The 144179-nt window shown below is 42.4% G+C and overlaps 2 protein-coding genes and 1 long non-coding RNA gene across 6 annotated transcripts; 1 reads left to right on the top strand and 2 right to left on the bottom strand.

Moving 5' to 3' along the window:
• Nucleotides 1–23183: 23183 nt before the first annotated feature.
• LOC120223177 lies at nucleotides 23184–24572 on the bottom strand. The gene is made up of 2 exons (XR_005526219.1): nucleotides 24407–24572; nucleotides 23184–23372 (listed from the first exon to the last, which is right to left on the bottom strand). It is a non-coding gene; the product is annotated as an uncharacterized LOC120223177 (long non-coding RNA).
• Nucleotides 24573–33339: 8767 nt separating this feature from the next.
• LOXL4 (lysyl oxidase like 4) lies at nucleotides 33340–48995 on the top strand. Its single transcript, XM_039221206.1, has 14 exons — nucleotides 33340–33619; nucleotides 34152–34330; nucleotides 35214–35419; nucleotides 36732–36770; nucleotides 36915–37134; nucleotides 37984–38167; nucleotides 38335–38489; nucleotides 39226–39393; nucleotides 40445–40607; nucleotides 43103–43346; nucleotides 44405–44520; nucleotides 45189–45325; nucleotides 45695–45806; nucleotides 47769–48995. Exons 1-14 carry the CDS (start codon nucleotides 33340–33342, stop codon nucleotides 47837–47839), a joined length of 2274 nt encoding a protein of 757 aa, XP_039077137.1. The 3' UTR covers nucleotides 47840–48995.
• Nucleotides 48996–51932: 2937 nt separating this feature from the next.
• On the bottom strand, nucleotides 51933–143744 carry R3HCC1L (R3H domain and coiled-coil containing 1 like). Of its 4 annotated transcripts, none has more exons than XM_039221216.1 (8): nucleotides 143689–143744; nucleotides 122810–122918; nucleotides 85020–86839; nucleotides 68882–69057; nucleotides 64019–64089; nucleotides 62995–63090; nucleotides 62173–62313; nucleotides 51933–52676 (listed from the first exon to the last, which is right to left on the bottom strand). In XM_039221216.1, the coding sequence occupies exons 3-8, from the start codon at nucleotides 86823–86825 to the stop codon at nucleotides 52609–52611; spliced, it is 2358 nt and encodes a 785-aa protein (XP_039077147.1). In that variant the 5' UTR covers nucleotides 86826–86839; nucleotides 122810–122918; nucleotides 143689–143744; the 3' UTR covers nucleotides 51933–52608. The 4 variants fall into 4 exon arrangements, with proteins under 4 accessions (XP_039077147.1, XP_039077148.1, XP_039077149.1 ...); XM_039221217.1 differs by lacking the exon at nucleotides 143689–143744 and adding an exon at nucleotides 142491–142928; XM_039221218.1 differs by lacking the exon at nucleotides 122810–122918 and having other exon boundaries at nucleotides 143689–143737.
• Nucleotides 143745–144179: the final 435 nt, after the last annotated feature.

Raw genomic sequence — 144179 nt, 5'->3', positions numbered from 1 at the left:
GGACTGACTCTTGCTAGTTCACCTGCTTTGCCTTCTTGCTGGGCACCCAAGCATAGACCACCTGCCCAGGGTTCCCCCAACATCCCAGACTCTTGGTAGCCAAGGCTCGTCTGCCAAGCCCATACCCCAAGTTATTTCTTGTAGGCCATCCTCCTGAGTACTGGACATCTGTCTGAACCACCAACACCTGTCTATCACTGTGTCCCCGGCTCCCCAGAGCTGGCTGGTCAACTTTTCATCCCTTGCTGTGTAGGATCCACAAGCCCCATAGGCAGATCTACCTCCCACACTGGCTCATGGCTAAACATGTGGGCTTTATGGTTGGACAGGCCTGAGTTTGAATCCTGGCATTGCTATGGACCAGCTGGGTGGCTTTAGGCAAGTTACTCTCTTTCAGTTTCAGTCTCTCGTCTGGGAAACGAAGCTAATAGTGACTATCTTATTTCTTTGCTATGAAAAGTAAATGAAATAATACATTTAGCAAGTTCCAGGATATAGCCAGCACTCAATAAATGTTAGCTACTGTTGCTATTATTACCATGCTTACTATTATTATTCCTGGCCAGGTATGACTTGCTTAATAACCAAGTTACCATTCTTTTAAATGACGATAGAAGTCTTCCCCCTGACATAAGCTTCTTCTTCCTGACAAGCTTCTTCTTCCTGCTGTCCCTGCCTGAGTGAAGACACTGGTCCAGGTGCTGTCATATGGTGTTTCAGGAGATAGGAAATGGCAGGAAGTGATTCCCTCCCAGGAACCACTTGTCCCCTCACCCAGGGTGGAGTCCATGGCCTGTACTGAATTTTTGGGATGAAGACGGTCTGAGCCCTTGTCCCCTCTTCCCATTTCTGCTGCCCTGACTAAAATCTATTTTTATCAGCTTTGTAACTACCCTGAGCTGAGATATTTGGCTGCAGGGAACAGCTTCTCCAGGGGAGTTAAAAAACAAACAAACAACAAAAAAAAACTCACATAACCTCTAATTCTCTCTCTAAAATCATTTGCAAGAGTGGTTCTGCTGCTCTGGCACCTTTGTGTGCTCCAGCTGGGAGACCAGCTGTCTGGATGCTGGGCTGAGGCATGCTGCCCCCGGATGGGAGAGGAATGCGTTTTCTTCCAACACAACTGCCTGCGGGTGGCCCGAGAGCTCCAGGCTCCAGGGACCGGGCCAAGGTGGACACAAACTCACATGTGAGCCATCCCTTTACCTGGCACCTATGGGCCATGTCAGGAAGTGAGCTGTCCAGAACCTCACCTATTAGAGTTGGCAGGGGCTGCAGAAATCCTCTTTCGTGGCCTCTCCACTGAACAGCTGGGGAGCTAAGGCCAGAGAAGGAAGGCGCTCTCTGAGCCCTCAGTGAAGCAAAGCCACAGCTCCTGGCCTCACGGTGACCTCCCTGGGGGACTCACTGACGAGGCTGTTCAGCCAGGTCATCTGTTGCCTAGAGTAACAGCCACATCTGGCTGCACCAGCGCCCCTTTCCAGACATCTGCTTGGCCCCTGGTCCACTCTGTTTACCGCCAGCATCGCCTTCCTGTTTGTTTTCATACGGGAAGAGCCAGAGGGGCCAGGCAGGGCCACAGCTATTAAACAGCCCTTCTGAAGAGCAGACTGTTATTCCAGCAGCTCTGGAATGTCTAGAAGGATGAAATGGAACTAACTGCTGTTTGCAAGGAGGGAGAGTGAACTGGACCTTGCTTCAGCCCTGTGTATGTTATGAGGTCAGAGTTTTTAAACAATACCACATCCCAGATTTCAAAGCATGTGTGCATCATTTCACACCTGTGCCCCCCAAGGCCCCTGAAAGGTTAAGGCCAATGGGCTTTACAGCCACCACAGCCTATAGATTAACAGTTTGAGAATCCACCAGTCAACAAAGCAGCCTGGCTCTCACTCTTCCCATCTTGAATGGAAGGTTTGGAAAGCATTTTAGTTCCATATTCCCAGGCCAGGCACAACTGATAGAATGAGATTTACTATATGTGAGATGCAGAAAGTGCCTCAAACTTTGTGGGGTTTCCAAAGAGAGGGCCACTTCAGTCTACACAGCATCTTTGTGCAAAGCAGACAAAGGTTCTCTTCCACAACTCACTTAAAAAACTGTTGTGATATATTGATTTTGTTATCACATGATGCCTGATTGCCAGGAAACCGTCATAATTCATTTACAAATCTGCAACGTACACGTCATGAAGGGACCTGCTGCAATTGCATGATGCATCACCTGCATGGCGGTGTGCAGTGGCCTGGGGCAATGGTGTGGCTCTGCCTCTTACTTTGGGCCCTTCCAAAATGTCCCCAGTGAAGCCTTTGACTCTCTTTTTCCATTCTCTGAACAGCTGGATCAGCCTGGGATGGATAGCTTGTGGTGACCCGTAAACTCAGGGGACAGATTGAGGGCATCCTATGCACAGCCCTAAGTGCCTCCTCCACCATCCCCAGAACAAGGAAATGGCCAGAGGCCCCAAGGTAGAGATAGGAGCTCAAGCCAATATCTGCTTGGAACAGGAAGAGTGGGGCTAGAGGCCAAGAGCTGTGCCAGAGTTGAAGGGGCGGGAGGGTATAGAGTCCTAAGACAGCACAGGGAAATGTAAGGAGAGCAATAAATGGGGCCCAAAGCTAAACATATCCAACAGCATTGAGAAATCTACCCCCAGGGTCGTTCTCTAAGTAGGGAAAGGAATATCCTAAGTAACTCCTCCAGATAGAGAACATGAGGGGGAGAGTAGATTCCTGGGTATGATTCTCTTGCACACACTGAGGGAAGAACTATCATATTCCTAGATACCCCCCCCCCCAAATCTCTCCAATCAAGAGGAGAAGAGGTAAGTCAGACCTTGGTGGGGGGAAGGGGAGCGGGGAGGAGTAAATTTATTTCCACCTTCCTTTCAAAACCAGAAAGAAAGCTTTGCTCCCACTTCCCCTCAGTCACCCTACCCTACCCTCCATCTGAGCCTTCACCCTTGTCACTGCCTCTCGGCTCATTATCTGCCCGCTGATATTCAGAATGATTTCATTAACGTCATCGCAAATGCAGTCATGAAGAACGTATTAAGGAAGTTTGAACCGGCCAATGCTTCCCACAAAAAGCCAACTTAAATACCAAGCAAAAGATCCATTTACAGTGTCAAAGAAAACCCCAAATGCATATGGTTGAAGAAATATTGTTGCTCTTGGTCGATGTAAAGGGTGCTGCCAGAGAAGCTGCAGGAAAATTATTAATGTCTATTTTTGGGAAACGTGGATTAAAAATAAACAGCCTTAGTTGAGGGCAGACATGTGACAGTACAGCGAATGTGAAAGGCAAGTGGAAGGATCCTCAGTCACAAATTTCGAGCCTGAATGATCAAGCTTTATTTGTTCTCTGTATGGCTCATAATTTTAAACTTTTATTATGCAAAGCAGCCAGTTTGGTCTTACATTGCCAAAGGAAGCTTGGCATGATTAACAGATCACGTTTGTCAATCACTTCGTCTATGAAAAGGTGGGCTAGCTTGAAAGAGATGTTTTAAGTTATTTTTAACTCTTTGGACATGGAGACTTGGGCACACTAAGTCAGCATTCTTTTCCATAAGCTGATGCAGAGAAAAATTTATGGTGGGGAAGAAAGCTACAGAGGATGATCAAAGATAACCCCTGGGGTCCCAGGAGGGAAACTCTCCCTGTGTGCCAGTGAACAGACTTCAGCATCCAAAGGTTCAGGGTAGGGAGGGTTTAGTTTTCCTTGTTCCTTAGGAGCTCTCCAGGGTCCTGGACAGCCTCTGCCTGAAACTGTCTGACCTACTGGACCCTCGGGCCATGAGTTGGGCAGTAACCTCCACCTTCCTGGCTTTTGCCCTCCAGATACAAGCTACACCTAATATAAACAGCCTGCCAGTGTCTGCATCCTCCTCAGTCTTACATGACATGAAAAATCAGGATGTTTAGTTGAAAGAAGCTAGATTTTCCAGTCAGACATTGGTTAGAATCTCAGTTCTACAATACATTATGTGAGTTCAAAAAGGTAACTATTCTCTTTGAGCTTCAACTCTCTTTTCTGTAAAATTAGATGATAACATTTGCCTTTTAGGGTTGTAAAAAATTTAAAAGTTGATGGGTATAAAATATTTATCATGTATCTGACACAAAGCAGGTCTCAACAACAAATGCATGCCATTGCTATGCATATTATCTTCAATGCTGTATATACTCTGCTTTAGCGACTTATCAATCCCTGGACTGGTGACCCCATTACCTGATTATGAATTAGGACCCAGAGGTGCAAGCAACAGAAAATGGGCATATGCTTATGTGAAAAAAGAAAGGGGAAGGGGTTGTATTACAAGAACATGGTAGTATCTAATGAAAACCAAGAGCCTGAGTGTACCACACCTCCACAGGGTTGTAAACTGAGAGTGGTGAGGTCATCAGGACCCTCACCATCACCCATCTCTGCTCCCCTCTGGCAACTCCTTGTTTCCTCTATAGGCAGTTGTTTATTCTTCCATCCACTTGGCAGAAAATGCACTTGAGTGTTCATGAGTATTCACTTTATAGACTGGCTCCATTTTCCCAGTTCTGATTCCTATTTGTTAGAATAGAAAGTAAGATGGGGCCTGTTTGGAATGACGCTTGTTTAAAACAAGCCAGACTAGAGGGAGGTCACCCAGCAGGAATATGGCTACTGGTCTGGGAGGGTCCTTCCCAGGAAAGACAGGGTAAACAGACATCCAATATTGTCACTTGGGTTTCCAGTGCAAACCACCATCAGTTACTGGTTGATTTATAAAAGCTGTTAAATTGTTTTATGATAGATATAGATATAGATGTAGATACAGATACAGATACAGATACAGATACAGATATAGATATAGATATAGATATAGATATAGATATAGATATAGATATAGATAGATATAGATATAGATATAGATAGATATAGATTGATAGGATCTCGGAATGATAGAGGCAAAGGTATGTCAGTCACATATTTTTAAAATGTGTTTTTCTTTTCATCAGATTCACAGAGAATAAAAAGCTAGTGGTTTTGTCAGAGTGAGACTTACCCATGCTATTCAAGAACTTTCTCTGTGTGGGGCCATTGTGGGAAATATTGAAGATATAAGCTTTTCCCAGAAGCCCCCAAAGGCATGCCATCCTTGTCCCTGACAGGGGAGGATGTCAGAGTGACCAGGCCTCTTGATTTATCAGCCTGTGTACTGGGGGCTACATGACCCCAAAGGAGATACTCCTGACCAAGAAGAACTGCCATACATAGAGTTGAACCTGGAATCAGCGTCCATATAGCCTGTTCTAGGATAAATGTTCAGCCTCAAAAGGCTTAACTGCATAACCTCATTCTCCATGCTCATCAGACCCTTCTCTGCATCCTTTTTTCCTACCAGTATGTTCTAACAGCCTTCCGGCAGCCTCTGTTATCTATCTAGGCAGTGCTTCTCAATTTAGCTGACCATCAGAATCATGTAGAGAGTGTTTAAAGGTAGAGATCATTAGACCACCCCTTCCCTTCCCAGGGAGTGTTTTGAAAGCTGGGGTTAGGGTTGTTTGGGAGAGGGATGAGGAGGAACTTATTTTTAAACAGCTTCCCCAGTGATTTGGATTTACATCAGACTTGACAGCCCTGAACTAGGGTAAACAGTCTCCTAGCACAAACGTAAGTTGAGGCTCTGTTATGCTATGCCTGGGGGGTAGAGGCTTTAGATGTGATTTCTAAGAACTTCCTTTGCTTCAATCCTCAAAGGGAAATGATGGCTTTCCTTCCTGCTACACTGGCAAGCTCACCAAAGTGCAATGCCTTGGGGAGCACCCCAGGTTGATCAACAGAACGATTGCTTCTGTAGCACAAAAGGTGATGCCCCATTGTCCCAAGAGCCCTGCAATTGGAGAACAGTGCTTTAGTGAAAAACAGCTACATGAATGCCTGTGGGACACTGGGGCAAGGACTGGCCTGTGATTACAGGGTCACACTCCACACTGAGCCACTGTTTACATAATCCAATAGCCAGGATTAATGACTAAGGGTGAATTGGTAATGGGAAAATGAGAGCCCCTAGCCCAGCTAAGAGGGACAGAAAGGCTTTGTGGTTAGGTGGGAGAGGGCAGTTAGTATCAGCAGAGAATCAGGGCAGCTGAACCACAAGTAGAGAATATGGAAGAGCTTGATGGGACAGGGAAGCTCAGAGGAAATTCGGGGCTAAATCAGAGGAAACAGAGAACTAGACAGAAAACACTGACTTCTCAGGAAGTCTAGGAGAGAGGGGTGTTGGGCAGAAACAAGCTGATCACAGCTGGCCTACAGAGACTTGTAGACTGAGTAATTCGGGGGAAATTTCAGAAGAGCTGGGAGCTCTCCAGAGACAGAAATTTTGGCCTTAGCCAAAACTTGCCTCTAATAAGCTGTGAGACCTTAGACAAGCTACTGAACTTCTTCAGGCCTTGGTTTTTCCATCAGTAAAAGGGCAGAGTAGTAGTGGATCACCAGGTTCTCTTCTAGTTCTGAGACTAGGTGACGTTGCCACCAAGTGGGGAAAGACTCAATCCAAGCTTTTCTGTGTGTTGGCACCTCCCCATACCCCAGACTGGGCCCTGTGGGTGCCCCATCCCACTAAGGGGACCTCTCCTAATGACCAACAGTCGGTGCCAAGGGAGGGTGGCAGCCTGGGAGGGAGCCATGGACACCAGGATCCCCGAGAGGAGTCACAGCCATTTGGGGACCAGAGGGCTCTCGAGCATAAGGAGACCTGAGACCAGACCAATGTTTCTATTGTGGGCTTCTCCCTATAACCCTCACACCAAGGATCTCAAGGAACCCTGCAAAGAGGGCTCACTACTTCTAATGACAGACGGGAAATCCTAGGAATGCCTGGGTGGCTCAGTTGGTTAAGTGTCTGACTTCAGCTCAGGTCCTGATCTCACAGTTTGTGGGTTCAAGCCCTATGTCAAACTCTGTGCTGACAGCTCAGAGGCTGGATCCTGCCTCAGATTCTGTGTCTCCCTCTCCCTCGGTCCCTCTCCCCCCCACCCTACCTTAGAAATAAATAAATATAAAAGAAGAAGAAGGAGGAGGAGGAGAAGAAGAAGAAGGGAAACCCTAACTCTGCTCACAATCAGGTTACGTAGGCCAAGCCACACATCAGGGATTTTGCTTTGGGCTGCAATGGGCCCCTCATGGTGTGGTAACTGGCTAAGCTGGCAACCACCCATGCCTTTGATGGATAAAAAACAGATATAGAATTACAAGTTCCTCGTGCAGTCTGTTTGGCAGCTGTAGGGTCTGCATCAGTCAGTGTCTGGTGGGGAAAACAGAAAGCACAGAAGCTATTTTAGCAGGGAGAACTGAATCTAGAGAATTGGCTAAAGCCATATTGAATGATGAAACAGAGTGACTAACTGCAGATGCAGCCACCGTCCCCAGGGCAGGAGCGAAGGGACAGCCAGGGTTACCAGAATGTAGGAGCCTAGAAAGGAGGCTGCATCAGGAGGAGCTGGGGGCCAGGCCTCTGCTGGCCTGCTCATGTGTCTGAGTAGGCAGAGGGAGGTTCGTTCTAGAGGAATGGAACAAGAAAGGCTAGAAACTGGAACTAACTTCTGCTACCAGGATGCAGAACCTTCATTAGGGAGAGGTTCACAGGAATAAGAAGCCAATCTGGAAGGAGCAAGTCCTTCTTGTCTTCTTGTCTCTACCAGCAGAACCTACTGGTGACCAGCTGGCAAAGGGAACATGTGATTTGCAGAGGCACAGCCAGGGCACCACAAAGCTGAATGTCCAGGAATGGCGCTGGGCTGAGCGACCATATGAGGCCATCTGTGGGGCAGCCATGGGTCCACGGCATGGGGGACAGAATTTGGGAGGGCCAGGGGGACAGCGTGAAAACTCAGCTAAGGCTTACTTTGATGTGATGCTTAGGGGCCCAGGGAACTGCTGTGGCCCTGGTGGCTGGGTGTGGGGTGAGACCCAAGCCTGGGATGGCAATGGTGCCTCAGTAACTTGGGACGGGATAACCCCATTCTAGAGACTGGAACCGGAAAAGGCTGGCTTGTGGCCTCATCCCCTTCAGTCTCCACACTTCTTCCTCTGGGAGGAGTGGGAACAGACCTGGAGGAACTAAGTCCTCCCTGCAGATGTGGGTGAGAGAGGCGCATCCCCCCATCCCCAGGGAAAATCCTGTCCTGGGGACACCCCAGTGGGTCACGGCTTCTGCCTCCACCAGATACTGCCCTTGCCAGGTCAAACCCACTCACCTCTGGAAGATGATGTCCTAGAGAGGTCAGCAGTGTGTGGGAGGCACGTGTAAAACATCGCGTTGGCCATTTTGGACGGTAGGAGTGCCAAGTCTGGGAAGACCTGCTTGTGTAGAGCAGGTGCAGAAATGTAGCCCAGAGTGGCCGCCTCACTGCATCCCTCAGCCTTTACCAGTCACTCCAGTGTGGTGGCCAGAGCTCCCACAGCCAGTGCCACAGCCAGCTCCCCCCAAGTACCAGCAGGGATGGAATGGGCGGTCCTGGCAAAGTCTGAGGGGGTGTGAGCTCCCAGTTCCCTTGCTCCCAGGTGCGCTGACGCTGAGGTGCCTGTCCATACTGTGTCCCGCAGAATTAGAGCCCCTCCTGCCTCCCCGTGCCTCCCTTTCCCACCCCCGCAACAGTGTTGCCTAGGGTCACCACCTGGGCCTCATCATCCACATCTGGGGGACTAAGACACCCAAGAAAAGGTGAAAAGGAGAGGGCCTCACGCTCAGACAAGAGCTGGCCCCATGAGAGGGCCAGCCAGGGGCGATGCGTGGGCTCTGGCCTCACCCTCCACAGGTGGCCCCAGAGGCCCCCACAGGAAGTGCCCACAGCCAGGCTGCCCTTTGGAGTCTGGCCTGCTGCTCAGGCTTGAGGTTTCTCGGAGCGAGGCTGTGGCTGGGCTTTGGTTGGTCTGTTTTCCCTGAGATGCTGTCACGCCCATATCTACATGACACCGGGGCCTTTGAGCTCCGGGCATACTTTTGAAAAGAGAACATCTGGGTCAGACAGTCACCATCCGAGCAAGGTTTCAAAGGACTTTCCATTCCCCAAGCCCTTCCCTTTGAGCTTGGCCAAAACTTTCCTCCTGGGCTGATATTTCTTCCTCAGAATGAGAGCCCAAAGGTGAAAAATGCAGGGCAGCATTCACCGCGAGTGGGTGGAGTTGTTTTTGAGTCTGATGAGTAAGCGAGGAAAAGTACTGGCAGCTGAGGCCGGCAGCCCAGTCCTGCCTGAGATCGCCCGGCTCGGTGCCCAGGCCTTGCCAGTCGCTCATGCCACGAGCTGCTGCTGCTCAGAGAACTCAGTCCCCTCTGGGAACCACAACCAGTTAAAGTCACCACCCTGGCCTTTTGTCCCCACGCTTACCGATATGGCCCTCTGGTGCTTGGACCATCCACAGAGCTCCAGCTCAAAAATGTGTCCCTGAGGGCAGTGCCAGCATTTGCACCAGCGCCCTGGGTCTCTTCCCTGCATCCATGCCCATGTGTCCCCGTCTCCTGGTTCAGCTGGCCAATTCAGGCTAATTCCATTTGGGGGACTTTTCCCAGTGGCAGGCGGAGTGACTGTATATTGTTCTCTCTGCGTACATGTGTGATTTGGGGCATGGGAGTGGAGGCTGGGCTTTCTTGCTCTGGGACTCTAGGGAGTGGAGTGTAACTCGAAGGAATGGCCACATGGAGGTCACATCTAGGTCCCCCACAGCCATCAGCTGCTCCCCAGAATCCAGAGGGAAAGAGGCTTTGGAGCCTCGTGGTCAGTCCCAAAGGAGTCCAGAGAAAGTCTGCTGGTGCCACCAGCCTAACTCCATGGGGGAAGGAGGCGGACACTTGGTAGTGTGGACACACCTTTGAAAGTTGAGGGAACTGTCACCAGTAGACTGGCCCGCTGGCCCACTGGGGTCTGGAGCAAGGCTGTCCTGCTGGTTTGGAGAGCTGAAGGTGAGGTCCACAGAATGGGCCCCAGAACCCACCTCTTCCCCGTGAAGTCCCTCTTCCTGGTACTATCAGAGCTAGACATGTTCCAGCACAGGGGGGTCCTTTGTTTTTCCATTTTGATTTTATTTTGGGTGCACAGTAACACGCATACAGATCCACGTTCACCACAGTCAGGATACAGGACAGTCCGTCACCACCAAAACTTGTGCTACCCCTTTGTAGACATAGTCTCTCCCCACCATAACCCCTGGCACCCGCTGAGCTCCTGCCAAGGTAGAGAGGGAAACCCAATGAGCTGAAACAAAGACGAAATTCTAGAATGAATTACATCGTGGGTCATCCCCCAAAACACCAGGTGTGCATAAGGTCGAGAGCACCTCCAGCTGGGGCTTTGGGTGGATGCCGGGGAACGTGAGCCTCAGCAAGAAGGGTCTGGTCTTCACCACAGAACTGGGCCTTTGCCTGGACTTAGCTGCATGCCTGTCAGCAGGCTTCTTAACTTCTCTGAACCTCAGTTTACTGGGATTGATGTTTGCAGGTTGGACCAGGGTGTTTCAATTGTGAGGTGGTCAGGTCTCAATAAAGGCTTAGGCCCTGAGTGTGCCTATCTTCCAGCCATGCTGGAGGAAGGAACCTTTCCTGAAATACAGTGGAAAAGTTACTTCGTAGACATGCAAACTCTGTGCTTCCCAGCTGAGCAAGGTCTGGTGGCGTAAGAACAGTTCTTAGACATAAGGGCCAGGGAACAGATCTGATCCACAGGACAGAACTCCACTCTGGAGAAAGTGGTGAGTAAATCTGAGCTTTCTCTCTGGACCACCCTTAGGCCTCTGTTCTTCCTCGCCTCCCTAGGTTTTGACCTCCAGAATTGAATCTCCCACCCCACACCCCAACTCAATAGCAGGGAGATCCCCATAGCAGATGGTGGGGAGATTAGGCTCTGAACCAGGGAGACCTAGTTCAAAGCTGAGCCACTTTCTGGCTGGCTGACCACGGACAAGCCCCTCGACTTTGCTGGCCTCCCCTTCCTCATCTGTAAGTGGGGGTGGTAACAGCACCTCTGCTGTGGGGCTGTCCTGAGTGTCGAACGAGGCAAGGCCAACGCAGCCCTTAGTGTGGCTCCAACACACGGCGTGTTTTCAGGAAAGGTCTGTTTGTTTGTTGCTCGGTTGTTGTTATAGTTTTTTAAACTTCAAGGATGCTGGAAACAAGGGCTACCCTGGAAGAAGGGCCAGTTCTGGCCTGGTTTTCACCACTGAACCCAAACTGACTTCAGCATCAGAATTGTTGATAGTGGACCAGAAATTCTCAAGCTCCTTATTGCTAGTGGAAGGAGTCAGGTCAGGGCTCTTCAAGGCTGAACAAACGAGTCAGAGGAAGCATGGGGTCCTGATCTCACCTGCAGACATCTGTCACTCACGCCCCCTTGGGCCCACAGTCTCTAAACTCGTGTTTTAAGTCATGGAGGTTTTTTTCTGAACTTGGCCACACTCAGCAAGGGGATATTCAGTCCCTCCCTTCAACTTGTAAATGTACAAACAGACTCCATTTTGCCTCAACAGGTACCTGAAAACTGCATAATAAAATGTATCATGGTAAAGCAGCCCACATTTATCCAGAGGCCCAGGGTTATAATTGGTGGTTACTGGTCTGATCAGTGGTGACTTAACAGCAAATTTATACCACCAACAATGTCATAAAAGCAAATACTGTATGTCTCCATAATCACTTACAATATTCCAGCTATGCTCCAAGTCCTATAAAATGGGCATAAATATACTGAACCCTTTATTACATGAAGGGAACCAATGGCTTACATGCAATATACGTGCAGCCATAAAAAATACAACCATGTCATAAATTTGAACTAAAACCAATATTCTAGACTTAATGGATGTCAATTAAATATTTAATTAATGCCTGTTTTCCCTGCTTGCTTTGAATTCCAAATGAATTTGAGAAGGATGATTTGGGCAGCTCAGATCACATTTGAAAACTACCCAAGGAAGTCTCAGTCCCTCAACGTGTGAAGGTCCTAGAGGACACATTAGATGTGAGTGACTGAGTGCATGAGACAGAAAGGTGGTCGTTAAGAACGATCTAGGGGCGTCTGGGGGGCTCAGTTGGTTAAGCATCCCACTCTCAATTTCGGCTCAGGTCATGATCTCATGGTTCATGAGATCAAGCCTTGCCTAGGGCTCTGTGCTGATAGCTCGGAGCCTGCTTGGGATTCTCTCTCTCCCTCTCTCTCTGTGCCTCCCTGACCCCCCACCCCACAAAATAGATAGATAGATAGATACTTAGATAGATAGGTAGATAGATAAGAACGGTATTAATCCCATGGAAGAGCCAAAGGGCTACCTCACACAACATGCCCACAGCCTCTCCCCCATGAAAGAGAGGTCGCCCTGCCTGGTCACCCTGCAAGGCTGGTGGCCAAGCTGTCTGGCTGGGGAGCTGAGGGAGGGAAGGTGGTTTTATGGAATCGCCACAGGAGTGGTGCAAGGGACCACTGGTGTCAGCATGATGGGAAGCTGCTCAAAGTGCAGCAGTCTGGCCCCACCCTGGCATCCCACTACACTGTGTCTGGGAAGGGGCCTAGGAACCTGCATTTCAGCCAGCCCCTTGGTAACTCTAGTGTTCACCGGGGTTTGAGAATCTCTACTACAGGGGTCACTCTCATCTCACCCCACTCCAGGCCATGCATTACAGTCTCCCCCCACCCCCCCCACCGCCCCCTGTTGCCCACTTGACAGCAATATAGTGTGAGGGCCTTCCTCACAGCCATTCTGTAACTACCCTTCCTTCCCTACAGGTCACCCCTGTCATTCACTGGTGACATAAATCCTGTCTCGCTTCCAGCTTCTGTGTTCTCTAATTCAGCAAATGACAGCCTAACCTTTCCTCTGATCCAGCTACAGGCCCCAAAGCCTTCCACCTTTCAACCATGGCTGAGCCTTTCTGGGTTCTGACGGCTTTCAACCTGCTGGGTCAGCCTCACCCTGGCGCTGGGCTAACCCAGAACACATCCATCACCAGATGAGGAGGGACTCACTCCCTGATGGCAGTGTTCACGCCTTCGGGTGCAAGGGAGTCATCCTGGCAGTCCGTTTGCTGAGACTGAATGGCAGGCCCGCCAAAGTTCCTGATTCAGAAGGTCTGAGGTGGAGCCTGATCATTCACATTTCTAGTAACTTCCCAGGTGATGTTGAAGCTACTGGTTTGGGGAACACACTGTGAGAACCACTGCCTTACAGAGTTTGGAACTGGTTCCCGCTGCCCTAATTTTGGGTGAGATGAGCCTGAGGGAAGTCCCCGGTTCCTGTATGTCCACTGCCAAGTCCTATTCCTCTCTTTCTGCAGCTGGTTTTATGCAGCTGACAGAGAAGGTTCCCAGCAGGCCAGTGGCCAGTCTCCTGGCTGCTAAGCTAAGGGTGGGAGGGAAGCTTTGCAGAGTTGTGATCAGATTTGCTTCAAGGGACCACCAGCATCAGAATCACCATAGCTAGAGTCCCCCCTCTTCCCTGGCACAGGTTATCTATCCCCTTTATTTCAGTGCTTCAGACCCTCTGGAGGGTCACCAGCCACTTTGCAAATCTGATGAAAGCAATGGACTCCTGTCTCTAGAAAAACATACATATAGACTATTTTGCATACAATTTGGGGAGACATCACAGATGCCCCCAAAGCCCAAGGATCCCAGGTTGAGGGCCCTGCTCTAACTCAGTGATCCTCAACTTTCACTGTGCAATAAGATGTAACCTGGGAACCTAAAAATATAGATGCACAACCACCACCATCTCAGAGATTCTGATGCAATAGATCTGGGGTAGGATGGAGGCCTGAGTCTTTTTTAATGTGTGACCAAGTTGAAAGCACCACAACCTGCCTCTTTCCCCTTGACCAGCTCCTCCTCCCTTTTCCACACTGCCTAGACCTTCTCAAGTCCCTTCTGGTTAGTGAGGTCCAAGGCCAGTCCTGAGCCCCTATTGCTTTCCTTGATGAATATGGTGCATGGGATGGTTTGGTATCTGTCCAGGGTCATCTCTCTTCAATTATCATCTTCACAAGGGTTCACGGTCAATCTCTAAGCTGTAGCTGTGTCTTCTCTGAGAGGGCATCTGGAGCAGTCAACCCCATCCTTCCCACCTGGGAATAGCTGTATGCCCCATTAACCGGGCATCTCCTTCCCACTTAGATTCAGATCAGCGATAGAAGGAGCTGCTATTCTGCTCTGTCTTCAGAAACAATTAAGATGAAAAAGTATCTCAAGCAACCACATGGAAAGGTCGACTTCAGCACAGGGTGTTCACACGCCTATGAGAAACACAATGTCAGGGGTAGCATCCCAGGAGGGTACTTTAAGACTTCCAAGACACAGGACTCCATAATCAATACCTGGAGACAGCATAGGCGATTGTAAATTGATTAAGTGAAGCTCTTAAAGAGAACAATCACAGTCTAATTATCACTCATGGCTGACTCGAGGCATACTCTAAATTTATAAAGCACCATCTGTGGTTTCTCCCTACTCCTTCTGAGGAACTGAGCAAGAAGAAGTAGAGGTTGAGGGTGGGGAATCAGGGGGAGGGGAGGAACAGTGAGCCAGCTCTTGCCCCTTGCCTAGGCAGCTGGGGTTTCTGCCTACCCAGTGTCCTTTCCCCTTTGTGGTACCAGAGCCTCATGTTCCCTTTGAGGAACTAGCCCCCTCCCCCCCATTCCTTGATGTCTTGATTCACTGGCAAACTTCCCCCTTTCCACCCCCACCCTTTGCCCCTTAGCACCATCTGCCCCAGTCAGACCTTCTCTGTTTGAATTTCAACTTGAGTGAAAGAGCTGGGACCATTTCACTGGCAGCAAGTGTAATCAACTGCTCTTTAGTTCTGGCTAATAACCAGGTCCCCTGCACTATTAGCCACCAGCCTGGATTGTTCAATTTTCCTGTATCCTTGCAATGATTTCCGTTTTTTGTTTAAATTAGCCAAAGTTTGTGTCTATTGTTTCTAAGCAACACAAGCTAACCATGTCACCCAAAAGGGTCCTACTAGGAAAGGTCCAAGAGGTGAGAGATAAGAGGCTGTATCCTGTGTCTTCTACCAGGGCAGGGTAGAGGCAAGCAAGCCTCCCCAGAGCCAGCTTGAGTGTGGGCACCGTGGAGGTCAAAGCCATATTGAGTGGGTACAAATCCTGCAGGTATGACCAAGTCCAGCCATTTCAGTGGTGAGATCCACACACTGTGGAGTGGCCACCTTCCAGCAACCAGAGGTGACTTGGCAACGGAGCAGTCGCTCCATCTTTGCAGTGTTTGATCGTCTCACAGCAAAAGTTTCCACCTGTGGCTGCTGTTTTGGTTTCCTGGAGTTGCCATAACAAATTACTACAAACTACATGACTTAAAACAACAGAAATACATTCTCTCAAAAGAGGTCTGACATCAATGTGTTGGTAAGGCCATGCTCCCTCTGAAGGCTCCAGGGAAGAGTCTTCCCTTGCTCTTCCAGATTCTGTTAGTTCCAGAAGTTTCCTGACTGGTAGCAGTATAATTTCAGTCTCCAATTTTGTTTTTACCTGGACTTCTATCCTGTGTTCATGTGTCTCAAATCTCCCTCTCCTTTCTCTTATAAAGATATCAGTCATTGGATTTGGGGCTACCCTAAATCCAAGATGCTCTATTACTATGTCCTTAATTGCATCTGCAAAGGCCTTTTTTCCAAATAAGTTCACTTTCATAGATTCTGGGAATGAGGACCTGGACATATTGCCTTTGGGGCCACTACTCAGTCCACTACAGCTGGTATCTGGGAATGGTATCCAGCCCATGCCTACCCCCACCTTACATCAAAAAGCAGACTATATCTCATGGAAGAGTCAACACTAGAAGAAGTCTGGTTGACCAAGAGGCCAGCAAAGTTAGAATCAGGTTAGGAGCAATATAGGCACAATAATCAAGGTTACATCACAGAGTAAAATGTACTACAGATCAAAGATTCCATACTCACTGCATGAGACTATAGCAGACACTTCTTATGCACCAATCCACATCCCCACAGGCAACCTCCACAATATAGAAATCGGAGAAAGAGCTGGTAAATAAATGCCCTACACATAAGAAGACTATGAAAGGTATAGAGAGGAAGGTAAACTAGCTAAGGAACGACATGATGGTGAGTTCCCTGAGCTTTGTTTTTGTCTCCTACATCCCAGACTTGTTACTGTAGAAGCCAGCAACCTGGCAGCACCAACAGACACAGACCACCAAGGCCCCAGCAAAAGCCTACTCTCTCTAGCCAAAGGATCAGGAAGCCTATCTAGACAGAAAACTTTTAGACCATGACTGCTCTACCACAGCAAGTACCATAGAAAAGAACTGTGGCATCATTCCCCCACAATCTGAGAAACACACACATACACACAGACACTAGCAAAACCAAGTAGAGAGTCTAGATTTCCACCCTTACCTGGCTGTAACAAGACATCTATTCCCCACCCCCATGCACGGTGGAATAATAGAAGGTTAAATAGGTAACTGGGACTTGCATCTGTACTGAGTGGGTGCATGTTAAAAAAGTTTCAGAAAAAAAAAAGAGGAAGAAAGAAAGAAAATATAAAGAAAAGCCAAAAGAAAATTTTAGAACAGAAAATACAATAACCAAAATTTGAAATCTCAATGGGTGAACTCAAGAACAAAATGGAGAGGACAGAGGAAAGAATCAGTGGATTCAAGGATAGAAGAATAGAAGTGGATTCAAGGATAGAAGAATAGAAATGGCCTAATCTGAACAACAATAAAGGAAATAGAATTAAGGAAAGAAGAAGAGAGAACAAAGCCTCAGGGAACTGCAAGACTATAACAAAAGATCTAATATACATCATTCATGTCATTGGAGTCTTAGGAGAGGAGGACAGTGAGGGCAGGACTGAAAACGTACTAGAAGAAGTAATGTTCCAAATTTAGCAGAATATGTAAACCTATAAATTCAAGAAAATGAACAAACTCCAAATGGGATAAACCCAAACAATCTCATACTGAGGCACATCATAGTCAAACTTCTGAAAACCAAAACAGAAAAATCTTGGAAGCAGTGAAAGAAAAATTACTTTACCTATAAGGGAAAAACAGTTTGAATGACAGTAGATTTATCATCAGAAACTAAGGAGGCCAGAAATAAATGGCATATTTTCAAGGAAAAAAAAAAAAGAAATGAAAGAAAAGAACTGTCAAGACAGAATTTTATATCCAGCAAGAAAAATTCTTCATGAATGAAAGGGTTGGTCAAGGCCTTTTCAGATGAAGAAAAATTAAGAATCTGTTGTCAGGAGGTCTATCCTAAAAGGATGGCTAGCAGTTTTCTAAACAGGGAAATGATAAAAAAGAAAGCATTTTGAAATGTCAGCAGAGAAGAAAGAAAAGCAAAAGTAAAAAGATAGGTAAATACCTATTTTTTTCTGTTCTTGAGTTTTCTAAATTATGTTTGACAGTTGAAGCAAAAGTTATAACACCCTCTGCTATGGTTATAAATTTATGTAAAGGAAATACTTAAGACAACTGTACTGTAAGTGGAGAAGGGGAGAGAGACATAAAGGGAGATAAGGTTTCTACAGTTCACTCTAACTGGGAAATTTGGCAATACCAGTGGACTTAAAAATGAGATATATTTAATGTAATACCTCAAGCAACCACTAAAAAATGCTACACAAAGAGATACTTTAAAAAACACTGTAGATTAATCAAAATGGAGTTCTAAAAAATGTTCAAGTAGCAACAGGAAACCAAGGAAAAGAAAGGGGAGAACCAAACAAACAAACAAAACCCAGACCAGACATAAGACAAAAACAAAAACAAACAAAAAACAAACAAAACAGAACAACAGAGTTAAGCACTGATATATCAATAATTTCATTAAATGCAAATGGTCTAAATATATCAATTAAAGGCAGAGATTGACAGAGTGGCTTTAAAGGGTGAAAGATTTATGCGATCTGTAGAGAAACCAGGGTATGACAGAGTGGCTTTAAAAATATGACTCAATTATATTTGCCTACAAGAAACTCATTTCAAATAAAACGATACAGGTAGTTGGAAAGAAAGGGAAAGAAAAAAGATAGCACTCAAGAATTAATCAAAAGAAAGCAGGGGTGGCTATATTAATAACAGATAAGGTATAGTTTAGAGCAAAGATAATGACCAGAAACAGAGAGGGAATTATATTATAATAAAAGGGCCAATCCAGCAAAAAAAAAGCAATCCTAAATATGTATGTACAAACAACAGAGCTGCAGGTTAAGGAAGACCTAAAAGAAAAAAATTAGATAAATCTACAATTATAGTTGGTGACTTCAACACTCTTTTTTGACAATTGATAGGACAATCAGACAGAAAATCAGTAGGATATAGAATTCAACACCACCATCGGCCAACAGAATCTAATTTATGGAACACTCTACCCAATAACAGCAGGATACACATTCTTTTCAAGTGTCCTTGGAACACATACCAAGATATACCATCTCCTGGGCCGCACAACAGACCTCAACAAATTTTTTAAAAATTAAATCATACAGAGTGTTATCTTACCATAATAGAAGCAAATAGAAATCACCGAATACTTGGAAATTAAACAACACACTTCTAAAAAATTCATGAGTCACAGAGGAAGTCTCAAGGGAAATTTTTAAAAAATGAACTAAATAGAAATGAAATGAAATAGAGTAAAACTCATGAGACAGAAATAAAGCAGTGCGAAGAGGAAAATTTATAGCACTAATGTCTTACATCAGAAAAGAGGAAAAGCCTCAGATCAGTAACATACCTCAAGAACCTAGGAAAAGAACAAAATAAACACAAATCAGAGGAAGGAAATAATACGGATAAGAGCAGAAATTGAAAACAGAAAAACTGTAAAGAAAATCAATGAATCAAAAAGATGATTCTTTCAAAAGATCAATAAAATGGACGATCTTCTAGCAAGAAAAAGACAAAGAAAAAGAGAGCGAATACACAAATTACCAATAGCAGGAATAAGGCAGGATTTATAACTATACACCCTGCAGACATCAAAAGGATACTGTGAACAATTCTACACACATAACTCTGACCACACAGATGAATCGGACCTACAGGTAACATCATATTTAATGGTGAAAGGGTGAAAAACTGAATACATTTCCCTTAAGAAATAAGGGAAAATAAGACAAAATAAGGAAATAAGACAAAAATATTCATGCTTACCCCCTTCTCTTCATCTTTATACTGGAGTCCAACCAAATGCAGTAGGACAAGAGAAGGAAATAAAAGGCATACAGATTGTAAAGGATAAAATAAAACTCTCTCTATTCACAGACGACATATTTTTCTATGTAGAAAATGCCAAGGAATATATAAGGCACTAGAAGTGAGTTTAGCAATTTCACAGGATACAAGGTCAATGTGCTAAAAGTGATTGTTTTTATATATTAGTGATGATCAGTTGAAAATTTTAAATGTTTATGTGCCATTTGTAACATCGGCAAAACGTGGAATACTTAGGCATAAATCCAACAAGCGTATGTTATCTGTGAGATCTGTAGGCCCAAAACTACAAATCATTAATTAAAGAAATCAAAGAAAAATAGAGAACTATACTGTGTTCGGGTATCAGAAGGGAATTTTCTCAAAATATCACTTCTCAAACTAGTATATAAATTCAGTGCAATTCCAATTAAAATCTGGTGAGCTTTTTTGTGGAAATTGGAAAGCTCATTCTAAAATGTATATAGAAGGGCAAAGGAACTAGAGTAAACCAAAGCAATTTTGAAAAAGAACAAAGTTGGAGGCCTCATACTATCTGATAGAAGACTTACTATGAAGCTATAATAATCATCAAGTGTGTTACTGGTGAAAAGGTAGGCCATAGGCCAGTGAAACAGACCAGAGTTCAGGTGACACAGCACAGAACCACGGGGGTGGGGTGGTTGTGGAGTGGGGGTTGGTGTGTGGGAGGCATTCTCCTCACTCATGAGGAAAGGTAGCACCATTCTGGGCCTTGAGAGGTGGCAGCTTTAGAAACATCAAGGGCTGGGGCACCTGGGTGGCTTAGTCGGTTAAGCGTCCGACTTTCGCTTAGGTCATGATCTCGCGGTTCGTGGGTTCAAGCCCCGCGTCGGGCTCTGTGCTGACTGCCAGCTCAGAGCCTGGAGCCTGTTTCAGTCTGTAACTCCCTCTCTCTCTGACCCTCCCCTGCTCACGCTGTCTCTCTCTCTCTCTCTCTCCTAGAAATAAATAAAACATTAAAAAAAACAAAAACAAAAAACAAACAAACAAAAAAGAAACATCAAGGGCCATCCCCCTCTGGCTTGGATATCAGCATTTTTCCCAGTTAGAACTAGCCACAAATACTTGAAAAGAGATGTTCTCAGTTCATGGACATCAGTGGTGAGGTGGGGAGGGTTCAAAGCTGGAATGGAAAATTAAGGAAGACGCTGCAGTCTAACCCTAGTTTATAGCCTGGTTTATGAGCACGTGTTACCACCTGCTGGAAATTTTTAGTTGCAGACTGTGAGAATTTGGTTGGAGGCAGGGACAAAAAGCAGGTGCTGGGAGTGCTACCTAAATAATAGACAAGAATCTAGAAAATGTGACTTTTACCATTGGTATGACCCCAGTAGCACACAGAGCCTGGGAAATTTGGGTTATGTTTACTTTTCTAGATTTTCCAAAGTGGCTGCATAAATAATAGGTGCTCAATAAACACTTGTGGAACGAACAAATAAATGAATGATCTTACTTATACAAACAGATTCCACTGGCTGATGTAATTCATATAATGATATAAATATAACTCATAACTTATGTGACTTAATGGAGGGTAGGAACTGGGTTTTTATCTCTCTGTGTCCTCACCAAACCTAGCAAAATGTTCTCTGTACAAATATGATGGACCCATGCCCAATATTTAGTACAAGATAACACCCCAACTTGAATGAGGCACATTCGCTTATTAGCTCTGGTTTACTAATCCCTGCCAAAGGCACAAGGCGTTACACCAAATTTCCATCACACCACCTCACCACAGCGACAGTAATGCAGAGTGCTGGTGGGCAGAAGCTTATGCTCATTAATTGGTAATTAGGAAAGGAAATTATTTCCCCTAAGAAGTTAAGTTTCTGCTGACATCTTGGGTGGAATTCCTTCTCTTCCACTTTGTTTACTAGCACTCAATGCTAAAAGGAGACATAGTTTATCTACATTTTTTTTTTCTGGATAGTTCAGTCACATTTTAGAGGTCAAGCTGTCCTAAGAAAAGTGATTTTCAGTTAATGGTTAGGAAATGAGGCTTTTCTTGTCCTTTCTGGGCAGTTTCCCTTGTGAACAAATGAACAACCTTGCAGCTACTTAACTCTTCTTTAACCACTGGTGTGTCCAGATTGGTCCAGGATGAAGACTTGTTTCTGCAACACAAAATACACTATGAATTACGAAACCCAGGACCAGCTCCAGACGGATGGAGAGGGCCTCTAGCACAAGCTCTGGATCTCTTCTGCCTGCCCAGAGCTGGGAGGCATCAATGACACCTGTCAGCGAACTGGTCTCCTGGAAGATCTCAGATTTCAGGCTGATGGTCACAATGGCATAGATGTTTGTGGTATTGAATAGATAATGAAATTTCTGTCATGCAGGAAGTTCCTACCAGAATCTAGATGTTGGCCTGACCACTTATTCTTGGCCCACATGAGTAGGGCCCTTGAGGACAATAATGAGGAATCCCTCCACCACCACCCCAGTGGTGGTCTCCTTAGGGACGCAGAGGTCCTTGTAGAACTCTGTGTAGGACAGAGGTTATGGCCTTCCCACTCTACCATGAAGGGATGTGGAAGACTGTGACCCCCCCCCCCAAAGCTAGGCCCACCCTATGTGGAGGAATGTCCTCATAATACGAGAGGACCCCAAGAAGGCTGAGCCCACCAAGCATGTCAGGGACTGTAAGGAAAAAGACACCCACAGGGCTCAAGACTCTGTCAATGCAAACATTTTCCAAAAGTATAGTCTAGAGAGGTGATTCTTTTTTTTTTTTAATGTTTATTTATTTATTTATTTTTAAATGTTTTATTTATTTATTTTATTTTATTTTATTTTACAAATAGTTTATTGTCAAATTAGTTTCCACATAACACTCAGTGCTCATCCCCATAAGTGTCCTCCTCTATGCCCATCCCCCCCTCCCCCCCACATCCATCAGTCCTCAGTTTTTGTCAGCATTCAAGAGTCTCTCATGGTTTGCCAGAGAGGTGATTCTTAATATTAACAGGCATTAGAATTATCTGGAAGACATGCTGAAACACGGATGCTGGGGCCTCATCACCAGAGTTTCTGGTCTGAGTTGGGGCCTGATAATTGCCATTTCTAACAGGTTCCCAGAAGATGTTGATGCTGTGGGTCTAGGACCACAGTCAAAGAACCGCTGGGCTAAAGTGTGAGATTGCCAGGCCAGCCTCTTGCTCTATTATCTGAATAGGCCCATTAGTCAGCCCTGTCTTCCGGTGGGGCTTATCTTCCTCACCTGGAGCCCCCATCCTCACTCCTGGTGTGGTCTTTGATGCCAATGTCTCCCCTTCTCACCTCCAGGCCTCTGGCCCTGGTCCTAGGTCAACTCCTGCTTCATCCAGGGATTTCCCTCGATCTCTATCCTGGCAGTTTCCCATTCTCACTCCCCCTGGCAGCCAAGTTCAAGGGACTTCTCCACCCAGGCAGTTCCTTGCTGCCTCCCCCTCATTGGTTATATGAAAACTAACCCTTTGGAGTTGATCAGTCCCAGCCCTGAAGGATCTTACGTTCTAGCCAGAGGGAGAGGACTACTTCCTCACAAAGAATCTTGAAAATATTTGCAAAGTTCTAGATCAACAAACCCGATGCAAGAGAATACAAAACTGTTCAGGTCACATGTACCACTCTTTAATCAATAGCTCTGTTCCTGATCTCCTGTTTCCCACTGACCGCTTCAGTTAATGCCAAAGTAATTCACAAATAGTTGATCTGGGGCTAAGAGTAGCTCCCAGCCTTCAGTTTGGCTCTGCTCACAAATGGTCAACGATCTTCCTAAAGAAGCTAAGGGGAGGCAAGACCCTGGGCTAACGGAGCTGTTGTGCAGGCTCGAGGTTTCCAGGCCACCCCACGGAGGCCCTATTGCCACCATCTGCCACAAGACACTGGGAGAAGTAATGCAGTTACTGTATTCATTGTTTCTAAAGATCCAGGAAAACAGCGTGGAATAAGAAATGTTTTTTAATTTAACTTGTCTGGTGTTGCCTGAGGAAAAAGGGGTTCAATTACAGGCGGGTGAGAAGGGCAGCCCAGGCTTCTGTGAGATTCTGAAGGGGCCTCGGAGGCTTTGGGGCTGCGGCTCTGAGTCTTCATTCCGTCTCATTTCCCCCAGAACTGATGACTTTAATTTACCTGAACAGAAACACATTCAGGCGCTGCACCCGTATTAGCTGCTCGTAGAGGCCAAGTGGGGGTTTGCAGGTAGGACTGGAGGGAAGAGGGGCAATGAGAGGGGACCAGAGAAGGGCTGGAGCTGGGGCGGGGGGCGGGGGGGGGGCGGGGGAAGGGGGATAGTTTGGACAGGCGCATGTGGCTGAGAGCAGGAGGTGGGGAGAGAAAGGGAGAGGGGTGAACAGGAGGGCCTGGAGGGAGCAGGGACCTGATGACAGGGAGAACACTGGTGGTGACCCTTCTCAGGTGAGGGCTTCGCTATGAGAGGAGGGGTAACGAAGTGAGAGACTGAGGCAGGAACCGAAACAGGCTAGGGGGCAGAGGGAGCGGTAAGCTCTTGGTAGCAAATTTGAGCTGGGGATCCCAGGGGCAGAGGTGGAAAGTGGAGAGTCTAAGTCAGGTTCTCTGCCTTTCCACAGCTTACAGGCTATTAAGATCCTCCCTGTCCGCCCCCAGAACACCCCTTCCCAGACCCTCCACTGCCCCCCCCTCCCAAGGTATGAATCTGTGAAGAGTTAAATACAGCACCAGCAAAGATCAAGATTCCTACAGCCTGGCCCTAATCAATCCCACCCTCACCCCTCCTAGGAAAGCCTCAGTGCCCCGCAGTTGCCGAGGTGAGGGGAGGTGAGGTTTGGGCTCCATGGCCCACAGCTCTCTACATATCACATGAGTGACTAGACATCCCACGCCCACCCCGGGGCCCACCTCTAAGCCACATTCCCATTTCCACGTGACACCTCCTGGCCCCGCACCCATACACACAGGTGTCCTCAGACCGGGGCGAGCACTCCCTGCTCTGGGCCTCCACGCATCAGAGGGCATCCGTGTGGCTCTTGTCAAGTCACACACCTCCAGACAAAGCATGGAGTTTCCAGGGCCAAGGGGATGTGCCCACTGGAGCCCCCACCCCAGTTCCAGACCCCCGCTCCATAAATTTCTTATCCAAGAGGCCAGGGTGGCTGCCAGCCCTTCCTCCAGAGTGCAGGCCATACCTCTAGGCTGTGCGCCGTGGCTCCGGGCAGACAAAGGGCAGCAGCTGTGGGGTCTGGACAGAGCCTGGTGTGTGCGTGTTCCCATCACTGGAGAAGGTCCCTTGCTGTGTGGGATGGAGCAGAGGTGGGAGAAGGGGGTGGGCCACATCGGGGCTCAGGGACAGGGGCAGATGTTTCCCATAATAACATGTTCCACACAGAACTCTAGGGAGTAGAAAGTTCTGGATTCAAATCTGACCTTCCAGATCTTCCCACAAGTGTTAATTTGTCAAGGCAGAAAGATAGGCCATGTTTTATTTAACCATGAGTTAGTTTGATTTTTAACTCTGAGACACGATAGGAGGCTCCCTTTGACTCGGGCCCAGGCCCTGAAAATGTTGAGGGGGGCCTGCCCAACTCCCAATGTTACGAGTAGTAACAATTTTTCTGAAGCTTTCAGATGAACAGTAGGGGGAAAGTGTCGCTCTATATCACAAAGCCAAACTTCGTAACATTTCTCTTTAATCAGCTCTGTCTTCCTCCAAATTTCCTCCCTCTACTGCAGCCTGCTCTTTCTTTCCCGAGGAACCATCTCCCTTGCCAGCCTCCCACCCCCTGCTTCTGGATCCACCTCCTCGTTTCCCCACCCCCAAGACTTCTCAAAATCTCAGCTCCCACCCCCTCCCTTGGACCGAAAGCCCTGCAAAAGCCCTGCGCTTCGTTAACAGCCCTCAGCAAAGGGAAAGCCTGTCCTGTGTCGAGATGGTCAGTTCCCCTCCACGTGTCCTGCCTTCTGTCATCCCAGTCTACTGCCCGTCACCGCCATGTCTGTGAGTCAGCTCCCACCAGCGTGGTGTACAACCAAGGGCACAGACTGTCTGCTTCAGCTCTGAGACTCCCCAGCACCTGATACGTTGAGAGCGTTCATGTAAACTTTTGTAGGCAAATTAGTAGAGGAGCTGGGATCAGAGCCAGGCCTAAAGACAGGTAGAATATAAAAATGAAGTCAAAAGAGGAAAGGAGGAGAGGGATAAGGAGGAACAAAAGTGTATTCTCCATACCCTGTGGGCAACAGTGAGCCATTGAGGATCCTTGAGCTAAGGCACAATGAGTTCAGTCTGCTCAGGATTCACTGAAGTCAGGGACAGCCAAAATTCAGGAAGAGAGGAGAGCAGTTTGGCCCTTGGATGTCAGAAGGCAGGGGTACAAAGGCAGGACAAATGGATGCAGAGGTCTGTACCAAGGAAGGAAGGGACTTGCCTAAGGCCACACCATTCAGACAGTCCGAACAAGAATTCGGGTCCTGCAATTCCCGAGCTGTACAGTTTCCTCCATACTGAGCGTCAAAGAAGGTGGGGCAAGACTGAGTCTCGAGGGCCACTGAGGAGGAAAGCTTGCCCGGCAGCCATGGCACTGGGTACTCTGATCAGTTTCCCTGGGGGCTGTGGTGACATCCCAGGTCACAGCTTTCCACGGGAGAGTTTGGCCTTCGCATTTGGGAGGAAAGCCCAGGCCCTGATTTGGGGGGGTTTGAGGAGCACCCCAGGGGGAAGAGACTCCTCTTAGCTACTGTTCAACTTCTCAGCTCTTCACCCTGGGAGGTGCAAGCAGATGGCTATGCTTCTGCCCTGGGCCCTGGGGGCCTGGGGGGAAGGCAGATGGGGTAACTTCTGACATCCAGTGCTCCGCAGCTTCCAAAGCTTTATTCATGACTATCCCACTTTCCCACCTCTCTACTTAGTGAATTTGCAGAGTGACAGAGACAGAGCCGCTACCGGCCAACAGATGCGGCATTGTCATCATCATCATAACAGCTAGCAGGTCTATCCCTCCTTCGAGGCACTTCTTCCATGAAGCCTTCAATCCTCAAACTTCCCTACTTGGTACCCAGAGCACAGAGCTAACTGTATTTCTGCTACAGTTTACCACTCGCTATCCTCTGCAGATAATGACTGTGTGGTTCTGGCCAAATCACTTAACCTCTCTGTGCCCAGTTTCATCATCTGTAAAGGAGGGTGATGAAAGTGTTGTCCATAGGGATTTTAAGAGGATTGAATGAGATGATACACAGAGTAACTGCTCTGCATCTGTTAGTTGTTCTGATGATCACGATGACAGTGCCTCGTCTGTTGGCTGATTCTGAGTCTGTCTTCCCCACCAAGCTGCAAATTCCCTGAGGACAGGGATCATATCTGGCTTGTTTGTGCCTCCCCCCACCCCACACTTCCGGGCTCTAGCTCAAGGACCAGTATAAACAGACCCACTTACTCCACCCGCCAGCATATAGTGAGCACTTGCTATGCACTGAGCCATGTGACAGAATCCGGGTTTAGAGATAAATAAGAAGTTCCAGGGCCCCCAGAGTTGAGGCAGACACAGACCTCTATATCAAGAGGTCCTTGGCTCTGGCTGAGGCTGTGAGCACAGTCAGGCACGAAGGAGGACGAGGCAGTCTCCATCAAGTCAAAGTTTATTGAGATGAACTAAATTGTCCCATCTGACCCCCACAGCAATCGAATTTAAGGGTGAGGAGATAGCCGCTCAGCTGAGAAAATCCCACCACTAGTAAGCCATAGGGCTGGGCCTGGGACCCAACCCTGTCACTTGTCAGTAAGAGAGCCTCACAGTGACCCCCTGGGGAGATTTCTGCTTTTACTGCTCCCTGGCCTCAGCTTCTGCCCAGAGTCTTGTAGGTCAATGCATTTCCGGGCAACACATCCATTCATTCCCGGGCTCTAGCCAGGGCCGCCGGCCTCCAAGGTATTTTTAGTTCTGGGCAGCCAGGCCTGGGCGGGTGATTGGCAGCAGGTGGAGCCCACGTTTTCCGATCCCTCTGTGTTGTTCCTGGCTCGGCATGAGAGGTGGCCGGGCACGAGGAGGGGGCTGCGGCATACCTGGCACCCTAGCCCACAGCTGCCTCATTGTCCCCAGGGGTGGGGCTGGGCTGCTGCTGCCACTGACCCAAAGCTGGGAGCATTCTTTCCTGTTGATTCATGCAGGGAATGCTTTGGGCCCTGCTGGGGTGGGGCAGGGGCATTGGGGGGACATCTGGGACACGGGCGGCCAGGGGTGGACAGGAGTCCTCCAGCAGCCAGGTCAGTGTGACCTGGCTGTCACCCAGGGATCAGAAAGGTCCACCTTGCCACCTAGCCCTTATCACTTTCTGCCTTGTCGTGTTTGTTTACACGTCTGTCTCCCCTACCAGACAGGGAAGTCCCCTCCCACCCCCGCAGCAACTAGCACTCCAGCCCCCTGTCTAGCAAGGAGGAGAAAATCAATAAAGATTTGTTGAATGAATGAGCCTTTGGAAGGACACTCAGGCAAGGTTGGGGGAAGAGGGGGAACCAGGCTGTACTGAGCTGGACCTAGGAAGGAAGCTAGGAGGCTGGAACTCTCTGCCCATAGATGGGGGCACTGAGGCACTGGGAGGGACCGGGACTAAGGGAAAGAATTTGGAGGAAAGGGACTGGGATACAGGTGCCTGGGAGCTCAATTAAGCTGATGGGTCCCCTCTTTCAGCCTTTTTTACTTTTGTCTTATTCTATAGTTTCCTGCCTCGTATAGTTGTGTGCGCGCGAGCGCACACACACGCCACCTACCCTCCAGCTATGGGTCTGTCAAGGGCCAGGACTTGCCTCATCAACTCTGTAAGGAGTTGTAAGGGAGGATTCAAATTCTCCCATTTACTGTTTATAAGTTGGGGGAGCAGGTCGTGTCTCTTGGGGCTCAGTGTTTCCAACTGTACAATGGGCAGAACAAGAAACCTGGTGCTCATGAAATAATAAATGTAAAGGGACCAGGGCAATGGAGCGGACCTGTTACTCCAAAGACACCACACCATCCGGAGCTCGCTGGAATTGAGCTCCCCTCTCCCTCGCTGGCCGCCCCCCTCCAAGGGAGGCTGGTGGTCCCTCTGGCAGTAAGGCGCTCCCTTGTTAAGGATACCGTGCTCTGGGCACTGACACCTCCCGCGACTCACTGAATGGGGGGGATTCTGAGGCGTGGGCGTGTCACGCGGCTTTGTGGAGCAAACCGCGCCTGGGACAGGGGCTCCTGGGGCCACAGGCACCCCCAGGCAAACGCAGCCCGCTGGCGCCGCCCGTCTCTCACGCGGACTCTGATCCTCCCACAGTCTCTCCTGCTGCAGCGCGTCAGTTTCCTCCAGGGGAAACAGTTGAGTCCACCCGGCGCCCCGCTGCTCCCTGCAACTTCGTGACCCGAGGGCTTCCCGGGCCAGAGGCGTACGGTCGCCCGAGGCGCGCTGGCCCGCGTCCCGGCGGGGGGCGGGGGGCGCAGAGCCAAGGGGCCAACAGGGCCGGGCTCCCGAGTCGACCGGGTCCGCCCGGGGGCGGGGCCTGCGGGCGTCCTCCGCGGGCGGCCGGGTGGGGGGCGCCCGCGGGCGGCTGCCGGATAAAAAGGCCCCAGGGCGCCCAGGGAGGCCCGTAAGCGCTGCTCGGCCGCTGCGTCCGGCGTCCGGCCCCAGCCCCTGCGCGACCGTCCGTGCTCCAGCTGGTGAGCCCCCGCCTGGCCCCTGGGCCCGGGTCCGTCTCTTGCCGCGCTGTCTGTCCCACTTCTGCCTCTCTGCGGGGCTTCAAGCTTCTGAGGGTTCCTGAAGCCGGGGGGCTGGGAGGGATACGGTCCCATGGACAGCTGGCCTAGCCCCCCAGGAGTTCACCAACCTGCTTCCAGTGGAAGTGACCAAATTAGGGAGTTTGGCTCAAGGCCCGCCCGGGTGGTGCGCCCTGGCCTGGGGTGCCTGCGTGTCTTGTTTGTGAACACGCTGAGTGTAACCATTTCTCTGCCCTCTCACCCGGGGAGGGGGCAAGGGGAGGGGCAAGGTGGGCTCACATTTCACCCCTGTGACCTGGGGGACAAAGAGGCAGGGTGAAGTGAGTCTCTTGAACTAAATAAACCAGAGCTGACTATGCTGGTGGTGGGGAGGCAGAGGATGGAGGGTGGGCAGCGGGCTTTGATGGCCACATGTCCTGTGCCTGGATGGTAGAGCTCAGAGCCATTTGCTGGCACTGCTTCAGGTCACCGTCATCAGTGATCCCAGGGAGGGACCCTATGCCCAAAAGCCAGAGAGAAGGGCTTCAGGTGCCCCAGAGGCTGGTGCCTGTGAGGGCAGCATCCAGCCCCCATGCTGTCTCAGGATTACCTTGGGCATTTCCAGCCTAGAGGGGCCAGGTCAGGCCAGGTGCCAGAAGCCCCTGGTAGCACCTGGCGCACCTGGAGCAGGTGTGTCTCCACTGCAAGCTGGCAAGGTCCTGGATCTGTCACTTGGTTGCACTCAGTGCTGGCACCAACCCCAGTGCCCTCACACCACGGCTGGGCCATCAATCAGCCAGCAACAGGGTGGAATTTCATTCATCTCCCTGCCTCCCTTCCTTCTTCCCCTCCTCCTCTCCCGTCCATCTCTCTTGTGACTGAGAGCCCAGCCCCTGGAGCCAGGCTTCCCGGGTTTGAATCCCAGCTGGGCAAGTTATTTAGCCTCTCTGGGTCTCAGCTTCACATCTATAACATAGAGATAAATATGCCATGGATAGTTTTAAATGTATTCTAATAATTAATTATTATTATTAACCACCCCACCACCACTACCATCACCTTCCTACGCTTTCCCCTTTTTCTTTGCTTGCAAAAAGATCTGCCACTTTTGAGGCTGTTTCCTTCTCTAAGGGAGGCTTCCCAGCCTGGTCGTCTCCCCAGTGCTGGGCACTGGAGGACAGTTCTGGGAGACACCGTGGAGGCTGCTGGTGGAGATAGGGAGCGAACACCACGTGCTAGGAAAGTGAGGGCCTGAGAGGGCTTGATGGAAGGGCAGCCTTTGAGCTGGGTGTCGGAATTGAACAATCGGAGACAGAGGGAAGGGTACTCCAAGCAGAAGGAACAGTGAGAGCAGAGAGGTTTGGGATGTGGAAGCAGAGAATGGAGGGGTGTTTGGAGAATGGTGAGAAGGCAAGTTTGGGGTGAGCAGAAACTACAGGGGGCCCTGCAGTGGGGGGAAGGCTGGGAAGAGGGGTCCTCCCCACATCTGACTCTCAGTTCCCACTGCTACCCCATCTACCCCCCTGGAAGCTCTCCTGGAAGGGAGCCTACACACCCCCTCATCCTGGGGTCCTGCAGCAGAAGCCTGCCCCCGCCTCCAGGCAGGCCCCTTGGTAAGGAAGGGAGCCTGTCGGCCCAGGACTATGCACAGCCCCCAATAAGCTCCCCGCGATGCTGTGGGACTTCAGCCACAAACCACACAGCAGACCCACCTGGCCCACCCCGTGGCCCATCACTAGCAGGACCCCTAGTGCTACCCCTTGATATTACAGATGTCGCATCTGAGTCTCAGAGAGAGGAGAGCCCCTGAGTCAAGTCACATAGCCATTTGGTGGCAGAGTGAGGGCTCCCAGGGGATGGGGGCAAGGGCAGGGGGCGGTGTTATCTCTCAGGTCAGCCCCAGTGGGTGCTAACAGCTGGAGGGCCCTGAACCCGGTCCTTCCCATCCTCCCGTCATCTGGGGAAGGTCCCTACCCACAGTGACTTTGGTTTGCCTCAGTCCATAACTGTCTACCTCCTCCTTAGGGGCGCCCAGAGGAGGGACTGGCACATTCCAAGCAGCAGAGAGCACGCCGCTCATGGTGACAGAGGGTCAGGAGCCCCACAGGCTCCAGAGTGGAAAGAAAACAGTGTTTAAATCTGGAAAGGAAGTGCAGGAGGGATCCAGGTGGGAAGAGACTTAGCTATGAGGATGGAGAGGAAACAATACTCCGCCCTGGGGAGGGGAGCAAGGAGAACCTGGGCCCTGAGGGAAAAGAGGCAAATCTGGAGAATGTCACAAAGAAGGGTACCAGGGACTTGCTGATGAGTTAGGGTGTAGCCTCCATTCCTTCTTTATCCAAGAGGGGCTGCAACCAACCCAGACCAATGGTTCTAGCGTGGTGGTTACAGCTGCTGTTAATAATAGTTATCCGCCAATGGAGAGCCTCTCTTCTAAGGGTTTAACTTGCAGTCATCATTCATTTAATCCGTACAAGAATCCTATGAGGTAGGTGCTATTTACGATCCTCATTACAGAGGCAAAACTGTGGCCCTGAGAAATTAAATCACTTGCCTGAGACTATCCAGAAACTGTTGGTTGGAAAGGGAATGTGAACCCAGGCAGTCTGACTCCCGGTGTGTATGCTGTGCAGTGCCGTCCATGCAGCCGTGATATTTTCTGCTGTCACCTACACACGTAGCTGGCACTGTCCTGGGCACTGGGGGCACAGAGTCCCATCCCCGTGGAGCACCCTTCCTGAGCCCATGTGGTACACTCCTAGGAGCCCGCTCCACCCAGCCCTGGGCTCACCAAAGCAGGAGGGTTAGTGGCTGAAGCGGGGAGGGGTTGTGTGCAGGAAGGAGGAAGGACTGATTCCCAGCCAGACTACCAGTCTGTGGGGACAGGAGCAGCAGGGGCCCTGTGAGCCCCTCCCTGCTGAGACTGACCAGCTATGCAGTCTCCTGGTGGCAGCGGGGGCCGTGGAAGAGGGGGTCTCCCCAGAACGAGCTCTCTTAAGACTCAAGCGCTGAACAGGGAGTCAAGGACCCAGCGTTCTCCCCCTGTTCGAGGCCGGCCTCAACCCCTCCCCAGCTGCAGAGCCTGGCGGTGGAGGAGCTTCAGCGCTGGTGGCTGTGGACACTCTGGCAGCCCTGACCAGCTCTCCGCTCTCCCCTCCCTGTTCCCAGGACCAAGGCTGCTAATGTGTGAGGAGGAGAAAACCAGCCCTTAACCTCAGCCCCTCTCTAAGGACGCAAAGAGCACCTGTTGTGACGTGGGAACGCTGTCTCTGGCATGTGCTCATTGCCTAAAACCCTCCCACAGCCCTTCACTTCCTACAGAATGAAGAGCAACACTCTGCACGGTGCCCAAGGCCCTTGGTTATCTGGCCCCAGCCTGTGCCTCCGCCTCCGCCCCCTCCAGGCCTCCAATACTACAGCACAGGGGAAGGAGAGGACACTTCTGCTCTTGCACAGACTCTTCTCTTTCCTCCTTTACCCACCCTGTTCTGTCTGCCTGCAAGCCCCCTTTCCCCACCGGGGGAGAACCTTATTACCCAGCAAGGCCCTGATTAAGTATCCCGTCTCTGAGAGCCTTCCCTGCTCGCCCTTCTCTGAGCTCCATGAGCGGGAGATAGTGTTTGATGTCTCCTCTTCTGTGTCCTGGCACCTGGCCTAATAATTGGCCTGAGGCAAGCATTCCAAAAATGTTGGTTGAATCAATGAATCACGTGTCTAGGTGGACCCAGAGCTCGAGGATAGCCTAGACTATCTGAGCTGGAGGAAGTATTAGACAATTTTTGGTTCCGTTTCCTCACTTTAGAAATAAGGAAATAGGACCTGGAGAATTTAAGAGACTTGCCCAAGCCAGCCACACAGCAAATGAGTGGTAGAGGCCTGGACCCCCCTCAAATGATTGTTTCCACTCTCGCATTCCCTGTGCCTTCCATGGTGAGGGTGGCCAGGGTGCAAGAGCAGTGCCCCTAGGGGTAGCTACTCTGGACCCGAGGGCACCCTGGGGCCTCCCCGTGACTCAAAGGGTAGGCCACCGCTTCCACCTACATATAGGACTGTATCGAGAACAGCTAGTTACCGTGTGGTACGCTTGTGCTAAGCACTTTATCTCCAGTGTTTTACTTAACACTCACAACACTGAGACTTAACAGATGAGGAAATTGAGACTCAGTAAGATTAAACTTCCTCAAGGTCACATGGACAGTGAACGGTGGGTTTAGACCAAGTTGCCTAATCTCAGAGCCCAGACTCCACGGATGCCACTAAACACACGTGTGCATATGCACACACACGCGCGGCGGGGCCCTGCCAGCCAGCAGAAGAGGCCTAGGTCAAGGGTAGGGGTGGTGATCACTGTCACGTTTACTCATTCCCCAGGTGCCTTGGCCCCAGCTGCCCCTGAAGCCACCAGGATGTGGCCCCTGCCAGCTGTCCTCTCCCTGCTCCTGCTGCTCCTGCTCCTGCTCCAGGCCCCCCCTTGCAGTCTACAGTCGCTGGGCACCACAAAGCTACGGCTGGTGGGCCCAGGGAGCAGGCCAGAGGAGGGCCGCCTGGAGGTCCTGTACCAGGGCCAGTGGGGCACTGTGTGTGATGATGACTTCGCTCTTCAGGAGGCCACGGTGGCCTGCCGCCAACTGGGCTTTGAAACAGCCTTGACCTGGGCCCACAGTGCCAAGTATGGCCAAGGGGAGGGTGAGTGCCTGGTGCTGCCCAGCAGCAAGACAAGGAGATGATAGTGGGTCTCTCTCAAAGGCTGAGCTCCCTGGGGCTTCAACAGACTCCTGCCCTTTAATACCCAGCTCAAATGACCTTCTCCCTGAGGTATTTCCCGAGTGCCCCAGCTGCACATGACCTTCCACTCTCACCTACAGCGAGGTCCCCACCACCACCCTACTCCATTCTTACGGACTGATTGGCACACAGTAGGTGCTCAGCAAATGTTGTTGAGTGAACAAATGGATGGATGAATGGGTGGACAGGTAGATCTAATTACTAAAACTCCCTGGCATTTTCCAAAACCAGATTGGCAGGACCTGCTGCCAAAAGGAGGCAGCAAGTAGGGTTGTGGATACCAAGATCCCAGGAGAACCAGCTCCTCTCCCCCATCCCTACTTTCCAGTCGGGCTCTGGAAGAAGACAGTTGATAACTGTTGATAACTATGAAAGAGGGACAGCTCGTGACTTGCTTTTCTGTCCCTAAGTATCACCTGTCCCCTGCCCACAGGACCCATCTGGCTGGACAATGTGCGCTGTATGGGTACAGAGAGCTCCCTGGACCAGTGCATGTCCAATGGCTGGGGTGTCAGTGACTGCAGTCACTCGGAGGACATTGGGGTGGTGTGTCACCCCCAGCGCCACCGTGGCTATCTTTCTGAGCGGGTCTCCAATGCCCTTGGGCCCCAGGTGAGGAGGCTGTTCAGGCCCTGGCCAGAGCCAAGGGTTGGGTCACGGGACAGAGAGCCTCTGGGTGATGAACCTGGAGGAAAAGGGAAGGGAAAGGCAGCAGAGTGGGCTGAGAAGCGTCCCTGGGGCCCCCTGTCATGTTGGCTGCCCAGAGCAGGTGCATGGACAGAGGGCCCAGCTTGCAGCAGGACAGGCTGGGGGTTCAGGCTGGGCCTGCTGAGGATCGCTGAAGCTGCTCCCTATAAGGGAGGCAGCAGGGGTGAGGGGCTGCCTTACCCACAAGGCCCGGCCACAATTGCTGCCTCTTCCCGGCACAAACAACCTCGAGCTAAAAACAGCCCAAGCCAAACACCAGGAGCAGGCAGGGCAGGTCCTGGCTCCTACCCTCCACTGCCAGGCAGTCCCAGCTTTAGGATAGCTGGCCTTGGCCCACGAATGCAGCAGGCCAGGGTGGGGTGGTCCTCACAGTCTAAGGCACCCCAGGGCCAGGGCAGGGGGCCCGTGGGCCACGGATCCTGCTGGGAGTCTCAAACAGCTTGTGTGCCCATCCTTGGCTCTCCCCAGGGTGACACGGAGAAGGCCCCTCTGTGCCCAGTGGAAGCATCCCAAACTCCAAGGGTCCCAACCCCAGGGAAAGCACAGACCTGCCTGGTTCTCTCTGGAGCTGAGGAGAGGACCGCAGATAAACCAAGATTCTCTTGTGCTCACCATGTGGCTTTGACAGATGACCCCGTCTCTGGGCCTCTGTTTCCTGGTCTGTCCATTGCGGGCCTGGATGGGGTGATCCCTAAGTGCTCTGAGCCCTGGCTCTCCCACGTGAAGACCTGCAGCGGGCTTGGTAAGGGCGGAAGTCCCGGGGCCCACAGTGACTTGCACCCTGCAGGGCCGGCAGCTGGAGGAGGTGCGGCTCAAGCCCATTCTCGCCAGCGCCAAGCGGCACAGCCTGGTGACCGAGGGAGCAGTGGAGGTAAAGTACGCGGGCCACTGGCGGCAGGTGTGCGACCAGGGCTGGACCAGGAACAACAGCAAGGTGGTATGTGGGATGCTGGGCTTCCCCAGAGAGGCGCCTGTCAACAGCCACTACTACAGGTAGGAGGACAGCTGGGCAGAGAGCTGGTGGGGGGGGGGGCAGGGGGCTGTGGGGCGGTGGCTGAGTGCGTACACCCGGGTGTGAGCATACGTGTGTGCACCTGTGTGTGTGACAGATGCGTATGAGTGTGTGTGACAGGTGGGACCTTGCAGAGTCCAAGGTGGGCAGGGTTGTGTCTGTGGCAGGGAGGGAGACAGGCCCTGCTGGATCTCTGGGTTTCTCAGAATGAGGAGGAATGTGAGGACAAACTTTGGAAACCCTGGGAAGAACCTAGAAACAGTTAGAAAAACGCTGTACTCGGTAATCATCTGAAAAGAATTGCCTGTAGTACAGGATGCTCTCCAGATGAAAACAACTGAACGCAAATCTGTGTCCCTGCTTAAAAGCTGACCTTGACTGAAGCTATGTATGGCGGCGCCCACAGGTAGACACAGGCCTGAGCTCTGGTCTCGCTCCACCAATGCCACACTGGGGGCCCTCAGTAGGGTCCCCAGAGCCTCGATGAGCCAGTCCACAGGGAATTTCCTCCACTCTGCTCTGAGCCAGGCTTTGACTGCATTGCGTGTGAGCAGGACATGGGGTGGGGCAGCGTTTGGGAGAGGAAACATAAAAATACTGTCAAAAACGTGACACAACTGTCACAGGATTGCATCAGCCTCTAAATGGTCACCAGCTCTGTGCTAGTGAAAACTAGATGTGTTTCTCATCAAGGGAGAAATCCCCCCCTACATCTGAGTGCCACCCCCCCTTGCGCACCCCCAGTCGGTTTAGTGGCTCTGTCCTGCATCCCTGTCTTACCGGGCCTGCTCCCAAACACCAGCCGTGTGGCTCCGTCCCTGAGGATGACTGGGATGCGGGTCCCTGACTCCCCTCTGCCTGGTAATTGCACCTTGGGCCTGGCCAACGTGCCTGGCAACCGTGAGGAGGGCAGCCCTGATTATAGGCTCTGAGTGGGCGCTTCTACCAGCCAGCAAGGCCTCCAGCCTGAGCCCTCTCCCCTTCATCTGCATATGGGGAGAGGGCGAGCTGGGGGGCTGCCCACTCAGGGGCCGTACAGTGCAGAAGCAGCCCCAGCTGGGGACTAGTTGGAGAACCTTGCTGGGCCCTGCATCTCTCCCTGGGAAGTGGAGATCATCGGTGTCTGAGCGGAGACATCGTGCCAGGGCTGCCGGAAACATGGCATTGACCTAACAAGGCCAAGTTTACAGACTGAATTCTGCTGCAAACTCAAGGACAGCCCTGAGGAGCTGAGGCCTGGGGGGGGGGGGTCTCCTGCACCCACTCCATCCCCATCTGTTTTCTCCCACCTAGGAAAGTCTGGAATTTGAAGATGAAGGACCCCAAGTCTAGGTGAGGAGCAGCATCTTTAGGGGAGGGTGCAGAGGGGTGTGGCATGAAGGGGAGGGCATGTCCCTTTCCTCCCCAGCACCTTGGCCCCCCTGACTCCTGAGCTCCCTGAACCCCTCCCCACCCTCAGTCTCCCTTGTCTTCCAGGCTGAAGAGCCTGACACAGAAGAATTCCTTCTGGATCCACCGGGTCAACTGCCTGGGGACCGAGCCCCACATGGCCAACTGCCAGGTGCAGGTGGTTCCAGCACAGGGCAAGCTGCGGCCGGCCTGCCCGGGCGGCATACACGCTGTGGTCAGCTGTGTGGCGGGGCCCCGCTTCCACCCTGCAAAGGCAAAGCCTGGGCGCAAGGAGTCTTGGGCAGAGGTGGGTCGGGCCAGGTCTGAGCAGGAATGGGTGGGAGGGACCGGAGGGGAGGGGCTCTCCAGGACAGACTGGAGGGGAGTGGAGAGAGGAACCACCCCCAGGAAGGAAGCATTGGTGCAGACTGGGAGGGGGACACAGAATGGTAGAACCTTGGAATTTATTTAAAAGGAACCATTTATAACCCGACCATAAATGGAAAGCTGACATCACTTGCCATGAATAGAAGGCAACCATAAAAACAGTAATTACATTGTAGCTAACACCCAGTTGAGGCCCGAAGGTATTGAACCTGAGCCTGGCCTTTGTTATAAAAAGCAACAAGCAAGTGGCAGTGAGGTGTTACAGACATGGCGGCCCCACAGAGGGATGGCCTCCTCCACGAGACAGGAGGGACTGGGGCAGAACTAGTGCGGAAGTAACTTCCCCACTGTGTGAGTCAGCTTAATTACTGCCGTGGGCACAGCTCTCACATCATCTCACACATCCCTTGGGAAGCATCGATCTAGTTCAGCCCCACAGGACAAGGAAGAAGCCAGGGCTGGACAAAAGAAGGGGGCCCACCCCCCTAGAGGTCAGGGAGAGGCTTGAGAAGCCCAAGAACCCCAACTCCTAAGGCTCCCTTGTTCCTACTACCACCAGTGTGGTGGTTCTTTGTCATGAAGACCTGAGAAAAAGTGGCTTGTTGGAGGTAATAGCCCTGAGCTGTCAGAGGTGGGGCTGGAACTCCCTGTCATTGACTCGCCCAGCTTGAAGGGGCCCGGCCCAGGCTCCCCGCCATGGCTCAGCTCCTGCCTGCTGCCCCCTGCTCAGCCCTCCCTGAAGCCGGTTTTCTGGTTTTTTCAAAAGCAGGAGCCGAAGGTGCGCCTCCGCTCTGGGGCCCAGGTGGGTGAGGGCCGGGTGGAGGTGCTCAGGAACCACCAGTGGGGCACAGTCTGCGACCACGGATGGAACCTCATCTCCGCCAGCGTTGTGTGTCGTCAGCTTGGCTTTGGCTCTGCTCGGGAGGCCCTCTTTGGGGCACAGCTGGGCCAAGGTAAGTGAGGAGGCTTGGGGTGGGGCGGGAGGACTTGGATGTGCCCTGGGTCTGTCTCTTGGTGTCCAGGGCCCAGGACAGGGGGTCTCCCTGTCTGTGGAGGGAAAACCACAGGTGTGGGGTTACAGAGACGGACCTTGCACAGCACCTCTCCCTCTCCCCCGTAGGGCTGGGGCCCATCCACCTGAGTGAGGTGCGCTGCAGGGGATATGAGCGGACCCTTGGTGACTGCCCCTCCCTGGAAGGGTCCCAGAATGGTTGTCAACATGAGAATGATGCCGCTGTCAGGTGCAACGTCCCTAACATGGGCTTCCAGAATCAGGTGAGCTCAGACTTGGGCATGGCCTCAGGCTGGGGGGCTGGGAAGCCCTGAGAGGGCCCTGGGGCACATCAAGTGAACAGGGCATTCTCAGAGCCAGTCTGGAAAGCCCTCTCCTTGAAGTCCCCTGGCCTGGCCTATGTCCCCTCAGGGCAAGGTTCTGGCCTTCAGAGATGTCCAGTGGTGGCTGGCACTCGAGATGGATGCACTATGACCACAGCCTCTCAGGTCCCCAGTGAGGCTGAGAATGAAGGTGGCTAGAACAGAGGGCCGCAGGGCTGTCAGTGCTGGGGAGAGGCACCGGCCAGGCAGCATGGGACGGTCAGAGTTCAAGTGCCCCGCAAACATGGATGATGGACAAGTCGCTCCTGTCTCTGATTGTGGCTCTCTTCTGTAAATTGGGGTTAACTGTCTCATAGGGTTATTGTGAATGGGACGATAGATATGAAAGCCCTTTGCCATTGGCAAGCCATCATTAATGGTAGAATTTCAGGAAAGAGGAGCACGAAGACCAGAGCAGGAGCCCCGGGTGAGGCACCTGGACTCAGGTTTCCCTAGTGGGCAGGGACATCAGACACGATCTAGCAAAATGCCCCCAAGGAACAGAGAAGGAGACAAACCCAGAGGAGTGTAGTGCCCAGGGCTGCACAGTGAGCTAGGCCGGGCAGGTCCAGGCTGGCGTCCCGAGCCCGGTCCTCCTGAGGCCGCTGCCCCGCTCACACACCTGTGACCCTTGCAGGTGCGCCTGGCCGGTGGGCGCAGCCCCGAGGAGGGTGTGGTGGAAGTGCAGGTAGAGGTGAATGGAGTCCGACGCTGGGGTGCCGTGTGCAGCGACCACTGGGGACTCACTGAAGCCATGGTGGCCTGCCGACAGCTCGGCCTGGGTTTCGCCAGCCACGCAATCAAGGTAGGTCCCTGTTGTGCTTCCAAACGTGCTGTGCTACCATCGCTAACCTTTCCTGCATTCCTTCAGTGATGAATTATTGAGTGACACTGTGGGCCGATAGAATGTTGGGCCCCAGGGATATTGTGGAAAACAAGACATAGCTCCTGCTTCATGGGATGGTCGGTAAAGTGAGGAAGGCGGTCACCAGAAAACATTCACACGACAGGCACATACTTCTGTCTGTGGGAGAGATGACTAGAAGCTCACCAGAGAAGGTGGGATGGGGAAAGCCCATGCAGAGACCCTGCGACCCAAGGAGGCTTGACCCAGTTGGGGGAATCAGGGACCCGGGCTGGAGTGGGGCTACCGAGGGCCAGTGGTGTGATGTGTGAGGGAGGAGGAGGAGGCAGGCAAATGGTACAAAGTCTGCAATGCACATTTTTCAAAACTCTCTTCTGTGCTGTATGGCACACTGCTGGGGTGGAGATGAACATGGATACGGGAAACATAACATGGCAGTAGCCCAGCTGAGAAGCGACGCTGGCGTGGCCCAAGCTCGTGGCAGTCCCGGGGGAAATAGGGCTAGATTCGAGAGCCGTCAAGGAAAGAAAATCACAAGGCTGGGGTGTGGCTGCGATGGTACACGGTCCTCCGCTGGGCCGCCTGGCCGGTGGGGCTGCCAGGGACACCTCACGTAGAGAACTGGGGCCAGCCCTGTGCACAGCCGGGCCCCAGGACGACACGAAGCACAGCTGGAGAAATGGGGTGGGCCACCTGAGTGGGCAGCAAGGGGACAGGGCCCTCCTCTTCAATAGCTAAGGGCAGCCGTGGGAAGAGGATGGGGGCGAAGCCAGCGGTGGAAGGATCTCCCTGCCTCAGTGCAGTGGAAGACACTTCTGCTCTGGGTGGGCCGCGCAGTAGCAGGGAGTGTCCCATCACTGAAGACTTTGGAGCCAAGGCTGGGCCCAGGTGGGCAGGGATGTTCCGACAGGGTTCTAGAGCATGGGAGTCAGAGGAGAGGATTCCAAAGCACCCCTCAGCCTGAGCCGGGTGCTGCTGGCTGTTTTCTCAGGACACCTGGTACTGGCAGGGGACACCGGGGGCCGGAGATGTGGTGATGAGCGGCGTGCGCTGCTCAGGCACAGAGCTCGCCCTGCAGCAGTGTTCGCGCCACGGGCCGGTGCACTGCTCCCACGGCGCGGGGCGCTTCTCGGCCGGAGTTTCCTGCACAGACAGTGAGTAACGCCCACGGTGCCAGTGGGACAAGCGGACCTGGGTCCCGTCCCCCCCACCCCCCAGTTTGGAGAGCCTGCACCTCCCATTCTCTGGGAGGGCCCAAGAGCTGCTCCCAGCCCCAGCCCCGGACAGGTAGGGGGTAGGAGCGCTGGAATTGGAGCACTGGTTCTGTCTGCCATTACCAGTTGTGTGGCCAAGTCCCCCATCCCGTGGGGATCCAGCCCTGCCCTGCCTGGCTCATGGAGTTATTGTGAGGATTAAAACAGAGGATATGAGAAAACACAAGGATACCCAACAGTGGTTTTCAATGTTCATGTTGTGACCGTTAAAAAAAAAAGAAACAGGATAGAAAATGAGAGCATGTGTCACACGTAGTAAGGGCAGCCATCCCGGCATTGTGTATGTGTGTACGGGGCCACGGCGTAAAATGTATTTCATAGTGGAGTTTGTAGGAGGAAGAGTCTGAAAGCTGTTGTACAGGAAATGTAGCCGTGAGGAGCGCGCGCGGCCCACTGTGTGCCCTCCTCCGGAGCTGCGGGGTTTGCCCAACAGACACCAGCCCGTTCTGAGGCCCCAGTCGGCCCCCCACACCCAGATTCTCGGGGCGGCAGCATCTGTGTGACATCTGCCAACCGGTCGATGCCAAGATAACTGTAGCCTGTCCAAAGGCTGCAGGCTGCACCAACGCGTGTGGCCACTTGACCTCATTCCTGGCCCAGCTTGTATGCCAAGACAGCCTTCATCTTTGTCTGTGAGCCCTGGGGCTTCCTCTCTGTCCAGCACACCCTCGCCTGCAGGGTCATGTGGCGCCGGAGTGGGCCTTCCCGGCACCGAGGCTCACGGCACGTCGGGGGCCTGCTCCCCAGTCTCTCCCTATCCTGGGAACCCTGCACCCCCTCCCTGGTCTACTGCCTGGCGAATGCTTTGGACACTTCACAATGGCTGAGCCCAGACAGGCGACCTGCCGCCTGTGGGACTGTCCCTATCTCTTCTCTGTGATTTTTCTCATTCCTTTTTTCCCTTTACTCTCTCTCCTCCTCGGTCTCTCTGAACATTCTCTACTTTCCCTCAGGAATGCAGGGGTCTGTCAGGGGGGATAGCCTGGCTTTCTCCCAAACACACCACTGGAATCTCAGGAGCATTAGTGACGGTGCAGGCATCACCTGCCAACCCAGCCAATTCCCACTGTCAGCCCCCGCTCCCTGAAAATAAACCAGCAGCCCCATCGCACCAGCCTCAGCACCCAGGCCCAGCCAGGTGATGCCTCTACCAAAAATCTAAACTGAAACCCTGTGTTTGCATGAGCGGGCGTTGAGAACGGGCAACGTGTCACTCTTGGTGTTACATGGTAAAAGCTGCATCTCCACGTTTCCGTAGAGGGGAGACACGTGGCTCCCAAGGGGGATAAGGTCCCCCGTGACAGGAAGGGAACAGGGTTGGCACCAAGCAGCCTTTCCAGCATCGTGGACGTTTATGCACAGAGAAGCACCAAGAGTGTCCATGAAGCCTCAGAGGAGAGCACACAGGACAGCCTGGGTGAGCACCCAGACCGCAGTCAGGCTAGGACAGGAGCCCTGGAGGAGGCCCAGGCCTAGGACTGCAGCAGAACGGACCAGAATGGCAGAGCTCCGGAGCAGGCTCACAGATGAACTCTCCGGACTCTCCCTGCCAGTCCTCTCCCCTCTGGCCCCTACCTTGAAGGAACTGAGACCCCGAGGGCGGGAGGGAGCAAGCTGAGGAAGCCAAGCTGGAGGCAGCTGGGCTGAGGAGGGGCTGTGAGCCTACACATAGGCACCTGTGAGCTGAGAAGCATCTGACAGAGAAATACTAGCTTACAGGGGCACCTGGGTGGCTCAGTTGGTTGTGTCCGACTTCAGCTCAGGTCATGATCTTACAGCTGGTGAGTTCGAGCCCCGCATCAGGCTCTGTGCTGACAGCTCAGAGCCTGGAGCCTGCTTCAGATTCTGTGTCTCCCTCTCTCTCTGTCCCTCCTCTGCTCACACTGTCTCTCCATCAAAAAAAAAAAAAAAAAAAACTTTAAAAAATTATTTAAGAAAATACGAGCTTACATCCACTGTGTGCTTACCATACAATGACCTAAGCACGTCCCAGGTATTGGCACTATCGGCATTATTATTATCCCTCTCTTATGGATGAGGAAAATGAGAGACAACAGGTTAAGTGAGTCACAGAGCTAGTTAATGGTGTAGTCAGAAGTTAAGCAGGAATTGAACCCAGGCAGCCTGGCTCCAAAGCCATCATGCTTAACGGTGACACTGTACCTACTTCCCAGGTTACGGCAATAGATCGTTCCTTTGTTACTAGAACTCACCAGTCCGAACTCTTAAACCTCCCTACTCTTCCGAGTAGAGCCCTACTTTTCTGGTAGCTCCTCCAAGAGCTTGGCTTGGGGGCACACCTCTCTCCCTGTGCCTGAGAGCAAAGCGGCTGCCCTCTGACCCTTTGCACGGCCCTGTGTCTCCTGTGGCCCCAGGTGCCCCGGACCTCGTGATGAACGCCCAGCTGGTGCAGGAGACGGCGTACCTGGAGGACCGCCCGCTCAGCCAGCTGTACTGTGCTCACGAAGAGAACTGCCTGTCGCAGTCTGCTGACCGCATGGACTGGCCCTATGGGCACCGGCGCCTTTTGCGCTTCTCCTCACAGATCTACAACCTGGGCCGGGCCGACTTCCGTCCCAAGACGGGCCGCCACAGCTGGATTTGGCACCAGTGCCACAGGTTAGTGCCTTGGTTCTGGACAAAAGGCAGAGTCCAGGAACCAAACCAGTCTGGCCTTTCCCTGACCCCACACACGTTCCTGGGAGGGGTGTGCACTCTGGGTAAGAGCCTTCCTTCTCAGACACCTTACTGGCCTTGCCTCCAGGAGCCAATAGGGAACCCCAGAAGCATCGGCTGCCCCCCTCCCCCCGCCTGTCACTCCCTTCCTGTCCTGGGTGTACCCCAGTTGATGGTGCTCACAGGGTGCGTTTCCCCAGCAACGGCCAGAGGAGCAGTCATTGCCGGCCGAGCTGATGTCTGCTGGAATATTGGACAACTTGTCCACATTGGACTTTGGGCCTTGTCTTTAGAAACCACATAAAGTGAGGACTCCTAGAAAGCCGGAGACCCAAAATAGACATCCCATCCAGGGTGCTGGCTCTGCAGGGAAGGTTTGCTGGTTTCTGCCGCAGCAGAGCAAGGCCCCCAGAGAAAAGCGTGAGCACTGCTACTAAAAGGAGACAATAGGCATTCTTTCCTATCAGGAGTCTCCAGCCCAGACAGAGAGACAAGGCCTGGAACAAAGGCAGGATGGAAAAACGGTGTTTTCTTCTTCAGGACACGGCATGGGTGGGGAAAGTGGCGCGGAACGGGCAGCGACTCTGGGACCTGGCCTTGCTGAGATAATGAGCGCTTTTCCCTGCAGCATGAATAAGTTGTCATTAGGACCGGATTGGAGACAATGGTAGCAATTTGGTCCCAGGCTCGCAGGGAGCAGAGTAAGCCCTCTCGTCAGCGGCTGGGCTCCTAGGCCGGCTGGTCCCTAGAAGGGTCCCTTCCCGCCGCCTCCGGTCAGGCCTCGTAGCCAGGTGCCAGCCTCCTGGAGGCTAGCAGGGCAGCGCTTTCCCCTCCTCACCTCACCACCCCTAGGTGGTGGGCGCAGCTGTGCCCTGCTGCCTGGAGGGGGTGACAGGTAAGTGGAGGGTGGGTTCCGCTAACCTTGGGCTGGAGAGGGAGAAGGGCACTGCGCTGCCAGCTCCTCCAGAGAGGACCCTGCCTCACCCTCTTCCCCTTCGCAGGCACTACCACAGCATCGAGGTCTTCACCCACTATGACCTCCTCACTCTCAATGGCTCCAAGGTAGCTGAAGGGCACAAGGCCAGCTTCTGCCTGGAGGACACAAATTGCCCCACAGGTATATGGTTTCCTATCAACATATCCTCCGTTTGGTTCCTCAGCCCCTTCAGGGTGAGGGTCCCTTCTGCCCTCAGAAAACCACCTCAGGCACCTGGAGACTCTGGCCTAGCAACAGCACGCCAGGCAATTCAGAAGCTTCAGTTTCTCACCTTCCGACATCTTAGGGGGAAGGTCCACTGCCTCCGTTCCCAACGCACTTCTTACGGCTTCTAAATACTTAATACCTTCTATTTTGGATAGTAGTTGCCGAGCTGTTTCCCTTGAGGGCACAGATTGTCTGATTCCTATTTGCATACCCACAGTTCCTAGCCCTTAAGAACGGCATGGCAAACACTGGCTCTTCAAAGGGCTAGGCAAATGTATTCTTAGCATGTAGGGCTGGAACCTTCCAACTGTACTTCCTAGGCCAACAGGAGTTTCCACTAGTGCATCCAAAGAACTAATCTGCCATAGATGGGGGTTTGCTTCAGTGCTGGGTTCATGGTTAGGAGGAATTCTGCCTCTGATACTCAGGCAAATTATGTAACAGAACTGCAGGTCCCGAATCTGATTGCATGTAAGTGGTATGAGTGGCGTGATTTTAAACAATAACGTGAAAGGCCTGGCAGAGTGCTTGGTCCCGAGCACCTATCATTGCTCACTAACCGTCAGCGCCCTCCCTCACAGGACTGCAGAAGCGCTATGCGTGTGCCAACTTTGGGGAACAGGGAGTGACTGTCGGCTGCTGGGACACCTACCGGCATGACATTGATTGCCAGTGGGTGGACATCACAGATGTGGGCCCCGGGAATTATATCTTCCAGGTAAGGGGGCTTGGGGATTCCCTACAGAAACTCCATTTCCTGCACATATTCCAGAGGTTTCCCTGAGGTCAAATGAAGGAAGAGAGTCTCATAAATAGGGTCTCCAACAGGTCAGGCCCGTGCAGGAGCTCTCCTGTGGGGAAAGAACATTGAATGCAGATCCAGGGGACCCTAGGTTTGGGTCTTGATTCAGTGGACAATGTAAAATAGGATCATGAGTGCTTGCCTTGTGGGTGGCTGTGAGGATGAATGAAGCGAAGAATAGAAATATCCCTTGTGAGACGACAGGAAGTGTAAAGGATTATTCCAGTCACTGCCAATTTAGAAGCCACATCCCCTGCTTTCAGCTGTCCCCCTCTCTCACTCCAGGTTGTCGTGAATCCCAAATACGAGGTGGCAGAGTCTGACTTCTCTAACAACATGATGCGGTGCCGCTGCAAGTATGACGGGCACCGGGTCTGGCTGCACAACTGCCACACAGGTAAGTGCGAGCCCTCGTGGGGCCAGCTCAGGGTGCCGGGGGACATGCATGCCCATGTGTGACTGGACTGTGTGCGGAAGGGCAGGGATGGAACAGAGAGGAGTTTCCTTTGACATCTTCACAGGTAAATTTCTAGATCCAACTGGTCCCACTGGCAGTCTCACCCAGTAACTACTTCTGTGTCCCTCTTTGTCCTTAGGGCAGTTTAGATTAGAAACTCGGACCCCCATCTATCCGGGAGTCTTTCCTGTTACTGTTCACCTCCCCATTCACATGGCCTTTCTTAGCTGTCCCTGTCCTAAATTGACTGCCTTGCAGGCAAAAGTGGAAGTCCGCCAGCTGTGTTGCCATCCCCAGCTGTGAGCACAGCATACGAGGTGGCCACAGGGACAGGGCTCAGTACACCTGCAGGTTCGGTAGTATTGGATGGAGGAAGATGCAATGATTCAGTGGGGGGGCAGAGTAAGGAGGTGCCCTCACTTGTCTGTAAAGGAAAGCAGCAATCCCTCTATCTTCAAGTTATGAAATCCCTGTATTTGCTATGGGGTGTTGGTGTTCACACCTTTGCGCATACGGGGTGGGGCGGGGCAGGACTGGTTTATTCAGTCAGCAAACATTTAAGACCTACCTCTGTGTTGAACACTGTGCCAGGCACTAGGAGAATAAACAGAAGTAAAACTTGGAGCTCAGCGGTGAACAGGGTAAGCAGGCATGCAAATGGATCACCCCAATACTGAGTACTCCAAACCAACACGAACTAACGCTGAGCAAGCATGGAGAGAAAGCAACGACCTGGGGCGAGGGAGGTTTCCCAGAGGAGGTGACGTTTGAGAGGCAGAAGTCAGGGAAGAAAGGAAGAATGGAAGAAAGAGCAGAGGATGTGGCCTCAGAGGATTTGTGGACAAGGCTTCATTGCGATCCAAGTCCAAATCCACCACTTTCTATAGAGCTGTAAGACTGAGGAGAAAATCACAACCACAAAGAGGTTTTCTGTTTTAAAATGGAGCTACAGACTTCAACTAAAGCTCTTTGCGGGGAGGGTTATGATGGTTCTTACTAAAAGAATGACTGTCCTGTGGGCTTCTGGGAACCTCTGACAAATTTCAGTCAAGGGGAGCAAAAAGATCAGATTTATGTTTTCAAAAGGTAAGCCTGGCAACAGATGGAAGACAGTAAGAGGAGAAAGAGGAAATAGCCCAAGGATTTGAAATTGTGTGACTGAGTAGATTTTGCTGCCATTAAATGAGACAGGGACGTGAGGGACATCAGGAACTAGCACCCAAGGCTGCACAGCAGAGGGCAGGCTGCCAGGGATCCAGGCGGTGAGGGAGGAAAGAACAACAGTGCTGTTCTGACCACGGTGAGGGTCCCTGCAGAAAACGAGGGGCATACTAGGGAAAGGTACAAAGTTATTTCATGTAAGGACTATACAGTGTGTGCATAGGACTAAGGAAATGAGGTGATAAGCCACAGTGGAAAACGGTCAACACCTTTCAACTTAAAGGGGCACAGGAAGGAGGCAGGTGAAAGCTCGAGTTCGACGGGGAAGCTGATGGAGGCCATCACCACAGGAACAGAGAAACACCCCAGCCTCTCCCACCTTCCATCCGCACATCTCCTGCTGTTGCTTCCCAATGACCTAAATCAAGCAGAAACTAGAGGCTGAGGGGTTCAGGATGAGGCAGGTGCTAGGGGCCCAATTCTCTAGAGCACAGAGAAAACAGAAAGGGTAGAGGAGTCTGGGGATGGGGGGTGGGCAAAGGATAAACAGCACAGCCCTTTCCACTCGGTAGCCTGTTCTTGTGTCCTTGCAACTACATGTCAGGGGTGTTTGTGCCCACAAGTGACCTAATGTAAAGGGCGAGCAGGGCAGGATGTGTGCGTGTGTGAGAGAGAGGCTGTCGGGGAGGGGAAGAGAGCATGAGAGGGCAGGCTACTCACCTGTTCCTCTTTGGTCCGCAGGAGATTCCTATCGAGCTATCACAGAGCTCTCCCTGGAGCAGGAGCAGCGTCTCAGGAACAACCTCATCTGAGGCCATCACTGCACACTTCCGGCTGCTGCTGCCCACACACCAGATACCTCAGCTTACTGGAGCCATGCCCTTCACAGGGCCCTAACTCAGAGGGAAAGGGGCCAGTGCCAAGTGGCACCAAGAACTTCTCAGGAAGCCCTTCAATGGCAAGATCACCAAACCAAAATGGTACTGCTCCCTCAGGAGGACTCTGGGCCTGTCCCCTAAGGGCCTTTGGTCTACGGTCTGTGGCCTCTAGGCTTTGTTCACATGAGCTGCTCTTCCACAAGGAGACCCCAGAGTTCCTGGCTCAGGAGCAACCAGTTCCTTAGAGAGGGACTGTGGTGCTTTGCAAATGTCTTGGGAGTAGAGGACAAAGGACAAAAGTACAGGGGAGGCAGGATTAGCTCTGCTAGAAGCTCAAAGCAGCGCAACTTGTGTCAAAGTCACAACTAGCAGAGAAGTTGATGGAGTCCCTTGTTTGATCTGTGCTCATTTAGAACTCACCCGTCATTCTAAGAGTCTCCTCCAGTGCCTTTAGCTTTATCCTACTGCACATATGGGTGTTTCTAATATCCTGGAAGCTTAGGCCTCAGGCATCCCCTTATCTCCTGATGGGCCACCACCACCAATCACAGTGATTGAGAAGGGGCAGGCCACACAGGGTCCTCCTGCAGAGCAGCAAGAGAAGTCCAAGCGGAAAGGCTGCTGTGATAACATGGACTCTGGCCCCGGCCAGGGTCTCTGACAAGGAACAAATACGCCATACACCTGGCAGGCAATCCAATCTCCCTCAAGGTCACTGTGTATCTCAGGACTGGCCTAAGTTTCAGGTCTCAACCAAGTTTCCGGAGTGAACTTTGCGCGGAATAAATCAGACACACCTAAGATGATCCTTACAGGTCTGATGCACTAATGCCAATCAAGTTGCTCCGTACAGACAGCTACCAGACAAGACTGGCTACGGCTCTGCGGTTCCCAGCCCACGAAATCTCACCCCTTCCGCTCTTGCTGAGCTGCTGACTAGCACGAGTGGGGCACGCATACTACTTACAACAGCCCCATTACACTTCTCTGATATTAGCCTTTGATATTAGCAGATTGTAGTCTGCTTCCCAGTCCCCTCCCCAGGCTCAGGGCTGAAACACGGGTTGGATAGTTTAAGGGACGAAAGGGAGGAGGCAAGAAGGAAAAGTCCAAGGATTGTAAACTTTTATCTTAAATTTTTTTTTTTTAATGTTTTATTTTATTTCTAGGAGAGAGAGACAGCATGAGCAGGGGAGGGTCAGAGAGAGAGGGAGTCACAGACTCTGAAACAGGCTCCAGGCTCTGAGCTGGCAGTCAGCACAGAGCCCCACGCTGGGCTCGAACCCACGAACCGCGAGATCATGACCTAAGCGAAAGTCGGATGCTTAACCGACTAAGCCACCCAGGTGCCCCAGGATTGTAAACTTTTATAATGAGCCTGCAAAGCCGAAACGAACAGTAGCAGATGGGGCAGATTTACAACAGTACTCCGCTCACCACAGTGCGCAAGCTGTCCCCCTTCCTTAAGGAGTAAAAAGGGACATGATCTGGAGGTATCCTCTCTGAATACAAAGAAGTGCTTTCTTCCTCCTCCTCTTCTACCTTCCCTACTCCTCATCGGGCAAAGGGAGCATTATATCTTGGCGTGGCAGTTTAGGTAAACAAGGGAAGGACTGATTTCCTGTTGGTCCCAGCAAACCTCTCCCAAACAGTAACAACATTATACTTGCACATGCAGCTAATGGTCTGTGAAAGAATGTGCAGCTCGTGGGGGAGCGTGTGGTGGCTGATGACTAGACTCGGACAGGGAGGTTACCTACCGCTTCTTCCTGCATCCAGTTTCCGAGAGGGCCAGAAAATGTGGGCCCGGCAGCCCGCCACTGGCTCTGGTCTCAGTCTTGCCGCCCACATCACACGCTTGTTAGGTGCAGCCTGTTCCAATTCTTGGAAAAAGCTATACAAGGGCTACGCTGTTACACCACTGACTTGAAAGGGAAGGACGTGGGAAGACTGGTGGCTGGCATGACTTGTAACTAGATGAGGAATGTTAACAGAATACCAACCACCAGATTCCAGACAGAACCAAAAATGTCAGAAGACTTTCACCCCGGCATTCTGGAGTCCGAGAGGCTCAAGTGCTGGGAGCCTCAGCTTACTAATTAGAAGCCTAAATTATTTCTATTCCACCAAGACCTTCACTCTATGGGGAGCATATTAGAACTCAAAGGCGACGTACATTTCTACTACAAATTCCAGGTGACACTGGGATTTAGTCATTTAACATGTATGAAGCAACAAAAACACCTAGTAGAGTGCTTGCAGGATCTTCTGGAATATCTAACGGAGGAGCCAGGGGCGGCTACAGGGTGCTCTCCGGTTGACTCAGCTTGTGACGGCATGGACAGGGCCAAGGATTTGGGTCCCATCTGCACAAGCTCAATGTAGTTCAAGTAGGGCCGTGGCAGTTCTTCTTACCTCCACCCAGCATACATCCGTGGAAAATACAGCTAAAAAGCACATTCTCGGGGCGCCTGGGTGGCTCATCCTCGGGTCACAATCTCATAGTTTATGAGTTCAAGCCTGTGTCAGGCTCTCTGCTGTCAGCACAGAGCCCACTTCGGATCCTCTGTCCCCCTATCTCTCTGCCCCTCCCTCACTTTCGCGTGTTCTCTCCCAAGAAAAGCACATTCTCTACTAATGGTGGAAGTAGAAACACTTCATAGCTTTAGGTACTGGCTAAAAACAAATTCCTTCTCTGGGTCTAATAATAAGGATAAATCTGAACATTAGAGGAGGCTGATCGTTAGCTGAAAAAAGCATATGCTACTAGCCACCTAGCAGACAGCATTAGAACGAGAATAGTACCTTAAAAGCTAGGAGTAATCAAGAAAACTGGGTAATAAACAAGCGGCTCCACGTCACCATTAACAATGCCCTTAAAAGCCAAAATGCTATTAGAAAAGGGAAGACAAGTGATAAGGACAATCACCTTTTTCACTGCCCAAGGTCACTCATAGCCTTGAAGAATCAAAACAAAGGTATACCTCAGAAGCCTACCAGGCAGTATGAAGCCTGGCTACAGTGCTTGCCTTTCCTTTCCAGTGTAGCCATGTTGTTCAGACAGATCTGCCTATCTTCAGGAATTCTGCTCCATGAAGACAGAGAGCACAAGCCCTAGAGCTACAAGTCAGAGAGGTGCATCAGGCCAGGTACTAGGACAGAGGATCAGAGAGGGAGTTATTTAATGCTCCAAGCTTAAAAGTGGGGCCCTGAATAGGAACAAGGGACCCTCTCAGAACTAACCAAGAGAATGAGAAAAACAATGCTGAGGAACTGCAAGAAGACCAGAATAGCAGCAGGGATAGCTGGGTCAGGGCGAAGACCCGAGACCAGTGCCATTTGAGGAACATCTGAACAGAGCTCCCACTCTACCATGTTCTGGGCAGTGCTAATAATCCATCATTGTCATGAGCGCCACATACAAATACAAGGCTGCTGCCCTCAATGAAAGCACAATGGAACATTATTTCTTGCTAGCACAACCCATTAAGGTCTAGCACTGCCATTTCTTCAGTGCAGAACTTCTTTCCAAAAACAAGGAGAATGCAGGCAGGAGATGGATAAAGCCTGAACTGGTGGCTCAGACTTGTCAGTGTCCTTTAGGAAAGTTCTCACTGCCCAGAGGTGTTTGCTTTATTCTGGCAACTCTTCACGGTAATGGATAGTCTGGTGTAGCTCGCCAGGTACCTCAGGCACAGGCGGAGAAGATGATACCGAGAACACACTGTGTGCCAGAAGCCTTCTGCAGAATGTCAGGTGTGACAGAAATGGACGCAGGCACGAGGCTGGGGCGGGCATGTCCAGGGAGGGCACGGAAGGGGAGGGGAACTAGCACATACCAATCCCCAGAGAGGCATTTCTGTAGTATACCCAGGCAGAGAGCCAGATGACCAGCAGTCTGCTCGGCGGGGCTCAATGAAGCCAACAGATCCCTGAACCCACGCACAACTTTATAGGGATGAAGATCCGAGGAGAGCTGTTCTCTAGGTTTTTGTGGGAATGAAAAACTGACAAACAGCAGTGTTAAAGGTCATAAACTGAGCTTTAATGTCTCCCTCTCACAACATGGTAGTGCTGTTTCAGTACTTCCTAGGGCACTGAAGTGGGCAGCCCCGGGCGCCCGGCTCAGTGCACACTCCGGAGCCGGAACACCTACAGCTGCTGCAGCTCACCAGCTCCGGAGTTCTGGAAGTGACAGTGTGGATTCTGTGAGCACCAAGTACTTCAAACACCAAGTACTTCCATCTCTCTACTAATTGTTCCCTCCGCCACCCCTCGGCTCTGTGAGGCCCGAAAGAGCACCCTGCCTTTTCAGGGCCAGAATCTCACATCGTGGCAGGTTTGAATCCTCTGTTTTGTATCTGCTTCAAACATCTTAGACACGCGAGCCACGGCAACAATGGGACTTGCCACGCCCAGAGAACTCTTGGAAGTCACATCCGAGTTGCCACAAGTCAGCTTCCTAGCTGATGGCTCCCTTCTATGCCAAAATAGTAAGGCAGTTCCAAACAACTGCAGTCAGAAGCAAAGACGGACAGGAGTCCATCCTCTTTCTACACCCAGTCAGTGCGCGCCCTGATGGCTTTATCTCTTTCTTTTATTAACACGCACTTCTGCATGTACACAGAACTCTAGAAGGGTCCTCCTAAGACTATGGAAATAATTTCTGAATTCTTAGAACTATCCATTTCCTTGAGTGATGTTCAAACTGCAGACTGGTCTCTGCCTTCCCAGACATCTTCCCGTTGCTTGGCTTCCAGTCGCTTTCTTTCTGTAAGTAAGGACAGTATGAAAAGTGGTAGTACACTCCATATAACCAGTGACTTTCCTTTAGTCCAAATTATAAGCAAACTTTAGTCATGAGACAGGAGGATTTCCTGGTCTTCTCTTACCTGATTCCAAGAGTTAATATCTTTAACTTTCCAAGTGCATTGTAAATGGAAATAATGTTACTCTTTTATATAATAAAAGAGAAATATGGGGGCTAACAGAAATAAAAAGTATATGGAATAAGTCAGAATCTAGCAGGACCAGATTCTAGTCTTGCTGACAATCTATTTATTTTCATTCTATTTCTCATCTGTGTTAGTGCTTCAATATAATTGCCTGTTCTTCCCACTTCACTGATCTTTAAAAATATTTCAATAAGGATGAAGAATAGGTATGAATATTCTTCTGCATTCTTGCTCAAATGGAAATGGTACCACTTGGCTCTAGTCAGATCTCCCTACTACAGTCTTATAGAAAAAAAATTTCAGAGGCAAATCAAATTTCAGTATTTTCAGAGCATTTTCATGGGCCAAAAACCTTCTGGAATACACAATCCCAACACGGAAAAATGACCACATATAATGGAGAGAAATAACTTTCTAAAAACAAAACAAAGAAAAGCAGAAATCTGGGCAATCCATCTTTAATTTTTAACAGAGAAGCTTGGTTTCCATCAAGACCTATGATGATACAGACCACAGATGATGTGGTGACTCAAGCGCTTCATTAGGTGCCACAATACCAGTTCGAATTTCATGGCTAGTCATTTACCATAAAATATAGATGATAAGTCTACCTGCTTCCTCTCAAGGGCTATTATTTCAAATAAAGTCTGTAAAAGATTTTGCAAGTCATGAACCAGGGGAATTACTACAGAAATCAAGGTGAGTTTATAGTTAACACCTGCTATTTTGACATACCTTTCCAAATCAGTAGAATCCCTTACAAAATTCCTTTACTAAATATTTGACTGTACTTTAAAGGCAAAGAACTTGGTCAGGAAGCTGACTGGCATTGGGAAATGTGAGAAAGAGAAATTCACTGCTATTTGGGCACCACCTTGTGGCACTATCTGAATATAACAATAAAGTTATAACAGGCACACACAAAAAAAGAGGGTCAGCAAATTCCAAATTGAAGGCTAATTAATTCAGTGTCTTGTGACTTGGCTTTAAGACAGGTTTCAATTGGGATTGGGATTCTCCAGGGAGACCACACTAAGGATAATTGGCTTGTCTAAAGGATTCCACCGTTTCTTAGGAAAGCACTATGGTTCTGATTCTTATAAAAAGGGTAAAGGTATTAGAAGGGGATCTAAAGGCAAAAGCCACGTTAGACAAAAGCAATCAAAATTGGTTCTGGATTCCTAGAAAACTGAAGAAACCAGAAAAGTGAACTACTAGAACTCACATTTTTCAATAAGCTCAGAAATTTAAATCAGAAAGTCTATCTGAGAAGTATAACAAAAGAAATCCAAGTGTGTAGTAGAAAAATAACTCCCCATAACACACAATTCCAAACTCAAAGCACTTCTGAAAACAAAGTTTTGGGTTTTTTTAAAGTTTAGGGCTAGAATTCACTTGGTAGTAAATATAAACTGAAAAGATAAAAGGCTGCTTATCATCTTACATATGCCATTTAATGGAACAATCATACACTTCGTGACAGAAATATTAACGTCAGTGTGTTTGATTTTGGTGTTATGATATATATATAATAAGATAACCGTATTATCTTTCTAAAACTGAAAAAGTTTAGAATACTGAAACATTTCCCACCCTAGTGTTTTCTAATAAAAGAGTATAGATCTCTACTGCCAAATACATGTAAAGTAATGTATGAGAAAACTGGTGGTAAACTAGTGAAGGCTGGGAGACAGATTGAGAAGCACAAAGGAATAGTAACAATGTGAGGCATAAATTTAGTAATTCAGAACCTGAATACAGAAATGCTTTTTAAAGAAATGAAAGCTTCGAGGGGTTAAGTGACTTGCCTAAGGTTACATAACCAGTGAAAAACGAAAGCTGGAACACAGGCCTTTACTATCTACTGTCCTGACTTCTGAAAATATCTACAAAGAAAAGGGGAAAATGAAAAACAAAAAAAGAGAGAGGAGGGGCACCTGGTGGCTCAGCTGGCTAAGCATCCGACTCTAGATTTCAGCTCAGATCATGATCTCACGGTTGTGAGATTGAGCCCCAAGTCAGGCTTCACACTGGGTGTGAAGCTTGCTTGAGATTCTCTCTCTCCCAGCTTCTCTCTGTTCCTTCCACGCTTGCTCTCAAAAAAAAAGACAGAGAGAGAAAGGAAAGCAGATAATAGCTGAATAGCTGATAGACTGCCTGAAGAGCTCCTCTTAATTTGAGACTGCATGAAAAGAGCTCCAATAACTTTACCTTCAACAGTTAAAAAAAGTAAACTAAGTAAAGAAAAAGGCCAACAAATTGCAGCCATAAAGGCAAGGAACTAAAGGCAGAATAGAAAAAACTGTATGAAATGATTAACCTAAAGTACGCACATAAGCTGGCCCTAGAGACCTTCATTTCCCAGTATACCAAATAAATTGCATAAATGACTATTAAATATGTTGCCTGAATCACCACTTACCATTCAGGGAATGGAAAGGGATGAAGATGAAAAAAGGGCCAATATGGTGTCATTTCAAAAGAAAACAAAGAAAAGGAATGTAAATTAAAACTTTCAAAATCTACTTCTATGCCTTAGAAAATGATGGAGAAAAATCATCACAAAATTCCCTAAAGAGGAATAATCAACATGCAGACTTGAAGTACAAGTCTGGTCAAACTAATCTAATTGCCTTCTTTTATGGACTGACAGACCTGACAGATTAAGGTGAAATAATATAAGTAACCTCTTAATTTTAGCAAGGTTTTAGGTTTTAGGCTTACAACTATTTATATAATCATTATGATACTGGGAAAGATGTAGTTGGGATCACATAAGTGTTAAGAGGGGACATTACACTCTGGAGGGTAGAATGCTCATCAATGTATTAAGGGTCAACACAAAGAACTATGTGCTGTTTATTTAGCAATAGTTGATAAGCTGATCAGTTAATCCTAGGGTTAATTAACATTTTCATCTGATACTGGCCAGTGATATAAGTTTATTAAACAGTAGATGACAGCAAAAATATGGGTAAATGCTGCATCTCAGAGAGAAAGATCACATTAAGATGAAAAGAGAAATGTGGTTAGAAATGAAGGGAATTTCACATTAGGAAAGAAAAGACACCAAGAAAATGCCACACAACCTAGATTATGAGTCCGCAATGTGGCAGACCCGTTGAAGGCAGAATAATGGAGTGCCTGAAAAGAATTTCAAAAGGTAGCAGTTGTAATTAAATTTTTTTATTACAGTTGACTTAAGTATTCTATAGGGATGATTTTACTTTTAAGTTCTTAGTGATTTTAATTAAGCAAACTAGGGGATCAAATCATTGTTTACTTACTCTGCCTTTCAGGCCTGTGACCCAAAAGATGCCTTTTAGAACCAGTCAATTAACCACCTACCCCCAAGAGTAAAACGGAAACAAGAAATAAAATTATAGCAAGCTTTGAAAATGAGAGAGTAGGGGGCGCCTGGGTGGCTTAGTCGGTTAGGCTTCCGACTTTCCCTTGGGTCATGATCTCACGGATCGTGGGTTCGAGCCCCGCGTCGGGCTCTGTGCTGACTGCCAGCTCAGAGCCTGGAGCCTGTTTCAGTCTGTGACTCCCTCTCTCTCTGACCCTTCCCTGCTCACGCTGTCTCTCTCTCTCTCTCCTAAAAATAAATAAATAAATAAATAAAACATTTATTAAAAAAAAAAAAAAAAAAGAAAAGAAAATGAGAGAGTAGCTTATTCTGAGATGTAATGGTATCTTCTATCTCCAATTTTAGATGGGAATCAAGTGTTTTGATAAGTGAAACATGGAGAAACTTTACATATACTCCTGAATCTGGTCTTTAAAATGTAATTTTATTATTTCATGTGAATCACTGGTTTAAAACATGATTAAGTCAAATACAAAGGACCAAGGATGATCTATGCTTTGATTTCCCATTCTTTTTTTTTTTCCTTTACTTTTGAGAGAGAGATAGAGATAGCATGAGCAGGGGAGGGTCAGAGAGAGGGAGACACAGAATCTGAAGCAGGCTCCAGGCTATGAGCTAGCTGTCAGCACAGAGCCTGATGTGGGGCTCGAATCCACGAACTGTGAAATCATGACCTGAGCTGAAGTCGGACGCTTAACCGACTGAGCCACCCAGGCGCCCTGATTTCCCATTCTTAAGTGCAGCTCTGATCTGTTATGCATTCTGTTGGACTGAAAAACATCTCCATGTTCTAAGACTATGAACTAAAAGCTCTTATCCTCCAGATATGCACATGATTTGCTTAAAATGATTTGGGTATTTCTTTTTTCTTGATTCTTCTCAGAATAGCTTTATTTTTGAATCTACTTTTTAATTAAGGACTAAGACATAGACTTCTCATTAGAAGAGTAAGTAAGAAGACCAAAGTAGTGTGAGGGAACTTAGTAGGAAATATTTTAATCTCAAAAGTCACAAATCCCAAACTCATTAATTACAAGGTTTTCATAGGCAGTGCTCAACTCTGGGCTTTATAAAGAAAAACATAAAGGATTTGGAAGAGCTCAAAGTAGAATCATGAATGAGGGGCGCCTGGGTGGCTTAGTCGGTTGAGCGTCCGACTTTCGCTTAGGTCGTGATCTCGCGGTCGTGGGTTCGAGCCCCGCGTGGGGCTCTGTGCTGACTGCCAGCTCAGAGCCTGGAGCCTGTTTCAGTCTGTGACTCCCTCTCTCTCTGACCCTACCCTGCTCACGCTGTCTCTCTCTCTCTCTCCTAGAAATAAATTAAAAAAAAAAAAAAAAAATCATGAATGAAATAAGGTTTATGAAGAAAAAGTGACCATTGTCATTCATGTGTTCAGTCAACAAACATGTACACTGAATATCTTTTTATGAACCAGACACTATGCCAGAAAGTAGAACTCTTCAAGTGGGTGGGTGGGGGAATCCTAGTACCTATAGGATTCCCTAGTATATTTTATAGTACTGTTTATAAAAGTACCTATATCAGGATTGTACACAGATTTCAATTTCCATGCTGAATTCTGATCAATTGGCAACAGTCAAGACAAAACTCACCAAAAAAGAGTGCCATAACTGATTAGCACTGTTTGTCATGGATAATGGATGGGTAGCAGCAGTACACAGTACATAGGTGTCACTCCTGTGTCATTATAATGAACACTAATTTTCTAAGAGTCACATAAATAATAGTATCCTGAATCTGTAAAGCACCTTTCTAAACATTTTTACATGTTACCTTAGGTTGTGGTCAAAAAATTCTCCAGGGTAAGTTAGGCATTAGTTTTGCTTTGTTGGAAACTGGCGCACAGAAAGGTGTAAGAGTTGTGCCCATGGCGACACAGCTAAAGTTAATGGCAAAAACTCTATTACAGCCCAGATTCCCTTATTCCTAAATAATCTGCCTTTGATCTTTAAAAATTAGAATAGAATGGTGTCCACATATACTTCCTATTTCTAAGGAAAAGAGAAGAGGAAATGGCTTAAACTGTTGTACAGATAGAAGTTAGACCTAAGGAAGAGTCTTTTGACAGTGAAAGCTCACCATTAGAACAGGTAACTAAGAAAAAGACTGTCCTATTTCACTTTCTGAAGATCTTAAAAACTCTTTTTTTCTGGGAAAAAGTGTTAATTACTCCAAAAGGCGTTCAAGAGGGATTACAGTATTGTAGAAAGACCATGGGGTTTTAAAAGAAGCCTTGGTTCAAATGCCTCCTCTGAATTTATCAGCGAGGTGACTTTAGGCCAATTACTTAACTTTCCTGGGCCAGCTCTAAACTGGAGACCATATCTTCCATCACAGAGTTATCATAACATATTATAGTGCCTGGAGTTGCCTTCCCATCTTTTAATCACAAAAACCTTGTCGTGCTTTTAATCTTAAAATCTTCAGAACTGAAAATAATCCAATTAAAAGTGGGCAGAAGACATGAACAGATATTTCTCCAAAGAAGACAAATAGATGGCCAAAAGACACATGAAAAGATGCTCAACCATCACTCATCATCAGGAAAATGCAAATCAAAACCACAATAAGATATCACCTCACACCAGTCAGAATGACTAAAATAAAAAACACAAGAAACAAGTACTGACAAAGATATGGAGAAATAGATCCCTCGTGCACTGCTGGTGGGAATGCAAGCTGGTGCAGTCACTGAGCAAAACAGTATGGAGGTTTCTCAAAACATTAAAAATATAACTACCATATGATCCTATAATCGCATAACTGGGTATTTATCCAAAGAATACAAAAATACTAATTTGAAAGAACACATGCACCTCTATGTTTATTGTAGCATTATTTACAACAGCCAAATTATGGAAGCAGCCCAAATATCCACTGATAGATGAATAAAGAAGAGGTCTCACACGCATGCGCGCGCACACGCGCACACGCGCGCACACACACACACACACACATAACACACACACGAGTATTATACAGCCATTAAAAAGAATGAAATCTTGTCATTTTCAGCAACATGAATAGAGCTAGGAGGTGTAATGCTAGGCAAAATCATTACCATATGATTTTTCACTCACATGTGGAATTCAGAAATAAAACAAAGGAACAAAGGAAAAAACCAAGACAAACCAATAAACAAGACTCCTAACTACAGAGAACAAAGTGATGGTTACCGGAGGGGAAGTGGGTGGGAGGGACGTGAAATAGGTGATGCAGATTAAGAGTACATATATCTTCATGAGCACTGAGTGGTTTACAGAATTGCTGAATGACTATACTGTATACCTGAAACTAATTTAACACTGTTAACTATACTGGAATTAAAAAAAAATTCTCAGAACTGAAGTGAGAAGACAAACAATTGTTTGAAAAATTACTTTCTTCTGTACTCAAGGCAGATACCCTCACTAGACTAAGTCTTAAATAGAGGAATAGCATTTTGGCATCTCTCTAATTCTCCCAAATAGGAGCACATTGCATAATTCACATGGGGCAGGTGCTTAGTGAATGCCAAATGTTGTTGATAGAGTGTTACAGAAAACTTAAAATAAAAAAAGTAATGACAAAAAATATGCACTGAACTCTGCTAGACTCACCATATACTACTACTACTATTGCTAAAAACAGGAGCAGCTAACATTTATCACATACTTCTTACAGACCTATAGAAACAGGAGAGAGTGCATTCCTCTGGGTTCTGAAGATGACTAAGCACCTATGTGGATTATCTCACTTCATTTCCATTTTATGGATGAGGAAACAGAGGCCTCCAGAGAATAAGTAATCTGCTCAAGGTCACACAGCCAGGAAATTTTAGAGCTGATGGGTAGACCTAGGCAGTCTGATTCCAGAACCTATTATGTTATTCACCAAGTCGTATTGATCCCTCCCCCTCCAGTGGAAGGAGGTCTGGAGAAAAAATATCTGTTCTGCTGAATACCTAAACAGTACTTTTCATTTCCATAGAAAAAAATCTTTAAGTGAGGAGTCTTGGGCTCCATGCAGGCAGGTACAAGAATATCTGCTTAATGCATAAAAAAGTCAGAAAGAGATATATCAGGTATTTTCCATATGCTTTTTCTCAGATATGAAGAATGGGAGAGCTCTGAAGCATAATAAAGGAAGAATCTTCTATAATCTATTCAGCCTCAGCACCAAGGGATAAGAGGGACTTATCACAGTGAGTCTGTATTCACAAGTAAGGGCCTTCTTTAAAAATTAATTAACAGGAGGGGTGCCTGGGTGGCTCAGCTGGTTAAGCGTCCGACTTCGGCTCAGGTCATTATCTCATGGTTTGTGGGTTCTAGCCCCGCATCGGGCTCTGTGCTGACAGGTAGCAGAGCCTGGAGACTGTTTCGGATTCTGCGTCTTCCTTTCTCTCTCTCTCTCTCAGAAATAAATAAAACATTAAAAAAAAATTAAGTAACAGGGTACTTACTTGGCCAATAGTCTCATTTTTTAATTGCATCATTGAAATGTCCTCTGTATAAGTGGGCATTTAAAACAAATACTTCCAATGAAGCTATATGTGCTGACAGAAAAATAGAGGGAAATACTCAAGATGACATCTGGGCAAAACTATTGCTGCAGTACCTGTGAGGATACAGGTAATATTACATGCACAGGGTAGGGAAGCATAACACGTTGAAAAAAAAAGGGCCATTATCTTCTTTTATAGATACCTCGGTTATTACCCTTTCTTGATTTTCTGAGATAATTGTGGTTATCACAGAAAAAAACACTCTCCTCAGAGATAACCATTTGTAAAGGGTTAAGGACATTGCACATTCTCCTTAACTCTAGTTCTGTTATTGCCATCTATAAAAACTACCTACAGTCTGTTAAAGGCCCTTGAGTGAACACGCACTGGAAAAATCAAAACTGCCTCATTATAATCATTAAGGTTTCAAAAAATTAGTTGGGTTCAACTCTGAAACTCTAGCACCTGCCATGACACACTCCGTCACTGGTTATCTGGCCAGTGCAGCTGAGAGTCCGCAAGCCGCCTGCTATCACCAAAGCAGAGTGGACAGGAAGTATTAATGGCCTTGTTAGACTGACAATAAACAAGGAGTTTGAAACTTCAATTCGTTTAATGGAAAAATGAAGTTACTTTTTGGTAAGTGGAATTTTCAGAATAAATTGCTTCACAGATTCCACAGATCGTAGGCTAAGGCAATGAGACTGTCTAAAGCCTGGAAAGTTGATAAAAAGTACTTAAGTGTAAAGCCAGAGTCCCAGGCCTTTACATTTAAGTCAACAGCCTATAAGGAGGGAAAAGAGAGATTTTAACCTTAACTCCAAACTACAGGGATAGAAAAACCCTGCTGTGGATCAATGGAAGTATTTTCTAAGAACTCATAGGTACTGCAAAATAATCAGAAGATAGGTTAATCTATATGTACTCTAATGGAACCACTCAGGACTGCCTTTAAAGGAAAAAATACCTCCTATGGTTACTATCATCCATGTCAGTTGCTGGCTCTTCCTTAATTTGTTTTCTACCTACAATTTAAACCATTAGATTATATCATGGCAATCAAGGCTCCATAAAACCACAGCAAATGTTTTCTGCCTTAGAGACTACTATGTCTTTACAGGAAAATTTTGCTGAGAGTTTAGAGCAACAACTAGAGAAAAAGCCATGGATGATGAGCTGAGAAGACCAAACCTGTCTCTTAGAAAACAACAGCAGGAACATGGATTAGGATGACTTGGTGTATGGAACAGGAAGATGAATCCTGAAATGTCTCCCCCCTAAATATAAGTCTTGAAAACAATTTTAATATACTTGGGAGGCTTCTAGGAAATGGAAATGACAAAATAGAATGGGCTTCATTCTTTTTTTTTTTTTTTTTTAAACCACATGCCTTATAGTGAGCTCTAGAGAACTAAAGAACACTATCACTTCAACTCACCTCGGGCTTCCTGCAGTTTCTTGAGCTCTGCTTCCCTTTCTGTTTTGCTCTGTTTACTTCGAACCCCAAGGGCACTGATGACTAACCTTCTGGCTAGGGCTGCTGAAGTCTCAGGACGCTCCTTTGCTGGCTGGAGGAACTCTGAATAGGAGAAATGGAGGGGGCAGGAGGAAGTAAGGACGAGAAAGCACTCTAGTGCCAAGTGATTTAATTCCATAATTAACATATAAAATAGACTAACAAGGTCTGCATCAGCAGTAATTAACATAGGCCAATAGATGATCATCAGAGGAAACTAACACGGCAAAGCACAAACAACCCTGGCTTCGTTATCTGTATTAACACAGTTTCTACAGTGACCCAAACAGCTCAACAGTGAGGTAGACCAGACAAGGATGTCAACAAAAAAATGGTGGCTATACTGTTTGGTCAGATCTCCCACTCTCTCTAAGTGGCTACTCAGATGCCATATTGCCAACATAACCTATCCTCTTTTATTCTTTAAGAACATACTACCTGGGGTGCCTGGGTGGCTTCAGCTCAAGTCATGATCTCACAGTTAGTGGGTTCGAGCCCTGCATCGGGCTCTGTGCTGACAGCTAGCTCAGAGCCTGGAGCCTGCTTCGGACTCTGTGTCTCCCTCTCTCTCTCTGACCCTCCCTTGCTCACGCTGCCTCTCTCTCTCAGAAATAAAAAAGAATATACTACCTTTAACACTAAAAATAAAAGTGGTATGTCTTTAGAATTCTAGATGAGGAATAAGTGCTGGAGAGAACAATAATACACTATCAACAAGAAAAGTCCCTGAGAATATAAGCTCACCGGCATAAGCTCTAGCTTTGGCCTTCGCTGCTCTTGTGGCCTGTGACAAGGGCCGGATTTTCAGCATGGTATGTTTACTACCCAGAGCATCCCGAGCTGCAAAGGAGAATAAATGTAAGAAAGAAGAAGATATGAAGAAGAGTGATACAAAGGAAAATTGGGGATAACGACACAAAAAACGGAAAGTGATTTCCTAGAGGTCTAGCTGCTATGCTTTATTTATTTTTTTTCATGGCAATCTGTAGAAAATCCATTAACAACTTGGCAAGTGATTATTTTAGAAAAGGGATCAGCAAACTATGGTTTTGTGACCAAATCCAGCCAACCACTATTTTTGTAACATTTTATTGAAACAGAGCCATTCCTGAATGGTTGAATACTGTTTAGGGATGCTTTTTTATTACAACAGTAGAATTAAGTAGTGACAGAGACCTGACACACTCAATATTTACTATCTGGCCCTTTACAGAGTAAGTTTGCAGACCCCTATTCTAAGTGGTTCAGACAGGATCTCTGAACATCTCTAATTTCTTTGGATGTTTCTGTATCACATCTATCATGAGGCTAATGATATAAGTGAAAAGGCCCAGTCATATATTCAGAAAGCAGGTATTACTTTGTGAGAGTTATTACTTGCAGTGAGAGATTTCTCACTTGAAAGGTTAAAGAGCTACTTCAAATATATTTGTCTAGGGGAAAAACATTACAAAAAACTTAAGATTTAGTCACACTGGTTTCTTAAATTTCTACTTATAGTCTGTTTATGTCCTATCATAACTGACCATAATACAGCAAATAACCCTGGAAGGAGTTGGCTCTCATTCCAAATACCACTAGATTAAAGTGAGAAGGAAGAGATGGAGCACATGGGTACCAAAGCACTATGCCTCAAAAACCTGTTTCTGCCATTTACCTATAACCAGCAGAATAAAATGCCAGTTGGCTAGAGTACAAGGGAAATAAGAACAAGAGCAGGAGAAAAGGGACAATAACAAAAGACTATCGCAATCCAGTGGGTGAGTACCTGTAATTGGACTGGAGAATACTCCTAGGGCATGTGTATCATCCACCCATTTAATATCAAATCCTTTCTTTCTGCAACAAAAGAACACAATTTTATTTCTTAAAATAAAATTTACTTTTATGAAACATCTTTCAAACAGAGTCTCATAAAGCATTTCATGATGAGATAAACACTCAACGAGTACACAGGTGGAATAGGGATAATGACACCAAAAACAGCTTGGAGGACAGAAGAAGCCACTGAATTTTAAAAGCAATAATACCATCATAAAGAACTACCTGGGAGTATTTTATGTTCCCAGCCATTTTACAGACTTCAACTAATTAATCTTCACATGTCCCTTGGGGAGGTAAAGTATTTATCGCACTATTTACAAGAGATGTTCTTATGGGCACAGAACAAGAAGAGGTGAAAAGAAAAAGTAGGGGGTGGGTAGAAGAATATTGGACGAGGAGGTAGGCAGAGAAGGTCACCTGGATTTAATGCAAATGTGGGCTCACAAAGAGATGGAGAGGGAGAGGGAGACAGGTCATTCAAAGCAAGAAGCAAACAAAAAAACCCAAAAACAAAAACAAAAACTAAATAATACAGAAAACTCTAATCAGAGAGGCTGACTATTCTTTCTAGTTGTAGAAAGAAGAAGGGGAAAATAGGAAAGAATTATGGCTAAGTCAGAAAAACTCAGGATAAAAGAAATCAAGATCAGAGAAACATCAGGCAGGATTAGACAGAATCAAAAGACAGACCATTAAGTACTAAAAAACACCTTTATTTTGGGAGCAGAGCTATTAGTGAGCATGACTATCAAAATGATGACATAATTTTTTTCACTTAGGAACTTAAAATTGCTCACAGGTTTAACAGTTCTGTAGAAAGGGTACAGGATTGAGAGTCAGATACAAAAGGACTCAGGGTTCTGCCACGTTGAGACCTTGGGCAGCTTTAACTTCTCTTGAAGCCAGCTCTGCTCATCTGTAGAATGGGAATAGTACCTTCCAAACAGTTATTGTGAAAATGGAAGTGAGATCATCTATGACAAGGCAAAGAGCATGGTGTTGAGCACTTATGGACACTTAACAAATGAATGTTGCTCATTATTTTTATGACTGATAGCGTTATTCATCAGGAAGATTATTAATATTGGTAAAGAGGTGACTAAAATATAAAGTTGATCCAGGTATATGACTCTCAAGACTTTATTAAAGGCTTCTGCACCATGACCTTGACTTTATTTTTATAAAGCACTATAAAGAAAGGAAAAAGACAACAGCTAAAATATCTTCCTTCAGACAAGAAAAAAATTCCTTTGAGGAAAAAAAGGAACGAAGGACGCTTTGAAGGTTAGTTAGAGAATTTCCTGAATGTAAGGGTAAATTTGACCATGGCATAAAATGACCACAGGGGTTGGAGACTGAAAAAGTTCAATAGCGGAAGAGTCTATATAATAAGAGTTTACAAAAAGGTTAGAGAAAGACCTTCGATAGGTGCTGGAGAGCCTTTTAGACTGGAATTTTATAATCCTTTAAAATGCTTCTCCTCTTTTGGGATTGTTTTTAGGTTTGAGAGAAAAATGGACTTGCAGGAAGAATGAGGAAGAAATAAAGCAAAGGGAAATTAATAATTCATAAGAATTAACTAGTCTTTGGGAAACTCTAGCCATCAACAAAACTAATCCTTGGTTTTAAAACTCATCATTCCTAAGAACAATCTAAGGTGGTTCTAATTTGGGATTTAATCTCATCGACAGCTTTTTAAAATCTATTAGGCACTTTATGCAGAACAGGCCCTGATACAGGGTCTTAACATAACGTTAATGAATTAGACTGACCAATCCTATAAACTGAGCGCATGGTCTACAGGAAGATTTAAATGTCCTCCAGGATCCAGTCACCCCCTTATTTCTTTTAGTTATAGAACTGATACCCTCCCTCTATACAAATTTAAGTAAGATACATGGCTGCTAGGTAGTTCTGTCTGTTCTAGAACTTTATTTAAAAAATAGCGTGTTTGTTTTTGGACATAAAATTTCACTGAATACAACCATGCTCATCTGTTTACATGTTGTCTCTGGCTGCTTTTGTGCAATGATGGCAAAGTTGCCTAAAATATTTCCTATCTGACCCTTTAAGAAAAAGTGGGGGACTAAACCCTAACTGATACAGAATCTTAAAAATTCAAGATACATATGCATTTTTTTTTTCAGAGAGGGAGAGAGCATAGCATGCATGAGCAGGAGACGGCAGAGGGTGGGGGAGTGAGAATCTTAAGCAGGCTCCATGCCCAGTGCAGAACTGGACAGGACTCGATCTCACGATCAGAAATTATGACCTGGGCTGAAATCAAGGGTCAGACACTTTACAGACTGAGTTTTAAATTTAAATTTGCAGCATCAGACAACAGGCTTAGTTCATTTTTAATTTTCAGGATTAGAATGTTAAAGTATAATCCTTCTTGGTACTGACTTCTTCAAGATCCTAAAGATCTCTTTCTTAAAAACTCTCTTTCTGGATTGTTTCTTTATTCCTGAAACTTATTTTCTTCTTATGAGGTAAAGGTACAGAGGTATACTTTTGTTTCTTTTACCTTGTCTTATATACGTATAAACTACATACATAACTAGAGTTCGTGCAACTGTTTTCAAAACCCACTTATATCTGTTTTTATTTACATTTTCACTACATAACTTAATAAAATTTAAATAATGAAATATGAGTGTCAAAAAAGAAGAGTTGGTGAGTCTATAAAAACTTAATTGAATGCTTTGGAAGATTAGAGAATGGTGAAGTCAACTAAAAAAATCCAAGAACGATTACCAATTATGTTTGGGCAAAACAGCTGCAAAAGACAGAAACATTTTAACCTATAAGGAATATGCACTCAGATGCCTCTAAAGGTACATTAAAGCTTTTGTTCCACTTCCATTGAACAATTATCAACAGACCAATAACTTAATAGAAAGAAAAGGCTTTAACCGCATCAAAGACTGGCAAGTGTTTATATGTGTTGTTAAAATAAACTAGTTGAGACATATAACAATCATTTTTTATTATTCTCCACTTGACTATTTCTATCTCAGTGGTAAGAATAACCTCCAATCAATACTTTAATTTACAGTGCTGCTGAACTGTTAGGGCCCTCAATGCTTGGAAGAAGAAAACACGTATTCTCCTTTCAGGAGAAATCTTTCTCTTCTACTTCAGACTTCAATTCCCATAAATAAAATTCTAAGGAAAAGAACTGGCTCACAGTAAAAAAAAAAAAAAAAAAAAAAAAACTAATCCTTCGAAAAAGCCAAGACACTATGAGTGAGAATTTGCAGAAGCAGAACTAAAAAGACTTCAGGTAAAGAAATTACCAGACACAGACCACAGATGGTTTATGTTTAACACACTTGAAGAAATTTTTTAAATCTTGAAAATATTTTGGAATAAAAGAAACTAAAGATTTTAAAACAAATAGATAACTTTGAAAAAAAAGAAAAACATAAAATGAAATGTAAACATTCAATGGACAGATTTAATAAAAATTAAACACAGCTAAAGAAAAAATAAGTGAACTGGAAATAAGAGCTAAAGAAACAACTTAGAATGTAACAGAGACAAATATGGAAAATATAAGACAGGTAACAAGAGGATTAAGTGAGAAGGTTGAATATATATTTTCTTGGCATCTTAGAGAAGAGAGACTGGCACAGAGGCAATATGTGAAGAGATAATATGTGTGTTCTCCAAAAAATGAAAAATACTTACTTAACTGATTTAAGAAGCCCAGATAATCTCAAGAATAAAACAAACAAATGAAAAAGCAAAGCCCCATTACATTAAAGTGCACAATACCAAAGACAAAGAGAAACTCCTAAGAGCATCCAAAGAGAAAAGACAGATTACATTCAGAAGTAACAGTTGTTGAACTGTTAGCTGGCTTCTTATTCTCCACAGAGAAAGCCAGGAGACAGCAGAATAAATCTGCGTGTTTCTGAGAGAAAAATGACTGGTCAACCTAGAATTCTACACCTAGCAAAAATGTCTTTGAAAAATGAAGTTGAAATAACTCCATTAAAAAACAACAAAAAACACAACTGAGTTTAACACCAGATTGTTACTAAATTAAGTGCTAAAAAAATATGTTCCATGCAGGAAGAAAAATATTTCAGATGGAAGATACATTCAAGATGTATAAATGAAGAACACAGAATGTGGATAAATCTGAATGCTGAATATATAAAATAGTAACATCAAATGGAGTTTAAAAAGAACAAAAATTAAGAAAATAGTCATAATAGCATATTAGTTGGGAGTGGTGGAAACGAAGGAAATAGAATTGGGAAATGGTATTAAAACCTCTTATGTTTTGAAAGAGTGTAAAAATACTAACTTTAGCCACTGATAAGTTAAGCATGCATTTTGTAATTTCTAAAGTAACCACCAAAGAATAGAAACAAAGTATCATTTCTAACAAAATAGAATGAGAAAAAAATACCTCATCAATCCAAAAGAAGGCAAGAAAGAAGAGAAAAAGATGAAACAAGTAAACACAAAAAAAGATGGCAGGCATACATCCAAATATATCAATAGTTATAATAAATATAAATGGTCTAAGTGCACCATGGAGACATTCAGAAGTCATCACTGAGGACATTCTTAAATGCTAAAATGGGGTCTAGAAAGACTTTGGCATTTTAAAGACCTCAGAAGACTGGCTTGATATAGAAGATTTCTAATGGACTTGGTAAAGACAATAAACAAAACTGATGCTAAAGTAAACATAGGGAATATGCAAACTAAAGAGATGATTTTTCAAAGACATTTTAAGAAAACTTCATCCCACCTTCTCAAATATGCCCAATGGTTTGCAAATACTTACTGATAACTGCAGAAAACTCGCAGGAGGTCTTCAGTACGAAATTCTTGTGGAAAGTCATAAATTTCAATGACATGTGGAAATTCACAATCACTGAGGTCAATATCAGAAACTTCATGGTTGTAATAATCAAATCTAGGTTCCTGGATGCTTTCTCTATTCTTCATATTCCCTGATAGCTAGGAAAGAAGAAGCATATAAGTGGCTATTACCTCAAGACAGAACATTATAAAATATCCTATCATATATAAATACTGCTCCTTGTCTCCATATTCCAGTTCCTTAAACTTTAGCACAGTCTCTGTATTAATGCTGTTCACGAATACAATAACAGCCAGGGGTCTACTATCCAGTTTATATTAACGTGGAAAATTTTAAAAGGTGCTGAAATTCCAACAAAGATAGGCAATGCATGAAGCTTCAGTTGCATCTATCAACCAGAGTGTGAGAAAATGTAGAATGATTAATGTGGTCAGTTACAAATGGTACATCTTAGAAAATGAATTTCAGAAAATAGGTGAAGAGATGAATTAATAACATTTGTTTTATTTGAGCTTATTGATCAGGCTCATCTCATAGTTTCTTTTATGGGAGTGAACAAAACAGAAATTTAAAAAATGAAAACATTTTGTTAGTCCACCTTTTGTTGAATGTAGTTTACAAAGGAATTTGTTAAGACAAATATAAGTGGCAGAATTATAAGGTCTTCAGTACGATGGCTACCTACAGAAATTCCCACAGAGCAGGTTAGTACAAAAAATTAATAGTAATGGAAAATACTTAAAATTCTACTATAACATGAGAAAACTGAAGGCTATTATCTACTGCACACTAAAGACAGAAGGGAAGGGGAGAAAATGTATTTTATCATTCACCTGCTATAAACCTAGTTGCTAGTACCACCCAAAGCCTTCAGACCTGAGAGTGTCTTCTGTTAGTCAAAAGTCCAACTAGTCCAACTAGATCCCTTCAAGCCTTTCCTTCATTCATACTGTGCCTCACTGTCCATTAAATGAGGAAATGAGAAGTTGCAATGCCACAGACACCTCTCCTTTCCTTGCAGAAATGAAAAAAGATGCAAGAATTTTACTCAGGAAGGAGGAGAAAGGAAAGGTGATTTAGGTAAAATCAGCAAAAATGTTTATTTATTGTTGTGCCTTTAGTACCTTTTCTCCACAGAGCTTTAGTTTACATCTAAAAAAAAATAGGAATAATAATAGCACCTATACTTCACAGACAGGTGTGTGGATTAAATGAGATGATTTTTTTAAGTGCTCAGCACACCAAGCATAATACTTATATACCTAAGTATTCAATGAATTCAACCTACTTACAGAAATTTTAACTAAGTGCTGGATCTATTACGAGATAAGCACCACCATCTTACTTCCACTCTGTTTAGGATACAGAAAGCAAAAAAAAAAAAAAAAAAAANNNNAAAAAAAGGATACAGAAAGCAAGAAGAGAATATTCCTTCCACCATAACAATGAGAAAAGATGAATCTACAGTTGAATTCACCACACAGCTGATTGTGCAAGACAATCAAAAATACCCAGAAATCCACAGAGTAACAAATTGCTCTAAAGAGAAACAACACAGAAACTGGTTCGTCTCTGGCATAGCATGGGAAGAAGCAGGCACCACAAAAGTGGGCAAGAAATCAGCTAAATGTTAACAAATTCTTAAAAGCCTAAAGTGGGCTGGTCTGTCATTTTAAAATAACTCTGAGCCCCAGACACAGGGAAGGTCTACAAGCATTTCCAAGTCCTTCCTTATGCCAATGCCCCACTGTCTTGATTAATGCAGTTTTATAATAGGTTTTTGAAATCAGAGAGTTTGAGTCTTCCTATTTTGTCTGCCTTTTCAATATCATTTTTGGCTATTCTGGGTTCCCTGGATTTCCATATAAATTTGAGGACCTGCTTGTCAATTTCTGCCAAAAGAAAAAAAAAAGAAAAGAAACAGGAGAACTTGGATTTGTTGAATATGTATATCAACTTAAGAAGTACCTAAACAATATTAAGAAAAGATGAACATGGGATACTTTCATTTATTCAGATCTTTAATTTCTTCCAACAGCATTCTATAGTTTTTGGAGTACATGTTTTATATACTTCTTTTGTTAAATTTACTCTTAGTTTTTAAATGCAACTATAAATGAAATTTTCTTAATTTCATTTTTGGATTTCTGGCATTGACTTCTTGAGTTACTTAGCAAAAAACAAATCACTGGGTGTCTGTGCATTTATAAATTGGGGCTATATAATGTGTTATGAGAGGTAAAACAATGCATGACTACGAAACACCTAGGAATTACAAATTCTAAGAAATGATTATAAACAGGAAGGAAAAGAGGCAGGATGGTCTGGCAGGAACATCTGATTATGGTCCTTTGCTCTAACCTAGTCAGCAAAATTGAACTATATACTCATATCCCATTTCTGAGGTAACTATTAACTGTTTTGGCTTCTGGGACTGGTTAATGCAAAGTGTTAGTATAGGAAAACATATGATTCTTACTCTACATCTATTACCACAAGATATAAAGCCTACAAGTTATACACTCCTGACTAGATTTCCTATCAGACACGACTGTTATCAAGGATTCCTGACTTTGCCAAAGAGGAGGAAGAACTTAATTTCATTTCCCCATAGTCCTGACATTGGTGAGATCTACTGGTAACACATTTTTTGAGGGTGTATGGTGGTCGGTAGGAGGCCATACTGTTAACAGCACTTTCTTCCCTGAGAATCTCAGCAAAACATGACAGGGAGACTTGACAGAGTAAAAGAGAAAGGATTATGTGGCAACGAAGAAGGAAATGTCTAAGAGAGAACAATATGGAATGAAGTGAGGATCAGAGCAAGACTATGAAGGAAGTGAGGGATTAGACAAGGCAACATAGATAGCTTTAAGGAAAGGCTCTAAGATTTCAGGCATGAATTATGTAGATACTTCTGCAGAAGACCTGTACTGTCCAACATGGTAGCTGCCAGCCACACGTGGCCCTGAGTGCTTGAAAACTGTGGCTACTCCACACTGGATGGGTTTTGTGTATAAAATACACATCAGATTTCAAAGACTTAATACAAAAAAAGTAAAATATCTCATCAGTAATTTCTTATATTGATTACATGTTGAAATGATAATCCCGATAGATTTAAAAATATATCATTAATTTCACCTCTTTCTTTTGACTTTTCTTAATGTAACTACTAGAAAATTTTTAATTATAAATAAGGTTCATATTCATAGCTTGGGTCATATTTCTATGACAACTGATCTATGATTTCAGACAACTGAAACATTTTCTCTAACAGTCACATCTACTGAGGCAATTACAACTATACTGTCAACGTATATGTCAAACCTTCATATTGTAAAACCTGCATATTTTTTTTTCTTTTTCATGGCTCTGTAAAGTTTGATAGAACAATCGAGGGAGAGGTTTTGAATTGATTCATTGTGATCTATTAGACCAACGAAAAGTTTGCAAACAACTCAGAGCAAACAATCTGAGTTATGAATCACAAACACCTTGGAATTTTTACCAGTGGTCTGTCTTGTTTATTTCTAAAGAGTAAGTTAAATCTGAGTATTCCTTCATATGCATAACCAGCTTCCACAAAACCATTCAGCTAAATTAAAATTATCCTCCTCAAAGTGAGAGTTTCAAGACTCACAGCCTAGTAGTCCGGTCTTGAAATCAAGTCTATAAAATAGTACCTGACCTGCTATGACTTAGTTGCCCTGATACCTATTTGTAGAGAAAAAGGGTGAGGCGAGCAGAAGGTCAATTAGGCATGGATCACTGAGCTTTTTAATTTTTGGTGTTTTTTGTCTGATCCTTGGTTCTTAAAGACACAAAAAGAAAAAAAGTTCTAAAATCACAAGCCAATTACTCTCTACAGACAAAAAAATAAAAATATGCTACATTATTCTGGAATAAAGTCATGTTTATATCTCTGTCAGATGAGCATGTCAGACAGGCTGCTATTATTATCCTGATCACAATGATGGAGGACTACATCACAGACTAAAGGATATCCCTAAGATTACAAATCAAATTACTGACAGTGTAAGTCATAACTCAGGTCTCTTGACTGCTAGTGTAGTATTCCTTCCAGAATATGGTGGAAAGGTCTTACGGTGAACACAATCAGAAACAGTGCTGTATTAATTAATGTTCAGGACGAGTTCCCTCTGATTAAGAATTTATGGATATAAACTATTCTAAGAAATAAGGGAAGGGGAAAAGGAGAAAAGGAAGGAGTGAGGAAGGGAGGATCAATGGCAAAGCTGAAAAGATAATTCAGCGTTGATTTTTCTTTTTTTTTAATTTATTTCTAGGAGAGAGAGAGAGAGAGAGACAGGGGAGGGTCAGAGAGAGAGGGAGACACAGACTCCGAAACAGGCCCCAGGCTCTGAGCTGGCAGTCAGCACAGAGCCCGACGCGGGGCTCGAACCCACGAACCGCGAGATCATGACCCAAGCGAAAGTCGGACGCTCAACCGACTAAGCCACCCAGGCGCCCCGATTTTTCTTTTTTTTAACAAAAGTTTATTTCTCTATTCTGAGAGAGAGAGAGACAGCACAAGTGGGGGAGGGTCAGAGAGAGAGAGGAGAAAGAGAATACCAAGCAGGCTCTGCATTGCCAGTACAGAGCCCGACACAGGGCTTGAACCCATGAAACCGTGAGATCATGACTGGAGCTGAAATCCAGGCACCCCCAGGGTTGATTTTTCTAGTGGTATATTCTAGATAGCATATAGAGCATAGAATAAACCTCCCAAAACACTGCTTTCATCATGTCATTCCTTTGACCAAAACTTTTCAGTGGCTGTACTTAAAGCTCCCATAATTTAGCCCCAACCTACCTATGGTAGGCAGAATAATGTCCTCTCAGAGATATCCATGTCCCATCCCCTTAATCTGTGGTTATGGTGCACGCCAAAGGAGAACTAAGGTAGCAGACAGAATTAAGATTGTTAATCAGATGACTTTAAATTAGGGAGATTATCTTGGATTATCTGGGTGGACCCAGTTATAATCACAAGAGTCCTTAAAAGCAGAAGAATCCAGAGGAGAATAGACAGTGAGTCAGAGCGATGAGATATTAGAAAGACTCAACTGATCTCTGCTGGCTTTGAAAGTGGGCCAAGAATGTAGGCAGCCTCCAGAAGCTAAAAAAGGCAAGAGAACAGGTCCTCCCCTAGGGCCTCTAGAAAGGAATACAGCCCTGCCAACGCCTTAATTAATTAGTCCAGTTGAGACCCATTTTGGACTTCCAACCTCCAGAACTGTTAAGATAATAAATTTGTGTTGTTTTAAAATACTAGTTTGTGCTGGGGCACCTGGGTGGCTCAGTCAGTTAAGTGACCGACTCTTGATTTTGGCTCAGGTCATGATCTCAAGGTTTAGAATTCAGTTCGTGAGTTCGAGCCCTGTATTGGGCTCACAGCGAGGAGCCTTATAGGATCCTCTGTCTCCCTCTCTTTGCCCTTCCTGTGTGCACATATGCATGTGCACACTTTCTCAAAAATAAATGTTAAAAAAAACCCACTAGTTTGTGGTAATTTATTACTATAGCAATAGTAAACTAATACACTATCTAATATGCTACATTCCAACCAAAGAGACATACTCACTATGCCTAAATAGCTTACTTTACTTCCTCCTGTCTACTGCTTTGGTCATATTATTTTGCGGTGTTAACTGACATCTGTTGGTCTGCATGTCAAAATATGACACCATTCTCCAAGGACATACTCACATACCACCTCTTCTATGACTCCTCCCCTGAACACCTCAAAGCATGTATAATCTGACCCTTCCTCTACATTTCTACAGCATTTGTCTCCACTGTACTACTTTTGTAATACTCATTACATGACACTTTATGTTACAGCTGAATCTGTTTCTTCCTCCAATCATACCCTGACCACCTAACCACCCCTCCAACAAACATTTAATGTATGTTTAAACATACATTAGAAAAAGAACTTGAAATTCAATATGAAATAAAATTTTAAGATGAAGTGCTATCAGAAGGTAGAAGAGAACTTTGCTAACTCTTCTTCACTGCCCAAATAATTAAAACAGAGACAAGGCAGACAGAGCTGCCATCAGTGTAAGTGTGCAAAGGCAAACAAGGAGTGTCGTGTGGGTACAACGAACAATGTCAGGACTTCGGGGGAGTGTTATGGGCTTAACTGTGTCTTCCCCAAATTCATGTTGAAGTGTTAACAACTAGTACCCTACAACAGGGCTGTATTTGGAGATAAGGCTTTTAGAGGTTAAAGTAACGTCATTAGGGTGGGTTCTAAAATGAGTGGTGTCTTTGTAAGAGGGACTGTGGACACACATACAGAAGGAAGGCCGTGTGAAGACACAGGGGCAAGAAGATCATCTGCAAACCTAGGAGAGGCCGCAGAAGAAATTAACCCTGCTGACACCTTCATCTGGACCGCTAACCCCCAGCACAGTGAGAAAACCAATTTCTGTGGTACTAGGCTACAGCTGGTTTAGGGCACTGGCGTCCAGCAGCCTTAGAAAACTACTACTTGGCGCGTACGGCTGCAGAGAAAGGCTGGAGTTCGGGTTTCCTCATCAACATGTGGATTCCATAGGCCAACTATAAGGGACATGTCATATTTATCCTGATAGTCTCCTAATACTACACATATTATCTTGCACAAACTTGGCATTCAGTATTTGTGGAACAAATAAAATGCACATGCCTCAAGTTACTTTGTCCAAATGCATAATTAACAAGACTAATTCTGTACAGAACCTTCACCAATAAGAATTTGATTTATGCAACATATATATTTTTTTAAAGGATTCTGGATGGCATTCTGAAATTTGAAAAAAAAATTGACACTTTTTTCTTTCCTTTTACCAATAAACTTTTAACTGCTCTGGTTACATAAATTATGCAGAAAATCCAAATAAATTATTGGGGTGTCTGGCTGGCTCAGTCGGTTAAGCAACCAACTTTGGCTCAGGTCATGATCTGACAGTTTGTGAGTTTGAGCCCCTCATCAGGCTCTGTGCTGACAGCTCGGAGCCTAGAGCCTGCTTCATACTCTGTGTCTCTTCCTCTCTCTCTCTGCCCCTCTCTGCCTTATGCTGTCTCTCTCTCAAAAGTAATGTTAAAAAAATAATAAATAAAAATTTAAAAATGAAAATATATTATAAAAGAAAAAATTTCAAAACAGATCATCTAAACTTCTGATAGTAACAACCTCGGGACCTAAGTCTGGGAACCTTCTGTATATTTTTATAGGCTATTTTCACATCCCGGAATGCCTGTCTGTTCTGGGTCCTTTCTCTCCTTTAAGACCTAGTGCCAATCTTTATCTCCACTTAAAGCTTTCCCTATTGACTCCAACTTAGTGGTCTCTCCCTTCCTTATACTAACTACTATGTCGTAATACTTGGCAGTTGACTATACAGTAAAATCTTGGTTTGCAAGCATAGTTCGTTCCAGAAACATGCTTATAATCCAAAGCATGTATATCATAGCAGATTTCAAGAACAAATGGCTCAGTTGTGGTCATGTGATATTCGGCATCACAAACTACTCATATTGCAGGACGTTGCTCATTTATCAAGTTAAAATTTATTAGAAATGTTTGCTTGTCTTGTGGAACGTTCACAGAACAAGTTACTCACAATCCAAGGTTTTACTATATACCACATTTCATCAATTTTAAGACACATATTTTTTCACATTTTAACACTTTTGACATTAAGATGCATCGTACAACCATGCACGTTTTAGAAACTGCTTGTCTGCATATGCATAAGCATCAAAGTACCAGTACCAAAACCAGCAGAAAGAGTGGTCAGCAGTGTGGAAGAAAATCTGGATTTAAGAAGTACTCTCAATAAATGCAAACAAGGCTTAAGAATCCAGCAACAATGATTTTTGCTTCTTTTATTCATTCTTTTAAGAAACGATGCATCATCAAAGTTCTTGATGGCACAAAAGACGAAAAGATGAAAAGGCTCCCTATCAATGACTTAATCAAGAAATTATTAGATTGTTAGATTTCTAATAATAACTATTTCTAGTCTAACTCTATTAGATTTCTAATAACTATAAACATGAGTTTTAGGAAAACCTTAGCCAATTTCTTTCACCTACATTCTCTTTATGTAGAAATGATAGAGGGTAAAAATTTGTATCTAATAGAGTCCTTTATAAAATAAATATTCTAAAGGGAAGGTATTGTGTGAAAGTTTAATTTTTTTCCTTTCTTAAAAGTGATACATAAAATGATGATGTATTTCACAATCAATGGCTTTTTCAAATCAATGAAACAGAATATTCTTTTTTCTAGCAATTTCTTTTTTTCTTTTTTAAAAAAGTTTATCTACCTGTTTTGGAGAGAGACCGTGCAAACAGGGGAAAGGCAGAGAGAGGGGGGAGAGAGAATCCCAAGCAATGCTGTCAGTGCAAAGCCTGACAAAGGACTCAAATCCACAAACTGTGAGATCATGACCTGAGTTGAAGTCGAGTTGGATGCTTAACTGACTGAGCCACCGAGGTGCCCTTAGAACTGATTAATTCTGTAAATTAGTGGATTTATTCTGTAACTGGATTAATTCTGTAAATAATCATGTCATACAACCAACTTGTGGTAAGGTCTTTGTTGTCCTTGTCCCTATAACTTGATGCCCCCATACTTAAATTTGTTATAGATATATCTAGAGTTTAAGGTGGTTTATTATGTTTAATTAAAAGTACCGACAGCTCTGTGCTGACAGTGTGGAGCCTGCTTGGGATTCTCTCTCTCCCTCTCTGCCCCTCCCCCACTTGCTCTCTCAAAATAAATAAATAAACTTTTAAAAAAAGAAAAAAAGAATCCATGCAGTCAATTCTCAATTACATAGGTTGGGTTATTCAAGTTCTTTGTTTTACTCTTCCATTTATATCTTGTGGCTACTAACTGCTTCAACTCACTTTCTGTTGAACAAAATTTAAAATGTCATTATTTACTATAAACTTTGGTAAAAGATTTGGCTGGAGAACAGGCTTAAGCTATAAATAAAAAGTAAGGTTTTGAATTATCTGGATTTAATTCTATTTAAGGTATTCCAGGATCACAGAAAACTGAGAGTAATAGCCAAGAATTTTTCATGGTGCTCTACAGTACTGTGAATAAACCAAAAGCTAGAATTAAAATGTTTTACCCATCTGACATCTCATCTTTGGCAGATAGGGAAATAATGCTATTTATTTAAAAAAAAATATTTCAAGTTTTTTCAAATTTCTCATGACCCAAGTTCAAAAACATCCAAAAAGGAATTTCCCAAAAAGCTAATACCATTATAGTATTACAGCATAAATATTTATATACTATGCAGTATAAATTACAGCTTCTAGCCCTCTTTTATATTATTTTGGGCTTAAGTTCTTTTCCACAGAAGAATAAATATAGACTTTTTTTTTTTCCCCAATAGGCTTGTATACGTACTTTATTTTTATTTTTATTTTTTTTTACAAATAGTTTATTGTCAAATTAGTTTCTAATATAGACTTTTAAACTCTAACATTTTACACAGTAAGTATAAGACACATAATGTCTCCAGTGGAATTCCATACCCACAAATAAAACTATATAATATGTCTAGGCTGTGCCCCTACTGACTTACCAAGAAACCAAAGCCAAAGCTATAAAGGCAAACTTTGGCTTCATGAAATTTCTAACAAGAATGGATCGAATGCCTTCCCCCTCTATGGTGACATCTAAAGACTTATCTAGAATAGGTGTTAAGTATTATCTCAATATCTCTGATTATTACTGGTGGGAGAAAGTCATGACCAGAGCCTTGGATTAAGGCATAATTAAAAAGAAGAAAGAGGGGAAGTGAACAAGGAAGCAGAAAAGGAGAAGGCAAAAGGAAAAAATTAGAAAAACGCTACAGTAATGAGACATGTACAGTGCCTTGACAATTGGTTCAGATGATCATTTACTGACCTCAGGGCCAGAGGGTAAATTTGAGAACTCTAGTTCTCTCCTATAAATGGTGATAGGCAGAGATCAAGTGAACATCCTGAACCAATATTGGCCTGGTTCCTGTTCAGACAATACAGAGGTTAACATGGCAGCCTGATGTTGGAGCTCTTGGAAGACATTATACTGATCCTGTGAAAACATTAATTTATTGTCAAGAGAAACGCTGAGAAAGCAGGGAGACATCTGTATTTCCTCCTTTTCTCAGCATGACTAGAAAGACTAGATGGAGATGCCACTGATGAAGTAGAAAGATCTAAGACCAGACTACCCAGGAATAGGGCACTGCTAGAGGTTAGATCCTTCCCAAACTACCCCTGACAGCTTAACTCAGTGCCAGTAGCTGTCCACAAGACTCAAGAAAATTTTAAAATAGATAAAGTTAGCATTTATTGAAATTCCACTTGTTGCTTGATTTCGCTAGTTCCTGATCTTTTTCCTTGCACTCCCTTTAGCTACCTAAGATCCTACATCATATCCATACCAGTTCTCCCAAATAAAATTTTTTCTTTGTTTATTACTTTAGAGAGTATTAGTCCTTGCTTATCTGTCCCTATCAGGCAATACATATGTACTTCTGACCTTTAAACTTCAGACTCAGAACCACCATTTTAAGACATGAGTCAGTCTCATTCTGGGCAGGCAGCGTAATAGTACAACCCTTCATTGGAAGGATCAGAAACATAGTGCTTGTGCGTTAAGCCTAGTATTCAGTATGCCTGGGCATCCTCTTGGCTTTTCCTCAGCAATCTCAGTTTTTGGTCAATTCACACAAAAGATCTTCTGTACAGGGTGTTGACAAGCATTTAAATTCCCTCTGTCCCAAATCTAGGCATTATTGCGAATTTATACCTCCCTGCACACCAACCCCAAATTCCTAACAACAAAACAGTCTGAATTTAAATATATTTGACTGTTGGCTACCCACTTCAGCAGTGAGGCCTATGGATGGGTCCCTCTTTTCCTCTCTAGCACTCCTTCCCAAAGCCTAGCAACAGAGTATCCAGTGTGCCTTACAAGCAATTTTTGATACAAATGATTACATTAATTCAAATCAAAGAATAGATGAGTTTAATTCTGCTAAAGGTATGTTTCTATCCTCAGCCAAACTTTTTAACACAAATGAATTTTCAATTTTGGGATAGTTATTAAGTCTGTTTTTTTCACTCTAGTTCTCTTTGCCAACCCTACCATTTCCCCTCACTGCTATTGTCACTAAGCAGGGAGTGAACTAAATGGAATAAACATTAGTAGAAGCCGTATCACTATTCCCACCCCATCTGCCCCAACTATATACCCCACATATCACATCTTACAGAGTTCACTAACACAAAGCACCGCCAGGGACAGAATAGGGCACACCAGGAATCTCAAGCTTCAGACAAGAATGCCTCCTTATACTGACAACCGAGGCCTAGAACTGTTTACCTCTCATTAGTTTTGAAAAAGCATCAGAAATTAAAATGCTGTTGATGTGAATGCAGATTCATAGGGAAAAAAATACTATGCAACAAACCTAATGGAGCTCAGGAGGGAGATTTTTCATTTTAGGAGCTGTTTGGTTTAGAAATAAACAAACTGTAAGCAATGGTATCTCCTTAATGTCCCCTCTTTCCATATGAACCAGAGATCTAATCGTCATCCACTACTGGACTGGACAAGAGAGTATGTAATTCAACCAGGTTACTCACTGGATGCCCCAAGTGACTGCATTCGAATATACAGCATCTGGAATGCTGGAATGCTCACTTAGGCAGTCAAGAACATGTTAATTCAGACATTTTCTTTTTTTAATGTTCATTTATTTATTTTGAGAGAGAAAGAGAGTATGAGCACAAGCTAGGGAGAGGCAGAGAGAGAGGTAGAGAGAGAACCCCAAGGAGGCTCTGCACTGTCAGCACAGAGTCCGACAAGGGGCTCAATCTCACGGACCGTGAGATCATGACCTGAGCCAGAATCAAGAGTAGAATGCTTAACCGATTGAGCCACCCAAGCGCCCATAATTCAGACATTTTAATAAAAATATTAAATATAAGTCTGTTAAAATGAATTGCAAGTAATAAAAGATACTGTAAAAATAAAAACTAAAATAGTGAGGGAGTACATGGGAACCCTGTACTTTTCACTTAATTTTTTTCTGAAAACCTAAAACTGTTAAAAAAAGAGAGAGAGTCTATCAATTTAAAAAAAGAGAAAAATAGAAATCAGGAACATAAGAACAATCTCTGAAGTGGGCTTCAAATCTTGTTTAATTCTATGGCCTCCACAACATGAAACAGTGTCAATCAGGTTAGCCCTCAGGGGTCTAATCCTTTGTTGAAGCCACGGTCCAGATTACCCATCAGACAATCAAATTTAGGACATCTCTTACATTGGTGATGTTTTAATTATTCTTTAGATTATTATTATTATTAGACCTAATCATATGGTTACATCCTGTCTCGCCAAATAAAATATAAGAAACTTCAGATAAAGCTGAGAAAAAAGTTGGCATGTAACACAGTGCCTTTAAAATGGTAGTGATAACTGTATACATGTAGCTATTTACAACTTAGAGTTCATCGAACTCTAGGTACCCAATCTTTGTATTTAACTGCAAAGTGATGAACTATCAACTATTAATGAAGTCCCTAGGAGGTGAAACATGAAGGACTTTGCTCCCTTTGTACTTCATATAATTTGCTTTTAGTGGATGAATTATGAATTTTTCCTTTTGCTTTTAGGTTCCCTACTTAAACACAAAGAGCATTTTTGCAAAATTCTAAAGGGAGAAGGAGTGTATAAACGTGAGTTGGTACACACAAAAGAAGATACTTTGGGAATGGGTGGTGTTCCTTTAGTTTTCTCTTTTCCATGGTTATACATTGTTGGTAGCCTTCTGTAACAAAGGAGATTCCTACCTAAATCAAGGCCAGAAATGACCAGTGTCAAATTAAGGCTAGAAATGGCCAGTGAAGGGACCAGATGCCACAGTCTATCAATATCAGTGTTATGTTGCTAAGTTAGCCCTCCTACCAATCAACAGATCTGCAGATCAGTACAGAAGGCAGCAGAGGCTATGAAAGTTTTATCCAGACAACAATAATTCCTGTGTTCTTATAATTCCTGTGTTCTTATACCAAGATCTCAGAGGGTTAAAAGAAGTCATGCCAACATTTTTTTTTAAATCAATTACCAAGGTAAATTTCTGAGCATACCAAACTATGGCTTTAAGAGATTAACTGTGTTCTTTAGAGATTTATCAAGAATTGTAGTTCCAGGAGGTCAGTAATGACCCATCTATGCTTTCTACCCACTCAGGCAGTTTTAGAAGTTCAAATGTCACAGAAAATGCTTCACATGCCAATGGCCACCACACCCTGTTCTATAGCATACCTCCCTGGCTATTAGAAGCATCAGACATACCTCCAGCTGTAGCCACTGTCAACAAAGAAACAGGCCCGCTGGGAAAAGAGCCAAAAATTATTGACTGGAAAGTTTTCAAGAGGCAGACACTCCAATTTGGCCTTTAATAAAGTACATTTGGAGCAATATAAATAATAAATTAAGAGTGATAGTCATCAAAGGACTATTAATATTGTTGAATTTGTGACATCTTTTAATAACATTATTATTGCATCTCCTAAAACTCAAAGACAGGACACCATAGTTCGGAGCTGGATTTGCTATCAGCATTCTCAATCTGTCTCCTTCCTTCTTGCTCTCATCAACCCTATCTCTCAACACAGACGTCACTCCCTACCAAGCACCAACCCAGTGTATGATATCCAAACAAAACACCCAGGCACTGGCTGTCTTCAGCTAAAAACACTCCATACTCCTTTTTCTAGCCATTCCCAGCTTTAAGTCAAACAAGTGTCCTCTTTGGCTAATTACTATGCTCCTCGAAACACTGAGTGCTTGCCTACTTTCTTCTGCACCTATTCTAAATGGTGTTAAGACCTGAAAAACAGAATAGCACAGTTGAACCCTCCTGTCCCATTATAAAAGCTGTATCCCTAAGCTACGATACAGAATCCAAGTTCCAGCAACAATGAAGTTTTGAAAGCCCCTGGTGTCCACCCTAAAAAAGCACAGAGCTCCGACTCTGTCTTATCACCTACATCCACTCAATAAATATTTACTGAGTCTCACTATGTGAGGGGCTCTGTGTGCCATGCCTTTCTTTTGTAGGAAGCCTTCTCTCCTGTGCATATGTGTGCTCTCTGCCCCCTCAGAAAACCCCTTTGCCAATTGAACACTGAGACCTCCCAATGCTTGGATCTTTTTTTTTTTTAATGTTTATTTATTTTGAGAGAGAGATTGGGAGAGCACAAGAAGGGGAGGGGCAGAGAGAGAGAGGGACAGAGAGGATCTCAAGCAGGCTCCACACTGTCAGTGAGGAGACTGATGCAGGGCTCAAACTCACAAACCGTGAGATCATGACCTGAGCTGAAATCAAGAGTCAGAGGCTTAACCAACTGAGCCACCCAGAAGCTCCCAATGTTTGGATCCTTAATAACTTCTCTATATTCACCTAACTTCCCACATTACTAGTATTTCTTAACCTAATTTGGGTCTAAAACTTCTGCTGAATAGTGTTTTTCTTTTAGTTATGTGTGGACAGCCATCTCCAGTTACCACATTGACATTCTGATACACATTTAAATTGATGTATTACCTTTTCAGCAATGGTTCTCATTTTATGTGCATCAGAGTCACCTGAGAAACACATAAATATACAAACTGCTGGGCTAAAGAGTTTGCATTTCCAACAAGTTCCAGGTGATGCTCATGCTGCTGCTGGTCCAGGGACCATACTCTTAAGAAGCCCTGCCTTTGAGAATCTGATGAAGAACTGCACATACATATAAAATTTTGTATGCAGTTTCAAGGGGTTCACGGATGCCCATTTGTAGATATCTTCTGTTCTATATTTCTTTCTCAGGAATATTTAGGACATGTGCTTCCTGACTTGACCATAAGAATCACTAACTGTGGTACAAAGGCAAGTGCAAACACGTAAGAATGAAGAGGTACTGCTTGGTACTGGAAAGCTGGTTCTGTCCAATGGGCTGCCCCCCTTCAGTCTCATGTGTCTCTTCACATCCCTGTGACCGTTTTTCTGTACTTACGGCTTAATTCTACGAAACAAAAGAACTAATCACTTCATATTTAAAAGGCTCTCTGGCATCACATAAACAAAACTATTTTATAAGTAAAGACATGGTCTGGTAGAAAGAACATGAACACTGGATTAAGAGAGAACTAAATGGAAACCCTGATTCTGTCTTTCCTAAAGGTCTGACCACTAAGCATCAATTTCCTCATTTATAAAACTGAGGATTTCACTGGGAAATTATTTCTTCCCCTTTCAGACATGGGTTATGTGAACCCACTGTAAGGAATGAAAGGGCAAGTGGTTTTACTATTTAACACCAATGATTCTTACTTATGGTAAGGAATTTAAATACTGGATAGAGAGAATGTCTAAATTAGGAAAATAAAAAGGTTAAACTAAATAATTTCTAAAATGCCTTCTAACCCAACATTTTGTATTTATGAACTCTGACTAGCCAGCATGTCATTACTCACTCATACTTTTATGTACTCAACGATCATTGCTCTTTACCTATCATAAACTACTTAAGAAACAATCATATCTTTCCTTATTTTACCCTTCCCTTCTCTACTTCCCTCCACAGAATGTCTGACATCCCAACATTTCCTAGAAAAGTATGATAAATGTGAAAAATAATAAATTACTCTCCTCCCTTCAAATAGGCCTGTGTAAAATAATCTTGTCAATGCAGAAAATCCTTTTTGAAGAAGTTTCCCTCTCTATTTCCTCAACAAATAGCCAGAATCCATTAAATTCATTTTAATCTATTCAATAAGATCTCTCACAACTTGGTTATAATAGATAAACTCAATTTGGTATCTTTTACTTTGTAAAGATCTATTGGACATTCTTTTCTCAATCTACAGTCCTATTTATTTATTGCAGAAACCCTTACATTGAATGTAATATAAGTGAATGTATGTGCACAAATGTCCATCAAAATTACCCCCCAAATACCAGGCTCTATGAATCTCTAACTTATATAAGCACAGAGCAACTTCCACTGAACAGACCTCTTGTAGAAGACGCGGGTCTAGGCAGTCACCATCATCATTGAACAGAGACTCCCAGCTGTCCTCAGTAGCAGTACTTCCCTCCACATGAGAAGCTGCCGTTGCTTTCAGTTCCATTGATGTTTCCATAGGTACAGATTCCACATCAGGAAAGGATACACCAAATTCTACATCCTCTGAGTTATCTTCCTCTTTTGTTTTGAACTCTTCAGCAGTTTTCAGTTCATGCAATGCCTCTGTTATATCACCCGTACAATCTAGATCATTGCCCAAGGCACTGTCTGAAAGTACTTTTGTCCCATTTAACATACTGAGTTCGGAGTCCAAAAAAGTGCTACAATTACTACCAGCAATCTTCTTTATAGGTAAGGAGGAAGCACAATCTGACAAGCTCTCTATCAACTTTCCTGTTGACTCTGTGAAACTAGATGAAATACTCTCAGCATAAATATCTGAGCAAGCAGTCAGGTTGCTGAAATTTTCTATGTCCTTCCCACTTCCAGCTACATGAAGAAGCCCTGTATCTGCACTCATTTCTAAATATTCTGAGAAACTACTCATGTTGCTACAGGCCTCATCGGCTGTTCTAACTGCAACTACACAAGGGCTGCCCACAGTTATCTGATCAGACGGGACGTCTGTAATGTCCACCTCACATGCCTTCTTGGTAAGGTCACCTACACTCTTCGGCCCATTATCTGTATCTGTTTCATGAGCAAGGGGAGCTGTATCAGAAGGTTCATACTTTATATACAAGTCATCAGCAGTGCTGTCATTCTTCTCATACTCTCTAATCACTGTTGGATCAAAAATGCCATTTACACTCTCTAATTTGCTGACTATAGTCATTTTATGAGAGATGTGACCGAAAGTCTCAGGAATGGAATCTGTATCTCTCTGACCCAAGATGTCTGTACTGTTGGCTACTTCACCAACAATCTCAGCTTCAAAGTCTCCACAAGTTTGATCAGTGACACCATCCGCACTTCCAGGAACAGAAATGGCAGTGGTGACTCCACTGCTGAGACTCAACATTCCACCTGATGTTTGCATGCTTTCTTGTACAGCTTCAGAATCAGAATTCAGTTTTACTGGTATGGTCATACTCTCAGGTTTCAATACAGAATTTAAAACTCCAGGAAACTGGGATAGTATCTCCACAACCTTGACATCAGTTTCAATTCTGCTTTCCAAGTCTCTGCCTTCAAATGTTTTGCCACTTAATTCGTGCCTACTCAACTCACAGAATTCCACATTCTGGAATGGTTTGTTCGGAACCTGGGCCTCACTCATTTCTGAACAAGACCGAGATAGAAGCAACTTCCCACATCCTACTGCATCTGCGGTTTCAACCTCCGAACACTCCTCCTTCTCTGGTTTAATGTGTCTTTGTAAAGGTGCACTAGGTAGCATCCCAGGATTTGGGACACTTTGCTGATGTCCTTGGGATGTTGCTTCTTTGGATTCTGTGGTTCTTCTCTTAACACAAATCCTATCTTTCTTTCTTTCTTGAAGGTATGTGTCTTTTCTTAATTTTGTTGAAAATTTCTTTCTTTCCCTATGGTTATGTTCCTTACCATCAGGATTAATGCTTAGTCTCTGAGTCTCAGATTTGTCTCTAAAGGTCTCCTGTTGGAAGAGACCATCTTCTTTTTGTTCTTCCTTCACCACAGAGTTAGGTGGACTACAGCTTTTTTCCTCATCACCTGACTTAAGTAGCACTATACCCCTTCGAGCTTTCGGTACATAAAGTGCCATGTCAGGCCTTCTGGCTCGAACTCTGCATCTCTCTGCTGCTTGCTGCATGGCACCACCTCAATCTGCAAGGAGACAGAATAAATCAATTACCAAAAACGAAGTACAATGTACTGAACCAAGAGATTTTTTTTAAAGACTAGGTAGAGGGCCTACTAACGCATCCTATTGAAATCTTCTTGTTAAAACAAAGTAAAACCTGCCATAAAATAATTAATGCAATAAAGTGTGCAACTAAGGAAAGTGAATTCCAAAATAACTCATGAGCTCATGAATTTTATCCATGTAATTCTCGTACTTCATATTCCCAAAATCCTTTACCTCTAAGTCTCAAGTTGTCTCTACTTTTTTTAACAAGTAGCCTTGTCTTGGCTGAATTAAAAGGTTATCAGAAAAGTGACTGCTGACTATTAAGTACTCATGAAACACTACTATCTCCCTATTCCTAGAGCTAAGAATTTACACTTCAGAGTATATTGAAGGAGGACCCCTAAAAACACATGTGCTCAACATAAATGTATACACATAAGTACTATTTTTAAAAGTAACTTGTATGGAGGCTAGAAGATGAGACAACTAATATGTCACTGCCTTCTAGAACATGTTGCTTTTGAACTATGATTTCTGGGAAAAGAAATAGGTAGTGGGAAAAAGAACTTCACTATTCTAATACTATTTAATCAAATGGCCTACTACAAAGTTTTCTTCCAGCAGCAATAAAATGGCCTGGGCAGGATGAAGAAAAGAGGAGTCCAAGAAATGTGAGGAGACAACTCACATTTAGTAACTTCTTGACAACCTTCACCACAATTGGCCAATGGAAATTAACAAGAGGAAAAACCTTAACCAATGATTCAATAAGCCTTTATCTACCATCAACAAAATACAAGAAAACAAGCTAGACAATTTCACAGAGTTCCTGTAACCTTCAAAATAATACTAAGAAGTATTACTGTATCCACAGCAAAAAGAGTAAGGAGGTACATTACATCACAACAAAACACCCATAAGTGAAAACATGGTATCTGTTTTTCTCTGCTTGACTTGTTTCACTCAGGATAACACCCTCAACTTCCATCTTTCCATTCACGTTGCTACAAATGGCCAGATTCCATCGTTTCTCATTGCCATGTAGTATTCCACTTATAAGTGGAACAGGAGAAACTTAACAGAGTACCATGGGGGAGAAAAGGGGAAAAATAGTTGGGGAGAGGGAGAGGCAAACCATGAGAGACTCTTGAATACTGAGAACAAACTGAGGGCTGACGGGGATGGGAGAAAGGGGAAGGGGGGTGATGGGCATGGAGGAGGGCACTTGTTGGGATGAGCACTGGGTGTTATATGGAAACCAATTTGACAATAAATTATAAAAGAAATAAAGGAAATACCCATATACACTCAGAAGCACTCATTGTTAAGATTTAGCCACGCACATTACTAAAGAAACTCTATTTCCAGATCCCTTGGGTCTCACCTGACCCAGAATACCTCTTCAGGGAAGAAGCTCTGCTCTCATGGCACAGCCTGTTTTCAGCCCATGTATTCACCGTGGCCCTGATCATCAAATGTTCCCACTAATCCTCTCACTCCTTTTCTCTTCTGAAGATTTAATTATCATCTAACCTACAATGTGTGGAAGATTTTCTTTCTAGCTTTCCAACCATAGACTAATATGACTTTAACATTTAGACATGTCAGAATTTTTCAAAAATGCCTACTTTACAAAAATAGAAGTACTTAGTGTATTTCATTGGAAGAGAGCCCACAGACAGTATATTTGACAATATACATCGTGATGAACTTCTACATTAGATGATGGAAAGTGTGGGCTATTTAACAGAACTAGAAGGTGGACTCACAGCAAAAAGTAGTAACAGGTAGAAGTAAATTTAGAGAGGATTATTTAAAGATAATCTGTGTCCCCACAGCCCTTTGAAATTCAACATTTTAAACAATAATTTGAATATAAACAATAAACACTGAGTGCTTATCAAATCTGCAACTGATATAAAATCAGTATGGTTAATAAATGCCAAAAATGATAAAATTACAATTAAATATCATTTCTACAACCTGGAATGCTGTGCTGAAGCAACACGAAAATACAAAAATCTGCTCTGATTTAAAAAAAAAAACACCTCAGAACTGACTTGTATATAATTTGTACACACACCAAAAAAGATTTAAGTTTCATCTACAAAGTCAATAAACCCCAAAAAGTAGTAATGTGGATGTTTAGAAAAGTAACACAGTCTTAGATTACACAGCTCAGAAAATATACCACACAAAATATAGTTAGGAGTGCCTGGGTGGCTCAGTCGGTTAAGCGTCCAACTATTGCTTAGGTCATGATCTCGCGGTTCGTGGGTTCAAGACCCGCGTCGGGCTCTGTGCTGACTGCCAGCTCAGAGCCTGGAGCCTGCTTCAGATTCTGTGTCTCCCTCTCTCTGACCCTCCCCTGCTCGCGCTGTCTCTCTCTCTCCTAGAAATAAATAAAACATTTAAAAAAACTTTTTAAATATAGTTAAAGGAACTAAAGGTTACTTTTTGCTCGAAGAGGTCTAACTGGAAACATCTATGCTACCTTTAAACCTGAAGGACTGGTTGCTCTACAGAAGAGATAAGTGATCCCTTTTATGATTCTATGCTTCTTAGAACCAACTGCTAGAAATTAAAGAAAAACAATATATAGCTCCATATATAGAACTCTCCAATGCTATTATCAAGTAATGAGCTCTGTCTCTACAGTCTGGATGACCGACTGATACACCAGACAAAGAATTTCTATCTGTAGATTAGTCTGGATTTATTTTAAGTATTCTTCAGACTTAAAATTCTACAATTCTATTTCTCTTCCACAACAGATATATGTCAAAGGCTTCAAATTTAAAATTATGTGCTACAGCTAATGACTTTTAAAACTCAACCTTCCTTTTTTTAGTTAATGTCCACATGTCATGATATGATTTCCTAAAGCTGAAAACAGTATAAGAAATTTATGCCGGGGCGCCTGGGTGGCTTAGTCGGTTAAGCGTCCGACTTTCGCTTGGGTCATGATCTCGCGGTTCGTGGGTTCGAGCCCCGCGTCGGGTTCTGTGCTGACTGCCAGCTCAGGGCCTGGAGCCAATTTCTGACTCTGTATCTCCTTCTCTCTCTGACCCTCCCCTGCTCACGCTGTCTCTCTCTCTCTCTCCCAGAAATAAATTAAAAAAAAAGAAATTTATGCCATCCACTTCTTACCAAAACACCAAACTCAATTATGCCATGACCACCAATGTGCTGGTAAATGTTTAGTGACCAGCTCTCCACATGTAATTCAGAGGACTGGTTGATATTTTTACTCGCATCAATAATGTCAACAATAACTTCTTTGCTGAAGTGAATAATCATTTCTGAAATGCAAAATATATTTTCAATTTTTGAGCCATGTACAATGTAAAAAAGACCTGGCACTTTAAGTTTGCATTATTAGCATTTTCTCGATCACTTTACATCTAGACAAGCAATAAACAATAAATCAAACCCTGATTTATGGCATTTGCTTAACTCTGTGATGTAAATATTCCCCCTATAGCTAATTCCAAGCTATCAATGTAACATCACTGAAACTGGAGCTGGGGAAAGGCACACAGTAGCACTCCATGATACAGTAGCTCAACCTAAAGGTTCAATATTCATAAATAACTTCAAGAACATAAATCATAGTAAAATAATTAGGAAGTGATGAATTTTAAGTATTGATTACCTTTTTATTAATGCCATTTAACAACAACTTAATTCTTAACAATTTAATTCTTAATGATGGCTGTGTTACCAGTTTGCAAAACTGCTAAAACTTTAAAAATCAGCTCTCAGGCCAGTGGGAGATATCCCTGGATTCTCCAATACCCCTGGCTAGAACAACTCTTTCCTAATTCCTCACAGACATGCAGAAAAAAGAGGAGCATCCCCATCTTGTGGACTTTTAAGATAATACCAATTCAGTTTAAAGCTTTGTTGTGTTTTCTGTGAACTTCTTTTGCAACTACAGGCATGAAATGCCTTTAACAAGGGGAGAAGGGGTGCCTGTCATACACAGCTTTTTAAATCTATCTTAGATTAAAAATTTCCCACCCAGGTATTTACTAATAATAGCACCTGATGTTTTCTTTCTCTCTTTAATACAGTTTTAACTTTTTTACAATATTCTACATATTTATTGGTCTAGTTTACTTCTTAATAGGCAGGGAGGATCAGTTATTTGGGGTGTATTTTGCAATTTATTCTGGAATGGCCTTCAGCATGCAATTCTGTTCAAAATTATATTTTCTAAACGAGATAAAAACTTAAGACTCCTTTATGATGGTGGGCAGTTAATTGCTAATATACAGCTTTAAAATATTTTAGGTCAAATCATTTTTTTCTATACTATACTTCTGAACACTGGGATCATTTCTGAGGACCTGTCCAGTTGCTTCTAAAGTTTGAAATATTCCTTGAAAGAAAATAATCAGCAACTTCCTCTAAGTACGTCTCTGTCTCATCTTCATGAGTAAGTAAACTAGCATAAAACAAATCAGGCTTGTACATTTTTAGAACAGAATTTTAATGCTGTTGGCCCATACTTGGTATATAAAACATATGGATCCCTCTTCAATCAACCATAGAGAATACAGGCACTCAAGGTAGGCAGCCATTGGGTCATTCAACCAGGAACTGATCTGATCCCAGTACCTACCAGTGTCTCACTAGAGATGGGGTATCTGAGAGAAACTGCCTAATGGGCATGTTAACTATTCATTCTTCAAGAACAAATTAAGCACAACCACTTTGTTAGTTCATTAGAATGCATCATAACAATAGCATATATCTGGTCTTTTTACTTGGAAATAATTTCAAATTTACAGATAAGTTACAAAAGTAAAAATACTACAAAAAGCACCTGTAATCCTTTACCCATATTTATCTACTGTTAATTTTACCCCCTTTGCAACTGTGCATGTTCCCACTCTACATACACACACACATTTTTGTTCTAAACCTTTTGAGAGCAAATTACAGACATCATGGCCCTTTATCCCTAAATCCTTCGGAGTATATTTCCTATAAATAGACATATTTTCTTTTATAATTTTAATGCAGTTATCATGTCAGCAAATTTAACATGGATACTTTTATCAAATCAAACATATATATCCCAATTTTGTCAGTTGAGCCACTAAAGACCTTTTAGCATATTTCCCTCTCCAATACTGGATCTAGTTTACAATCAGGTAATGCATTTAGTTACCACGTCTCTTTAGCCTCCTACCTTCTAGAATGTTTCCATAGAATGTTTCCATAGCCTTTCACAGTCTGTTAGGTCATTGACAATTTGAAAGACTGCTCCTTCTCCTATCCCCTTTTTTTTTTTTTAACAGAACATCCCTCATTTAGGGTCTGTCTGATGTTTCCTCATGATTGGATTGAGGTTATACATATATACATATATATGAGCCAGAATAGTACATAGATGGTCATGTGTCCTTCTCAGGGCCTTACATCTAGAGGTACATGATTCCCATTTGTCCTTCAATGGTGACCTTAGCTTTGAGTACCTGGTCAAGGAACTGTCCAATTTCTCTACTGTATAATTACTGTTTATTTTCTCCCTTGCAACTAAAGCAGTGTGTGGAGTAACACTTAAAGAGCATACAAATATTCTACTCCTCATCAAAATCTCCCCTAGATTTAGCATCCACTTACAATTCTAATCTGACCCAATCTTTATTACGGTGGTTGCAAAATGATCTTCCAACTCTGCAAGTCCCTTCAAATTTACCAGTAAATCCTTAGCATTTTTCTGAAAGCAAAAGTAAACCATGTATCTTCATTCACTACAAAAGCTAAGATTAAATTTCCTAAGTTTTCACAGCTGGTGGATACAGGAAATGTCCACTTGCAAAACATTTTCTAACTTTTGCAAACCAAAGTTGAAAGAAACTATCACCTTATCCCATCTCCCATGTATATAATAGAAGGTAAAAAAAGCATGTCTCTCAGACAAAGTTACACAGTCCCTTTATCAGGTATAGCAAACGTGTCCCTTTCTGCTCTTCTCCAGAAAACACAGAATTAAGTCTGGTATACAAATACAATGATTAATCCATCCCAGATGTCTGGTAATATTTATTTCTCTATCCCTTTTTAAAGCCAGCTCAAAATCCTTTGGGAAGGAGGCAAGGCACGATCAATTCAGGTATGTTAATAAACAGGAAGAGGATCTTCTCCATATCATTTCCATATCATTAATTTCTGCTTTCATCTCTCATCTCAATCTCTTCCTTCAATTTTCTTTAGGATAATTCTATTTTTCTTTGATTGACTTCCTGAGTTAGTGACTTAATTATATTCTAAAGTTTTTGTTGTTGCTGTTTATTACTTCTGTATGACAAAAACTTTCAAGCACATTATTAGAAAATATTTATAATAACTCTCAAATACCCATTACTCAGTTGCAAATCAAAGCCAGTGTTTGTTTGTTATCTGTGCATACATTCCCACCCTCACTGGATGATTTTAAAGTCCCAAATATCATTTCATTTTATCCTTAAGTACTTTAGTACCCGTCTTTAAAAGATTGGCTTCTTTTTAAAAACAAAACCATAAATACACTCCTTAAAATAAAATAAAAAAAAGGAAATAGTTCCTTAAATCATTATATATCCAGTGCTCAATTTTGAGGTCAACTGCGTCTTTTTTTGTTTGTTTGTTTGTTTGGAACACTTGGTTTGTTAAAATCTGGATCCCAAAAGACCTACACAGTGGTCTTTTACTTTACAGGTGCTAATCAAACTGTTTATGTTTTCCTATCTTGCCATTCATTTCTTAACAAAACTGGGTTATTTGTCCTATAGAATTTCTCACATTCTGTGGAGTTTGCTGATTTCATTCTTGTAGTATTGTTCAATAAACTCTTATAAATAGTCTCTGTACTTCCTAACAAGTGGTGTTTGATCTAGAGGCTTGACAGGATTTGGGTTTAGTTTTTTTATAGCAAGAATATGTATATATGGAACTGTGCACTTCCTATTATATCACATTAGAGAGCTATAATGTCTGATTGTCTCCTTTGTGTAATGTTAATAGTGATACTCAAATGATATCCTTACTTATTGTCTGCTTACTTAATCATGGGTGTTAAATGTGTGTGTTCATTAAATCATGTTTATTATTGTTCAAATCATATCTTTACTTATTGTCTGTTGACTTAATCATTGAGATGTATTTGTAAAATATCTATATTTGCGGAATTATTGGTTTCTTTCAAGTTTATACTTTATTTTTATACTTTTGTATAATTTTCTGGTGTTATCTAATACTTACACTGAGAATTATTCTATTTTCCTGATAAACTGTTACTTTTACCATTATGCAAGAATCCCTCCTCTTGTTGAATTTGGGGGCAGGCATGCTAGAGTCTATTTTGTCTAAAAGTAATATAACTATGGCGGCTTTCATCTCTTGTCCTTTTACTTTCAATCTGTGTTACCATGCTTTAGATTTATCTCTTGCAAACAGCATACAACTGAACTCTGTATTCTTTACCTGTTCTGTCAATGTCAGTATTTAATTGTTAAATTTAGTCCATTTACATTTATTACAATTATAGATATATCTGGAAGTACTTTCTACCTTTTTATTTTTTGCTTCCTTTCCATTTATCCTACTTATGTAGTTTTCTTATTTTCCTACTTTCTTTAAGATTGACCATGTTTTTTCTTCCTACTGCTCAAAAGGTTCTATACTCTTATTTCTAGTCTGTTAGCATTTTAACATGAGTGCTTGTCTCAATGCCTAAAGTTATTATTTGTATCTGTCTCCTAAACAACTGTACAGGTACTTTTATTTCACAATACCTTCCATACGTACTCATAGTTTTTGTCTGAAAATATCTTTACACTGTTCCCATCCTTTAATAGATTTGACTTCTGCTGTTACTGTCAAGAAATCTGTTGTCATTGCTTTGTAGGTAATCTTTCTTCTCTGATGATTCTCTTGATATTCTCTTAGGTACCTGGTGTTCAAGTGTCTACTATGTGTTTTAAGTGTGTGTTTAGTATTATTTTCCTACTGAAACACCACTGTCGTTCTTGAATTTGAGTATTTTGTCTCTGAGTCTTTTACCAATTCTATTCATTCAGGGCAATACTTTCAGATCTACCTTCCATATCACTACTTTTCTCTTTAAATTTGCATATTCTGCATTTTTCCTATCCAATCAGTTTTTAAATTTTAATGACTAAGGTTTTATTATTATAAAGTCCGATTTACCCCCACTCTCCCCTGTTCTCTCTGGTCTTATAAATTTTTAATAGTTGTGCTGTTGCTGTTCTACTTGTTTTCTTTTTATCTTTTATTATTTTTAACATTTTCATTTTATTTTTAAATATTTATTATAATTGTGGCATTTACTTTTGTTTTATACTTCAATTTTATTACAATATTAAATATTTATTATTTAATAGTTCCACCTTTCTGAAATTCTTGATGATTTAATTCTGCTGTGTCTTGCTGACTCCCTCCCCCTCCCCCTCCTTCTTCTTCTTCTTCTTCTTTTTCCGGTAATTGGGTGGTGAGCTCAACCTCAGTGGGGCTTTATCTGTGGGAATTTCATTCAGCCAGACTATAAGTGTTCCTTTATGGAGTGGTTCTACATTAATGTCCATTTTTTAAGAGTGAGATTTTTCTGGACCATTCAGCAAAATTGTATGTATGAACCACAAACCACATGAAGGTAAAACAGTAGTAGCTATAAAGTCTCAGGACACTTTTCCCCTTCACTCAGAACCCAGGTGAAAACAGACAAGCTTCCTTATTTTCTTTCTATAACTCTGAGTAATTTTTTTCCTAGTCTACCCTCTGAGTGGGATACAACTCTTTGAAAGTTAAGGCTTTAGGAAGTGAATCCAGTTTGTAACTCATCTCTCCCAGGCTCAATGCCCACACAGGTATTAAAATGTAAGCTTCTTAGTTATCAAGAACAGCAACATTAGCAAAATAAAAAATAAGCAAAAGCTGCAAATAATCTAAACAGGAATAATTCCTTAAAATTATGGTCCATCCATATAATGGATCTACATCCAAAACATAATAGTGTTAAAAAAGAAAATTATAATTCAATCCTTTTTTTGCACAAGTGTGTGTGTGTGTGTGTCTGTGTGTCTGTGTGTGTGTACACGAGTGAGCAATCAATATAGGCTGGCTTCCTGGGTTAGAATCCCAGTCCCACACCTGATTAACCCTTACCTTAGACAAATTATTTAACTTCACTGGGGCAAAAGTTACCATTGTAAGCCTTACTTTACTTAAACCATAAAATGAGGTATTATAATAACAGACTTATTTCAAGGCACAATGAAATCATAATATAGGCACACAGGTTAAATAAAATGATACATGTATATAAATTTTCCAGTTATAGTAAAGTGTCAATAAAAGTTAGCTATAACTAAATAAGCAGTTGAGTTCCTTAAGTTACAAGTCGGGAGAGAGAATCAAAAGCCCTTATAATGCAATAATATTCAAATGTGCGCTGACCAACTATAAAATCCATTTCTACTTAACACTAACATCTACTGCCACTATGTATCCTGGTTTTGCCTATCCATCTCTCACTAACAGTCTAATGTTGTAAACATCCAATAATACAAAGTAAACACAATGCAACTCAACTGTAAAATGAAAACACAAATTTTGAAAAGAATGTATGATTTCATGAAGTCTATGAAAATAATGCTGAAGGAAGTACTCATTTCACAGCAAAACCCTTGGGGAATGAAGATCTGGCTGAATCAAACCAGTAACAACTGAACAAGGGAATGCAACGAGAATGATGACAGAATAAAAAACAAGAAAGAAAACGTCAAAGGATTACGAAAAATCCCTTGATACTGCTAAAGCTCTCAGTAGTTTTCCTAAAACTGATGCACTAGTCCAGTCTGTATGATAAATACTAAGAAAGTCAAACAAAGTGAAGGAAACTATCTATCAAACTATCACACAATTTTAGTGGAAAAATTATACCAACATATCACTTTGTTAACTGAGAATTAGCACAACCATAATTAAAACCCAAATTTTATTAAATATGTGGTAAAACAAATGTTTTTATTTCAGAAAATTGTCCCTAACAAATCTTTTATTACTAAGAAATTTTAGTCTCCATTTTAAATAGGTCCACTTTAAGAAGTATTTCCAAAGTATCAATTTCCTCACTTTAAGAATTTCTCATAAATGTATATTCCTAAGAGCAGATAGGGTATAATCCTTTGTAACAGTGGTTTACACCAGAGAGCAGAAAATGAAAGATGAAAAAGGAATTAAGGATGAACTATCTTCTTATACATATACTCTGTATTATGAGTTTGTTACAATATATATAGTATTTTTTGTAATTAAAAACAAAATCACTAAAATTTAAAGATATGCTATTGTTTCTGTATAAGAGGTCATTACCATAAACTGCTGTAGGAGAAAACAAAGGCAAGGGAAACTGCTAAACAGACTTTTATTGGACAAAAGTATTCTAAGTAGGAAAATGATGAATGGAGAAAAGAGCGGCCTTTTTAATATAGTTGACAGTATAATAAAACAAGTAGTATATAAATTACTTGATGTTGGAAAGATATCCTCAAATGTTGCAGAATGCTGAGCAACTTCTACCTTTTGGTCTAAGAATGATCCAGAACAACACTGTCCAATACATAGCTATTGAGCATTTGAAAAGTGGCCAGTCTAAATTGAGATGTGCTGTGCATGTACAATAAACTTTGGATTTCAAAGACCTAGTACACCAAAAATAATAAACAAAAATAAAATGTTCCATTAATATTTTTAAGCTTATATATGTTGAAGTGATACTATTTTGGATATAATGAGTTAAATAAAACACATTAATTTCATCTGTTTTTGTATTCTTAAATGTGACTACCAGAGAACTTAAAATTACCTATGTGGCTCCCATTGATCTGTGATATATATTTAATGCGATAGCACAGGTCTAAGATCTTGCGATATCCTTAATACCAGAACAGTCTGCTTTTCCTCTTATATCTTGCCTGTTTCAAATTTTCCACTTTCAACAAGGAAAATACCAAACCAAGAAATCAACTAAAATATAAATGTGTAGATAAGCTTATCTCTGACACAAGACATAAATACTTTATTTCCTAAGTTCATAATGATCAAAAAATAAAGCATCAAAATGTATTACATAAGTGAGAAATAAGACTGATTAAACAACATAACTATGGTAAAAGTTATCCTCAACTCAAATTTAGAAGCATTTTTTCATATATGTTTAAAACTCTCAAGGGCCTAGATTTAGAATCATTTCTTTGCATATTAATAAAACAACTTCCTTTGTTTTACTACTCTGTCAAGAGCATTCTATTCTTATTCTCATTGGTCTACGTGCAAACTGGCAAAACTAAGAGATGCCAACAGCCTTCAGTTCAGCATCATATATGTCCATTTGTAAGAAATAAAAATATCTTAAAAGTAAACTTAAGAATGTTTATAATTAAATGTAACATACAAAATATATTAAGGGACACAAGTAAACTACAGACTTCTGAACACTAAAATTATTATACACTGTACTTTTAAATTCTAGCCATCCTCTCAGGTTCACTGCTCTTCCCTCCTCAGTTTCACAGCCAGGTGAATGGTATCACTGTCAACCCCAGTTGTCCACACCAGCAACCTGGAAGTCATTATCCCTGACATTTCAATCAATTACCAAGCCCTGTTCATTCTACTTCTACACTGCTTCCAGTAATTTTCTAAAACACAAATAAGATTTGGTCATATCCTTGTTCAAAATTTCTCAGTGGTTCGTTATCACACACAAACTTTAATCTTGCATAGCATATCTGGCCCTAGGTGCTCTAACTCCACTGCCAACCTTAAAACTATCTATTTGCCAAATTTCATCTCCAGACACTTCTAATTTCAGATTTTATATTTCATCAGTTCCAACTCCTAGTAGTAAGAGAATCATGCCCAGCTGCCTTCTCACACTTCTGTGATTTACGACTTACTACCTTCTCTGTTAAATGCTTGCCTGATGGCCTCCTACCTGTCCTTGTTAACTCTCACCTTAAAGGTTACCTCCTCTGTAACTCTGTCACAAACTCTCCCTGATATGCTCTCATACTATCCATAAGTTCCCACTATATACCTTTACATATGCCTTCATTATAGCAATTATCATATTGCTTTACAGTTTTGTATTTGCCTATCTGGCTTTCTTCTGAACAGTTAAGTTCCTTCAGTGTAGGGTTAGTATCTGTTATCTTTCTATCTACAATGCCACAGCACTACACTTGACTCTAAATAAATAACTGGTTCAATCATGGCAAGTAGGACTTCTCAACAGATGATGCTTCCCTAAACCTCCCCAAATGAACTGGGGCTCCATTAATTTATTCATTCCACAAACATTTACTGAATACCTATTATGTACCAAGTCCCATTGTAGGCACTGGGAACACAACAATAAAACAAAACAAAGTCTTTGGCCGCAGGGACCTCACACTGTAATGATGGAGACAAAAAATAAACATTTAAATGTATAATGTCTAATAGTTAGTGATAAATGCGATGAAGTAATAGGAAGCAGGGACAGAGACACAGAGTGTGTTGCTATTTTAGAAGGGAAAACCATACAGTAAAGCAGGGAAGATCACTCTGAGGAGTCAATATCTGAGGTAATACTCGAACTGAGTCACAGAATTATCTGGGGAAAAGAAAGCTAGGAAAAAGAAGAGCAAGTGCAAAAGCTCCAAGGCAAGACAAGCCTGAAACATTCAAGGAATAACAGGTATGGTTAACAGGTATGATAACAACAGAGGAAGAAGGGGCATTAGGAGACAGCTAAGAGTCAGAACAAGTACGAGTCTGCAGGCTAAGGGAATTTGGAATTATTTTTGAATGTGCTGTGAAATCACTAAAAGGTTTCAGCAAGAGAAGGACATGATCTGACTTACCTTTGCTAAAGATCATTCTGGCAAAAATGTAAGTAACTGCCTACAAAGTTAAGAGCAGAAGAAGGAAAATCTGTAAAAAAGTCTAAACACTATGAAGTATGCAGCATATCTCCTTCAACAGAGGAGGTCACAAGAGTAGCCAGGTTAATGATACACACTGAAGGCAAAGCTAACAAAAACTTGGTGGGATGACTATATGGGTCGGGAGGGGAAGATGAGTCACTTGGGAGAGTTTCGGTCTCATCAACCTGGGTGAAGACAGTTACATTTACTATGATAGGGAAGACTGGGGGAAGGAAATAGGAAAGGAGGAATCAAGAGTTGTGATTTGGACATTTTAAATTTGAATGCTTGTTGGACATCTTGTACAGTTGCTATGGAAACAATTAGAAATACAAATCTAAAGCTCAGGGTAGGCGAAAGAATTGGGAGATAAAATTTTAGGAGTCATCATCATAAAGATTCAAGTCAAGGAACAAAATAAGACCACATAGGGGGTGACAGACAAAGAGGCCAGAGGGACTGAGCCATCTACGACCTTTAGATGTCAAGGAAGAGGAGATGTGGCCAGCAAAGGAGAATGAAGGAAACAGGAAGAACAGAAGCATGTAGTATCCCAGAAACCAAGTGAAGAAAGTATTTTTAAAAGGCAAGAGTTGAATTCTGTGTTGAATGCTGAAAGGTCAAGTAGGTAGAACTGAGAATCTTCGGCTGGACTTGGCAGGAAAGAGGTTGTTGGTGACACTGCAATGGTTTCAGTTGAGTTGGAGAGATAAATACCTCACTGGAACGGGCTAGGGAGCAAACACAAGGTATGGAACAATGATCCAACAACAGGAAAAGAGAAACCAATGATGGTGAGGAGGATGGGTAGTCGATTGTAAAAAAAAAAAAAAAAAAAAAAAACACATTTACAGTAATTTTCAAATTCTGGAGCAAAAAAAAAATAGCAACTATAAGATTAGAAAACCTATCAATACTTCCTCTGTCATATCTTTGTTAGAAACACAAGGGTAGTGTTAAGTAGAATGTGATATTCTGAAGTGCTCAATTATTCATCTCAGGATAGTTAAGGTACCTTGAGCCTTGGTATTTATACATAAATCAAGTTCACATATTCAACATCGTTCCTAAAAGTTACTTGTATCAAATCTATAAAGAACTTATCAAACTCAATACCCAAAAAAACAAATAATCCAGTGAAGAAATAGGCAAAAGACATAAACAGTTTTTGAAAGAAGACATCCAGATAGCCTACAGACACATGAAAAGATGCTCAACATCACTCATCATCAGGGAAATACAAATCAAAACCACAGTGAGACACCATCTCAAACCTGTCAGAATAGCTAAAATTAACAACTCAGGAAACAATAGATGTTGGCGAGGATACGGAGAAAGAGGAACACTTTTGCATTGCTGATGGTAATGCAAACTGGTACAACCACTCTGGAAAATAGTATGGAGGTTCCTTAAAAAATTAAAAATAAAACTACCCCACGACCCAGAAATTGCACTACTAGATATTAATCCAAGGGATACAAAAATGCTGATTCGACGGGGTACACACACCTCAATGTTTATAGCAGCACTATCAACAAAAGCTAAATTATGGAAAGACCCCAAATGTCCACTGACTGATGAATGGATAAAGAAGATCTGGTAATATATTATACATATGCACACATATTATATACACACACACACACAATGGAATATGACTTGGTGATTAAAAAGAATGAAATCTTGTTATTTGTCACAACATGGATAGAACTAGAGAGTATTATGCTAAGTGAAATAAGTCAGCCAGAGAAAGATAAATATTTCACTCATATGTGGCATTTAAGAACGAAACAGATGAACACAGGGGAACTGAAGGAAATAGAAGATAAAAAGAGAAAGGGAAGCAAACCATAAGAGACTATTTAATACATGGAACAAACGGAGGGTTCCTGGAGGGGCGCTGGGTGGGAGATGGGCTAAATGGGTGATGGGCATTAAGAAGGACACTTGTTGGGATGAGCACTGAGTGTTATAAGTGATATACATGGGTATATATGTGAGCACTGTGTATATACATTATATGATGATGAATCACTAAATTCTACTCCTGAAATCATTGTTACACTGTATGTTAACTAACTTGCATTTAAATAAAACTTAACAATTAAAAATAAAAAGTTCAGCAATGAAGTAAAAAAAAAAAAAGTTCCTTGTACCTTAGGAAAGTTCAGGATTCATTCAAGTCTGTACAAAATCAATTCTTCAGTCATTTGAATTCAGTCACAAACATATAAATTCTACCTTTTCAGCAACGGGCATATAGAACTTTGTAGTACTTGCTGATGATCTTGGGAATGTAGCAATTAATATTAATTGATAAACTTTCATATAGCGCTCAGTGTTCTGATAACAAAACTAACTTACAAAGTTTTTATCTAGGTCACTAAGGGCTACTACCTGCAGAATGAAGTCTCTAAGTAAAAGAGAAAAGGGGATTTCTTTAAACAGGTTAGTTTTTGTTGAAGATAATAAATAGCTCAAAGGTCTGTGACAGAGGAAAACCTCATTTTAAGAAAACATTTAATAAAGTATACAGCTAACTAAAAAAGTAAGGTTCTTTTTTGTATTTTCCTTAATGCAAAAGCATTATACAAGAAACCTACAAATAAAAAAAGCTATATCCTCACCTTAAATAGTCACTATTAACATACTACAGCATATTTTTCTAGACTTTTTTCTATTTTTTAAAAAGCTTTGTGAATGAGACTTATCTACTATGAGCACAGATTCCTGTTAGACTTTCTAAGTCAGTTTTCTTCCATTTTTTTCCTGTACTTCAGTTAAAGACATTACACATCAGGACACAGAACAGATTCACATTCATAGATGAGACTGAAAAAAAAATCCCATATAATACTTATCCTTACTATTTGCACTGGTCTTTTTTTTTTTTAATATATTTTAATTAAAATTTCAGATTCTTATCATAACTTAAAATCAATTTATTCACTAAGTTGTTTTACTGATTGAATTTGAAAACTACCATTCTAAATTTTTTTTTTAGGTCTTTATTTTGAGAGACAAACAGAGAGTGAGCAGGGGACGGGCATAGAGACAGGGAGACACAGAATCTGAAGCAGGCTCTGGGCTCTGAACTGTCAGCACAAAGCCTGACATGGGGCTTGGACCCACAGACTGTGAGATCATGACCTGAGCCAAAGTCGGCTGCTTAACTGATTGAGCCACCCAGGCAACCCCCCAAAAATTACTATTCTAAACAGCATAATCATGTCAGAAATTTTCACAGCAGGCATAGAAAACATTCTCTATGTCATATGATTTGGAACTTTTGTTGTAGAGCAAGCTAAAATGGAAAGTAAAACAAGTAAAACATTAGAAGATTATACCACCTTACAGGTGTTTAGAAAAATAATAAAATTAGGACTATACCTAATCTTTCCGTACTTTTAAGGTCCTCTATTCCCATGGGTGAGCACATTTCTACAAATGAAAATCCAAGAAATGTCCTTACCCTGCAAAGACATTCACTTTAAAATATGCTTGACCTGGGGTGCCTGGGTGGCTTAGTCGGCTGGGCGTCCGACTTTCGCTTGGGTCATGATCTCACGGTTCGTGGGTTCGAGCCCCGCGTCTGGCTCTGTGCTGACTGCCAGTTCAGAGCCTGGAGCCTGTTTCAGTCTGTGACTCCCTCTCTCTCTGACCCTCCCCTGCTCACGCTGTCTCTCTCTCTCCTAAAAATAAATAAAACATTAAAAAAAAATTAAAAAAAAAATAAAATAAAATATGCTTGACCTAAACACAACAGAGGCACTTATGTGTTATATAGTAACATAAAAAATTATACTTGGAGAACAGAGAAATGGCTTCATATTTAAGAACTATAAAATCTGCTAATGAACCACAATTGATGCTGCTGTAGTTTTCTTAACGCATCCTTCCATAAATGCACTTGCACTAGTTAATACAATGACATATTTTATACTTGGAAACACAAAATAATTCCTACATCCACTTGAAGGTTTATTCTCACTTCTGGTTTGAATATCAGGTTTACAAAATAAAGGTTACATTTCAAATTATAAGACAGTAATTTGTGACACTGGTATCTATAGTTGAAGAGATTACTCTATACCTCCTGTTAACATACCTGGACTGAAAAAAATAAGTTTCCAACCAGGTAGAGACTCATGTAGGGGACCTTACATAGACCTAGCTCAAAGGTATGCAGGAAATAGATTCATTAATGGAAAGCATTATCCAAACTGCTAAACTGGCCATGTATAATGTAACACATCGGGGTGCCTGGGTGGCTTAGTTGGTTAAGCGTCCGACTTTTGCTTAGGTCATGATCTCGCGGTTCGTGGGTTCGAGCCCCGCATCGGGCTCTGTGCTGACTGCCAGCTCAGAGCCTGGAGCCTGTTTCAGAGTCTGTGATTCCCTCTCTCTCTGACCCTCCCCTGCTCATGCTGTCTCTCTCTCTCCTAGAAATAAATTAAAAAATATTTAAAATAAATAAATAAAGTAACACATCAAGGCCTATTTATTGTGAAAGGCTGTTCCCAACCCACACACAACACAACTATATTATGACCTCCAGATTACTATTTTTTAGTGCAGTACCTATTTTTATTGTTTCTGTCTCTTCTCCACCTGTCACTTCTTGTGACTCTAACCATTTTTATTTCTCTCAACCTAATAATGAGTGCTGTAAATTCCATTGTTCAAAGTACATACAAATTAAGAATAAAAGTTCTAAGTAAGGATCAGAGGTGCCTCTTATTTGAGCAAAGTGTATGAACTTTAATATATGAATTTTTTGATGCCTATTTTGGCCCCTGGTCAGATATTATTTGCTTATTTGACAATATGCAAAATAGTAACATCCTCACTCAAGCCTCCCCAAAACACTACAAAGTGATATTATTACAAGTCTAAGTTTACAGATGAAAAAACCGAGTCAAGGTTATATTAATTAATACATCAAAGGCAAAAAAAAAACTAGAATGTGGTTGATTCCAATCTAGAGAATCTGACTCCAGTCTGTGTGTGCTACCTTTCTTGGCACTATGCTTTGCTGCCTTATGACAATATGAACATCCCAGCGTGCTTAGTGCCCTCCACTTTAATATCTTTCACAAGGCCCAGGGGGAAAAAACCATTAGGGGTAACTGCATCAATTAGTTGATATCTATGAGATCAGAAGCCCTAACTAAGTCCTTTCGCTTCTTCAAAAGCTGCTCCAAAAAACAAAATTGAGTCGTGAAAGAGAAAAGCCAGAGGAGCACCAGTGGGTAGACAAAGGAAGTTGTCAGGGGTCTTGCCTTGTCTGAAATTACACTGTGCCTGTACTACAGGGAGTCCAAATCCAAGAGTCTCCATTACCATGTGAAGATCTACTTGCCAAGGATGACTGTTCTTTTTAAGATGCAGCCCTAAATGATCTCTCTGAATGCCTGCTGCATGTTGCAGACTTCAATAAACATTCCCTGAGTAAATGTGGGGTAGGTATTTTCTGCTCCCTGCTGCCATACCAAACTATTATTAGCTCACCTGATATTATGAGAAATGCTAAAAAGCACTAAGACTATGAACTGTTTCCAAGATTATAAAAACCTTCTAATATGTTGGGTTTAAAGAACTATACATGGCAACATAATTTAAATTTGTACTGTACTAAAGAACTCAATGAATGAACTCAATGAAGTACTATGCTTACATGCTCTTATGTATTATCTCATTTAACAATCATAAACAAGTTTTTGAGGTGTGTACAATTATTACCATTACACAAATAAGGCCACTAAGACTCAAGGTCACACATCTAGCTAGTAAGTGTTGGAGACAAAACTGAAACCTTGCTTTGACTGATATTCAAGCACTTAACTGCTCAAAACTCTGCACCCCGCAGTGTATCCTCCTCAACAAAACAGCTCTGACTTTTCTGAATCCCACTAACTTTAACACTGTGATAACATACCATATTTACTTTTAACTTCATCATTCTGAGAAGTAAAATAAGGAAAGCTGTTTACCTTCATGAACTCTACACATACTTTCCCACATTAACCAGTGAAATCTTGAATCATGTAGGGGCTGTTTATCATTAACTTTCCCTTTTCTAAAAATTAAGACTTTGCTCCTCCAATACCACGAAAACACTGTTGGCATCCACCATGTTCTGTATAAAACTTGCCACAACTATTAGTGGCAAAGGTCACTACCTCAGTAACGCTGGAGTCTTAGAAGACTTGACCTCTCTAATGCTAGTTCTAATTGTTTCTGTAATATCTGCCACACTAAATGTTGAGTAAAAACATCTGGGAAAAACAAGGAAATTAAGTGATTAAATATAGTAAATTTCTCTCTGCATGGAACAGCTCTTTCAGAAGATCGATTGTAACTATTTTTGTTCCAAAAGAGCAAGGAAGCCAGTTTGCAGATTCTGTTTATGTGCCAACAGGCTAAACATCAACACTGAAGGAGTCAAACTATCTTCTGTTTTTCTCAGTACTCAAAAACAATCAAGGAAGAGAACTAACTTTATTCCCCATTGCTTACATATTATTTATGTTTCCTTTTCTCTTTTTCTGACTTACTTCCACCCAAAACCTCAATGAATCAAGGGCCATAAATGGTGGTATTTATTAAAGTAAACCAAGTATCTGTTCTTCCTGCTTTCTCCCTTAAGGAAAAAAGAATATCGGGAGGCTCTGCAGAAACATACCAATACTTTTACTGCATTTACCACAAAAGTCTTCTCTATCCATATTAAATCATGTGACAAGTTCCACTGATCTTAATACCTGAGTATCTCTTCAATCTGTCTATTTTTCCCCATCCCTATAGATACTCTAGGTTAAACCCACTCACACAAATGCCTAGACTACTATAAAAACACATTTAACCAGTCTCTCTGTGTTGCTTCATTTCTATTCATTCTTCACCCTGCATCAAGAATGACCCTTTTAAAACAATTAGCTGCTCAGGCATCTCCCTCCCTAAAATCTTTCAACAATTTCCCATCACTCTTTTTTTTTTTTTAATAAAAAAATTGTTTACTGTTTATTTTTGAGAGAGAGAGAGAGAGAGAGAGAACGTGAGCAAGGGAGGGGCAGCAAGAGACAGAGACACAGAATCTGAAGCAGGCTCCAGGCTCTGAGCTGTCCGCAGAGCCCAAAGCAGGGCTTGAACCCACAAGCTATGAGATGATGACATGAGCTGAAGTCAGATGCTTAACCAACTGAGCCGCTCAGGTCCCCCCCCCCCCATCTTTCTTATGATAAAATCATTTTTTAAACATGGGTTACAAGTCTTTTTTTTTTTTTAATGTTTATTTGAGAGAGAAAGCGTGCACAAAAGCATGCACATATGAACATGGGGGAGGGGCAGAGAGAGAGGGAGAGAGAGAAAATCCCAAGCAGGCTCCACACTGTAGCACACAGCACTATGTGGGGCTTGATCCCTCGAACCATGAGATCATGACCTGCGCTGAAAGCAAGGGTTGGATGCTTAACTGGCTGAGCCACCCATGTGCCCCTTTACAAGATTTGTTCACCGGGCTCCAATAAGCTTCTCTTAGCTTTTGTCAATTCTGTCCTTATATGCCATACAGCCACATCAAACTTCTTTCAAGATTCTTAAACTATCCACGTTATTCATTTGGGAGGTAGGGGCAGGATTCATCTTAGTCCCTATACAATCTCTTCCCTCTACCTAGTCTACCTCCCTGCAGCCTCCTAACCAACTTCCCCTAATTTTTACTTAACCTTTAGGCCTGTATTCATTGTTCTTTCCTTGAGAGTCTTACTTAATCATTTTAGATTAGGCCTTTGCCATACATCATGATCTCCTGTTACAGCTCTTATATTTGATTACAATTACTTCTTTAATTGTCTGGTCTTCACCACTACACTACATGTTTATTAGAGAAGGAATTCTGTCTTCTTGCCCATCACTGTATCCCCTCACACTTAACACAGTGTCTAGACACATAGCACAAAATCAAAAAATGTTGTTTTGGTAAAATGAATGAATGAAAGAACAAACAAAATTAACAATTTGGGGGTAGAAATTGAAAAGGACAGATTTAAATGGTATTCTGATCAACAAAAGAACTTCATGTCAAAATCACATCCTCAAATAAGGATTTCTGGACACTGATTATGAGGTAGAAAGATGGAGAATGTCATTTCCACCCTTAACACAAACAAACAAAAAAAGGCAGAAAATGTGCACCATCACAAATTTTCTTGAACTCATCAGAGAAGCAAGGTCACAGGACAAGCTACTAACCCAAAATCTAAGGGTAGATGACAGGGTCCTCAAGAGACAGAACATGAATGTTTCCTTAGCTATGGTAGACACTGGACACCATAAAAGCCAGTATGAAGAACTCAGTTTAAATGTTTTAAAAACTGCTAAAGGTCAAATGCGGACTGCTAGGAGAAGACAGAACCCTTAGCAAACATAGAAATGAGGGGAATTCTCTCTCACCCACTCACAGAAACTTTCCCACAGACCTCAGAAGCTCCAAAGAAAGACTAAGGTCTAGGCAAGACTCACAGAAGTCTAAATCTAGCCATGTGGTGTAGACTTGGGAGAAAGAAATAATAGTCCTTGGTGAGGGGGGTAGGCGGGGGAAGTACCTAGATCCTTCTTGCCTACCTCCCCTACATGAAAGAAATTCAGTAGGGCTGGGAAAAGGAAGCAAATCTTGTTGCCCTCAGGCAGCAGATGAACGCCCACTGCAGCTAGGGGAAATAAACAAAACAAGAAGAGAAAAAAAATAAATAAAGAAAAAGAAAAACACCTCTACCCCTAAAAGAAGAGGCAAGACTACTGAAAAAGCCCCACTCCTGAGATCAAGGGGAAAAGACCCAAAACTGAAACCAAACCAAACCAACAAAAAATGTCATGCCCTCCTCTTCCCATAACAGGCTAATAAAACTTTCAGCAAGCTAGGAACCAAAGGGAATTGGGACTCCTGGGTGGCTCAGTTGGTTACACAACCAACTTCAGCTCAGGTCATGATCTCGTGGTCTGTGATTCGAGCCCCGCATCAGGCTCTGTGCTGACAGCTCAGAGCCTGGAGCCTACTTCAGATTCTGTGTCTCCCTGTCTCTCTGACCCTCCCCTGTTCTCTCGTTCTCTCTCACTCAAACATAAATAAACATTAAATTTTTTTTTTAAAAAAGGGAACTTCCTCACCTTGATAAAGGAGATCTATAAAAAAAAACCAAAGTGATTAAAACATACAGCTTGCATCACCTCTGATGGTAAAAAATCAATTGCCTTCCTTCTAAAATCAAAAACAAGGTAAGGATGATCATTCTCACCACTTCTACTCAACAGTGAAATGAAGGTTCTAGCCAATGCAATAAGGCAAGGGAAAAAAAATCCAGATTGCAAAGAAAGAAAATTGTCTTTGCAGATATTACTTTCTACATATAAAATCCCACAGAATTTACAAAAACAATACTAGAATAAGTGAGTTTAGCAAAGTAATGGGATACAAATAGTAGTTCTATACGCTATCAATGAATTAATAAAAATAGAAAATGTAAAGAATACCATTTACAACAGCACTCAAAAACATGAAATACTTAAGTATAAATCTAACAAAATAAATGTGGAATCTATGCTGAAAACTTTAGGAGATTAATAAAAGAAATCAAAGAATATCTAAAGTTCATGACTGGGAAAACTCAAGATGTCAATTCTCTCCAAACTATCTTTACATTTCAATCAGAATCCCAGAAGGAATTTTATAGAAATTAACAAGCTCATTCTAAAACAAATACAGAGAGGCAAAGAAACTAGAATAGCCCAAACAATTTTGAGAAAGAAGAACAAAGTTAAGACAACTTATACCACCCTCATTTCAAACTTATCTTAAAGTACAGTATTTATTTAAACCAGTGTGGTACTGGGAAAAGGGTAAACATACAGATCAACAGAACAAGGGGAAAAAACAGAAACAAATCCACATATATATGATCAATTGATTTTCAACAAAGGTACAAAGGAAATTCAATGGCAAAAGGAGAGTCTGTCCAATAAATGGTGCTAAAACAATTAAAATTTCATACTGATAACAATAAGATAATTTCTATCCATACCTCACACCACATTCAAAACTAACTCAAAATGAATCACAGACCTAAATATAAAACCTAAAACTATAACACTACTAGAAGAAAATACAAGAGAAAATCTTTTTTACTTTCAGTTAAGCAAAGATTTATTAGATACAACACCAAAAGTATGATCCATAAAATAAGAACAAAATATTTAAATCAGTAAACGGACTTCAGCAAAATTAACTTCTGTTCTTCAAAGATACTGTGAGGAGAATGAAAAGTCAAATCACTGACTGGGAGAAAATATTTGCAAAATGCATATCTGATAAAGACCTTTATCAGGAATACATAACAAACACGCAAAACTCAATATCCTATAACAATCTGAACAACACTTCACCAAAGAAGATATAAAAATGGCAAATAAGCACACCACAAAATGGTCAAAGTCATTTACTACTAAGGAAATACAATTCCATTTATAAGACATTCTGACAAAGGCAAAACTTGTGGGACAGACAATATATTAATAGGTGCCAAAAGCTCAAGTTCAGATGAGGGGCTGATTACAAAAGGTCAGAGAGGAGTTCTTTGGATTGAAGGAAGGGTTCTGTATCTTAATTGCGTGGGAGTTAAAGGACTATTTGTTTTTGTCAAAGTTCATATAACATAACCTAAGAAAAGTAAATTTTCTTACAGTAAGTAAATTATATCTTAATTTTTTTTAAGAAAAAAAAAACAAACCACATCCCCTAGAAATTCCTACAAAACATAGGTGACTGCCCTGGCTCTTTAATTTCTGATTCTTGGCTTTAAGAAGTCAGTGAGCAATTAGCAAAACCTTAATGAAGTTATATTAGTAAGACTAAAGATCAATTTGTTTCTTAAAACTTGAGGCTATAGTCTTTCCTAATTTAAGTCTGTAGTCATTACTTAAAACTTCCACTGACTTACTCAATTTAGCATGAGTAAAGATTGTAAACCTTAGTTTCCTTTGTCAACTCTATTATCTACTCTGTATATATAACCAAACCAGACATCTTTGCATCGCACTCAGGGAGATATATTGAACTATATTTTTAATCCAGATAGTTTTTTCTGAACAACTTTAGAAAAGACGACACAGAGAATATTCTAAGATACTGTAATAATTCCAAATAACATTATGTACATTAATATATAATACTTTTTAGTAAAACACACCATTTTTTTTAATCCCTTGCTCAAAACCTTAGTGACTCAACAGAGTTTACAAGATATAAACTAATCTTCCCTGGCATTCAAGGTTCTACAATTTGGTGTCACTCTACCTTTCTAATCATATTTCTATCCCTCTTCTCCATTCTACATTGATTAGCCTCATGATCTGTTCACTCGATTTCTGAAATCCTCTTTGAATTGCCTCAGTTTAAAAGTGGCTCCTAGCCACTATTCTTTCAAAAGGCTTACCTTAAATCCAGTGTTTCCCTTTAACTATTTGAAGACACACTGATTTCACCAATCTGTGAATTCATGTGCATGAATATCTGTGGTATTCATGACATCGTATACTACCTTATATTTCTTCTTTAAATGTTTCACTTATGAATGTCACCTCTGAGATACAGGTTCTTGAGGGCAAATGCTATTTTTCACATGCTGCTTCTACCTCCAGGAACACAAGTACTGAATAAATATTCCAAGAAAAAAATTAATGTGGAAGTTATTTAAAGTAACTTTAAATCACTTTAAATTTAAATTAGTTGTAAATTAATTTAACATACTTAACTTCCTGGAAAAGCTTATTTTAAAGCTTGAGAGGGGCGTCTGGGTGGCTCAGTCGGTTAAGCGTCCGACTTCGGCTCAGGTCATGATCTCACGGTTCATGGGTTCGAGCCCTGTGTCGGGCTCTGTGCTGATAGCTCAGAGCCTGGAGTCTTTTTTTAGATTCTGTGTCTCCCTCTCTCTCTGACCCTCCCCTGCTCATGCTGTCTCCTTCTCTCTCTCTCTCTGTCTCTCTCAGAAATAAATAAAACATAAAAAAAAAAAGCTTGAGAAATGAAGCCCAGGGCACTAGACTTTACCCCCCAAGCTCTGTCCTCCATCATGCTCACCTCCACAGTTCCAGGGTTGAATAAAGTGCCCAACATACTCAATATTCAAGTATTTTACCAAACCATATTTTCTAAGGCCAAAGTAAGAACCGAAACCCTGGAGTTCTATCCCAATTCTCCCAAGATTACATAAGTGTCTTGAAATGTTCTCTAATTTCTCATAGGTATTCACAGATTCTCCCTAAATAGACTATGAAAATTACAAAAATCAAAACTATACTTTCTCCTCCCTTTAAAGCTCACAGAGCAACGACCACCGTGTTGAGCACATGCAGAGCAGGTGGGCAAATATTTCTATTAGATTTCTTTAAAGCAACATAAAGGCAGCTCATATATACTTTTCTGCCCCATGTAAAAACATATTAGTTACTCTTCCTACTGGGAAGATTTATTTTTCATCATCTTTGGCAAAAATTCTAGAATGCTATCTGCCAGGTCCATTGCCCCAATAAATATGCATCCACAAGCAATTATGGAGATAGATAGCTTATGGGGAGGGGGCACTCTCTGGTCAGGTCCCAGTGCTGGCCTGTGGTTAGGGGGAAGGGAATGTGGGGGGAGGGGTGTGGCCCCATGATTAATCACTGCCCACTCTGCTTAGAGGTATTTATCACAGCCCGCTGTCAGGTAAATCACTGGAAAAACACCTCTTCAGTAATTAATGTGAAGTGACGGATGGACAGCCCCTGGGCCCATTAATCAGGAACATCAGCAGCCTACTGAGATTATGAATGTCAGGATGCATAAACTGCCGGTGGATCAATAGGCCCAGGAATTCATCCAAGGCTCTCATTTCCGAGGCATCTCCGGTACATTAGGCTCCCTTGACCCCTCCCCCAATCTGAAATGAAAAGCAAGGCTTCAGAACAAAGAGCAGGAGCTGAGGTCTTAAGTGACCACTGCAAGAAAACAGGCAAGGAAGCTGGCCATGGTAGGAAAGGTACCAGGATAGGCAACATGAGCACACACCTATGCCCACCCCTGCCTTACAATAGTTTGATGGACTTGACCATTTTTCAACTTTACCTCAGTGCAAACATATATACATCAAATAGAAGCCATACTTTGAATTTTGATCTTTTCTGGGCTAGCAAAATGTGGTAAATACTTTCTAGTGATCCTGGCAGGAGCAGTGAGCCACAGCTCCCGACCAGCCACGCCATCACAAGGCTAAACAACTGGTATACCTACAACCACCCTGCACCCAAACAACCACTCTGTTTTCCCTTCCACCACAGTATTCAATAATTTACATGAGATCTTCAACACCTTATTGTACTCAACACTTTATTACAAAATAGGCTTCGCGTTACATGATTTGCCCAACTACAGGCTAATATAAATAAGGACATTTAAGTTAGGCCATGCTAAGCTATGATATTCAGCATATAACATATATTAAACATATTTTCAATTTACAATGGGCTTATTGGGACATAACCTCATCATAAGTCGAGGAAGATCTGTACCAACCAAGAGGCTCTTAAAAGGCTCAGCGCCCTGCAAAAGCAGGAAATCAGGATGATAACAGTTAATATTCAATTACTCAGAGCCTGACTATCCATTTTACGGGTAATCCAGCTTCTTGCTTCTAGTCTTTTACCCATTTTCCTGTCCATACTTTCTTTTCTTTCTTTCATATCAACACCACTAATGTATAGAGAAATAAGAGAAAGAAAACTCAATTTCTGCTACCTAATAACCTTGGCACAAATTTCAGTTTAATAGGAAAAAGAGGGGCGCCTGGGTGGCTCAGTTGGTTAAGCGTCCCACTTTGGCTCAGGTCATGATCTCACGGTATGTGAGTTCGAGCTCTGTGTCAGGATTGGAGGCTGCTTCGGATTCTATGTCTCCTTTTCTCTCTGCCGTTCCCCACTCATGCTGTTTCTCTCTGTCTCAATAGTAAATAAAACATTTAAAAAATTTTTTAAATAGGAAAAAGAATCTGTATAAAATAAAATCACTGAATTAACCGCGAATTTAATTTAGACTTATCCCTTACTGCCATGACAAACTGGGAATTGCCAGAAGTACTCAGTGTTTTCAACAGAGAAAAAGGTGGTCATCCTGATTCATTAGCAGTTACAAAGCATTCCACCAATATAAGATAGAGGTTAAAGGTTACACTGTGGTGGGATTCCAGCAAAATGAAATCAGGTCTTAATTCTATTCTTCTCCAAGTCAAACAAAAAACTCTCCATCAAAAGAATCTGTTCAACTTGTAGAACAGTATAGAGATGAAAAAGCATTACTGTTTGCTGGTCACCCCAAGTTTATCATATTTTGTATGTGAAGTATGGCTGTGCTCTGGCCTCATACTTGAACACATTCTAGGCTTGCACTGACGGGAAGAAGACTGCACTTGCTGCCACATCCCGCCAAACCCCAGGGCTGTGCTTTGTGGTCAGACTCAGGCCAGGGCTGCAATTGTTGGTCAGAAAGTGTCTCAGAGTTACGGCTGCCTGTTCCGCTAAATCTCATTTCATCCTACTGATGGATGGATGGACAGATGGCTGCTTGGTGAAAGCAGCATTATCAGGCAGCTTCTATGGAGCCTCCGAATGATGGATAGCCCTCTTTCTACTTTCTCCAAACCACCATCGATCCAAGCCATATTTCAGCGGTCAGAAGCCCAGTAATATTAAGACACACAATCAGGTTAAGTTACTTGCAGTGCAAACCTCTAAAACAGAAATTCTAACACCTCTGCTTTGCTGTCATGAACTAGGCTAAGAATGTTATAGTTTCATTCTTTCTAGCTGCTAACCCAATGAATTCCAACAGCTCAAAGCCCAAAGGGAACAGCTGGGCTCCATTCCTAAGAGCATTCTGAAAGCTAGCTCACCTGCCAAATTTTTTACTAGCCAGTTCTGTGAAATGAACTCTGCAGTACTAGCGAGCAGGTCTGTGAATACGTGTATCCAGCAGCATGTAAAGCCATCAGAACCACACAAGCCATGTATAGCCTATCAGTAACATAATCACTAGCCTCAAACGTGTGGAGCTGTGGATATACCAAGCAGACCCTGTCTACCAACACCAAGGATGGTGCTTAAAGCCTGGACAGGTTAAAATTTTGTCTTTTGCTCATAATCCTAAAACTGTTTCTATCCGGTCTGCCTGGCTGGCTTCACTCTCTTGTGTACATAAAATTGTAAGTACTAATCTTTGCCTGTTTTCAAGCACACTCCTGTATCCATTTGCTCTGTCGCCTTCTAGACACTCATCTCAGCTAGTCTACTTGGGCTCCATGCCCTCTTTGTTCCTTCCACATTATCCCGTGCTCTCAGACAGCAACTCAGACTGATATAACTGGACATGTAAGTATCAAAGCTATTTCCACTTGTGTGGCTGGAAGAAATGGATTCGGACTCCAGCTTTTTGATATAGATTTCCTCTGTGATATAGATGTCCTCTTTTTTCAAATGCACTTATCCCCAAATGATTTCCCCTATGAATGCTTCATTATCAACCATACCCCAAATCAGGTTGGCCTGGCTCCTAGGACAGCCCCATTTTGATTGACTTATTGCACCCTGAGTCTATGGTCCAAAGAATTTGTTTGTAATTATTTATGGGGTTAGAAAAATGTCTCAGTGAAGTGTTGTTCTTCTTGCTCTCATGGTAGCTAACTTTAATACTTCAATATTTATACCTTAACACCACCTATACTTGTGTTCCTTGCCAAAAAAAAAAATTATAGACTATTTTTAAAAGATATTACTTAATAATAATGTTTTATCAAAAATATCACTATCCTTCACATAAACATTAAAGAATCTTTACAGAATCTCAGAATTACATTACTGAAAAGGACTGCATAAGTCAGAATTCAAGATCTTAATTTTCCAAATAAGAACACTAAGGATCCGAGGTTGTGATGGCCATGGCTACATAGAGATGTTAAGTGAGACAAAGAACGACTGGAACCTAGGTTTTAATTAAAAGTGCTGTGGTCATTCTATTTTTTAGACATTTCATTTTCACCCTTATGATTTAAGAGAGAGTGAGGATAAATAGGGTTGAATGTCATTTGTGTGTGTGCCTGTGTATTTTGGGGACAATGACCACAAATTAAAATCTGGTCACCCACACTATTGTGCCTCCCATGAAAATTGCCCACGTGTCATCCGAGAGCCACTCGCTATCTTGGAGAATAAAATTAAATGAATCCCTGACAACTAAAAAGCTCTACTCTTTTCCTTTCTTTATGTCCCAGTCCTATTTAGAAGGTTGAAAATAATAGCATAAAGATATTTAATCCAACTAGAATCAGAAAACCTAGAGAAGCTCCATCACTTACTTAAACTAAATGGAAAGAAGAGCAATGTGACCTCCTCATTTGCAAGGATGCTACATTCTTGTCAAATACATACCACAGGTCGACTGACTGGACTTCACCCTCTGGTGGCCAAAATGTGTCATTGCTGCATTTCCTGATTGCCAAGCCACCTCCATATATAGCCTAAAAGCTTAGAGCCGAAAAAGACCTCTGAAAACCATGTGGTATCCCCTTCTCATTTTATTTATTTATTTATTTTTTCCCCTTCTCATTTTAAAGATGAGGAAACTGATGTGCCTGAGTGGCTCAGTTGGTTAAGCTCCAGCTCTTGATGTCAGGTCATGGGATCCATCCTGGCGTCAAGCTTTGTGCCAACAGTTCAGAGCCTGCTTGAGATGCTCTCTCTCCCTGTCTGTCCCTCCCTTGCTTGCGCTTTGTCACTCTCAAAATAAATAAGCATGAAAAAATTTTTTGAAAGAAAAGGAAGGAAGGAAGGAAGGAAGGAAGGAAGGAAGGAAGGAAGGAAGGAAGGAAGGAAATAGATTATAGACAGATAGATAGATAAGGACTGGTTGAGGAATTTATCTAAGACTTACAGCTATTCTGAGTAAGAACTGAGACCAGAACCCAGGTCTCCTATCAACTAATATGAGTAGTTTTATCACCATCATAGTTGCCTTACCCAGTTTTTCAGCCAGTATAAGTTCTGGATATACCAGCTGAACAAATTTTAATCAGGAAGTTAATTGTGCTTCAAAAATAATCACATAATGCAGACCAAAACCAAATACATTATTCACACTAATGCTCATGTCTATTAGTATAAATGATCAGAAAGACTTTTCCATCCCATTCCCACAAAAATGTGCCTCATACACTGGGCAAGAATTCTACAACAACTATTCTTAACACCAAACATTTCTCCTATGAATTTTAAAAAAGGCGCTTTCTCAGAAAGACAGCTTGTTTTAAGTGAATAATAAGGAATGACAATACTTTGAACTCTTATTTTATTCCTATAAACTCCCTAAGTTCATAGTCTGTTTTATTTGCATTAACCAAATACATTCTTAATTTTTTATATCATTTGCAAGGCTATCTTAAGTCAACATAATAACAATTCTTTCCTTTCATGAAAAAAGTCTTTTTACAGAGCATCTATTTGGTTAAAATCTATTAAGCCATGTCTAAGAGAACAATGACATAGTCTTCAAAATCTGTTGCTATGAACCATACCTAATTATGTTTTCTGTTGCATTAAGGTTTAGGCCCTACAAGCAAAACTGAAGAAGTGACAGAGTAGTACCAAGAGTAGAAGCAGGGGAAGGAATAACCAGCTACCATTTAATGAGTGTTTGCCACGTGACAAGGACAATGCTAAATGTTTCGTGTGTGTGTGTGTGTGTGTGTGTGTGTGTGTGTGAAAGATCTCATTTGATTCCAACTATCATACTATGAAGTAGCTATTATTATCCCAATTTTACAGATGAGAAATCTGAAGCTTAAGGAACTCAAGATCACACAGTTTTGAGTGTCGGTTAAGATTTCAAAGTCCCTGCATTTAACTGCTACAATACACTGCTTGATATTCAGCGGGCCGGTCTCTCACAATAATGTATTAATTTCATAAATATTCACAATTTGCTTAAAAATCTGTATAAATACAAAGCAACCAGAGTTCAAAGACCACTACAATAAAACAGCAAAACCAACAAGGGTAAGAATAAAAGAACTTTAATGCTTTCATGGCATGCCTATTTCCAATAACCTTCCAGACTTAAAAGTGCTGACAATAATAATTCACTATAGTCTATGAAACTTCCTCATTCACCTTGCCTCACCCTCAAAGCCATATGGTGAAGAACCTCACCAGGTGTCAGGAGAGAAACTCCCTCTCTTCTATTCCCCATAAGAATAATCTCTATACTTCTTCCTACCAACACCCCCAATCATTTGAAAACATTATCCTTCTCTACAAACTTCCCTTTCTCCAGAGGTACATGGGAACAGCAACCAGTAAAACTGGTAACACAATTCTTAGACTGGAGGAAGCTAAAAAGCAGAATGTAGAGTGCATTTCAAATCTGAGTTTCCAAACAGAAGAAACTTGTACATCAAATACCTACAGAAGATGGTATTTTCAGATGTAATCTTAAACAGAATATAATAGTTACAGTACTTTAGTATTAGTCTTTAGTATAAACCCGGAAATTTACAGCCTCTGCATCTCTGCATGCAATTGGACAAGAATATGGTTTGCATAACTAAGGAAACGTTTCATGAAAAATCTGAGTATCAAGGCAATGAAAGATATAGGATGCGTGATTCCAGCAGGATCCTGGGGGTGCCAAAACACATAAACAAACTATGGCATGAAAAGGTTTTTCTCACAACTAAACACAATTCATGTCTTCAAGTTATTTTACACTCCAGTGACTAGAGTCGCCATGCATCGGCACCAACTGATTTCACGCTTTATAGGCTGTGAAACAGTCCGTAGCTTGGTCTCTTTCACACTCCACTAACATGGTATCCCTATAGTTCACAAACTTAACTACTCCCAGTTTAGTGTTAGTGCACCTATTACTGACCACCTCAAAAGGCAGTTAGACCAAAGTTTTAATATAACTGAACACAACAGCAATATAATATGTAATAGAAAGGTGGAGAGAAAGCTCTGCTTCTGACTCCACATATATACCTGGTGGTAGGGGGGAGAGAGAAGGAAAAACTCCCTCCTAAAACTTCTTTCTCTTACCAGACATCTGGAGATTGGCTTGTATTTCTAGACTTATTAGAAATTAGTTCCTCTACTGAGTCTATCTGGATTTCATCCCTAATATCCTATAGTTGACCAGAGTTGCAACTGACAAGGCTTTGAGGGCTGCCCCTCAAACCTGACATGGATTAAACTTTATCTTTCTTTCCCTTTAGGATTCAGACTAAAGCTAATAAACCACACAGTAAATTTTCAAAGTAGAGGCAACCAGACTTCATCTGTGCTGAGTATTATATATATTACTTCATTTTTAAAATTATTTATTTTAAGAGAGCAAGAGAGCGAGAGCAAGGGAAGGGCAGAGGGAGAGGGAAAGACAAAGAATACCAAGCAGGCTCCGCACTGTCAATGCAAAGCCTAATGTGGGGCTCGAACTGAGCTGACCAAAATCAAGAGGCAGACGCTTAACCGAATGAGCCACCCAGGTGCCCCTATATTATCTCATTTGATCCCAACTACACACTAAGAAGTAGCTAGGTATCTCAATTTTACAGATGAGAAATCTGAAGCTTACATTACTTAAAATCACACAGCTTCCAAGTGTTGGTTAGGATTCCAAAGTCCCTGAACTTAACTAGTATATTCAGCTAGAATATATGACTTTTAATAATTGGGGTAAAACAACAGACAGCAGAGAAAAGTTTACAAAAAAATAAAAAGTGCAACACCAACATGAAAACTATTGTAAAGGGGGTGGAATCCCTATTTTAGAGATATAGTTACAACTCTGTATTTCTCTCCCCCTTCCTTAAAGCTATGCTAGCAACTGTGAAGGCCAAATGTGGCTGGTGAGAAACTGAGAAACCAAAAGAAGAAAGTTTCACTTCAAAGTAGGCAAAGAAAACATTAGATAATTAACAAATAAGAGCTCCTCTTATATGCAGATTGAAAGCTTACTAATTAGAGATTCAAGAATAACAAATACTGTAATTAACTTAGAATACAATCTCTTCAGAGCAATGCTCCTTTAGATATCAGGAAGCCTGTAGAGAGCACTACAAAACGCTTTTCCAAGAAGTACGATGTACTGAACAAACATGACTCGGGTACTAAAACTGCATTCTAATCTATTTTTTTATGATACTAAAAGAAAGATAACTGCTAAAGACTAGTAAAAGCTAACAATAGGTAATGGCATTTTCTTGGAGTCAAACAAGTATTTTATGTGCAGATACTGTACTGAGATCTATGCTGGGACAGTGGAGATTATAAAGTAAGACTACAATGATATAACATGGTTTGAACCACATGAATAATGCAGCCTCCCCTTTAAGTTGTCCCCATCTAATTGGGAAGGTAAAAAAAATTTTTCAAAATATCGTTTTAGGGGCGCCTGGGTGACTCAGTCAAACATCCACCTCTTGATTTCAGCTCAGGCCATGGTCTCAAAGCAGTGAGACTGAGCCCCCATCAGATCCCATGCTGGGCGTGGAGCCTGCCTAAGAGTCTCTCTCCCTCTTCCTCTGCCCCTTCCCTGCTCACACACAAGTGCACTCTCTCTAAAAAAAAAAAAAAAAAAAAATTGTTTTAAGGTAATATATGATAGCCAAGTAAAGAGAAAAGCAATAAATGATAAAAACCCAGAGAGATATCAGGAAGGGCCTAGAATGGTTGAAGATGTCATAAAGTAGGTGGAACTGGAGTTAGGCCTTTATAAGCTGGTATAGAGAAAGAATCGAAGGGAGACATTGCAAGGAGAAGGAATAGGTTGAACAATATGAAGGGGCAGTAAGTCAAAAAGTGTTATTTTGGAGACACTTATAGAAACTAGTCTGGCTAGAGTCAAAGGCTGAACCACAGTAAACCATAACTCGCCCAACATTAAAGTCTATTCTACAATCCAGAAATATTCAGAAACCCATGCACTGATGTCTAATGAAGACTGCTATGGTTGGCCAACTGGTTCTAAAACACCACCACTTGATGGTATGTGTACATAAAATCTAATATATAAATAAATAATAGGATGTACATTTGTCTGAGATAAAGGCCCAGTTATTTGGGGATCTAGATATGGTAACTGGCCTTCTTACCATTACAATAATTCCTGGAAAAGACAAGCCCCATCCCTATCTCCCTGACTTTTATAGTCTCATTTCCTGGTAGGAAGTGATATTTCTAGTCTCTTCAAAATTTTTCAATCTATCCAATCCACACTCTCATCAGTTGAACACCTAGCCTTACAGTTTTGATGACAGAATGAAACATTGACACCTTGAAAGGAAAAGTGAAATACACCAATTTTCTACTCCACCAAACCCCTCCCCTCACACACACCCTCTGGCTGTTCACTTGCCACCGTCTCAGCAGTGCTAACAAGAACAGCTTCCATTCCAACTGCCCACAGACCCAGAGCTGCCCTGCTCTTCTCTCATTCCTTCCCCTCCCACCTCTGTAACTCACACACAACCCCCTCGCTCTGTGGGCTGTCTTCCCCAACTGCTGCCCCACGATTCACAGGCCCTCACAGATTGTCAGCACTGCATTCAGGGACTTGAGAAGTACTCTTGTGGGACAGCGCAGTGTGTTAGTACACCATTTTCCCGGACACAATGTCACTCTTTATAGCCAGTTGCAAATTAGATTCTTCTTAAAAAAAATAATACTCCTAATAAGACAGGTACAAGGAGATTTTAAATAACCAAGATTAAAACTCATTTTGGTCTGCTCTCAGATCGGGGCTATTTCAGACTCATGCACAATGAAATCACATGCCTCTACTCATCTAAGCCATATACTCCCTCTTGGAACATCAGAAGCTTGCTTTCTGATGCTAACAAGAGCAGATACACCACCAAAAAAGATATCAAAGGAGAATCTTCTTTCCCCTTTTTTCTGTAGTTATGGCTCCTCATCCTTAGATTCCATCTGAGAATACTTTAAGCTCTGAATGCCAATATTTACTTCTCATTATTTATTTTTGTGTAAAACCATTTAATAGAAAATTCTGCACGTCACCAGTATTTCATCGTAGTTTTCAATTTTTTGCCACATGCTTCAGCAGCACCCGAGTACAATTATCTTCTAACGTTTGCTATGACTGACCCTCTTACTACCACCAAAGCCTTCACCCTACGTATCAGCCACCCAGTTAACACTGGCAAAACATTAGAAACAAAAGCTGGAAGAGACTGAAAAGATCATAAGGGGATGTGGCTAAGAAGGTCTTACAAAATAGTGGTCATATCAACTTATTAAGTCTTCTTGGAAAAAATTTTAACTGAAAAAGAACACCTACAGAGTAATATTAAATAATTAAAAACAATTTCATTAGCTATCTCATTACTTTTCATTTCTAATTTCTTTGATAGCATTATTCATTCTGCTTCATTATGCTTAACTGAAGATATAATCTTCCTGAATCAGTTCTTCAAACCTCTATAACACAGCTTCTTTACTGCTCCCTATATGAACTAGAGGGAAGTTCTAGAGCTTGAAAGGAAGGATGTCAATTTTCTGTTCCTACAGTGAAAGAGGTTAAACAAAGCAAAACCAGTATTCCAGCTTTGAGAACTAATTCAAGTATCTAACCAGCCCCTGTTCTCTCTATAGCAAACACCAGAATTAAGAACAGTGGACAGAAGAAAATCTTTAAGAGACCTTCAGTCCTTAAGAAAATCTTTAAGAGACCCTTGAAATTGCCATTCTCAAACTTGTTTTAAATGGGTTACAAATAAAATGACACTAAAAGAAACAAAACAAGCAAATAAATAGAGTAAATAAACAATAGTTCTTTAAAATATGCAGACGCGTAGTTAACTGACTTACCAAATAAACGACATTTATTTTTTGAATAATAAAACTCTAGAACATGCAGACAGATTTTATCTGAAGGCAAATGGCACAAAGATTTCCTTCTGATAAACAGTAGTCTCACCTGGAAAAAAATAATAAAAGTTATTTTTATAAAATTATATAGTTACTTCTTTGACATTAGTCTGTGCACTTAACTTTCATTATCTCACTTCATGAATGCTAAGAGTTTAACATAGAATGTGCAATGAAAATAAACACAAACCGACAAAAATACTTTTTAGTAGCTCATCAACCAAACAGAATAAGAAAACATCATCTTTTCTCATTCTCAGTCCTGTGAGAACTAGTCTGAGAAGGCAGAAATGCTAATTAACTGCCTTTCAAAAAAAGAGAAAGTGACGGACCTGGGTGGCTCAGTCAGTTAACAGTCCGACTTCAGGGGCACCTAGGTGGCTCAGTCGGTTATGCGTCCGACTTCGGCTCAGGTCATGATCTCACAGTTCGTGGGTCCAAGCCCTGTGTCAGGCTCTGTGCTGACAGCTGGCTCAGCCTGAAGCCTGTTTCAGATTCTGTGTCTCCCTCTCTCTCTGACCCTTCCCTGTTCATGCTGTCTCTCTGTCTCCCAGAAAATGAATGAATGAATGAATGAATGGATGAATAAATAAAAATAAGAGTCTGACTTCAGCTAAGGTCATGATCTCACAGTCCATGAATTCAAGCCCCACGTCAGGCTCTGTGCTGACAGCTCCGAGCCTGGAGCCTGTTTCAGATTCTGTGTCTTCCCCTTTCTCTGACCCTCCCCCTCCTGTTTCAGATTCTGTGTCTTCCCCTTTCTCTGACCCTCCCCTGCTCACACTATGTCTCTCTCTCAAAAATGAATAAATATTAAACAAAATTTTTTTAAAGAAAGAAAAAACCAAAATAATACAAATGATGAAAAACACAAAAAGATGCTCAACTTCTAGTCGTAACTATAGTTCTAACTTACTGGATAGCATATGGTGCATGCTCAATAAGAATATGCCAGATGGTTGGATGGATAAAAAATAAAGCTCATCAACTAGCAAAGAAAAAAATATATCACATCAGTTAGCAAAGAAATGCCAAATAAATATATAAATATACAGTACTTTTGTTTGCCCATCAAACTGACAAAAATTTTTTAAAAAAAGCAATAAGGTCCTGTTTTGGTAAATGTAGACAGAAGAGTTCATACATTGCTGGTGGAGGAATACATTTTATTAATGTATAAAGCATTTTAACAATATTTCAGGATCTTTTACATAACAAAGGGACTTAGGACCAGGCAATTCTTCAAACACTTTATCATAAGGTAATAACTCACTTCTACCAGAATACTTATCCTAAAACTATTTATAATAGTGAAAAATTATGAACAACTTTAACATCCACCTAAATGACTGAGGTTAAATAAATTATGATACATCTAAACTATAGAAAAATAGTCATTGGAAAGAACAATGGTAGCTCTATAAAAACTGATATGGGGCGCCTGGGTGGCTTAGTTGGTTAAGCGTCCAACTTTCACTTAGGTCATGATCTCGCAGTTCGTGGGTTCGAGCCTCGCGTCGGGCTCTGTGCTGACTGCCAGCTCAGAGCCTGGAGCCTGTTTCGGAGTCTGTGTCTCCTTCTCTCTCTGACCCTCCCCTGCTCACACTGGCTCTCTCTCTCTCTCTCCTAGAAATAAATAAAAATATTTTTTAAAAAACCTGATATAAAGATCTACAGAAATATTTGAGTTTTTTAAAAACTGAAAATTTAACAAGTGTACAAAACCAATATAAAAACACTCCGGAGTATATTTGAACAAATGGAAAGTTTGCTTCCTGGTTCTCAGATAAAAAAACTCAACATTATTCAACATCATAAAGACCTTAGATCTCCCTCAAGTAATTTATGAATTTAACGTAATCCCAATAAAAATCCCACTTTGAGAGATGCCTGGGTGGCTCTGTCGGTTAAGTGGCTGACTTCAGCTCAGGTCATAATCTTACAGTTAAGTGAGTTCAAGCCCCACATCGGGCTCTGTGCTGACAGCTTAGAGCCTGGAGTCCGCTTTGGATCTGTGTCTCCCTCTCTCTCTGCCCCTCCCCTGCTCATGCTCTGCCTCTCTGTCTCTGTCTCTCAAGAAAAAAAAAAAAGTTTGGAAAAAATCCCACTTTGAGCAAACTTTCTTGTGGAGATAGAGAGCTCACACTAAAGTTCTACAGAAAAATAAAGATGTAACATGACACATTAAAAATGTTAAAAGCTATCCCTCGAGGTACTCTAAAGCCTCTATAATTAAAACAGCATGATAATGGCACAGGAATAGACAGATCACTGCAAAAGCATAGCAAGTTCAGAAACAAACTCAATGGAAACTTAAGGTACTTTAAACAGGGCATCTCAAAAAATATGCTGGGATGACTAATTAGCATTTGGAAGATTATTAAACTTGTATAACTAAACAGAACTCAAACATGTCAATTCTTCTCTTCCTCAGAGAAAGAGAACGGTATTCCAATTACAACCCAAAATTCAGATGCAACAAAAGACTGAAACATTGAACTAGATAAAAGCCAGAATACATACAGACACACACACACACACACACGTTATATGTTATATACTATACATATTAAAATAGCTAATATCCCTTAAAAAAAGAACTCATAAAAATTGAGGGAGAAAAAAATTTAATAGGGAAATGAATAAAAAGATACAAGACAATTAGCAAACATGAAAAAAGATATTTAAAATGACTTTATACATATGAAAAGATGTTCAACGTCACTACTAACAAAAGAAATAAACGTTAAAACTACATGGAGATACCACCTCTTACCTATAAGGTTAGCAAAAATTAAGAAGTACACCAGTCTCATGGATATGGGGAAACAAGCATTCTCACACACTGCTGGTGAGAATTCAAATTTATACAACCCCCACAGAAGGGGATTTAGCACTATTTAAGAATATTACACATGCTTCTAAACTTCTGACCCAAACATCCCATTTTAGGAATTCACCCAAAGGTACATTTCTAACATATAAATATATATGACCAGGTTATATGCTTAATGTAGCACTGTTTGTAAATGCAAAATATTGGAAAGAGCATAAAAGAATGGTTAACATTCTCACAAAAGAGTAGTGACACACAACTGTCAGAGGGAGGAAAAGACACGGAGGGAAGGTGAGTCTATAAACTGATTTGGAATGGATTCCAAAATATGTTGTGTTAAATTAAAAAACCAAAGTACAAAAGTTATCTATAGTATTTATCTTTTGTATAAAAAAGAAGAAGAGGGGCACCTGGGTGGCTCAGACAGTTAAGCGTCCACCTTCGGCTCAGGTCATGATCTCACGGTTCATGGGTTCAAGCCCCGCATCAGGCTCTGTGTTGACAGCTCAGAGCCTGGAGCCTGTTTCAGATTCTGTATCTCCCTCTCTCTCTCTCTGACCCTCCCCTGCTCATGCTGTCTCTCTCTCTCTCAGAAATAAATAAAACATTTTTAAAAATAAAAATAAAAAAGAAGAAATCAGAAAATATATATGTATCTTATCATTCCGGGGGGGGGGGGACACACAGTAAGGATAAGTGAGAGAATGATGAAACTGGTTATCTACAGAGGAGGGGGTGAAAACAGGTGGAAAGGGAGGAAAAATGCGTGACACTGCTCTGAGTATACATTTTTTGTACAATTCTTACTTTTGGAACCATGTTAATGTTTCACATACCACAAAATAAGGAAGAGCAATTAGGATGGAGAGAAAAACTTAGAATAAAAATAAAACTGAACTGTATTTCAAATGGCTAACATAACCATGTGAGGAAGGGAAGAATGCTAGGGAGAGAATGAATCCAAGTAATTTTTAAACATGGTTTTTAGATCAGCACTGTCCCAACAGAAACATAATGAGAATCACATATGTTATTTAGTATGTTTAGTAGCCACATTAAAATAAAATAGGTGGAATTAATTTTATTAATATATCTTATCCAGTATATCTATTTCAATATATATCAACATAAAATTATTACTAAAATACTACTGAAATCTTTCACCTTCCTTATTTCATATTAAATTTACAAAATCCAGTGTATACTTTACACTTACAAAACAATTCATATGTAGTGGCTTCCCTATTGAACACTGGAGATTTAGAGTACATACCTTTAGGCTAAAGCAAAACCTACCAACAAATACTGAACTCTACTTAGGTGTCTTTTAAATAGTGGTATGAGTTAGTAATCCATAAACTATTTTCTGATATTCTAAGATTGAGCCAATAAGTAAAAACAGGAGTAACAGGGCGAGATTTTTCCCTGTTGGAAGAGGGAGTTATAAACACAGAATAAAGGAGAGAATAAACCCTGTAGTACTGGGCTGGAATCAGAGGTTATCAGTATAAACTCACTGCTTTCAGTAGACAAATGAAGATGCACTGAGTGTGTGTGGACGGACACACACATATGCCACATCTGTTTCCAGATGCCTGCAAGAGGGCCTAGAGCAATGAGGGCATCTAGGGGCCAGATCATGGCTTTTAAAACCATTCTCCACCAAAAGCAACCAGAGCTCCTTAAAGAAATAACTCATTCCAGGGCCCGAGCTGGGAAAGTACAAGATGAGCCTACAACATTTTGTTGCGGTAAAAAGTGAGGTAGTGCTCAAAGAATGAGAAGGGCAAGCCAAAAGGAGATAGGAAATCAGCTTGAAGGGACAGCAAGGCCAAAAGGGGGACAGCATCAAAATAGTTATGAAAAAAAGTATTATTATAAATAAGTATAGAAAAAAAAGTAGATTTAGATATTCTAAATGTTGAATTTCTAAATCTACTATTTTGGAACCATCATGAAAACGAGTCAGGCAGAAATCACCAATCAATACTAAATAAAACTGGTGAGTAAAAAGTTCAAGAAGTAACAGAACATCTTTAAAGTCTCAAAGTGTCTTTTCAAAGGTATTTCGAAATTAGAAACAAAATGTGAATGTGCTTAACCCCACTGAGCTATATACCTAAAAATGGCTAAACTGGTAAATTTTATGTTATGTATATTTTATCAACAACTACAAAAGGAAAAATAGTAACTACACGGGAAAACCTGGCAGACAGTACCATTTAAAACATTTAAAAAATAAATAAATAAAATACCTTTTTTAAGGTATAAATCAACAAGGGTGGATTTTTAATGAAGTGATGTAAGATCACACTACCAGTAATTCAACATCCTACGCCTCCTGACATGATACCCTGAGAAGCATGACATTACTTCTATGGTACTCCTGCCAGAAATGGATAGCCTGAATTCAACCATGAGAAAACATCAGATAAACCCAAATTAAAGGCATTCTACAAAATAACCGGCCTGCACTCTTCAAAAATGTCAATGTCATGAAAAACAACACAGACTGAGGAAATACTCCAGATTAAGGGAAACTAAAGAGATATGACAACTGAATGTACTCCATGATCCAGAATTTTCTTCTGCTATGAAAGCACATTATTGAGACAAGGGCTAAAATTTGAACAAGCCTATAGATTATTATTATTACAATAATAATAATATATCGTAATATATTACAATAAGGGCTAAAATTTGAACAAGCCTATAGATTATTATTACAATAATAATATATTGTAATATATTATAATATTACAATAATATTAAATCAATATTATATTTCCTGATTTTGACAACTATACGTTGGTTACATAAAAGAAAAACCTTATTTTTAGAAAATGCACTCTCAAGTATTTATGTACCTTACAGGTCTGTACCTTACTCTCAAACAGTCCAAGAAATATTTAGATTGTGTGTGTATGTGTGTATATATAGAAAGAGAGAGGGAGAAAGGAGGAGGAGAATGAGGAGGAGGGGAGGAAAAGTAGGAAAAAAAAGAGGAGAAAGAGGAAGGGAGAGGGAGAGAAAAAGGAAAAATAGTAAAGTGTTAATGTTTGAGGTATCTGGGTGAATTTTTTGAAGATTCTTGTAAGTTTTCTGCAGTCTGAAATAATGTCAACATTAAGTAAACCAAAAAAAGAAAAAGAAAGAAAGAAAGAAAACAAAAAAGATGTTAGCACAGTACCTGGCACATAATCTGCAAACAAATAAATAGCAACTGTTAGATGTTAATATTGTCTCCAGATTCTGCAAAAAAAAATTCTCTTTGACTTAAGAGACATACGCATTTATGGTGGAAAAAAATGGGGAGAGAAGCAAAATAATACACATAATATGTTCCATTTAAACATATTTGGACAAATATATATCTAAATGCGCAGGAAAGACCAGAAAATATACATTAAATGGTTAATAGTGGTTAGCACTGGGTTGAGGAATCACAGTGATTCGTATTTTCTTCATCATACTTATCAGCATTTGCTAGCTTTCTTGTAATGACGATGAATCATTTTTATGTTTTTTTCCAAAAATTATTTGTAGAAATTAAAAGGACAGCCTGCAATCAAGGAAGGCATGACATTCTTCATTTTCTATAACAATATCCTCTTTGCAGACCGATATTTAATTATTGTTTTTGAGCACCATATTGTTACTTGTCTTTCATTTATTAAAATTAAAATGATCATGTAGTATCATTCCACATAAAAATATTTCAATTAGTTCTACCAAATCATTTCAGTCTTGTAGATTAAGACAGTAGAATGGACATATACATATAAATTTTCTTCTTCACAAAATCCTACTAACATAATAGTACAGTTTTTTTTTTTAAGATATAAAACAACAGGATGGAAAATGGAGAAAAAAGTAACAAAACTTGGAAGTTGGAACATACGCAAAAATTTCTGGCAGGTCCTGGAGAGTCAAATCCCAATCCAATAGGAGAGAATGCGGAGAGCCAACCCAATTTACAGCCAGAAACTTACACAAGGGTCAGGAAAGGCCTGCACCACCTCTGGAATTGGAAGTGAAATGGAGAAGGGGCACAGAATGAAAGCTGTCTGAGGAGCAGTTAGATCCTTAGATCCCCTGCTCTCTGAAAAAAGACTTAAGGTTATCTCTGCAGAATGTAAAAAGGGATGATCTCTGGTTTAGGGGCTGACTGGAAGTGCAGGGACTTTAAAACACAGGGTGATGAAGTGAGCATGGTTGAAAGCTAAGATCTACTGTTCCCCACCCCCATCCCCACATACTAGCTGCAAAAAAGAAAAAACAATGCAAATTGTTGTAGATTAGAAGGACCTCCAAGTACCTACAAATACCCAGTACTACATGAAAACAGACAAAGACCTACACCAAGGCACATCACTATGAAATTTTGGAACACTGGGGGAAAAGTAGAGATTCAACAAGTTTTCAATGAGTAGGTCCAAACAAAAGAAGAGGACTCAAATTTGCTCTGCTCAACAGCAACAGAGGGCAAGAAGAAATAATTATGCCTTCAAAATTCCAAAGAAAAAGATTTCCAATCTAGAATTTTACACTCAAACAAACTAGATTTACCAAATGTGAGAACAGAAAAAAAGACACTCTGACATGGAAAGACTTAAAAAATTACCTCCCATATAATATACTTTCTTAGAAAATTACCAGAAGACTGATAATTTCAAGTTCTAACAAATTTAGGAAAAGACAGATTGTTGCTAGCCATGGTAAATCGCCAAGAGAATCAGTTTCAAATCCATTCCATTGATAAGGGCAACTTAACCCAGAAGGCACTCTTTAAGCCAAACAATCAGGGACAGATTCACTCTAATAAACACTGCCACACCCCAGGGCCAACCAATGAACTGCAGTGTCACCCAAGTAACCGTGCATCTACAGATGATGTTAACCTACTTCTACCTCTTAAAATTTTCCACTCTCTGAACCCCACACTCCCCAAAACCCCTACGTAAGATTAACAATCTGCTTTGTTCAAGATTTGCCTGATCAGATATTCTAGATAGCGAATGATGGTCTCATCATCCTTTGACACCAAATGAAGAAATAAATCAAAACAAAGAAAGGCATGGATATAGAAAACAGGATATTCAATACAAAAAAGAAGTAAAGGAATATCGGTCAATGGGATTCCAGGGTGCTAACTGCACCAGAATTAGAAGGCAACCAATCCACACACTGAAGCTCTATGACCGAGCCAGGCATGTTGAAGGCTGTCATCCCCATGTTCTCTGCCACAGTAGCATCTTTCTAATCCAACCCAACTACCAGAGGTAGTGCTCTACCTAAGCAAGAGGGTAAATGAAGAATAAGGAAAATAAGAGTTACAATACCGGGAATCTAACTGAAGAGGAAAGAAAAGTCTAAGAATAACAAAGGGAAATCTTGCCCAGAAAAGAGCTGTGCAGCAGGCCCATAGAGTAGGCACACACAGGAGGGCAATGGAGGTCTCCAGAAGAGAAGCTGCCAAACAGGAAAGAAAATTAGAACTAACACATTACTGTGACCGACCTTATAGAAACTGCACTGAGAGGTAAACACTCTCAGCAAATAAAATTTGCACAGGCACAGTAATGTAAACACAACATTAGCTACTTCATTTAACCTGATATTGTAATATAACTAAATTAGGAAGCTACAGAAGGAACAGCAGTGGTGATGGTGGTTGAAAAACAGTACAGGGGTATCTGAGCGGCTCAGTTAGTTAAACGTCCGCTTTAGCTCAGGCCATGATCTCACGGTTCATGGGTTCCAGCCCTGTATCAGGCTCCATGCTGACAGCTCAGAGGCTGGTGCCTACTTCAGATTCTGTGTCTCCCTCTCTATCTGCCCCTCTGCCGCCAGCCTGCTCACTCACAGACACACGAGCTCTCCCTCTCTCAAAAAAAAAAAAAAAAAAAATTAAAATTTAAAAAAAAAGAACAGTAAAACTTTACCTCAATAGAAACTTAATATATAATGAAAAAATTGATGAATGAAAAGACAGCAATTTACACATATATTATTTGGAAATATGGATACATAAATGCCAGAAAAAACAGCTTAAGGAGCTGAAAGTGGTTACCTTTAGGGAAGAAACTAGAAAGCATGGGGATTCACTATGTTTTGTTATAAATTCTGTCTTTACTATTGGACTTTTAAAACTAGTCTATTTTAAACTATATGTCTGTTGATAAAATACAAAAATCAACTGATGAATTTCTTATCTTAAATGTACTGTTCATGATTCAAAAATATATATAAATAAGATATTTTCAATTGAAAGGAGTAAAAAAAACATTCTAAGGAATAAGATCTCCCTTTCTTTTGGAAGACCTTCATATATTTTTCCAATACTGAAAGAACACAACCATACAAAATACAGAAGCTTTAAAAATAAAAAATTTTAAAGCTAATAGTTACCACTTGAGTGGACAGACAAAATCTAGTAATTGTAATACCAGGAAGATTGTAGGTCTAATCTTACTTAGAAATTCATTAATGATCAGGAGAGTGCAAATAACACATTTAATTAAATTTGTTCATTTATCTATTTGGGGGAAGTACGATTAACAGCAGTGAGAGTAGTAACATAAAAGGACAGAGACGAATTAAAACATTGCCCAAAACAACCAAATTGGAGAGTGAATGGAAAGCTAAGTAAAATTAGAGGCTTAAGACACCGAAAGAGAGACATTAGAGGCTTATTTACCATCATTTTACTGCACACTGTAGCCATGTGAAGTAATTTTGGCCAATGCCAATGTTAAATGAGGAAATATGTAAAACCACATACATACTATGTATATGTACACACAGATGCATGCATATACACACATACACATAATGTTTTCCTTACAAGACACTGATAATCCTAATTAAACAAGGATTTGTGGGCCACCTGGGTGGCTCAGTCAGTTAAGTGTCTGACTCTTGATTTCAGTTCAGGCCATGTTCTCGTGGTGGTGAGATCAAGCTCCACAGTGAGCATGGAGACTGCTTGGGATTCATTCTCTCTCCCCCCTCCCCCACCCACCTGTCATCCTCCCCCCCCCGGCACAAGAGTGCACCCCCAAAATAAATAAAGTTAAAAAAAAACAAGGATTTGTGAAGGATTATACCTAAAAAACAAAGTACTGTTAACGCAATGTGACAAGAGTGGTTTTATAGTCATAATTTTCCTAAGTAGAGAAGCTCTACCAAGGATTACCAATAATGACAAACTGTCCTAAAGACAATTAATTCTGTTGTCTACCTTGTATTCTTCATCTAGCTACACTTGGATTATCCTGATTGTTCCTGTTCTTTATTCCCAGGCACTGACCACTCAGAATAGTCTACATTTACCTATCTCTCCAGCAGAAAGGTGTCACTATGTGACTAATTTTCACCCATAGAATTTGAGTAAAAGTGGTACATGTAACTTTCAGTTTAAGTATCCTTAAAGGGAAGGAGATGTGTTCTTCTCTTTCTCCTTTCTGATGGATGGAATGTGAATGAAACAGCTGGACCTCCAGTAACTAAGACTATAAAGTGACTCTGGAGAAGAACAGAATCCATGCAGAGAGGTGGAACATGACTCCACGACAGACCAACCACACCAGTCCTAGACTACTTTTGGAATTCCTGACGTTGAGTGAAATACACTTGTATGATGTTTAAATCTCTGTTATTTGATTGCAACCAAACCTAATCCTAATTAGTATAACCTCTATGTTTAGACACACTCCTTGCTTTGTTTCTCTAAACAGTCTCCTGCTGCTCCTCTGCCCGCCCCTTTCCTGCCTCCCACCCCTTTAATGTGACTATTCCTCAAACCTCTACTGTTGGTCTTTTCCACTCTTCTCCCACTGGGCTCTAAGACACATGTAGAGAGGTCAGATCTTTTCTTTGAGCTCTAGTTTTATCTCCAGCTGCCTATCATTCCAGCTGTATGTGACATAATTAAACAGGAATATAAGTGATTTTTAATACAAATACATTAAATAAATACAGTAGTGGTGGTAGCAATAGCAGTAGTTATTGTGACAGTAATAAATAGCTAATATTTACTGAACTCATAATATTTACCAGGTACTATTCTAAGTCTAAGAGCTAATCCTCACAACAATCCTATGAAGCAGGAAGTATTATCACCATATCCATTTTAAAAATGAGGAAACTGAGACCCAGACATGTTAAATAATTTGCTCAAAACACATAACTAATGTATCAAAGAGATCATTAAAACTAGGCTGTCCAGAACCCAGCCTCCCAATGTACACTAGCACTTTATTCTAAGGATGTTATCACAGCTTAATTTTTAAATTGTCCTCAGTGACCACATGATAGTCATTTAAATATCCACCCTGGTAATAAATGTCACGCCTCTGCAGAATCATTTTTAGAAACTGTCAAATATCACTTAGAAATAAGTAATTAAGATAAGTGATTAAGCTGGAAAATATTCTTTCGAAAACAAAGGATATGATCATCAAGCAATGAGACTGGTTTTCTTGTAGGACTCCACTGTTTCTGAAAGTTTCAAAAGACAAATTCCAAAGAATATTTATTTGCTACAATAAATGTATGGCCTCAAAAACAAATTACTTTAAAACAGAGCGCTTTCATTTTGAAGTTCTTTAGTTTTAAAGCACCAGATTTTTTTTTTTTAACTAGCACTCAAATTATCTAAAACCTAAACCTTATATGAGCACTTGAACTCATTTTCTGAGCTCCTTTCCCAAAGTCACTATCACTGACCCCACAATATACTTGCTAGGTCAAGCTCAAAACTTTGATATTCTGATTCTTTCAGCTTTCCAACCTCGTATTTACTGTTCCTCCTCCACAAGAGCTATCACGTTTGCTATGTCCACATTACCCCACCACTGTTGTATGGAAATACTCCCCAGCCACTCTCAACTAGAGGTTAGCCCACAAAGCTGCCAGGACAACCTTTCTCACTGTTTTCATCATAGGGCTTTCAACAGAAGTACCATCAACTATAGGGCCAAATCTAAGTTCTACAGCCTAGCCTTCAAAGACTCCCATTAATTCTTCCTCATTATCACACACATACAAATCTAACAAATCACATCTCTTTATTCTCATCACTAAAAACCACCTTTCATTTGTGCAATACTGCTAACAAAAACAATTTTTTTTTGGTCTCAGCTCACATGCTGTACTCATTTTTGCTTCTAAACTTCTCATTACTCCTCTGTATGAAATTTTCTTCGGCCTTCTCCAGTCAATTTGTTACTCCATCATTTCAAGATCCTCATCTTCCCTGAAGCCTAAATAAGCTCAAAATAATATGTTTTGCATTCCTCAACACAGGGATTATCCAGCAGTAGAACTAGAAGAATCTCGAAGATTGACCAGACTAGGCCTTCTCCTGTATATGAATGATTTTCTAATGAAATGGTTAACTTTCATCAGATTGTTGTGTCAAATATCTTAGAAAGTTAATTTGACAGTTGCCACAATGGAAGACTGGAGATACCCTATAACTTGCCCTGGTATTCAGATTGGCAATGGAAAGCCAGAATTTGAACCCATTTCCTAGGTTCCTACTCAGAATGAATACAAATTTAAAGATCACTGCCCAGAATATATAATTCATGCTAGATCCAGAAACTGTGCTAGACACTACTCATAAACATGTTAGCTTTTTTTTAAAAAATGAGGATACAAAATTTATATATAATAGCAAGAGACCCCAATTTAAGTGTGTCTGTATTATATTAATAGGCATACACGGAAAACAGAAAGAAGGAAATAATCCTAAATGTTAATAGTTACTTCCAGATGGTGAAGATATGGGTATATTTTCCAAATCCTCTATAATGAGCACATATTGAATTTATAATAAGAAGAAATACCTAAAAATTAAAACTATATGACATTATGAAGTCAAAGATAAATTCCTTGACATTGAACTCAGGTGTCAGAAGCAAGGAAAAGTTTCAGGCTACCCAAAGAAACAAACAAGAAGCATAGTACAAAAAAGAAACACTATGGCAATAAGTGAAAGAAAAGCAATGTCACAACAAGTGGCAGAAACCAAGAGCTACATGGCTCCTGGGGCTTGTCAATTCTAGTACTTAAGAAATCATTGGTTCTCACACTAGAAGAGTCAAGGGGCCTAAAGGGTCAGTGGAAATTCTGAATGTACTGAAAGATGGTCACGCTGAGTTTGAAATTGTTATTTGGGATGCTTGTAGAGAATTACAAACCACAAACACAAATCAAGGCTACTAATTTTCCTTCTGGGTAGTCTCCTAAAATGAAAATGTGAAACAAAGGTACAAAAGTTCTGAAAGCCTTCATAGGATAAATAAGTTTAGAACCACTAAATAGGCTTATAAATTCATCTTTTCCTAGCACTTGTTTTTAAATTCCAGTCCAACATCCCTTATCCAAAACACCTGGGGCCAAAGAGGCTTCCCAATTCACGAACCCTTTTTATATTTTACAAAGGTTAATATAGTACATATTCCATATGTTACAAAATATTCCAACTAGGGCCTGGGGCAAAACTCTGTAATTAAACACATTAATACTTCTATGGGAAAAGTATGGATCATTATACTAAGTAAAATGAAGACTACAACTGGCCTGACAATGCAGACTGAAATTTGGTACCAAGAGTTTCCCACAAACTTCTTAAAAACTTCCCATTCTCGGGACACCTGGGTGGCTCAGTCAGTTAAGCATCGGCTTCGGCTCAGGTCATGATCTCACAGTTCGTGGGTTTGAGCTCCACGTCAGGCTCTGTGCTGACAGCTAGCTCAGAGCCTGGAGCCTGTTTCAGATTCTGTATCTCCCTCTCTCTCTCTCTGGCCCTCCCCTGCTCACGCTGTCTGTCTGTCTGTCTGTCTGTCTCTCTCTCCCCCTCTCTCTCTCTCTCAGAAATAAATAAAACATTAAAAAAAAAAAAACCTTCCCATTCTCATAACAGTTTGGATTTAGGAAACATGGATAAGAAATTATGGACCTGAAACCGGTTACATCTAAGAGGTGGAATTGTGCATGCATTTTATTTCTTTCCTGATATTCCACATATTCAACAGTGAACATGTACCATATTATTTACAAAGTAATACTTGAAATTTAAAAAGGGATGAGAAAAAGCCCAAGTATAGATACCGACCAACTTGCAAACTGGGTTAAAAAAAGAAATAAGATCTTGTTCAGATCTCCAAAGTCAAAAAAGTAACTTAAAATAGTTTTGAGTTTGAAAGGTTTTACAAAGTTTGGAATAGGTGTTTAAAATAAATGAATACAAATGCTATTATCAGTGGGTGAAATCCTTACTAAGACTCAAAAGGAAAATTATTAACTGAAATTCAAAAAGTGATTTTATTAACTTGTTTATAACTTACTATTTTTCAGTTCAATTAATTGCTTGTGACAGACTGTCTTTTCCACAGATGGTACCTATCTCCTGTCCCCAGGGTCTGTGTAGAGAAACTGTAGGTAGGTATCTGTGGAACAGCCAACATCCACCACCAGACATGGTGCTGGTGAGTGCTAAGGCCTCCAGGAGTCAGCAAGTCACCACCAGCTTTTAAGTCTTTCCACCTAAGGATCAGGTAAGCCATCTCTTCACTACCTTGTCTGAATTCAGACAAAATCCACAGCATAATAAAATGGGTATTTTATACCACTAGGTTTTGGAGTGGCTTGGTACACCAAAAAAAAAAAAAAAAAAAAAACAGAAAAAGTGTCCTTTCCTAGTTCAGTAGTTCCATTCATATTAAACCTATACACGTACATGCACACACTCTAATATCAAGCTTTTCTCAACACTGAAGGTCTAATCTGCCAATGAGAAATTGGACAGACCTGTTTAAATAAGACAGCTTCCACTTGGCAACTCAACGATTCATGTAAAATATATTCTAAGTGCCTGATATACGTGGAACACTTTGCTAGATGTTTAAAACACAAAGGTGAATAGCATATAGTTATCAATCTAATCTAGGAAGGGAGGAAATAAAAATTAAGTATACAAATAGTTTATGAAAGCATTTAAGTGTCAAAACTGAAATATAAAGTTAATTCCACCACAAATAGTTAATTTATAAAATCATTTGGACTTATAAAAAGCTTTTTGATTTCTTTAGGAAAGTAGAAGAGCTTTGCAGATGCCTAGAAAAAAAGACTAGAAAAACACATGAAAAACGTGGCCCTTGTTATGTGTTTATATTGTGAGACTAAGTGTTTTTTGTTGTTTGAAATCTTTATTTCCCAAGTTTTCTACAGTAAGCATGTACCAGATTTATTAAAAAAAAAAAACTTGGAGGCGGGGTTGGGGAGGGTGCCTGGGTGGCTCAGTCGGTTAAGCGTCTGACTTGGGCTCAGGTCACAATCTCAGGGTTCGTTACATGAATCGTTGAGTTCCCAAGTGGAAGCTGTCTTATTTAAACAGGTCTGTCCAATTTCTCATTGGCAGATTAGACCTTCTTCAGTGTTGAGAAAAGCTTGATATTAGAGTGTATGTGTGCACGTACGTGTATAGGTTTAATATGAATGGAACTACTGAACTAGGAAAGGACACTTTTTCTGTTTTTCTTTTTTTTTTTTTTTTTTATTTTAGAGAGAGAGAGACAGCACATGGAGCCCAATGTGGGGCTTGATCTCACAAACCCTGAGACTATGACCTGGGCCAAATCAAGAGTTGGATGCTTAACCGACTAAGCCACACAAGGCACCCCAAAAGAAAACAACAGTTTATTTAATTTTTTAAAATGTGTTTAAAATACACTAAGCAAAGAGTCAAGTAAGAGGTTAACAGGTCTATAACAGAAGCTATTCTGGTGTCAGCATACCAAATAAGCAAAATAAATTTAAGGAGAATTTTCAGTAGAATAAAAACTGCATAAACATGTTACTTTCTTACAATAAAGATCTACTTTTCTTCCTTTTCTTAGGTAATTACAAATATTTAGAAGGTCTCCTCAAGCAACAGAAAAAAACGACCTCTATAAGCTCTCCGTCTCCTGGTCATGCCCTCCCAGTTATTCCCTCTGGCATTCTCTCTGTCTCCCTCTCCGCATCTATCATCTCTAAAGTGGCCCTTCTCTCTCCATCTCTAATTACTCTTCGACCTCGGCCTCAGACGGTCCCTCTCAGTGAGTCTGACTTCCCGTCTCTGGATAACCCCCATTCTCTGCTTCCTGTGTGTGTTCCTCTTTCTGTTTCTCCTCCAGTGTGTGTGTCTGTGCGTGTATGCACGTGGATAGGAGTTTGTGTTCCTCTTGGACTCTCCATTTAGTCAGTTTCTTCCCCACAGCTACCTACCCGATTTCCAAGACATTTATTACATTTTCCCTCTCATCTTTATAAACAAGTAGGAATGTTATTATTATCCCTATTTTATAGATGATAAGAAAACACAAACTGGACTACTGATATAAATTTGAGAGTTTAGGATTTAAATCCAAGCGTTTCTCCTCTTTAATACTCTTCTGGTATTCCATGGCAAAAAAACTTGAAACAGCCCAACTAAAAGCCAGTATTTACATGTATTCTTTCCTAAGAAGCAAATCTCCTATTAGGGAGTGCCACATACCTTTTGCCTCGTTTTTGTCTCTGTACCAAGTTAAATAGTCTGGAGCTGTCAGAAATCTATACCATTATGTTAACAGGCTAACAGTGTTATCTGGGAACCTCACAATACTAGACACCACACCAGAACCTGCTGTTTCCAACAGTTCTTCTCTATTTTTATCCCTAGTGTGGAAACAGCCATGTTTGACATTAAACAAAACAAAACAAAAAAGATACAATAGGGACAACACATACTAATAAAACTGAAGAGTGAACCTGAAGAATGGAAAGCTATATAGAAGGCTAGCATGAGACAAGTGAAAATGCACACCACGGACTAGGAGCAGCTGGTCTATGTTTTATTGAGAGAGTAGAAAACCCTCTTCAAATGCAGGCTTACGGCCTGCTGAGCAACACCCTGTAACTTCTCTTCTACCTAAAGCTCTGACAACTAGAATTTTTCTATAATTCAATAAACTCTTATGACTTACCCAGATTTCATCCATCCTGCTGGACTCATTAACGGGGAACTCTAAATGTTTTCTCCACTAGCTAAGAGCACACTTTCTGGTGGGTGGCACAGCAGAAGTAGGGTTCTCTTTCAAGCTACCAATAGCCTAGTTCCATTTCTTTTCACTTCTGTAAGTGGGAAATCGGCAACAAATACAGTGCAACAAAGAAGAAATGTCTAAATTATAACTCAGGTTGATGGTTGTCAAGGATCATCCTGTAGGTCCCCAGTTTTATGTAGGGTGTGAGGGCTAGTCTTAGATTTATATAGGTTTATCATTAAAAATCTATACTTTTACTTCTGGCATGCACTAGTTCATTTAATTCTATTATGTCTGATGAGTGCATAAGTACTGAATCGACAATATGCCAGTTTTATCATTCATTCTGGTGAGCTATTTTGTGAATGGTTAGTTTATGGAGCTAATGAGGACAGGGTCACAGATTCAAATATCTTGGCCAATTAGCTTTGTTGTGTTTCTGGGGTCGAAGGTTGCAGTCAACAACCTTAACCTTGGCTAACAAAAACAAAACAAAACAAAACACACTGATCATGTGAAGTATTAGAAGAATGAGTTATAAATGTTGACTAAAATCAATGACTATCATAAAAATAATAAAATTTTTTAAAGGAATGATAACATAACCTGTATCTTTTACTAAGCCTGGTTACTATGTGTCTAGTTCAAATACTCGCTAATCTTTTCAGTCATGCAAGGTTGGTTATTATTATCCCTGTTCCACAGATGATAAGAAAATGAACTCAGAATAATATGACCAAAGTCATAAACTATTAAGTGGTGGAGCCTGAATTCAAACTTTGATCTGATTCCAAAGCTTAGGTTATTTCCACAATACCATATAGTCTCTAAAGGGCATCCCTTAGAGACACAGGACAGTCAACAAAATGTCCTTATTCAGAACTGTTCAGCACAATCATTACTGAGCATATCTACTACATACACTTAGATGCGACAGCTGAGAATTTACCTTCCAAAACCTCTTTAAGCAAAAAGCAAAGATTCTTGTTCTTTAAGAACAAGAGCATGGACAACAAAAGAAAAAATAACACATTATAGCATACAAAGTAAATTTTAATGGAAAGGACTACTGTCATCGCTTTGTATAAAAGTCTATAGTGAAACAATAGTTATCTTGCAGGTTCATAACTGGAGGAAATGAAATTACGAAGACAGAGCCAGAGGATACCACATTAAAAGAGAGTAAAGAAAATATTTCCTAAAAATCTGAGTCTGCAGATACCTTGTAATCAAAAACCACTTGTAGGAAATAAAAATAAACACTTTAATTCTTAACCCTAAGATTTTGCTTTGACCAACAGATCAATTTTCTTTATTAGACTTTTCTTCTTGGTTTCTCTCAACTCTCACTCCTTGCAAAGGTGTGCACACCAATGTCCCTAAGAGTTTTACCTTAAAAAAAAAAACGAGGACACCAAGCTTTATGGAACCTACCCACTAAGCTAACTTTTAGAGTCAAATAGTCTGGCTTAAAAAAGAATTCTTTTTAAAGCAGGAATGAGAGGAAGGACCAAAAAATGGCTCTATAAAACTCTGTCATAGTCAATAGTCAATAACGAAGTCATCAACACAAATAATTGTTCTACTATAAGCTACAATGTGCAGACAGAAAGCAGCATTCTTACTAGAGGTTACAATGAAGCACCAGTCCAAAGCACATCCCAACAACAATCTTTTCACAGCAGCATTTTGGAAACCTCTAAAAGTGAAAAATGGCCCAATATAATTTTTATATAAAATACAACTGCTAAAAAACACACTGCAATCTGAGAACTTCTATTTACAGTATTTTGGGGGTGGGGGGAAGAATCTCAAGAAAATACATTATCTAAAATTATCATTTTTCATCATCATAGTCAACAATTACAATAAAACAATGAGCACTGACTCCATGTACTACCAATCTCCTTATATTAACATCTCATTTAATCCTCATAAACTAACCTTGCAAGGTAAATGTTACTCTATCTATCTTAGAAACTAGTAATCAGACTTAGAGGGGTCAACTAATTTGCCAAAAGTCACAAAGTAAGTCACAGCACCAGGATCTGAAGTCAATTTGTTCAACTTTGTACATTCGGCTAATTCACCATACCGTCATCCTGGTTTCTTTGAACTACACTTAAGCATTTTCCAACCAATGATATCAGTATAAATACCAGTTAGGATTACCTTATTACTCTACATCAAAACCCTTAAAACACTGTTTGTAAAAACACATTCTCTACAAGGGGAAAAATAATTTTTTTAATGTTTTTATTTATTTCTGAGAGAGACAGAGAGAGAGAGAGAGAGAGCAGGGGAGGGTCAGAGAGAGGGAGACACAGAATCTGAAGCAGGCTCCAGGCTCTGAGCTGTCAGCACAGACCCTGACGCAGGGCTCGAACCCACAAACCGTGAGATCATGACCTGAGTCAAAGTCGGACGCTTAACCGACTGAGCCACCCAGGTGCCCCCACAAGGGGAAAAATAAGACCAAAAGCTACCTGTTTAGAGTCTCAGATCTTAATTGCCCAGAAGACTGGAATATGGGCTGTTTACATTCTGAATTCTAACTATGAGGAAACACAGACTTCTAGCATATATACCTAAGACAGATGAAGATGACCCTAATATTTCAGCTAGTATGCACACAAGGGTAGTGGGACTGTGTCAGAATTAGAACTAGACTTAGTATGTGAAAGGGGTTAAAAAAAAAATACAAGACCTGCTGGAGACAGGCATCAGTTTCGCACAACTGAGGAACAGTAAGCGCTGAGATACTTCTGTGATGAAGGAAGGTTATAACAGAGCACAATGGGTAGAAGGTGAGTGTATTTGAGGTAGGTTAGTGTCCTAACTCTGGGAGACCTTAAATCCAGATGAGGTTTAAAGCGGACTCCGCAGGTGAAAGGGCTTTCATGTCACCTCTTCAATAAGTACATGGCTTAAGAACGTTTGCATGGCTTGCATTCGTTTCCAAAGACACTTCCCTTATTTATTAAATCATTCGATATTCACAAAGAGCATGGTCGAGTTGACAAAGACATGAACGTGGTTTTAAAATTCAACGGATCTAGACTGGAGACAGGAGGACAGTAAAGTTATATCTGAAACGTGCTTTCTCCCACGTATCACATATTATCCGCTGAAGCCCACAATACTGGAAGGCAGGCAGGCCAAAGACTATTATCCCCATTTTTCAGATATAGAAACCGAGGCTGCGGAAAACGGGCACAAGTCCAGCAAGTAGCAGACCTGAGACTCCTCCCCGGACAGTAGTCTCCAAATCCTGTGCTTCTTCCCTTTCTCAACTCTGAGAGGTGGCTTTACTGAATCAAGAAAACTTTTAATAATCGGACTTGGGGGTTTCCGAGTGCCGCCCGAGAAAACCAGGAAGTACATGCTCCCGTATAGACAGCTCACTCCCAGCTCATGCCCATAGCCCAGGGGCTCCTGGGCAGCCGAGCGGACTCACTGGGAAGGCTCGCAGCCCGGAAATCGACAGCAGCCCCGGGGTCTTCTTGGGGCGGCCTCTGAGGCCCACAGCCCCGTACCCTTGGCGGGGGTGGGGGGATCGCCACGGACCCGCTTAGTACCTGTTGAAACCCGGGAAAGGAATGTCCTCTCCGCATTAGAGTATTTGGGAAGATGGCCCAAAGCGGGCACGCAGCCCCTAGAACAGCTAAAGGGCCTCGAGAGGATCCCCGCAACCCAGCGCCCGCAGGGGTCGAAGGGCGGCAGCTTCCCAGTAACCTCCGCCCCAGGCGGAGACCCGCCCCGTGCGTCACGTGAAGGGGGAAAAATACTGGTAACAAAAGGGGAAAGGAAGTCTTGTCCAAAGTGTGTGGGGAGAAGTGGGAGCAATCAGCCCTAGCTAGGGGTGTAGAGGCAGGAAAGGACAGTGACATTGGGCCGCTCGTTACCAGGGTCGCCGTCGCTCTCCGCTTCCGCCGCCTCCGTGCAGCTCTTGCTCTTCCGCTCGCACCGCTGGGGCGCGCGCCAGGCCTCGACTCCTCCCCCCGTCCGCGCCGCGGGGCCTTCTGGGGGCTGTAGTCCCCGCAGGCCCGTGCGGCTCGGGCTGCCTCCAGGTCACGTGGGGGAAGAGCGGGCCGAACCGCCAAGGGCGGGAAGGCGTTTGCGCTTCCATCTGCTCAACCCTCCAGACTTCCCTTTAGCTATAAACGTGCTCAGACGTCCTCCCATCCCGCTCTTACGCCATCCCTCCTTTTCCGTTCATGGCCAAGTTTTGAAAAAGGCAATCTAGGGACGCCTGGGTGGCTTAGTCGGTTAAGCGTCCGACTTTCGCTTAGGTCATGATCTCGCGGTTCGTGGGTTCAAGCCCCGTGTCGGGCTCTGTGCTGACTGCCAGCTCAGAGCCTGGAGCCTATTTCAGAGTCTGTATCTCCCTCTCTCT

The sequence above is a fragment of the Hyaena hyaena genome, unplaced genomic scaffold (genome assembly GCF_003009895.1).
Source record: "Hyaena hyaena isolate Hyena2069 unplaced genomic scaffold, ASM300989v1 scaffold_964, whole genome shotgun sequence".
Classification (NCBI taxonomy): Eukaryota; Metazoa; Chordata; class Mammalia; order Carnivora; family Hyaenidae; genus Hyaena; species Hyaena hyaena.
This window is presented reverse-complemented; position numbering and strand designations above follow the sequence as displayed.

Excerpts from the sequence above, each read along its gene's own strand:
- LOXL4 (XM_039221206.1), top strand. The coding sequence starts at position 33,340 with ATGTGGCCCCTGCCAGCTGTCCTCTCCCTGCTCCTGCTGCTCCTGCTC. Across the intron at positions 34,331-35,213 it reads CCAATGCCCTTGGGCCCCAG|GGCCGGCAGCTGGAGGAGGT; the intron begins GTGAGGAGGCTG and ends TGCACCCTGCAG. Across the intron at positions 36,771-36,914 it reads ATGAAGGACCCCAAGTCTAG|GCTGAAGAGCCTGACACAGA; the intron begins GTGAGGAGCAGC and ends CTTGTCTTCCAG.
- R3HCC1L (XM_039221216.1), bottom strand. The coding sequence starts at position 86,825 with ATGCAGCAAGCAGCAGAGAGATGCAGAGTTCGAGCCAGAAGGCCTGAC. Across the intron at positions 64,090-68,881 it reads CGAGTTTTCTGCAGTTATCA|AAAGAAAGGATTTGATATTA; the intron begins GTAAGTATTTGC and ends CTTTTGTTGCAG. Across the intron at positions 62,314-62,994 it reads CAAAGCTAGAGCTTATGCCG|AGTTCCTCCAGCCAGCAAAG; the intron begins GTGAGCTTATAT and ends TCTCCTATTCAG.